The sequence below is a fragment of the Stegostoma tigrinum genome, chromosome 2 (genome assembly GCF_030684315.1).
Source record: "Stegostoma tigrinum isolate sSteTig4 chromosome 2, sSteTig4.hap1, whole genome shotgun sequence".
Classification (NCBI taxonomy): domain Eukaryota; kingdom Metazoa; phylum Chordata; class Chondrichthyes; order Orectolobiformes; family Stegostomatidae; genus Stegostoma; species Stegostoma tigrinum.
The window spans coordinates 57,624,771-57,767,438 of NC_081355.1; the positions used below are offsets into that span (position 1 = coordinate 57,624,771).

Sequence of the window (142,668 nt, forward strand, 5' to 3'; positions counted from 1 at the left end):
AGTAATTCTTCTCAAAAAAAGGAAAACAAAGCAGAAATATGAGTAGCTTTAGAAGGGAAACTCCACAACAAAGAGAGTAGGCGTCTTAAGCTTTAACCGCCAATGTTGTATTTCTGGGAAACAAGGGATGCACAAGCGGCCAAAATTAGTGGAGAGCAGACGTTACAGATTACTGTGAAGCTGGAGAATGTTACAAAGACAGGAATGGTGAAAAAAAATAAAAGAATTAAAAGCAAGGAGAGAATTTTAAAATTAAACAGTTGCCTAACCAGGATAAAGTGGTAGGTCATCAGGCAGAGCTGATAGGTGAATAGGAAATGGAGGAAGTTGGCCAGGTGCACATTGGAATAGTCAGTTTTTTGCATAACAAAGCCAGGGATGAGTGCATCAGCAGCTGGCAAGCTGTGCTAAGAACCAAATCGGGCAATATTACTGACATAGAAATAGATAGTCAAAGTGATGGAACGGATGTAACCCAAAGTTCATTTCAGGCAAGTATAGTACCAAGGAAGTGAAGAGTTTGGCTCAGCCTCAGCTGTTTTCCTGGGAAATTGATGGTGTTGGTGACTAGTGAATAATGTTTGAATCAGGTACCAAAAATAAGATTTCACTTTGCTCAATATTTAATTATAGGAGATTTTTGCTTGTTAGGCCCTGAATGGTAGCCAAAGCCTGAATATTTGGAGAGAGTGTTCTGGTGGTGAGGTAAAGTTGGGTGTCATATATATAATTATATATATGGAAACTGATGCTGTATTTTTGGATTGCATTACCAAAAACAGCAACTGTATTATTAATGTCTTTATTATATTAAAACATCCCAAAGTGCTTCTTATAAAACAAATTCCAACACCAATCAAGAAAAGGCAATGTTAGAATGAATGACGAAATTCTTTGATAAGAGATAGATTTTCAATTAAAACAAAGAACTGTGGATGTTGGAACACTGAAACATAAATAAAAATTGCTGAAGAAATTCAGCAGGCTTGAGAACATCTTTGGAGAGGAAACAGATTTAACATCTTGAGTCCAGTGACCCTTCTCCAGGTAGATTTTAAAGTCTTTCTTAAAGGAGGAAAGCACGGAAGAGAGGAGGAGAGACTTGGGAAGTGAATTCCAGCATGGAATCCAGCATCTAAACATCTTGATCACCACAATGAGACTGGGAGATAAAGAGTAGCAAGGGACCAAGGACAGAGCCTTGGAGAATACCAGACAGTGTGTGAGTGGGAAACTGCAGCACTGGAGGTTATTCTTTGACTGTAAATTATGTGTAGAAAATAATAGAATCAGACCTGTGCATTTTCAAACAGCTAGACAACCTGCAGAAGTGTCTGAGGAGAGTAGTATGGTCATCCATGTCAAAGAATGTGAATAGGTCGAGAAGAATGAGGTTTGATATTTTACCTTTGTCATACTCATTCAAGGTATCATTTACAGTTTTCATAACAGCTGTTCCACTTCTGTGATGGACAAGGAAAACTGATTGAGTGATTTCCTTATTTACACTCTGCCTAATACTTCAAATACTATTATGGGCACATAAGCTACTTCCATTATTGCTTTTTTCCCCATGTTGTTCATTAGCTGGACCTAACTGGATTATGAATCTTGACTTCCTGAGCCAGGATCCACACTCTCAACAGATATTAGCCAATATTTTATTATCAAAACTACCCCATCTCCGACCTTGTATCAGAGATAATGGGAACTGCAGATGCTGGAGAATCCAAGATAATAAAGTGTGAAGCTGGATGAACACAGCAGGCCAAGCAGCATCTCAGGAGCACAAACCTTATTCATTTTCCAAATTTGTTTGAAGAGTAGATATTCTGGAATGTTTAATTCTGACTGGCTACTAAGTAAACACATCTGCAAAATGTTTTTTAGATCAAATCTATATATTTTTACATGTACTATGAGCTCATCTATTTTGTAATGTGAACTCTATGAATTCGTGCATATTCAAATCTTCAATTTGTCAGTTTTTCCCTTATGTCCCCATCGTTGGTAAAGCTCACAAAAGTCATCAAACATCTGTTCAATTCTCCAGCCCTTCCTACCACGCCACTTGTTTTTTAAAATTAAATTGGCATTTTGTTTCTCTGTTCTATATCTTCAACAACTCTTTCATTGCTTATTAATTTTATGCTTTCCTCAGTGCTCCCATATCTTTCCTTTGTAATGAAAGCAGCCTATTGTGGTTTTATTTGAGGTTTCAATTGCACTGAGAAGCCAAGGTAGTTACTTTCTCATAGTTTCAGGCCATGTGAACCATTATAAAGAAGAGTCACTTGTCTCAGGTCACTCATGAAGATCTATACTATATATGAGCTTTAAAGTCCAGTTTAAATACTGGTTGGTTTCAAGGTCTAGGAAAGCTATTCAAGGAACCCTGTACTTGGGTTAAAAACTCACACACAGATGAAAGAGAAAAAATCTTTTAAGATGTATGCTATTTACATGCAAACTATACATCATATTCAAGGTCCTGTTTGCTATAAGACCTCATCTTATTTAAAGGGGCACAGGTTGGTTCCAGTGATAAAATTTAAGACACTACTGAGATCCATTTCATAAATCCTGTTTTATAAAACTTTTGAATGAATCTTACAAATTGCCTCATAATTTTAAAATCAGCTGAATAGGTGTTTTGCTGTGTGGTAAATATTAGCATATGGCAAATAAAGAATATTGCATTTGTTGTATCTAAATGGCATTCAAATTGTATCAAATTGAAGGTCAGATGGATTTTTTTTAATAAGACTTGTATTTTTTTAACAACAGAACAACAGGTCTGAAAATTAGAAAATTAAGCTGACAAATGCCAGTACAATTCAACATGCCAGAATTCTCCTTCTATGCAAGTACCATTGATCTGCACAACAGCTTATTACACCACCAATACCTGTTCTTATTTTCTCCCTTCTGGCCCTGTATGCACACAATTCTGCCACACACTGAAGAGGAAGAAAACATTTTTTTTCCGAGTGATAATTTTTCAAAAAGAAGGCAAAACAAGTGACTTTGCTGTTACAGCTAATAATCGAGTCAGATTCCAAGTGTGAGCTGCATAATTGCGGTACAGGCGCCAAACTGCAGCAAGACCGGCAGTTTACAATGTGAAAAGAAGTAAGATCTCTCTTCTGATACAACGATCTAGCAAAACCCAAAGCGAAACTTCCATTGCTTTTGTTTAACAATCAAGTCCCTGAACCGAGGACTGCACCCAAACAGGATACTGGAAGGACAATTATATAAGAATGATCAGACTACCTGGTCGCTTGGAGCAGATTCATAATTACCAGTAGCCTTATATTTTGAAACACATATTTTAAAAATTAAATCTGCAATTTTTGCACAGGATTTGGGAGTGTATATTTATAGTTATTTTTCAAACGTTGAGACATATAGAAAGCCGACATAAATAATATTTAAATGACATCTTTAATCAGGTTTGCACTTTTTATATATTTGTTGACAGGTCATTGATGGCTTGTGTAATTTTCAAGAACGAAGCCAGCTTGATCTTCGTAAATAATTGATATTGTATTTTTATAATATATTTTGAATTTTCTTGATTTGCTTCTTCAGTTATTCCACGTTTTGGCGGAAGAATGCCGCATACAAGACCGAATTAGGCAGAATTATCAGCAGATTGCATCTCTGAGAAATTGGTATGTGCTGGATATGGTGTATTTAGTGGACAAGGTCGAATGGCTTCCGTCTGCGGAGTAACCATTCCACGGTGCCCTCCGCTGAGAGTGTGTACTATTTAAGCCGAATCTCACTCAGAAGTTTCTCATATTGTCGCACGGTGATTCCAGCCTGAAATGTCGAAAAGTTTCAAGTCAAGTTCTTTGATTTGCCTCCAGTTAATAAAGCTCTATGGCGTAAAGGATGGGAATAATAAGTCCCTACGTTCGTCTATTGTTATAATAAACTGTTCAGCACATTGCTGTTACCTCTCACAAAAATTACAAAATTTAAAGAGAGTTGTACGATTGTAGAAAAGTTTTGATTATGAGACGTTCTTATCCTAAAGCTGCGACCATTGCACTGTCATTAAAAGTTCAGACTGTGGATAAACTGCTAAACAGCTCTAACGAAACGGTTCCCACGTGTAGAATTTTACTGCAAGAATAGTTGATTTCCCGAACCATTCCGCAATGGGAAAGATTTGGCTATTCCTGTTAACGACAATTGAACGAAAAATAATCGAAGTTCTTAAAATAATATGTTTTAGCTGGCAGCAATATCTCTTCGTTTTGAAGCGAACGTTTTTGAAAATGTGGTTTGATGCAAATAAGTAACAGCGCTCTTCTGAATTGTATACGTGTATGAAATAGCGCTGAATACAGTTCATCCGATTAGGCTTCTGATTGTTATCGATTCCCCCAGCCTCTCTATATGCCCTGGTATTAACTGCGAGAGTTATGCTTAAACTAACGATCAATATAATTGAATTTCGAAATTTTATATTAATACAACAGGACAAGAGAAAAACAGATCCTTGGTCCATTTGTAAATATACGTCAGCATGTCTGACAGTACTGATCAACGGGAAAGTTTAATAAACATTGTATATCAATTGCCAAATTTAAAGAAGTTCCGCGGCTCTTCAAAATTGTCATATTGATCAGAAAGAAGATTTCAACATGCATTGGATACAAATGATAGTGGAGTTTGTTTAAATATTTTTGTTTTTTTTCGGTTAGTCATGAGGAAAGGTATGTATTGGACATAAGAAACAGAATGAGTGAGTATTGATATGCAACGTGTTGACAGTTTGTTTTCTTAATAATTCCTATTTCACAATACTTGACTCCTTTCTTCTTTTAAACGTAATAATGGTGTTTGTAAATATAAAATGTGAGGTATCACTCGAGAGCTGCTGTTGCATTGCTTCTTGGCATGGCCTCTTAAAATGATGAATCGGTCCTTACAACCTGACGTACGTTTGTTTAACCTTATGGGCAAAACTATCAAAAGGTCAAAACTGGGATTGCCCGTCGTGTAGACTCAGTTAATTATTTCGAAACAAATTGCTATGCTATGATGTAGATTAATACTGTACTGGCTGTTCAGTTCACGCCTGTTGTATTTAAAGTGAATTTGTAAATGCAAGAAGCGCTCGTAGTTTTCTATTCTACGTTCATGACAGCAGAAACTACTGTCCAGCTAAATCAATATCAGTCTAAGTTGACAAAAATGAAGAATATTTCTGACGAGGCTCGCAGTAATTCACGAATTGCTTTGCCTTATTCTGCACAATGACAAAGACAGTTAGAGGTTGTTTCATCTGAAATATAAAAGAGCTCGTGTTAATATCCGGATCCCAAGAAGCGCTTGTGAAACTGCACTGTAGAGAACACGTGCACTTGAAATGGTTTCAGTAGGAAAGTGAACTAATTTGTGATCTTATAATTGTTGAAAAGAAATAAAAGATTTCTATCAATTTTGTAATGATTTAAATTGGACTGATAACTCAACCCTTGATAGTTAAGTGTCATCTGTGTCCTGTTAAATCTATGCTGCACCTTTTTTCTCGCATAGTTACATCTTCCACAGCGATTTATATTGTAGGTAATAGAAAATGCACTTGATTCACACTTCTTCTAACGCAACTAATGCCAACAATATTCCTTCAATATTTATTTCGTTGTCTTATGTGTGCACTTCTCTTTAAACTTTTCTTCAGTTGTTAAATTGTCTCTGCTCGTCTGTTTCCCTAATGGTCATAAGTGATTGAGAGTTGAAGAGCTGATTTGACAATTTTAGCTGGAGGTCGTTTGCTGGTCTTTACAGCTTAGTTATTTTGCGTTCATGAAAGATTGACTAATTCACTGTAGTTTACTTTTAAATTAGATCGATTTATTATGAGCTATATTTGCCTGATTGTCAGATCGCATAGCTAGCCGAGATTTGTTCTATTTGCAGTCTTTGCTGTTCACATAAATTTACAAGAGCCTTAACTTCCTGCAAAATGTTATCACATTGCAAAAATAAAAAGTTTTATAAATATTACAAAATTTTCACAGCTGCGAAAACTACACTGATGCTGAACATTACGGCGCAGCAATGTGGGGAAATTTCTTCCAACGTGAGATGTAAGCGCGGCTGATGATTTTTAGCAATCTGGTTAAGAATCCGTTATAAATTGTTGCTATAAATTCAATGAATAATAAATGATTCGGAGTTGCATTGCAACTTCCCATCTTTCAGCGAAGTAAATCGTTATATTAAAACAATATCAAGTGTCAAAAGTCTCGTTAGACCTGCAATAGTGGCTGACCATTTTTGTCTCCGTTCTGACATAAAACTAAACCCCAGTATCGATTAGGACGTCAATGTTTGTAAAGAAGATTACTCAGAACGTGACCTGTCATTAGAATGGGGCAATAAAGTATCATTAAATATTCATTTATTCAGTGATAGAATGAACTTTGACCTTAAACAAGGATAACAATTTGCTTAATACCCTGTATTTTAGTGTGTATTCGGAGGTTTTTTTTCGTAATTATACGTGGTTTGCTCACACTGTGTCGCTGGTGTGGGACTCACCCCGAGCGAAAACAGGAGGGCTAATTTGAAAATGACCCAACTCTGAATTAATTTCGGCCTGAACTTTCGGTGAACTGGAGATTAAAGAAGGCTGAGCAGGCCGAGTGGAACAGTTTCTTTAGCTATGGGGTTTTCAGTCAGCCTTTCACACTGAGTAAATATTGATCAGCTTTAATCTGATTGCCCTGGAGTAAAATGCAGGATCTCTACATGGGAAAAGGTAAATTCAAGAGGGTGAACATCTAAATGGATGAGGGTTGTGGTCTGGAGATCGTCCTCGTCTCCGATTTCTTTAAAAAATAGTTTCGAAGAAAGATCTTTATTTATTAGAGATCAATGCTGCATAAGAGGTGACTTAGTGTAGAAATAAAGGGAATCTCTTCGGGAGTCGTAGACTGTCTGCTACGGGGCAAATAATCACAGAATTGTTAGCGTGAAGAAGACCATTCGGCCCTTCATGTTTACACTGGCTGTCTGAACAAAATCGTTACAGCAAAACAGATCAAACCCATCACATGTTCAGTGTTGAAGGTTAAGACTGAATTCTCTCTGCGGTTCTTTCTGAAAACCAACTCAGTCAGTTTAAAATATTTGAAAGCGTATTAAAGTCTGCAATTCCTTTGCATTGCATGTGGTTAAAGTCAGCTCCTGATTACTGGGCTCCTTTAAGCTTCCGCGGTGGGTGTATTTTTTCTGTAAAATGTGCAAACGATCATTTGTGAATGTATTGCCTTGGTATTTCAATTTGATATACATTGACTGATGATTATAAAAAAACGATTAAAAAGTACTAAAGAAAAACAAGACTTGTTTCTTGTTACCGTGAACTGGTACCGAATGTCTATAATAGAGAAGTGAAATGTGCAATATGAGAAGACAAGTGGATTCCACGCGATCGGATTTTACGTCTAATCGCGAGCAACAGATGGCACTACCGCTTGCGTAAAAACGGAGAACCTGAAATTTTGGTGTATCTACCCCAAAAGGCTTTGTAACAGTTCGGAGACACTAACAATTAAAATTAACTTTGAGAAGTATATAAGATCCAAAATGTTCCACTTAGAATCTCAGAATCAGGCTACTAAAGATTGACTTCATTTCTTACTCTATGTCAGCGGCTTCTCCAGAAATACTTCATTGGTTATGATAAACCACGGGATTATTTTATCGCTTTAAAATGCGCTACATTAATGCGAGTCTTTTTCTACCTATTGTCTGAAACTGTTTTAACTCTCGCCTTCTCGAGGTATTCTTAATGTACAATTGAATGAATTGATAGCAAACTAAATATCCACTCCAATAGTTATAACAAATCGGAGGGATATTGTTTAATTCTTGACAAATTTTGATTTTGTTCAATCTGTTTCCTTTAGTAAACGGAAAGTGATGCTGGAACCGCTGAGTAGCACGTAAGACAAAAAGTTGGAGGTTTCTTTGAAGCTCTTTTGCGTCGAATGTAATCTTCCAGGGGAAGACAACTCTACAGCAGACATCACCCTTGATATGGCCGACATGCCCTACAACACCATCGACTTTTGCTTATTGACACCAAACTGCATCTAATCATGTTTCTCAAGCAAATGCTAGCGACATTCTAGTCACGCGGCTTCAGCAATCTGTTCAATCAAAACAACTCGAGAATAGTTTAATTTGGAACCTTGCGTCGATAAACTTGTGTTTTCCATTTCTTATACTTCGTTTGCTAGAGTGTGACTGTGAATGCGGTGAATTCTTTGTTGCATTTTGAAGCAAGTCAAGTTGATGACAACCACTGTCATTGGAGAATGGCCTGTTTACATATATGTAAATAAGCCATTCAAGGTGAAAAGGTCAGTGTTTAGATGCACTCTAAGAAGCTTTTAACATTGCAAAAGCCACTTTAAAGACCCGCAGGTATTTCCTGTGAATAAAATAACTTGTCCTATTTGACTTCATGAACTGTTACCTATCAATAACCGAAATTAAATAAAACGCCAATTAATAAATGAAATAACTAAACGTGATGTTTAGCAGTGTCCGGGATCTGAAGGACGATTTTGAACATTGTTGATGGGGGTGCAAGTTCATGCCGAGGGTCAAGAAACTGTAACATGCTTAAGATAACTTAAATGCAACTGTAACATGATAGAGAAACGCAGCATTTTAATATAATTTATTATTTGGACCCGTAAATTCTGTCCTGGATTTCAGTCACAGAAAATCTCAGAACTGATTCAAATCACGTGCTGATTGTATAATACATCTAGTCACACAGAAGAACTGATAAAACTCAGTGATGGGTTAAGCACACACTGACAGCGTTGTATCATGCAAAATTCCGTACACAAATCACAAGGAAAACAATCATTTGGCCGTAACTTACATTGACAGGTAGCTTACGAAATTAAGTCCAACAAATATCGGAGTAAACATGATCATTTTGAGGTATTTTAACAAGGTGCTACTGCTGGTCTTCAGACAGCCCATGTACTTTGGGAGGGGAACACATTTAACATTGCTCAAATTTTACACAGCCCAGTGCAATGGTAATTTCTGTACATAAAGTCGTCCACAGTTTAAGGAGAGGTCCCCTATCTACTCAGCTCTGCTTTCTGCAAATACAAGAAACATTTCACGTATATTTGATTCGTTGATAACATTTTGCTTATAAAAACTCTACAGCTATGTCGCATAAGACACTGGCTTTCTTTTTTTTAGAAAATACTTGTAAAAAGATAAAACTCTTGACAAAATATATACAACCAGCGCAGCTTACAATATATATGCAACACATTAAATTAAAATAGGACAATTATACTATACAGTAGTTGGTTCTCAGTGTAAACACTTCTATAATAGTGCATCTCTGGTGCATTTAGAGATTGGCTGATTATTTTCCCCAAAGAAAATAAGTTGATTTGGGGTTGTTTCCCAGACATTTATGTCTCATTACATATTTCCCTCCTAACTTGAAACAACTATCAAATGAAAAGGTTTCCAGTTGTGGGGGCTGCTATGGAATCTTTCAGCCTGAAGTATGAATCGTTTCTGAGGTAGATGATGATGGGGAGGGTGTCGACGAGGTAGAGATCGATTTGTCTGAGGTGTCTTCTGTGTTTGCTTCACTCCCTGGAGTGGCCGGAGAAGCTGAGGCGAAGCCCTCCTTCTCCCGCTTTTTCTGCTTCATCCGCCGATTCTGGAACCAGATTTTTACCTGGGTTTCGTTGAGATGAAGGGCAGCCGCAATTTCCACACGTCTGGCCCGGGTCAAGTACTTGTTGAAATGAAACTCTTTCTCCAGCTCGGTTAGTTGCTTAGTGCTGAAATTAGTTCTCACTGTGTTGGGCTGACCAGCAAAACCATACTCCCCAGCCTTCCCTAAATCAGTGAATAGAAAGGAGCACATAACAGGTGAGTCAGGCAAGGAATCGTACAGGTAGGCTGTGACAATTGCTTGGGACAGCTAGATTCGGCTGACTGCATAGATAATCAATCATTCCCTTTTCAGTAGTTTGGGAATGTCTTGTCATGAAAAGCCGAAAAGCATTACACTACAACTGTTGCATGTCATCAGCTAGGTGGTGTTGAAAATATGCCTCACACAATGCTGATAAGACTGGAAAGGAAAGAATAGATGGGGGAAAAAAAGACAATGTAGACGAAAGATGCAGCCATTCGATCATCTTAAACAACATGCAACAGATCAAGATTTCTTTCAACTCGAGTCTGACACGCTTTCCCCCCCACCGCATCTGCTAGTATCGGCTTTCACCTGACAATGATTTACCTGTGGAAAGATATTGCACCTCGAAAATAGAATTTACCTGTTTTCGGAGGGTTCCTCTTCACCTTCATCCAGTCAAAGGTTTGTGCTGGGGGAGGGGTCTCAGCTGACGGGGAGCAGCAAGGTTCTTGATGGCTGCCGTGGGCGGGGGACGACGGGTGACAGCCTGTAGCTAGGGCTAAACTCGGCTGCTGCTGCTGCTCTTGCCCGTAAGGGTGATGGCAATATTGACTTGGCCCCACCATCCCACCATAGCCGTGCTGATGAGGGCTGATGGCCGAGCCAATGTTCCCAGGGTAGACAGCAGGAGCACACTGAGAGTACCCTCCGTTACCATCCGCCTCTTCATTCAATGAGTAGTGATGATGACTGTAGCCTGTGCTAAAGCTCTGGGCTGGGTATCCTGCCCCACAGTTGGGATGGGCACTGTAAGAGATACCCAGGTTGTTGTGATGTGTATAGCTAGGCTGGTGATGGTGACGAGGAGGAGGTGGAGCACCTATTTGGACACTTCTGGCCACGATGTAGCGTTCATCAGCGGTGCAGTTATTATTACTAACGGCACAGGACTGGTAAGTTGCAATTCCTGGATCTGCATGGTAACTTCTGGAAGAGCAGGCCCCAGTGTCTCCGTTAATGATGGAATAGTCTAGGAAGGTGTTCATCCTTGCATTGTCCATCTGTCACTGGGGTATAACCAGCATATAAAGTCCACCAGCCTGGATGGACGGTGCCAACTTGCCCACTTCCTCAATGGGGCTGAAAGAAACTGATATCAATATACAGGCAAGTGTCGCCACGTGACCAAACCCGCCCAATCGCCGGGCTGCCTGAGAAGTTTGCATGCTCTTGCTGCTGATCGATCACCGTTTTACTGGCATTGAAATTCCAAACGCTCTCCCATCAAGGTTACGCGCATTATTAGCCCGCGAATGCATTATACTTCAAAGCATGCCCAGCAGAATGCAGCAGGAATTTGTTCAAGATGCACGTACTGTTCCTTTCCGGACCTGCAGCGCCATTTAAGAGTTACCGCGAGTCTACCATGGGGAGTAATAGCGCGTTCCGCTCAGCGCAGCAGCTTCTGTCTCAGGTAGGTCGCTGGATAAATACCTAACAGCCAGACCCTGTAAGGGTAAGGGGAATGGCATCAGAGTGTTCCACTGTAAGGATGAAATCCGTGTCCCTCTGTGGTGTCTCAACTGCAGCATTGTGTGTCTGCGAGAGCGGTGATTTGTTTTTCATGCTGAGATAGGTTATACGTAGGTCGGGGGGAAGCTATGCAAAGCAGATCTGTTGGGTGTCAGATCATTTCGCGCACTTTAATGAAAGAAAATCCAGGTAGTTGCTGCAGAGCTGTGTTTCGTTCAGGCCTGCGCATATTGTGAACTGATTATACCCCAATCACTGCAGCGCAACTGTGAAGATTACCCTGAAAATAAAAGGATAAGATGATTGATTGGACGACGAGCTTTATGGCCCAGAGATTTGTATTTAAGCTATATGTGATCTGGTGCGCTGTTGTAAAAGGAGGCGCCTTGCCTTTACTGTGCATTAATGTCACAAGGAAACATGCAACAGCCTATCAAGGCCTGGCCTTTGCCAGTCCTCAAGTTTCTCGCTATTGGCATGGAAATGAGCAGGCTCTTCAATCGAACACAGGCTGGCGGGAGCATCCCCTCACTATAGGGTTACGGGCAGCCAAAGTGTCTTCGAGATCATATTGGCTCCCTGCCTATTTATTCTGGTTGAAGCGGGAATCAGACGGGTTGCTTTCCACACCGATATGAATAATAACAATCCCTGGCTGAGGCATAATGTAACCAAACGTGGTCGCTTGCAAGGCGCTGCCACCCATCTGTCAGCTTCCTGTAGAGACCTATCCGAGCAGTCAGGGCCGGTGGTGATTTCAGATCAATCTAATGCACATTACAGAGTGACGTTGGTCAGGGTTAGATACAGTAATTTACTCGGATTATTTAGTTACGACAAATGGTGGTTCCTAACCCTGCTGTAAAACTGTAAACCAGCACTGGGGAATGGCGATCACACGAGGAACAGGGAGATTATTTAGGCTTTTGGAAAGTTGACGCGTAATTAATTAATGTAAATGCCTCAAAAAAAGGGGGATTTATTTTAAGTATTGATCCACGTGCACTGGAAAAGGAGCTGAAAATTGCGATGTGTGGTCTGAATGTAAATTCTTTACTATATTGACTTCATGAAATTAGCAAAAAATAAATTACCTAAAAGTAAGTCTCAAGAAATGTATTTGTAAAAAAAATACTTCTGGCCAATGGCAATTCTATCAGCTGTATAAAATATTGCTCCCTGATCTATTGAATAATGCTCTGAAAAATTTCAGTTTTCAATCCCAAAGCAAAACAAAAAGAATTACACAGAACTGACTTGCAGCCCTCGAAGAGAAAGAAACCTTTGTTGTTGAGTGCGATAAAACGTCTCTTGTTTGTGTTCACAACGGTAATTTTACCGAAATATATCCGGACTTGATTTTTGGCCATACACGAAACTCAACAATAAATCAGCACATTCCTCCCACTGTCCGTATGTTCTCTAAGTTAAAACAAATGAACAAATTTACATTCAGCTCCGCCATCTTTACTTACTAGGTCTGAACACTCACTGTAGCGGAAAGTGCCAGCTCAAAAAAAAATCTGGATTGAATCGATTTCAACAACAACAAAAATTGCCTTTTCTGTTTTTCAGTTTTCTACAATAAAAAAAACGCCCTTCCGCCTCACCACCATCATCCCCTTCTCTTCTCAGTAGAAGGTTTCTATTGAGGGAGCTTTTCTAATTCTTCCCTGAGATGTCCGCCCCATCCCCCCGCACCCCGGTAAAACCAAGGCCTGGCTTGGAGCATTTTCGGGTAATCGCCGTCACCATGCGCCGTCCAGCGTGCCTGAAAGCCCTTGGTACTGAGGGACCGGGCGCGTCTCTTCCATTGTGCTTTCGGTTTAAGGACACGTCTCTTGTAGCAAATTGCCCATTATGTCGTGTGAGGACTTGTTTTAATCGCGACAAGTTATCGACAATGTGTCACTATTTGCCCGAGCGGTTTGTTTTTAATAAGGAAGTGTCGCCTTCCCTTTTCACAAGATTACAGCAGCCCGATAATTATATATATATATATAAAAACCTGGGCACAAAGCCAGTAAATTCAGTATGAAATTTAGAAAAGAATCTTTCCTATTATTTCTCTGTTTAATGATTAAACAATTAGAACTTCAGTCTATCGTTATAAATTCTCACGCAGGGAGACTAAATTCGAAGGAAGTATCAATAACAGCAGTGGAAAACGCCGTGCTCCTTATATAAAACAGTGAAAATGAATCACGACTCAACGCCTACAAGTTAGAAACTGACAGGGGTTCCCTGGTCCAGGCAAATACGTAAGATGTTTTTTTTGTATGTACTGCTGCGATTGATCCATTTGATGACATTCTCATTCATAAAAGAGCTTTGATTTATGAGTTTGGGAAGAATTACCTCCAGAGCTGTTCCTGTCACTGCTTACGCAAAAGCCCAACGTGCTTTTACAAATGGCAACACGAACACATTGTCCACCGCCACTAATAGTGAAAGTTCCTGATCAGTTGGAAGAAGCTTGCAACGCGTTCCTCGGCAGAGGGGGTGTAGGAGGAGTAGGATGATAGAAGAGGCATAAAAGCAAAAAACAACTGCCGCCTAAAAAGCCTAGCGCACAATGCGAATGCATTCCTACAGCTGTTATTTCATTTACACAATACAGCTGCAATAAGGAAGCACAAAATGCTTTATGTTTTTAAAAGATATGGTCCCAAGATTTACGATTTTGTCTTCTGGAGACTTTTATTTTAGGACGGAGGACTGTGACCGATTAGGCATTTGGGCTGAAATAGATGTTTTTTTAAAGCGCCTCACCGGCTTCCTCTCAGACCTCAGTAGCTTCTCCGTTTTTTGGAAAACAGGGTTGACTTGTATAAACCGGGTTTCGTTATTAAACGCTTCATTTCTGAAATAGTAAACTACTTAGTAAGGCTGGCGATCTTTAGGATCAGTTTATTTTGTACGTGGACGAGTTTTAATCTGACTTGCTGCAGTAAAACATGTGGAATTCTCTGTTGTTGATACTGACTGGCAGTAAGACAGATAAGGAATTGAGGAATCAGCAATAAAGATTAGATTCTGACATCAATAAACAGAGGTTTCTTTAATAGCAAGCACACGTGAAAATGAACACTCCTAAACTTTTCCCCTTCTTTCCTAGATTTTCTGAGTGCTGACAGATGTATCCATGGGGTGTGAACTTAAGAAGATTTTTCTTCGAAATGTGATTAATTCCTTTTTGCCTTTGTTTCGTTTATTCTGTTGAAGTGTTAATATTAAAATCCGGCGCCACATTTTTTGTATAACTTAATAAAGGCAATATTAATTGACTTTTCTTGAGCCTTGGTCTATACCACGGGCAATGTTAGTGGAAGTTTTAAAACACAACTTTCTTGTTGTTTTTGTGGAGTCATAAAATAAAGATCCTGGATTTTTTTATTTTTCTTCATCTTCTTCTTCAATAAATACTGTTATGAAAACGTAAATAACGACACTGACCAGACTGCTCAATTTTATTAATGCATTTATGTGAAAAAATGAAAGTTATTTATTAAGTGAAAATAGTCCTGAGAAAGAAAATGCTTCAGGATGGCTACCTGTAGCGTGTAAATGATATGCTCTATCAAATTATTTATGACAATGTACCTTCAAATAATACAAAAGGAAAAGAGGGTAAAGTAGATATCGGTAGATTTCTATGCGATAATTTTCGTCAGAGACGGATGTAGTGCTGATGACGGGTTATAAAACACGGGACATTAGTCCAAAGACAGTATCTAAATTTTGCAGTTATAGATGGTTTCGAACACATTCAAGTTGATTAAAAGGGAAAAGAAATACTGACCATTTGAAAGCAACTGAAGGAAAGGAAACGAATTTAAAAGAAGGCATATTCTGCTCACACCGACTTTTCAGTTAGTAGTTCAAATGCTGCAAATCGATTGTGGTTAAAGTATCCGTAAAAAAGTCAAAACTGTCAGCAGAAAGATCCACAGGGCTGTCGAGGGAGCCTGGCAAACTGGGCGATACTCCATCTGAAAGCTGTAAGCAGGATTCTGTGGAAAATACGTTAAAATCCTGTAAAGAAGGGACATCAAGGGCCTCTGGACTGTTATTGTTCAAGCCAGCTGCACAGTTCTGGGCCATTGTTGACAGGCAGTTTTGAACAGTGGGTGACTGCTGATGAAAATGTTTCAGATTTTTCTCATTGCTGGGTAAAGGCGAAACTGGGAAACTTTGGGATTCTCCATTGTGTAAATTATGCGCCTGCTGTTGAGTCAGTGCATTGGTTTGAAAACCATAGCCTTCCCTGTCCAAGAGAGCGCCTGTAACATTGTTGTTGCCTTGCTCAAAGAGTGACTTCTCTTCGTCATCTTCAGTCTGCCCACTGTCCTCCAAGTTCTTAAATTTGCCATCGCCGCTTTGGTTTTCTTTGCACTGGGTCTGTCTTTTGTGTTTCATTCGTCTGTTTTGAAACCACACTTTCACTTGCCTTTCAGTCAAATCAAGCAAAGCAGCAATCTCCACCCGCCTGGGTCGACACAGATACTTGTTGAAGTGAAATTCTTTTTCCAGCTCCAAAAGCTGTGTGTTTGTATAAGCTGTCCTTAATCTCCGCGATCCCCCACCAGTATTATCCGGAATTTCATGAGTTTCTACGAACAAAAGTAAAGTGGAAAACAGTATTTAAAGGAGTTTGCAGTCACTTAACCCAAAATTAGATAAAATTATACACCATTCACTGCAACAAAATGGCCGCCTGAATGCAGTAAACCCCATTGTTTCAATGACTACGCCTGTGGCGTCTGTCTCTTGCTAAAATATTAAATATATTAGAAGATACACGTGCACTAAAGCCCAATCTTACAGTAAAGTTTACTGCAGCCATTCCACATTTGGTGATCTCTGCATCAGCTGCTTTACCACGAAAGTGCGCTCATCTATCACTCTTCATTACTGTCAAATATCAAAACTCTAGGATGGGGAGAGCACAGAAGGTCATTTTCTGACTAGCTTGGCAAATAAATCATACTGCATTAAACAAGTTGGCAAAAGTGCTTCGATCTTTTCATCATTAACTAGCAACAACAACAAAAACTGGTTCAACAATCATGCAAATAAGCAAGATTAAGTTAAGGCAATAATTAGAAATGAAACGTCTTTGAGCTGACCTCTCTGGGAAAGGCAGGATGCTGCGGGTCCCGAAGAAGCAGGCAGGTGATTCTTCTTGGAGTTTTTTTTCTCTTTCATCCAGGGGTATTCCGGAGGTAGAGTCGCGGCTGGTAAAGGGCTTGTGCCATTTGGGCTCTGTTTTGGCCGGTTTTGGCGAGGGTGACTGCTGGGATTCAGGCTGGGGATGGTTTGCTCAAAAGGAGGAGGAATCACTGTCGAGTGTGAAAGCGTCGAGTTCTTGATTGATGAACTTTGAAATGTATCACCGACAGGGGGAAAAGATGTCAGGCACTCAGCAAGCGACGGCTGACTATTGATAAAACCAATTTCTCGTTCAAATTCGTAATTCATTGCCGTCTCCACAGAACGTAGGGGGAGAAAGTTAGGTGTTAGTTATTTTTTGGATCGTTAAAAAAAAATAAATATCGCTGCTAGGTTTTTTTTCTAATTCACTGATTACAGCCGTATGGGGACCGTGCTACTATTAAACTATTGAATTCATGGAGACAAGGTTGAAATTGGACCGAATTCGCTGTCACATGATTGCGTCTGCCCAATGACAATTTGGGGTTTAATCAAAAGAAGGCACTGTCTATGTGATTGATCCAAAAAGTCGGAGAGAAACGCCTCATTCAAGGCCAGCAGTGTTTTGATTTCCACTTTTTTGATCCATCTTCCCATAATAAATGTGAAAAAAAGATTTTTTTTATTTTAAAGCAAGTGAAAATCAGTTCATTCAGCCTTGCCTCTTCCTTTCTCTCTTCCTCTCTTGTCTCCTCCACACTTGCTGGCTCCTCTTTCTCTCTGTGTTATCGACTGTCATGAAGACGACTAGCACCTCACAAATCATCTTGCACCTAAATCTGACGCCTAGAGTCATTAACAAAGTAATCCATTCATCTTCAAAGTTTTGACATTGGACCCCAGAACCCAGCCACATAAGAAGTTACACAGACGAAGCTACAGCCATTTGCTTCATGTTTTCGTTGGGAGTTTCGTCCCCCCTATTATCATATTTGTACAGTACCGGACTTTCTTTGATTATTGTGCTGTACGAAGGCAATAATTCATGCAGGAGTTCGAATATGGCGGTGATTCTGGATGCTACATTATATTATTTTTATTGTCGTTTGTTTATGACCAACGAAAAACGCAAAAGGCGTATGTCTGAAGGTATTGTATTCTCTTGTGTTTTGTGAAATTTGCAAAGTCTAACATTAACTGCGGGTGGTAATAGACAGCTATGTTTAAATGATATGCGCAAGCACATGAATAAATGCACAAACATGTATACATTATGTATAAACATAGCATAAAACGAAAGAGTTTGAATATAACGAGTATTTGCGTGGAATGGACGAAAAATTAAAGCGTGCGGTTGTTTTCCCAAACTTAAAATTCAAATTCCTTTTAAAAACAATCACACTTCTGTCTAAATTGTGAAATAGTGGGGGGAGGGCTCCCTTAAACAAACTTACCGTGCACTTATTTTCGTTATGGCCTTGCAGTATTTGCCAAATATATTCGCACTTAAAAAATCCTCAACATCAAGGGATTTTATTGAACTGGGTAAAATGAAAGTAGCAGTGGTTTTCTGGGCCTCCCTTTTACTTATACCGCAAACAAAGCTGTAAGGAAGTATGTGTCCTATCAATCTTGCTCGGCAAAAGGTCTGACAGCTTCTAGCCCCCAAGAACACATTTAAAGCTTCTCTATGCAATGTCGAATACCGTCAGCTAGAGACTGAGAACACTGCTTACTCTTCTGAATAGTTACAAAAAAATTGTTGCTTATCATCATAACATGACTTACGGTACTGAGCTAATAACGCAGGAGTAGGGTGAGTTCATAGGAAATATTAAATAATCTTTGAATCATTTTGACCATCTTTCCCTGTTTAAGTTTGAACTGTAGGTTTTGATGCTAAGCATCAAATAGAGGGGCTTTTAGCAATTAAATGGCGCTTTTGTATGTGAAACATGTGTAGGTGTTTGCCTTCTGCAGATTTTCACAGCTTTTCTGTTGCAGAGGGCATGTGGGCGAAAGCAAAGCGCGTTTTATTCGGTTTGCTAGCAACACAAAACGGAATGAAAGAGAAAATGATATATTTTAAGATGCAAAAACGTCGTTGTTATTAATACTTTTGCTGCTTGGAATATTTAGGAAAGATACACGCATCCGGCTGAGAATTCTTCAGTTCTGCAATCTATACGGCTTGAAGAAAACGTATACCATATTCTGGGTTGTTTACATACATAGGAAATTTTGGTTAGATTGTCACTGTTTTGTGAGTAAATTCCTGGATTCTGAGAGCAATTATGTACCTTTATGTTGTTTAATGAGGGCAAACATTTAAACTGATTCGAAATTGAAAACCTTACTCCGAAACAACAGCTAAGGAAATGAATAAATACTGAGTAAATATGTCAGTTGTAAGGGATGTTTCGTTACAAGTCAATCTTTGGGAACACGGTAAGCTTATCAAATAACTTCTTAATATTTCATTCTGCATTCTCTCGGAGAACGTCTCAGTCAGACTTTTTAAAGCCGCTTACTGAAGGAAATTTGTTTTGCCGATACTGCAGGGAAATAAACGTGACTGGTACAAGCTCACTAAATAACTTCGTTCAATCTGCATGTGTAAAACCAGAGCTTAATGATAGTTTACTCATGAATTGTAATCCATGTTATACTTAGGTGGCATTATTCAGTTTGTCAATATGCATTTTTATTGTGTCACTTTCATAACTGCTAGTTGAGTAGAGAAAGTCTCCCATGTATTTTGGATAGAAAGATAAATTAGACAGCATCTCCTTAGGGAAGTGTTGACGGGGAATATGCCGACAACATGGCGTCTCTTTGCTCGGCACTCAGGTTCTGCCACATGGAATTTTTTTTTATAAAACTCGAGAGCTAATGGTAAGCTTTCCCCTTCCGATTGTCTCACCATTTAGCAAGCCTGTAGATACCGTTTCCAATGATTCAGTGAGGTATCTAAAACTATCCACAGACATTTGATTTTTACTCGATGCTTTAATTTTCGCCAATGCTATCTAAGTCTCAAAATATTGTTTTTTAAATCAATAATCTGGACAAGGGAAAATTCTTAAGTAACGATGCTGTCATTGCAATGGGAAACCATCACTGCATGTTCACTTTGAGCTTTATTCGTTGGCCCGGGAAATGCGGGCTCGGAGTTCATGTTGAAAAAGGATTTGACCGTTGGAGTTATGCGAAATATGTATCAATGTTGAGTTACTTAATATTTTATAAATTGAATTTAATACTTTCAACAAAGCTGTTAATTAGAGAAAGCAAACGTGAAGTTGTTCACTTTATCTGAAATTACTGGGACATTTTGCAATATCTAAGGGATATAGTGGCAACATTGTTATGTACAAGCAAAGATTTTTTTCGTACTTTATTTGAAATAGTTAAAAATTAAACGATAGCTTTGATTTTAAAAGCAGTGATTTAAACAAGCGTTTCCAGCGCCTGGTATTTTATATAGAAAATTCAGCTGAAATTGCCTTTTTTTTGCTTAGAATCGAGGTATAAATGGAATCTGTCGGAATTTTAAAACTATTTTCCAATGGTATCGCTTAATCAGAAATCAACTTAAAACTAATAATCCGAAGTCCTTCTGAATCTTGACGTTTTCTCCTCTTCTTTCTCTTTCTCTGCATGTTCAGGATTCTTTGGAAAACGGACCGAGAAACGGCGGCAGTAGTAATATTTTCGGTTGGCAAAGTATTGTCTATCCAATGTAATATGTGTATCTTTTGTATGTACTATATATGCATCGTGATAAACAAATCATTATTAATAATTAAAACATGACGTTAGGAATGCCTTCTTGTAAATCTTTTCATTTTTTCCGGGTTTTTTTGGAAAGGGTGGCAGAATGCGGTGGTGGGGCATAGGGGGTTGGGGAGAGGGGATCTGAGTCCTTTTCTTTCTTGGCCTCAATAAATGCAGCATTGGAGACAGATGCAAGCCACATGATAATGGATGATGTTACAGTGTGGGGGTTGAAGCACTTGGTTATAGCCGCACAACACAAAGGGAACCTGCCTTCTCAGCTGAGTGCTATGCTGTGTATTACTGATTTTTTTGTAAATATTATAGAAGCAAAATGTAATACGCAATTCATTGAAATTAACACTACAAATACCACAGTATTGCTGACAAAAAAATTTATTCGTCAGAACTAGCTGTTCAACGGATATCTCATTTGCAGCATGGAATGCATACCTAAAACAAAATTGCAGCAATTTTGTGTTCCATTTTAAGAATACTACAGTTACAGACTAAGTCCCTTTTTCTTGGCGTTATTCCCACAATTGACCAAATTGCGTTTTTTCAAGAATACATTACTAACAGAAAACTACTTTTCTGTGTATCTTACATGAATTAAAAAAAACATATATTTACCATGACTTAAAACACAAGGCTGAACAGAACAAAGTAAATAGTCAATGTACAGTTCTATTTATAAATATGCGTCAATGGGGATAAATAATATTTTAAACACTTAGAATATTCTCCTTTGCAAGAGCAAATAAATAAATTTGAATGTTCACCAGCATACACACATACTGAAAGATGGACAAGAACTCTTATTTGCCCAGGGAGACCCTGTACAAGCGCTTTGATCTTGTTTAACCATTCAATGTAAAGAAGTGCAATATAAACCATTTTACCGTTCCTCGCAAGGAAAAATAAAGCACGAACAAATTCACGTTTAAGTATTTTTTTTAGAAAATTTGTTCATATACCCTGTTCCATAAAGTAGAAGATTATATATGCAAAGTTCTGTAAGCCTTAGTACTTCACTTCTACTACTGAATGTTAAGGCTGGAGTCCATGAAAAGAACAACCACTAACCAGAGACAGAGTAACGCAAGCAAAGATTGGTTGTCATTAGGTACATTACTTGTAAACTATAAGAGTTGGTACTGAAGCAAAAAGGAAAGGGTGGAAGAGGGATGTAATCATAGATAATATGATATAAAACCATGAGAAAGTTGATAGTCCACCAGGAGCTAACTGGTCCACTACAGATGGGTCAGCTTGGGTGCTTCCTGAATTCTTCCCTGAGACGGATGGTGTGAAGAAAGGTCTGTGTACGTGGGATGTGGGTCGCAAGGTCCATGGTGATGGTTGCTTGTCATTGGCCCTGCACTGTTATAGTCCATATTTCCAGAGGGAGGATGACCGAGGTGAGTTAGGCTGAAAAGGGAAGGCCCAGAGCTTGGCATGGATTCCACAAAATTTCCTCCAACATAGACTGGGCTACCCTGTAAATGAGGAGTTCCATAGCCAGAATTACCTTGAAGAGGATGCGTATCGTACTCAGGTGTCACAGTGGCTGTCCCAGCATACCTCTTCTGTGGAGGTGGGCAATTGTTGAGGGGCCCTGGATAAGACGTAGGAATAGCATAGGTGTTTTGATGAGGTTTATTGAAGGATGTAGGCGAGTGGGGATCATATGGAGCACTGGTTGTCAAGGAATGCATCGAGTTTACATATCCTCCGGCAGCAGATGGGGGAATGGGGCTTCTGCAGGGTGACTGTCCACCTGAAGAAGTTAGCATGCCTTTCGCTTTCTGATCCTTTTTGTACTTCATTCTCCGATTTTGGAACCAGATTTTAATCTGTCTTTCAGTGAGGTTTAAGAGGTTGGCCATTTCAACCCTCCTTGGCCTACAAAGGTAGCGGTTAAAGTGAAACTCCTTCTCCAGTTCAACCAGTTGGGCACTGGTGTATGCTGTGCGTGCCCTCTTGGAGGCTGGACCTGGAGGACTCTTTTCACCAGCTGAACTTTCAACTGGAGGCAAAGTAAATAAAGATTGCATCAGTCATTGGGAATTCTAAACGTTTCAAATATGTCATTTAATGTATATTATAAAACTCTTGTGATATTGTCTAAATTATTGGCAATAACATACACTAACATACCATTCCAAAATCTTAACCATGCATTCTCCACCTGCAAAAATGTATGTAATCTTTACTCATTTCCTAAACTATTACACTTAGTAGTAAAGATATAATCATGCATAAACATTAGCAATCCCAACCAGAATGTTATGATTTGAATCACTTATGACAAAATAACACACCAATTTGACTCATGTTACAATGACTAGAACAGTTTTTTTTTAAAAGCAGCAATACGTGCCAAGAGCATTGAATTGACATCTTGTATAGACAACTATTTACTACTTGGGGGCATTCACTCAAACCTAAACCTGACTTCTTTGTTATCTGAACTAACTTACATGCCAATATAAACCAACAACTATAACTCCCTCCTCCATTCCGTAAGAATTCATTTGCTTATGCCACAATTGTGTCAAACATGATAAGAAACATTATCTTAAAGACAGTTAAGCAACATTTGGCTACCAATATTTGATTATCTGTTAACTACAAGTAACGGTGAATCAAATCCACTCATCATAATTGCTAATGTTGAAAACACCCAGCAAGCATTTCTGTAGACAAATACAGAACTAAGATATCAGATCAACATCTTTTCACTAAAACTGGAAAAACATTAGTGATGTGATTTTTTTAAAATAAGTGTAAGGGGAAATGTTCGGGAAAGAATTAGCTTAATAACTACTCATCTCCAACTTATCCTAGTACTGATGAGACATTACCAATCTGAAATGTTAACACTGATTCTCTTTGCCTCCTGTTTTCCTCAGCATTTTCTGTCTCGTGTCATATTTTCAATATCTGAATATGTCATGTTTTGAGTCATGTTACTCCTTCTACTTGCAGTCCACAGAATTATTTAAATTCAAATAAAATTGATGGAAACTTGTTTTGTGCAACTGACTTAATATAAGTATTTCTGCGTATTTTAATTTGAATCCCACAGATGCACATCTGGTATTTAACCCTGCAAAACCATTTTGATTAATACAAGAAGTTCATTTGTCTACAAATCACTTATTTTATCAATTGGAATCGTCTGCATGCATATATTTCTATATGTGTAGATAAGCAATAGGCATTATAACTTCGACACTACATGTATCCTATTAAAACTAAGAATTCAATAAAAAAAATTCAGTCCAAAACCTTGGTCTTTTATGTTTAACTGTCAATGAGTAAAATGTAAGCAGATTACTTGATATTTAATCGTTTATGTTCTATATGTTTGTCACATCTCCTCAGATCTGTATCATTATATACATATACAAAACACCTATGATCCTCTAGGACTCTGGTGAATTTACCTTTTTAAATTAAAACATCATTGTTATATAACTGGAAAATTCAGGATTAATGTGGATTTCTTTTATTTGCCATGCGATGTGGGCACCACAGGCAAAGCCATCATTTGTCATTTATCAAGAGTAATCTATTTTGCTTTTTAGGGGATACCAGGTAAGGATAGCTGATTTCCTTTTTGTAAAGGACATAAGTGAACCAGATGGGTGTTTACAACAATCAATGGTCATTGTTCGGGGATCATTAGGCTAGATTTTAAATTTGAAATTATCAATCAATTTCACTATCTACCATAGATGGATTTGAATCCATGGCCTCAGGATATTAGTGTGTGTCTTTGGGTTACTAGCCCAATGACATTATCCCTACATCATTGACACCCTGTTTTGTACCAGAGGGAACGTCCAATCATATGGAAGACCAATGGGAGAGAAAAACAGTGAGAAAAAGAAAGGGATGGGTGCTGCAGAGGCAGACGGGTAGAATGGGAAGAAATGGGTTGGGGGGGTGCGAGAGAGGAATATATTATTGGAGATTTAAATGTTTATGCCATATAGGTATGTTACATCACCTTACAGCTATATCATTGTCCACGTATTAAAAAAAACCACATATAAAAAACACCTATTGTCCTATGAGATACATTTGCCCATCTGTTTCTTGGAATTGTAAACTTTAATTGTCTAATTTATATTGAATAGATATTAATATGCTTCTTTATTAATTAAATGCATTTTTGATTGTTTGATAATGACCCATACGTTATTTTAGGTCAATGCTGGTAGAATTGAAATGTTTGAGTTGTTCAGATATTATTGAGATGAAGGCAATGCCTATATAGTTCAAGTGGCTCAATTAGCAACTTCACCCACTGTAACAATGATACGTCAATTGGTAATCAAAATGTTAGACATGACACTTTATACCTGAACTGGAACTGCTGGTTTTTTGCTTGGCGTTTTGGCGCGACTCTTTCATCCAGGGGAATATTTGTTTACTGATGGTGGTTTGTGAGGTAAGTGTAGGATTTTTGTTTGTGCTGGCCTGGGTCGAGCTGTTGCTGGTATTCTGGGGTGGTGAGACAGATGGTGGTGGTGGTGGTGGAGGAGGTGGTGGCTGCTTCTGTTGCTGCTGCTCTGCAATGACTGGGTGGTGGCTCGGTTGGCTGGCATTGGTTCGCATGCAACTTTCATTGATATCGTTGGGTTTGTGATGGGGAACAGTGTTAGCCGGTGACTGCAGAGAACAGGCTGGCCGATGATAGTCATTTTCCACATGGGAAGAAGGAGGATATTGTTGTTGATTGGCATTGTAGTTAAAACCATTTGCTCCTTGGTATGTGTAACCTCCGAAAATTGCAGAGCTGTCGTAGTATGTCGCCTTTTGCATCTCGTTGTTTCCCAATATTTATTTCGCAAAATGACAGGGTCTTGACACCCTTATAGAATAACATTGGCACCCTGTGTCACGTGACTCTCTTCTTCCAATGGCCTCTTCGGGTAGACCTGGGGTTACAAGAGACAAAACCATAATGGCGAAATAGTACAAATCCATCTTACTCTCAATAGCAACTGACATGAAAAGCCATAAAAAGTGTGTGGTAATATTTGGTCACACGGCTTTAGCCCTGGGCAACCTACGTGTAACAATGGTTTAAAACTGACTCTCAGCAGTAACTGCTCAGTGTGGTTGTGCGGCAAACGATCGATAGCTGCAGAGTCCAGCCTTTGACTTTATTTTGTCTCATCGAGGAAATATAATCCTACATAAAGGTTCATATGAAACATGGATTTCGGTAGGTTCAACCAAGGACAGCCTTCTTCTTAGGTAGTTGAAAAGAAGAACCACTACTTGTGTATAAAGACTTTTTTTCAAGCCAACGTTTAGAGAACGTTAAAACCTTGCATTATGTATATATGTGCAAAACAAGACTCAATTATAAATATGTGATTTGTTACTACTCAAGCTGACATAATACGGTGAAATTTTAGGCCACTGTGATGAGTTAATGATTTGTTTAAAAGTGAAAACGAAACAAACCAACTTTAGCAGTTAAAACTCTGCATGGAAACACAATATATTTAAGCTCTATGTATGCGTTTACTTTGATTCAAATGATTAGCGTTGTGCGCTGTGTTTAAACTCTATTGTTTAAAAAGTATTAAAAGAAAGGTATTTACAGATGTTTCCGCTGTCTGAATGGTTGTGTTAACGTGCATTTGTACATTCCTCTCCTGTAATAGACACCGCTGGTGTTGTAATGAAACTGTGTCTACAGAGGAGCGCCTCGTTTTAACATACTGTTTTCGCTTTTCTCACCGGGGACGTGGAACAAACACTACATTAAGTGCACTATGGCTGACATCATGGCATTTAAATTTGTGTTCGCTTTTGCACCCCAGATTTACCCACAGTGGCAGGCAGAAATGTCTTGCTTTTTGTTGGTTCCACTTTTAGCAGGTCACCATTTGGTCTGGCGGAAATTTCCAAGCGTTCTTTTAATGTTTGAATTCTACCTGCTAAAAGCATGATGGATCGGGAAGGGAGCAGGAACCTGAAAAACTGGCGTCCTTCTGCATGACCACGGTGTGAACTTTTCTTCCAACCAAACGATAATAGGCTCTGTCTCTGAAACTACTCTTAATTTGATGTATTGGGGTCACTGGGCTGGGGGAAAAGTTGAGCGCCCAATCCACAGAAAGCGCCAGCATCATGACAAACCGGCAGCAAATTTAACACTATTCTATTTACACAGGTCATTTAATTTTCATCTTTAAAAAATACAAATCTGATATCTCTTTTAAAGAGTAGTTTAATGTGCGTCGCCCATGAATTAAATTAGTTAAATGGACAAAACAGAATTATTTTCGCATCGGAGGTACATAGCTCACCTTGGGCCTATAGATCTTTGTTTCATTTACAAAAAAAATTCAATATTTTGTCACGGATGTACGCTTTTAAGCCAGTTAAGATAACTAGAGATCGATTGCCATTAGGAGATTTTTCTTTATTTTAAATAAGATATATGGCCTAGGCGAGCACACCATTGTTTGCTAGGCCTTTCTTCGCTGCCGCCGCACTCATACAAAGGAGGAGGCACTAGTAAAGCGAGCCCATCCATTTTGTGGGGCTGATAGGAAAATAGTTCAAACTCCGGGTGAATAGGGCTTCACTGCACGTTTTAAACCTGGTCATTAAAAAAATAAGTTTCCGCGTGTTATGTTCAATTGTTGGCCAACATACATGCTTAAGTTTCTATAAAATGCATTTCACAACATTCGATTGAATATGACGTGAACTTGGAGCTGTCTTCAAAGCAATTGTAGTGGTTAGAGCTACAAGAGAAAGTCAACCTGACGTGGTCGGTATAGTAGGGCTGAATGGTATTAAGCGTAGCTTTAAAATTGCATTTTGGTGCTTCTGGGACTGAACGTTTGAAACAACGAAAGTGCTTTTGAAAAATCTTTGCACTGTTCCGTCCCTAAACTGAATAGTCTGCCATTGTTGTGAGTTGGAGCACTGAATGCTCCCGAAGCATTTTGTAAAGTTGAAAACGTTATTTTTAAAAAGCGTGGTTAGCAGCCAACTGACAAGTGCTGCGCCTGAAGCCATAGGCCTCTGGTTTGGTTTAAGGAGGTGATTCCTATTGTCGAGGACTGTATCACACAAGTTATTGATTATGGGTTTCACTTATAAAAGAGTTGTCACTAATTTATTTAAGTTTGAAATATTCTTGCTATATTATCAGTATTCGTTCTCAAGCACGCAAGTATAAACTGTGAGGGGAAAATGCGGTGGTTTGCTCCTCGTATGGTGAAAAGAGTTATTGGCAATCTTTCATAATCGGTGCCCACACATCAAAATTTTCCTGTACTTCCTCAGACTTAAGGGGTCTCCGCCATTTTTTTCTGAACAGCAAATACAAGCTTGCTCACCTGTACAAAAGCATCTCATCCTATGCAACTACGACTCAGTATTTCGTGAACCTATTTCTTCACTGCTCCCGTCGTTTTTGAAAGTATCGCTCGTGTACTGTTCCTATTCTCTCTATATGTTTCAACACGGAAAAGCTTTGTGACTGTAAACTGACACATTATATTTCAAAGACGCTATGTAACTCTCACATAAATGCTACCCTCGCTGCCAGTCAAACAACAAAGCAGAAAACAACCTCTTTCTCTATTGGAGTGAAATGGAGTAATGACAAACTTTTGATTTGTGTCTCTTTAATGTGAACCTTGTCCGACTATTTATCCAGCTAACCCTGGCAGAGATATGTATCTGCACATACAATTGCCTCTATAAACAGCTTTCAGCATTCTTCACCACACTACCAGGGTAAGCAGGGTAAAAGAAAAAAAAAGTTGAAAAGCAAGCACTGAAGCTCAGATTCTACCAGAGCAATAGCAAATGCTTCTAGGTGTATGTGTATAGATGCCTCAGGCGAGACAGTAGGCTGCAATATATTCACAAAACTTGGAAAAATGTAGACAACAATATCAGCGGTGCAGGAGAAACAGAAAGTAGAATTAAAAGATTTGAATTCTCAGCCTACGGGTATCAGCCAGGATATGAAAGGAAGCTATACCATGTGAACTCTTCTTGAACCGAGATTTAAGTCATATGGTCATAAATCACTGGGACATAAACTCCGCCATTCACCAGTGATAGCCTATTTGTGTCCAGCTTACCTTAGTCTCTGACGATAGACGCAGACCACGGCACAATATTTGCAGATTCACCAGGGAAATCGATAAGCAGGAGTTTCAAAACTTCCAAATTAAGTAGAATGAAGGCAAACAGTTTACTCTTACACGCTGAAAATCACTGATTGACGACAACGACAAATGGGGAAGGGAAAATGGTAGAGCGGCAAAGAACAGGCGAGCAGACTCTAGCTTTTGGATGGACAGCCCTGTGATTATGGTAGCGTGCCCTGGTCAGGGAGATAAGACTACTATCAGTTTTCCTGGCTTCTCTTATCTAATACCAAAGAAATGGGGTATGTTGCTTATGAATATTGTAGGGTCCAAGCGCGGATTTTAAGTTTGCTGCCTGGCGGTACTGAACAGACAGGCTGAGTAAACTCCCCCGAAACATAGCGTCACAAGTGAAAATTATGCAAATTAACCAACGCGGAGGACACAAGCACACTGGTTTGGCAATCATTGAATCTTTATAATCATAACTTGAATCAAAATCTCACCCTTTGAAACAAATAGCGTTTTAATAATATTGATATTGACACAAAATAAAAGAATACACTATTCGAGTATGCGTTTAATCTTCCGCGTTGATAGCGCTGTACTAACTTTTATTAACACCTTGTTGTAAAGAAAAGGCTTTGTTTGAAGTACAGCTTGAGAATAGTGCGGAGGAAATATGGCACCAGGATGAAAATACAACCTCGTTTCAAACAGGTTCAATTGGTTTTAAAGCAGGGCCCATTTTTTCTTCCCAATTCAATGAAGTAAAGGTGCTAACAATGCTGAAGTAAAAGTGTTTCAGACATAGGAGCGAAAAGTTACGCAAGGGAAGCAAAACCGAGGCAAAAGAGGCGAGAATTGAAGGAGCTATAGTCACCCCTAATGCATACCAATGCTTCTGTCGTTTATGGCTACGTAAGATTTATGACTTCATGCACTAAGGCTGTAAACAGAGCACTAAAGTGAAAACACTTGCTCCTATCGCTTATTGCGATGCAACTGCATGAAAGGGGAAGCCAAACAGCGTAGGAGGGAAGATAGGGACAAAAATTCACTCGTTTGCAACTTTTCAAGTAAGCCGCTCGATGTTCTATCTGTAGTGAAGTGCTTTATTGTCAATGAACAGCCCTTGCACTTTCTTAAAGTGCTGAGTTTAACTTTTTCCCTCTTTCTCTGGCGATCGTAGGAAGGTGGCATTAAGTAACGTCACGAAAGCTGGATTTTTTTTTAAAAATACTGATTATAACCTAGGCTAGTTCAGTGAGATTTAATTAAGAAGCAGCTGGATAGAAAGTGAAAGTGCCCGGTTTACGTGAGGGTGTCGTCCAACATCATCGGGAACTTGCTGGGTACAGCGAACTAAAATTCTGGATCAGAAACGGTTTACGCCATTCGAAACTGTCGGCTCTCCCTGCGTCCAGTCGCTAAGTTTTGCAGAGAAAAAGTAAACGATAAGAGCAGGGTTGATTTGAGCGATAAGATGCTATGCTGTTATGCAAGGTTTTGATAATTATTACAACTTCCATTTCTAAAACGATCTTGCTCGAGATTGGAAGACCATAACCAAAAGTTTATATTTCCGACAGCCATCTTTAATACTTTGAAGTTCTGCTTGCTATGAATTAGCATCCATTTTATGGCCTAGAATGCATGCTTTATGGCTGTATGTAATTCCCTCTGTAATTGATACATTTATGTTTATTTTTGACCTATCCTAAAATCTACATATAAAAGCATAGTGTGGTCTCTTTATTTCACTGGTTGTTTGTGGTTGGGTTAATAAATCCGAGTTCTTAAAACGTTAACGTGTGGGGTTGCAACGATCATAACGTATCTTTAAAATTCAGAATAGTACAGACAACTCACCGAAAGTTCGTCAGTCTCGCTGAAAAGTATCTGGCTGTAGAATTGTTGTTTAGAATATAGTCTGGAACAGAAATGAGAAACCATTAATTGCCACGAATAAAAAAGAGGCGTAGGTTGAGTGAGAAATTGAGCAACCCTTCCTTGACTAAATCAAGTAAATCTGCGTGGATTATGAACGAAAATAAACCAACCTGGCTCTTTGAATCAACTTTACACGTAACATAGCCCTCTGATCAAAGGAAAAATGCTCTCTGAACAACTTGGAGGCTTTTTGTGAAATATTATGCGAATATTAGAACCCGAGAAAGGATCTTGTGGATTTTCTGTGCCTTATCGGTGATAAGACACTTTATGTATGTATCGTTTTCAAGTACATCTGCGCTAATGCAACTCTCATTTGCTGTCACTGTAAAATACTTGTATTATTTGTGTGTGCTTAACCTTGTCAAATATGCACCAGGACTGGATAATAAATCAGCGGAAAAATACGTGTAACCGAACTAATTAAATTTTAAATGTATTTACCAAAATTCTTTGCCCAGTGTTTGCATTCAACTTTGGGCCGGCTGGATGGAGTGGGGCGACACTAAACACTGCCGATATAATGCAAAAAAATTAAATAGAGAGACCGAAAGAAGAGTTCAAAGTCAGCAAGGACGAAAATACCAACTCCAACAACGTTAATTTCACCGGTATTGTACATTTCGAAATATATCAGCTCATGAAATAGTGATATCGTCAATTACATATATTGCATTTAGATATGTGTGGCGACGGGCCGATTATGTAGGACAGGAAATTACTTTAATTATTTACAGTGTCTTTTTTTTAATCCACTCCCCACGCCACCCCTTCTGATCTGATTTTATTTTGCGCGATTGGTAGAGTTTCAGTCGGGTACTGATCCGGCTATCAATAATTGCCACTGTGATTTGTCATATATAAAAATAAGTAAAGCATTCGTTAAAGCAGATTGCATTCGCACGGCTGTCCCAGCACACCGAAAACATAAATCAAATCGCAACACCCTGACCTTTCCTGAGCAGGACTCGCTGGTGGGTGCAATTTTATATAACACTTGCACCCCCAGAATCACATAACGAGTCTGTTTCCATCATTTTATTCGTCCTGCAGGTACTTTTTTAAAGAAAAAAAGCAGAATTGGCTTATCTGAATCACGTTTTAATTTATTTCGTTAAATTCTTCAGGTAATCAGTATTCCAGGACAATGACGGCCTGCTAGTAAATAATCCCAGATTCAACCTGTTTTATACTTTACATTAATCAAACGCTAACATAGTGAAGATGAGCAAGTAGGGGCAATTTTTAGCCAACAATGATTTTTTTAAAATGTCAAACTTTGATGAACAGTCTTATTTTTTCACAAAATCACTACACGTCCCATTTAGAAGCATAAAATGTAATGTCCATCTATTAAGCGATGTGATTCATTGAGATTTCAACAATACACATAATAACGAAAAATCTAAATAACCTCATTCTAGACACACTACAATCCACAAATTAGCTGACTGGATTTCTAAAATGGACGAAGAACCGTTCATTGAAGCACATTACCTAATGAATAAAATGTCAGACTAAATAAATGTGTTTATCCTCATGTGATACAGTAGTAATTCCTATTAACAGCTATTAAAGCCAGATATATTGGTGTCTCATTCAATGTTATAAACACAAGATGTTTTGTTTGTACATATTCGAGCAGAGAGCGGCCATTGACAGGATTTCAATATTCGATTGTTCGTGTTTCAAGGAACAACACATGCATGTGATCCGAGCAATATCCCACGAATTAACTTCTTTTTTATTTCCCATCTGGAGGGAAAATATTTTTGGAAATGGATTATGTGCCGAAGCAAAGAGAAAAGGGGGAATCTAACGTGTTCTGGTACATTCTGACACCCGTAAGCCTTTTCACTGACCTTTGCCTTGAGCAGCAATAACTCACCATATTAATGAACAATCAACGGAAGCATTTGGAATACCTCAAAATAAAATCCATTCCGCTAAATGCAGCATCTTGTCCTGCTCGCATATATTCCTTCATGTGAAATCCAGTGCCCAGAGTGCAATCTCTTTAGAAGAAAATAGCTGGCTCTTAACAGAAAGTGGAAAAGCGTAATCACAGCCGAAGCCAGCATAGGTCTCCGATCCAAATGCCACAATAATGCGCTGTATTATGTGCTCACGTGGTCATACGTCAACTTAAATCCTTTTATTTGAATTTGGGAGATAATTAAAGGAGCACCTTTTTCAAGGAAAACCTAACTTTTTACCCAACAAAACCTAGGAAGTTTCTTAAGTAGAGTTTTGTTGATGTTGCAGAAGGTTGTTCCGCGATAATTCTGTGCAGGAAATCCACGATACGGTAAGTTGTGTCGTCTGTATCTCATAGTGTAAAAGACCCCAATCCGAGACTGTAGGCTCAACTACTTGGAACAGATGAATAGCTGTTTGTGACGCATTAAAACCCGCAACGGGTGTTTAAATCGACCTGTGAAGAAGGGACAACTTCACATTTTCGATCAAAACAGCCAAGTAAGCAGGGAAGCCCCACAATGGTTAAGCTTCCGTACGAATCTCCCTTTTCAGAGCGTGCTATTGTACTGGACTTGCTCAACACCCACACGTTACACCATGCTAGTTATTCAAACTAGAAAAGGTTTATAATTACCTGACAAAGACAAAGCAGTGTCCCAGAAAGCATAGTTGATTTTACTGAATGTAGCACAGGATGAGGAGAGTACTTGACAGCGACCTAACCATTCTGATTTCTTTACCAGTGGAATCGTAAATCGTGTCTGTAGGGACCTTCATGCAAAATCTTTGCTTACATGCTTTCTGCCAATTGAGTGATGCGTGGAACTTGTTGTGGAGGAAGAGAGCAAAATAGACTCCAATGTAATAGATATTGATTGTTATGAGGAACCATTAATGAAAAAAAATCATTGTGTATCTGTGGAATAGAATTTATCTCTTGGTTGTTTGTCCATGAGATGTGCTCTAGTTTAGTGCAACACATATTGAAAGTTTAGTGTCAAACAGAAAGTGCAGAGAGTTTGATATCAATTCATCCACAACTTCTGTATGTCTGAAGTTATTCAAACTATATTTCATCTGAGAGATTCATGATTAACAAGTCCCTAGTCTAAAGTCTTCAATTTGAATTTTAAAACATGTCTTCTTCATGGACAACCTGTCTTGAACAGGGACCCTTCTTTCTGTTGCTTATATTTTATTTTGCCCCTTCCACCTTTGCTTCCTTCTATTTATTGTAGTCTTTGAACATTTCTGAAGGTCGTTCAATAAACTTTCACTACAATCTGCTGCACCCAGCATAGGCCCGTTTCCTTTATGCACTTTCCTTAGTAGCAAGCATTGCTTGGTATCACAAATGATTGAGATTCTTTTAAACGTCCCTTTCTACAGTTGTGGGAAACTTATGTGCGTTCAAAGTTTGAGTTGGACAGCTTAGTATAGCTAATAATAAACTGAGTTAAACTATAATCATTACAGCAACTTCAAAGTGTCAGGGCACAAAAGTGAGGCGAATTTTTGGTTTCCCAACATCAGCAAATTTCAGAAAGGTTATAGACTCTTCATTTTCCCTCCGAACAAAAGGCCATAGTTAAACTCTCAACACAGCGTAAAACATTAATGAATAATTGATGAACGCTATGAAGTTCGTCATTTTGATACTGAAATAATTTAATGTAAACATATACACACGTAAATATATGGACATACGTATGAGCATATGCATGTCTATACATAGATAGACAAATAGATAGATAGATACATAGATAGATAGAGAGATAGATTGATTGATTGAAACTTAAACCGTGTTTCTTTGAAAAATCCAGGAAACGTCCTGAAATTGGAACAGAGACGAAATCGATTATTCAGAGACTAAAGTTGGAAGAAATCTTTAGGTCACTGTTATTGAGCAAGTGGAACATATCAAAGCAATAAATCGCTCTCACAGCTCAAAGAGGCTTGAGGCTAAAATATCCAAAGTTGATCAGTATTCTTGTTATAGTGACTGATATACCAATACAAATTTTAAATGTGCAAAGTTCAACCTTGAAATGTTCCAGCGCTCAACTACAATGGAAATGTGTATTAGAAGAAGAGGAGAATCCGAAAAGAAAGGGCTATCAGACTTGGCGCTAAGCAACAACTTCTCTTGAATCAAGCCATTAATTACGAACTGGGCCGGAATTTATCCTGTTTGCAAAATAGACAGAGATGCAAAGAAACATTCCAGCTTACCTGAGAATTCAGAAAAATCCAAACCATCGTCAAAGGATAGATAAAGTCGGCTGTAATGTGCTTTGCAAGAGGGAAGTTTCAACGCATATTGAAGAGTTTACATTTTCCAGGCTGTCCGTCTGTTTTGACTTTATTGCACTCTGTTTACTCTGGACGGCTTCTCTTTCTGCAAAACCTTTTCAAATTAGATCATCAGAAGGAAATTTCACTCCGTCGTACTGATTCGGCGCCCTGCAAGTACAAACTGTTTGGCTTATACGTTTCTGCAGACGTCTGGGGTGCCGGGTTTTGGTGAGATCTATGCATTAAAGCGAGAGAGAGGAAAGGAGCCCCGCAAACAAGCTGGGCCGAATCGAGGGGGAAGAAAACCCTTATGGAATCCGTTCACGTGACTTAAAATAATTGTTAGCAGAATCTGGATCAAATCTGGTTATTACGTACATACAATAAAGTTTCTGTGGTTCATTGTTAGGTTAGTATGCTTGCAAACTGGCAGTACATTATGCGGAGTTGATTTAGGAAACAGCTGCTCTAGTCTTGAGGAGAACTAAGTCCCATTACATTATGAAGGTAAGGTTGAAGCCGAGCAGCATGGCAGGGCAAATGGGATTTGCACGTTATGCACGAACCACTGCCACACGATTCATTTTACTCTTCATTTTCTTTAAGAATCATTTCGATAAGTGTACGTTATACACTTAAAACTATGGATAAACAAATAACATTTTCCCCACTGTTTAAACACGGCTAGATATTATTTATTTATTCCTTAATATAAATACACTGTCTAGCTGAAAACATTCGACCCTGAAACTGGGAAATAAAAAAAGAAGCAGGACCTGATGCGAGATTTAGGCCGACGCTGATCGTGCTGGAGCATGAGAAAACATTCCAACAGAAGATTGATCGCAGTAAAACAATTGTTTTATTTTAATCTATATTGTGTAAACTTCATTCAAAAACTATCTGAAAAGCAAACCAGTCTCGCATCAATGAAGTCCCGTTATTTCCATTTTAAGAGTGGCCTTGTAAGCAACTCATTTTTGTATGCGGGTGCAATTGACAAACCCATCACAACAAAGCATTAAGGTTGGGTAATTTATTGCACCCCGCAATAAAACATCTCTAGTTATCAAACACCCCTTTAAATTAAGCAGAAGGATTGAAAATTGTTACTAATCTGGGATTTGACAAAGACTGCCAACACTACTTAAAGCCGACAAAATGTTACCTTTAACCGAAATATTGTTCGATATTCTGTTATGGGGTATTGGAAAATTAAAATTATTTTGACGTTTTACTCGACATTCCCACCTTTGTCTATTCTTACTTGAGAACGTATTTACTTTATAAAAGGCTTAAGATGTGCTTTTCATTTCGGCGTGTTTTCTCGTACTTGTACAGAACGTGTATTTGAACTGGATTTCAGATGTGTAAATCATAACAAAAGAATTGTTTATTTCTGAACAATTGTTTTTCGTTTTTCGTTAAAATTGCAAATCACATCGGAAAGTCTTTGCGTTCAGATATGTACACCAAACACAAAGGTGGAACAAACGGAACAGGGAGAATTGTTCTTAGTTGCATTTTTCTTGCCAGTCTCCTAATAATAAAACAAAGAAATCTGACATATTTTACTTTCACCTCTAACCGAGAGGGTTCAAACCTTTTCAACATATTTTGTTGTTTACAGCTGTACATTCTGGCGTTAAGTTCATATGTGAACGTAAATGGGATAGAGTTGGATACTAGCATTATAAGTACAGACTTTAAGAAAGAGTGCATTGAGGTGTCATTGAAAATTGAATGGTTGCTTGTAGAAAACATACCAGCCTTCAAATGTGGTTACAAGCGCTTTTATTTAGGCAGTCTGTATGACAACAAACTAACATACCCTATACAATTACAGTAAATGTTTAATGATTCTCTCCCCAGTTGATTTTAGGTTTCATATCCCTGCAGAGTTCAAAATGAAAGATATATTATTTCATAATATCACAGGGAAAGTTGTCTTTCCTTTACATACGATAATATAACACTGTTTTAACTAAATCATCTTTATGTTTCTAGCTGAAGTGATTTCTTTGAGGTTGTGGTGAACCCCAAACAAAGGAATTCCCCTCGCCTTTTGTTTCTTTAAATAACCACCGACCTGCTACTCTTCAATGACTCCATGACTACCTTTTGCAGCTGGGTGAGACATTTCAACGTAGAAGGATTCAGCTCTGCCGAGTGCACAGAACCTCTCATCTTATAACAAAGTTGAAAAAAACAAATTACGTTTTCATATGGTAGACACCAATTCCAATGAACTGCAGCGCCAAACCACCTGTTACACTAAAATAAAACGCCTCCACCTGAAATCAAACATTCAATTTCAGCACAGCAATCAAAACAATATGTTTTACCTTTTAAATTGGGATTCTTAGATCACCTCAATGCCCAATTAGACTATCCAGGAACGCGTCTTGATTCTGGACAGAGACAAAAATAGACCTAAAAGGAGCACATTTATTGTCGTTTTAAAAAAAACCCATTGCGTATCTGTTGCCGAATAGTAACTTATAATGTATGTGTATTGCTCTTGTTTTAGGAGGTGGGTCCAATTACAGACGTGCTTTATTGGAATGCCAGCCCGGAAGCTGAAGACATTGTATCAGCCGCTGTGCTATTGCAATTATCTTGTTTTGATTGATCATAGCCAATAGTAAGAATAATAAAATGTACTTGACTGGAGTGATGAGACATTTAATTAAGCGCTATGTACTTTTACTAATGATCTTTTATTGTAAATATTAGGAGTGGTACTCAATTATGACTGCAAACAATGTACGCTCCTGCATCTAATTTGGTCAGGTATCAACGACAAATGCACCTATTAAATAGCGGCAAGATCTTTAGGAAGATCAAATGTATCCTTTCACGAGGGTAAACTCTATCCAACTGAGTATAGGCAATGCAATGGAAATGAAGGAATTCAAGATTTTGACAATAAGCGGAATCATTACCATGTCCTAAAACACACACACACAAAAAGACAGGTGTTTCTCTACACTATTTGGTCGGATATGTTTTGTTCGGCTCAGGATTGCATATTTTTCCATCTACCAGAAAAATTGTACATAGCTAGAATAAGTGTTTCACTTTGCTCGGAATTACATATGTTAGTGCATTTGCTGGAGCAACATAACTCTGCCACTTATTGTAAATCGCTCAAATTAATGAATCATAGAGGAATTTAACTTATGCCTCTTCATTTCCAAATGCTGGTGTCTACTACAGTTGCCTCTCAGCCCTGCGCATGTAAGAGATGGTGATTTATTAACGACAGGAAAATTGAACAAAGCAGCACAGCTACACCGTGGTATCCAGGCATACATACTGTGAACTAGAACATCATCATATGTGTTTGTATTTGTTGCAATTAATCATGAAAAAATCTAAAATATTACTGACACGCGAGAGACTGACTAAACACCATCACAGACATGCCGTGATTTAAATCTGAATACTAAAGGGCGCTATTCATCATATTTATGACAGTATTAAGAAATAAAAAAAACTCTAAAAACATATAGAGAATAAAACACATCTTAAAGACACTACTCACCGCAATTCGCGTCTGATTTGCGCCTTACCCTTTTCTAAGACAGGTCTTCCAAATATAGACTTATTTTTAAGGAAAGTTCATTTTCACATCAGACTGAAACAGATCTAGTGCGAATACTGACGACTACATATCTATTCCGGACCGGCTGCATTAATTATTTAATGAGTCACGTGACTGGGGAGATTAAAATTTCAATACATACACAGAGGAGACGCGTGACCCTTTATCTTGGAGAGTGGAGTTTTTTTTCTCTTTGCTTTACTTCTTAGTTGTATCCTTTTGCTTTGGCTTTCTTTTAGTCTTTGGAAGTTTGCTGGTAAGTGATAATACAAAAATGACTGGCCTGTGCTGATCCCATGTTTGACAGGTCTGCCATTGTGTAGCCTATAGCTCGAGCTGCTTCAGTCCAATATTCTTGGGCACTTCTTCAAACTGTCTTTATTGTCTGCCTGTCATTTTGATATTGAACTCGCTGTTACAGTACTCTGCATATATAAGTCACATGTAAGACCAACTCTTTCATGTGTCCCTTTACATCCCCTAGAGGCTTCTAAATATGACACTAAACCGACTCTTACTAGCCATAGTCGATACTTTATTATACCAATCAAATGTGTATTAGTTTTTGCATTGTGTCTGGTATTTGAGACCCTATGATTAACATACTGCATATGCAACGAACATCATGTTCTACAGTTGATTAAAAACAGACCATTGAATGCTACGTTTAGTGTCAATCTCGCTTATTATTTTAGATGTGCTTTAAACCCAAACTATCAAGTTTGACTTTGCTGAAATCATACATTTTATATGCGTGTGCCTAGGTCCAGTCAACAAAAAAGAAATGTTGCATTTTTGTTTATTAAAGCAATTACATATTAATTTCCAAAATGCCGGCCACAGAGAGCTACACACAAACACATATGGTTCCTCGAAAGCAATCTCATACTTGATACCAAACAAACTCGTTACTCCTCTGTTCAATAATCATAACAATAGACCCTTCTTAATGGATGCATTATCTCACTGTAACAAGGGAAGAATTTGAACCATTCTTTTAAATCATGCCAACAATGAACTACAAAACATTATTAACTAAACGACCAAAAACAAGCATTGTTTCTTAGTAAACATAAGAATTGTTTTTAAACAGAATTTTGCAGGTTACATATAAGTTATCAGCAAATACTCTTTTACACAGGCAATTGCCACAGAATAAAATGCACTATATAAATTAGTTATAGGTACACAGACACTGTATAAAAAAATTTCTCTCATTATCGCCATGAACTTAAATATGAGTTTCCAGGATATGTCATTTGGATATCTTTGTACTTTTTTAAAAAAAACAAGATACATTTTAACCACTATCTGCGGGCGTAGGAAATGGTGGAAAGAGCGCTGTCCATCTTTTTTTAAAGGTCAAGGGTTTGAGGGGTCAGTCTGCACCGCTAAAAGCGGCTAATCGGTCAGAAAATCTGTCCTCTCTGTGAACTCACTCTCGTTGCCCTGCCGTTGACAAACAATGCAACTTTTTATTACAAAAGACCGTTCGATTTACAATAAACTACAAACATCAAAGAGAAAGGAAGTAAAGATGCAAAAGAGTTTTCATTTGCTGAAAGCAGCTAAACTTTGGCCATATAAAGGATAAGTTTTAATAAACTTGCCCTTTCCAAAACAGGTTTGACGGAAATGGTTGTCCTTTACTTATGATAACGTACATATAATTTTAATAACATTTGTCTAGCAAGAGACTCGAGGACTGTTCCAACTGGGAAAAAAATGGTCCTCGTCGAGATGGCCACAATTTATTCAGGAGAATCCAACGTGTCCACACACTTTTCCAAAAGAACGCCCTTCAGACTTGCTGTTGAAGTATACAAAGAAGTATTTATTGAATGAGGTGATTAATGATTCTGAGCAAAATCTGGTATTTTCAATCTGTTTAAAATTCCTTTTACAGATAAGCAAGCACGACTGCCTAATGGGGGTGAAGTTTCTCATCGTGCAATTCTTTGTCTTTTCATATACTTTTGCAGTCCTCTTAAACCACGATGCAAAATATATTCAAACCGTCTACGCCTGATATTATGAGCAGTTTTTCTGTCATTGTAAAAGCGCAACAATTCTGGGCAGCAAAATGTATTTTTCCTTCGAAAGGAGATGTAGAAACTGAGTTCGTATAGTCCTTATTGATAGTTTTGACAAAATGTTTTTGCGAAAATATCTTGGGTTATTACAGCGCACTTCAGTTTTAGACAAGTCATAGGAGGAAATACAGGCAATATGTATATTTTCCCTGCCGCGAGAGTGGTGCGTTCTGTTCTATTATATTGTTTTCACTAACAAAGCAGCACATTTCTAAGAGGAAAAAGCTAGCAATTAACGAACTTTCTGCTGTGCACATTAAATGTTGCTGGGACATACAGATGAATCAAAATCAGTAAGATATTTCTGAAGAAATCCATTGTTTCTTCAAGATAAAACCGCCAATATGCTGTTCCTTTTCCCTAGTCAGTCTGATGCTTCTGTTGCCTTTTAGCAATCAATAACATAGGTCATAATAGAATTATCATCCTTCATGGTGTTTGTAGTCACGAGTTACAATTTTATGTTCTGTGCAGTAACTCTTGCTTAATTATTCAACGTCCTTCCCCTAAGATTAACAAAATGAAGTCGAAGTATATATTGGATATTTAATCCTGCAGTTTATAGTTTATGAGTCATTATTAAATGTAAGAAGACAAACAATGATTGCACCTTATATTTAAAATGCAGTTACCACATTCCATTATGTAATGCATGAGAAAGCACAACTAAATGCAAAGTGGAATTAAAAATAATCCCACGTAATTATACTTTATTTCGGGATCAGAAATGTACAATCTATGGCTATAACAAAGCTGGGTTTGCCACCTTATCGATGAGTTATTATTTGATAGCCTCACATTTTACTGCATTATTTACGACTGGGTGACGTAGAACTTGATGTGGAAAGGCTGTAGAAAGACGAATTGTAGATCCATGCAGTAATTTATCCTCTTTCGCCCACTTATTCTACAGAACCACATGAAATATTTTGCTGCTTGTGTATGTGAAGGGGGAGGGAGTGGGGGCAGCGGGAAAGGTTGTTGAGGGACCTTGGAGGAGGAGTTAGAAGGTTTTATTTTGAAAATAGGAATGTGAACAACAATGTACTGAAAGCAAATCAGTTAAACGCATAGCCCCGTTACGGATTCGAGAAAACAATTCGCTGAGCGTTCGCAAAATCCTGACTGGAAGTAATTTGTACACATAAAAACTGAGCTGGTCCACGAATTAACATTTTATTTAAAGCCTGTGGCTTCATTTTACACTGCAATTTTTGTCTTTCGTTTTAGCAACATTTGGCACTGCACATAGCACACTGAAATATCCACAAAAAATAATCAAATCTTACCAATGATTTGTATGATTTCGTCACAGTTTGGACTGTACCAAAATTGTTAAATATACAACCACTCATTTGAAATCTCTGTATAAGATCCTTGCACATTCGTTATACTGAAATCAGTAACACGACTATATAGAGAATACAGGTTTAAAATAAGACACCTTAAATAGCGCTGGCGACATAATTTATTTCCTATATATGTAGCATCTGGACAGTTTATTTGCTCTAAAACCATGTTCCACATACACATATATTGCTGCCTTTCTCATTTTCTAAAACAGACTTATTCTTAAATTCTCACAAATATTCCAACAGACTACACTAGTTGTGATTATGACGCTTACAGTTCCTTACAATATCTATTATTCACTGTCCTTTTTTCTCCTTTTGCTTTGAATTATCAGGGAAGAAGCCACTTTGATAGAACGTTATCTCGGTTCATGTGGAGGTAATGAAGGGTGCCGAATGTATCCTAGCAAACAGAAAACACTCTGAAAGTCTGCAGGGAGTGAGTTAATAGAACAGTAATGTTTGTCCCTTTTGGGGTTAACAGCACCTACCCTGGAAAAAAACTTCGCTGCAAGAAATCCCACCTCATTCAAGTCAGTAATGTGGCAAACACATTTTGGTCCAAACTATATTGTGGGAAAAGGGTTGGAGAGACGAAGCAGCTATAGACTTGATGAATTTGGTGTTGAACCATCTGGCTGTGGGCCCTGGGAGGATACTTGTGTTTGCTGGCTTGTAGAAGATGATGAGCTAGCAGAACGCATCTTAGTGTTAGGCAGTTTGTGATCTTTCTTCCATTTCATTCTTCTGTTCTGAAACCAGATCTTCACCTGGCGTTCAGACAGGCAAAGTGTGTGTGCAATCTCAATGCGTCGACGCCTGGTTAGGTAACGGTTAAAATGGAACTCCTTCTCCAGCTCTAATACTTGTTGTCTCGTGTAAGCAGTTCGAGACCGTTTGGGCTCTCCTCCAGTGTAACTTGGGTTCACTGAACAAAACAAAAAGTATCCAAACATAAATACAGACACAGTCACGAACTGAAAATGGGATTAGGTGCACATGAATGAAGGTCCTAAAAGACAAGACTTTTTCTAAAGTGTTCTGACAAAGGCGTACAATCTACTGCAATAAAATGGCTCTGGGCATTTAGGTTAGAAAAGCATCAAAGGCACATGGCCAGGAGCAAGATCCAGGGCAATGAAATTTATGGGCGCTGTAATTACCGACCTAACTGTTAGGTGATCGTAAATCTCATGAAAGGGCTAGTTACAGAAAGGGTTCCGCACATCCGACTTCAATTGAATTTTAATTGTTTCAGTTAGCTTTATTACTTACCGGTTGTAACGTGAATTTTCTTCATCCACGGGTAAACTATGGGCTCTTTGCTGAGAGTACCTTTCTGGGCACTGGGATTTTTCGCATTCTGGCTACACAAAGCTGGTGTGGCTACTGGGACCACTTCACAAAGCTGATTCTGTCTCGGTATGTGATTTTGGAGGCTAGCCTGCGACTGCACATGACCCCTTTGCGACATGTCTTGGTTGCCAGTGCCTTGGACATTGTTGAAGCTGTAGGTCGGCTCTGGGTAGTTTGATTGTGGGTATAGTGCCTCATGATGGAATCCAGGGTCCCGCGGCCGCTCGTAGTATTCAGGAGATTGGCTTGGTATGTAGTTATTTTGAGAATATTCCTCACAAGGTGGAAATTTTGGCTCAACGTAGTTGGAGTTTATCAAAAACGAACTCATGGTCATTAATTTCTGAAGTGCAAAATACTAATTTTTCTCGCGTTGTCGTTTTTCTGTTCCATAAAACCCTCCTACTTGCTGTCAAGTGTATAAAGTTAGCTGTTCATGTGATGCAAACAGCCAATAGGATGAGTGCTCGTGGGTCCCGGATAAGGAAATACACCAATGATGAATGCATGGAGTCCAGTCAAAAAATCCATATTATCATTCAAAATCTCGTTTTCCCCTGAAATGATTTTGTCGCATAAAAAGGGGGAAATTGGAAAAACCAGGAAAACGCTCAGTTTAAAATCATCCAAAATAGATTATGGTGTTACGATGTTTTATCGAATGCAAATTTTGCAAATACATGTTGACGCAGAAACCATTAGAAGACGGTGTTCAATAGAGATCCGCTACTGTCTGGAATAGTTTACTCTTTTCGAAGAAGGCTTCTGCACCAAACAACATGTTTCAGTACATTCTCGGGGATAAACGAAGACAGTTGAGACAATAATTACCAGAGTTCATTGCACAAGCTTGTTCTTTTTAGTGCAAGGATGATGTCAAAGGCATTCTAAGGTTCATCGCTTGCAAGAATTTTTGAAAATATTTGGTTTATTTCAATGAAACACGAATATTTTAAAGTGTTCGATAAAAGCGAATATCTTTCTGCAGAGGCTAGTATGAACTCAAAGTATATGCCGAAGTGATAAATTACTAAGGCGGCAGTAGAGGATTTTCTCCCTTTACTGCAGATGTATATATTGCATGAACGTTATGTAATCAGTTGAGATTCTTAGCCTAATAAATCTTAATTAAAATACACTATCATAATTGTTCGATTGTAAAACGGCTTATTTAATGAAATATTCTCCTGTTAGTTTTTCAGACGCTTTAAAATTGATTTGCATAAAATAACGAACATTGTGATAGCTAAGACACCAAATTAAGCAGAAATTAATCGCATCATCTTTGAAAAATACAGAAATCACAACTATTCGGTAATACGATTTATTTGAATGCAAACTCTATTCTAAGAATTCTAGCAACCTCTGCTTTCTATTGTGCATTTGAATTTGATAGCAAGACTGTACCTTTTAATCCCTCTGTATAAATAAATGTTAAATACATCAGTTAGATTTCAGGTGCTGCTGTTATACTCACACATTTAGTCTGTTTCTAGTACAGCATGTTATATGATTAACTGAAACCCGCTTTAAAAGCACTAAAACTCCCAACAAGAATTGATAAAGCCTTCAAACGCTCATTCAATTTACCAAGAAGCATAACTAACCTGTCGTTAAAAATGTAACTAATTAGCTTGCCAGATTTGTTAAAGTGAATAAAGTTTTATAACATTTTTAAGATAGAATTAAGATCCAACTCAACGGTACGCGGTATCAAATTGACCAAGTAGCAAAATGACGATTTAGGTGCACTGCACGTTACTTTTTTTCAAAAAGTAGCCATAAGCATTATGCCTTCATACCCGAAAAGTAATCGATTCACAACATGAGTTCTTGCCAATCAAGAATGCATCTTAACACCCTGTTACAATGTTTAGAAGATATTCTGCATCCGGACACAGAATCTAACAATTAGTTATAATGAACCATCCCCAGCCATTACAATACATCGTTGTAGGTACACATAATAACCTAACCAGTTTTGCTGCTGAGTATAATCGTCCACTCGAATACTTTCAACTGAGCATCCAGCACAAAATTAATTGACTTCCAGTGCAATTAACAGATGTTCATGTCCACTACTCGCTATACGAAAGGGCTTTGCAGGAAAATCTACATGGGATTAGTCTTAATGTTTTATCTTATTCTCCAAGACCATCTTGTGTCACTGTTTACACTTACATAATACAGTTTAAATTGTTACGTAAGTTTTATATGCAGACGAATCCGACTGATTATGCTAAAAACTTTATTTTTGCGAAAAAAACCTCATAAAATTTAAATTTCTAAAATTTGCTGTTTTCTTCTCTTTGACAGGCAATGGTTTTTTCTTCTGACCACGTTTTCTTCTAACCACGTAACTTGGCTGTAAATAACGCTGATGAATAATTATCTGGACCAATGTATGTATTGAAACGTGTTTCGAAAAGAAGGGAAAATTAAGGTTCTTTTATCATAAACATAAGGCTTTACTTGAGACCAGCGAATGTTGTTCATTCGTCTCTGTAGTCCTTTTTTTCATAATAAACAACGATGGAGCCAGGACCCCCAAGTGTTACTTCGCCCGTGTACATTTGACATTTTTACGACTAGAGTCGATTTACAGCCATTTTAAAGCGAAAAGCAATGCGAACGCATCGTACATTTCCAAAACGTGTATATTTAAGAGCTTATACAAAATTTATACTTCAGAAAGTGTCGAAATTCGGAAATCGGTTTTACATTTAAAAAAATAGCCAAGTTATGAAGCATGGAGTGAAGATTTGTTTGGCGGTTTAATAAATCAGAAATTAGACTTTACCAGTTTAAATTCTCCTCCGAACAGCAAGCCAGTAGCTTAGATGATAAGGAGTGTCATAATTTCTTCATTTACCGACTGAATCCATCAACACGGCTGAGATAGATTGTACCATGATGAAAATGTGATTGCTTTCCCACTCTATCTGAGGCATATGGTTAAAACAGCCGGTGTCCAACTCACAAACAAAATAAAACAAATAAAATGGCACATTTCGAAGATACATCTTCGAGCAGACTTGCACCACATCCCACAGAGCTGCACAACTGTGCGTTTATTGGACTTCAACACGGGAAACAAAACAAAAGATTTTATTCAATGAAATGAGATTTCGTAAGGGATACGCTAAGCTAAGTTTGGAAGTGACCGAAAAGTGACACCGTGTGCATTTTATTTCTTATTAATCTTATACATTGACAGTCTTTGTTAAGTAACAAGGCGTGCCATTCGTGAGGCGACATTTTCATATTTGTTAGACGCGGTGACCTGAATTTCACCTCGGCCTTGGACTTAGCCATTTCTAAAAGGCCTATAGTGCTCTTTCAAATACTAGGGTGTTTTGCCCAGGTCATTACCTTTGTGGAGGGGGCTGCTAGGCAAAATGAGAGTGCTTCAAAAGCCCACTCGATAATCGCCCTTAAATGTTTGTAAATAAATGCTCCCGATTTCTAGCAAAAATCAATAGATTTGTAATGTTTGGCTTGACGAGTCCCGAAAGCAATTGACGTGGGAACATATCGAGAAATAGTTAACGGCTTCTGTGATTAGACAAGTTTCTTCTGGAATTTGCAAATTAATTTAACTTGCAAAAGAGTAACACAAAAGACTGCCTTGTTTTACCACTACATCTGCAGTTCATTTCAAATTCTTCTCATTGGTGCCTCCATCCACGCGTTCTAGGTACCAAACTTAAATAGACTGCTACTTATTTTTAAAATCGAATCCTAAAAAAAAGATTTAAGGGGGAAGGGATTTTGAATATGTAACTTCTTGCTTTAAGACAGACAACTTTTTTTTAAAAGCAAATCATCAATCTAACCATCCTAAACTATTGTTTGCCGTTTAGGAATACATTTTAATTTCTTGCAAACTAACATAGTGACAAGTGTCAAATTAATAAAACGAAATTATTCGTTTGGAGTAGATTTCTTAGTTTTCTCGGGAGAAAAAGAAGTCAGATCGTACAAAGCTGATGCGTTTTTTCCTCTTACTTTTTAAGTCTGAGGCTTCAAATATAGTATATCACTTTCATTTAAATCAATGATCTTTCTATCTGTTGGTTCATTTTCCATCAGGCATTCTCTAATCCTTTCTGCGTATACAGGCATGGGTCTATTTTAAAGCAATATTGCAAATTTCAAGTGGAAAGCATGTTGTTTAGAAAAGCATTTCATGGAGTCCGAATAAAGATGGCTTCTTCCTGTACTGATTAATGTACTAGAGGCAGCCTCAAATGTTGAAGAATCTTCCTTTTGTTAACTTTTAGTATATGATATATAATTTAAAAGGTAGTAGTACATATCACTTCTGTTTTTCTCCGCAAATATTTTATTTAGTTTTCCATTACCTGTGTGCTAACATTTACATTTTCAAAGGCTCACATTCTCCAGTTCTGCAGCGCAAGAACAAGGCTGCTGTACTACGGAATAGCTTTATAAGAGATTTGTATCGTGTTACTCCCAATTTGTCTAGTATAGACAAAAGAAAGTAGTATAACATTCAAACTTTGTGAATCCACTTGATTTTACACGTTATTGTAGCATCGTTAAGTGTATTTTAATTTTATCTTCAACTAAATGGAAAGTATGCAAAGAAATGGTTAGGTTTGGTATCAACTGTTACATCCGGATTGCAATAATCTCTGAAGCATTTAGTGCCACGAACAAATCCTGGTCTTTCCTTTTCACTAAAATCTCGTAATCCATACTGAATGGGTTGTAACTGTTTATTTCAAACATCAGGAGACATGGTTAATTTTAAATAGTAACAAACTATTTAGATTAGGAATGAAGGTATCATCATGACTGCGTTGACGGAATTTTATATTGTTGTGGGGGTACATTTTAAGATTCAGAGAAAAAGAGACAAAGGCGCAATCGGATGCTTTCTCACAAAAAAACAAGAGGAGGACCTCAATTAGTGTTATTCCTGAATTTTTAGCAAGAAATTTTCGAATCTAATCTCTCTGTTCCCGTGAGTCTCGGAGTATTCTTGTGGTATTTAGACCGAACTGAGAGGAATACCATAACAGCTCTACATATTTCCAATTAGATTATTTAAACGGGATTTAAACAAATTTGCTTTTGAGATGTCCCCTAATTTTAAATTAATGCCAGTGGATTCACATTTTCAAAACTGATTCAGATTGAGGAGAAATATCTCCAACTTCAATCTAAATAATGCCGATCTTGTCTGCCAGTCAGACCGTGTACTCTGCTGTATGATGAACTCCGACATGCGGAAGACTGCTGTATTGTAATCTCTAACCAAAGAAAGCGAGGAAACGGCGAACCTAACTAAAATAATTCGATTTCTATTTTTGTGAGGATGAGTATCTTAATTTTTCGTACAGTCGTTGAAAGTTTACCTGCTGCATATACACAACAGATAGAAAAATTACCGTGGTCGATTTTTCAAGATGAAATACAACATGTCTCGATCATGAAAAGAGTATTTTTTTCTTTCCTTTCGTCAGTAATTGAGGTCGTTCAGTCGCTCGGGTTCACCTGGAGTCCATAGCATGATACACGAGTAACTCAAAGCTATTTTATCTTTTGTGCTGATAGTCAAGATCGCGCTATAACATTGACATCAAACTCTGTCTGAGCAGATGATTACAAGTCGTGCAAAACGTAAACTTTTGACCCTCAACTTTTTGACCTACAGTTGTACCGCCCTACCAACCACGGTACAGGGAGCCCTTTTCTCAAAGCACTGCTGAGGACTGAAATAATATCCCCTTTCGTTCACTGTTTTCATGATGTACTGCTAATTTCAGTTCGGGGAATCCTGAACACACTGTCCCCATCACCACCACCCCCATCGCCCCCCCCCCCCCCGCCCAACATGCTCCTTCACCCCCACCACAATTGCTTCCTCCCCATAAGTGAAACCTTTCTTTAATCTCAAAAATCGCATGAACCTCAACTGTCGGCAAGCTGTTTATTCAAGGGCTCTTTTATTTAGTTGGATGTGTCAAAATGGGTAAGTTTTTACCGTATCGGCCAGCTAATGTAATTATAGATAACACAAAAAACATTAAGTTTTTGGGTTTATTTTAGTATATCCATCCTTTTCTGTTGCACTAATAGAACAATGGAAGTGTGAGCTTCCAGTCGTTGCTCATATAAAATGACTGTGAACTTGGTCTAAAGCGAGCTCTGCTGGTGAGTCGCAGAGTGTGCAGATGTAATTTCTGGTAAATCTCTCCCCCTTTCTCTTTCCTGAACGCATACCCTCCTCGATTTTAGCAACGAAAACCCTTAATGGAACAATTCAAATATCCACGATTTAAGTTTTATATTGAATGCAAAAAGTGGCGAGGTTGCGTTCATAATTTGTTTTATTGCTGTATTAATGTCACATCCTTTAAAAAAAAACGCAATGTGACACAGCTGATATTGCAACTGCAATTATCAGAGGAAATAACAAATAAAACATCAAAAATTTAGTTTAAAAATCCTCTTGCGTATTGATTCAATGTGCACATTCCTCAAAAGATTAACTTAAATTTTCCCATCACTTTTTCAAGAGAACTACAATCCGAACCAATGTGAAGACATTTTTACAATTTATGTTGGCTTTATTACTATTACATAATAATACTTTCTTTAGAGAAGTGGATTGCTGGTGATTACTTTTCTTCGGAAACAAATTGTTTGAGATAATGAAATTTTTTAAAAAGTGGGTTCGTGTGTTTTTCTCTCCATGCCAAGTTTACTATGATGCAATGATAACACACAATCCTTCAGCTCTATGATTCAATATCTTGCATTCAGGTAAATGGATCAGTTATTAATGAAGCCATTTACGGAAGAGTTAAATAGACCTCAATTTCTACAAGGTAGTTCTCCACCTGAATCTCCGATGCTGAGAAGTTCACCGCAGACTATCTAGTGTCAATTTGCTTCCTCACATTGTTTGCCTGCTCAGGATCAGTTAACTTCGTAAATGATGAGTACCAAAACACATCATGCAAAACGAGAGCAAGAAATAAAGTGTAAATACAATACAATCCCCGAACCTATATAAGCATATTCAATTCTGTTTTTTTTAATCAAACGCCTTCATAGTATTGTTTAGAAGGCGGAGGATTCCATTTAAAAAAGTTCAATGATAACTAACCAGATCGTTAAAATCCGATATAGCAATTATCATTGAAACAGAAACCCCGTCTGTAAAAGCGATATTCACCCTGATCATTACGTAACATGGAAAGGAGATGCTAGATTATTACGTGCATGACGATATTGCTATGCACATATTGCTAATTATTTCCCTGATAATGAAATACCTTTTTCATACACAAATGAAGAAAAATTAGTGTTTTATCTTTCAATTTATTTTACTGCGCTAATGAAGGCCAAAACAATTATCTGTTACTTTGCTTCCAAATAGAAAATCACAATGCTGCGGATCCCCTCAATCCGCTGAAAGGAGGTACATAAAGATTCATCACAATCTCACACAATATGCAGCTGCACAGATTTACAACTGGGAAACTGCATTAAGCTAACAGTAGGTCCAGCTTTGGATTTCTTCGAGAAGCTCATTTGCAAAGCTTAGGCAAAATTCTATTGTGTCCAAAAGACAAACTAGCATACGTTGCTATTGAAAAATGTGCTGTCCTTTCGGTGCCCTTAGCAGAGACGAAACGTAAGCACGTCACATTCCAGATTTTATGGCGACCACCTCTCTGTTTTACTACCCGCAACTTGTTATTTGTTTTGCACTTGTATCTTTCCCGTGCTACGCTTCAGAGAATTGTTGGCAATCCGTGCAATAACTGTTTTTATTTTTTCTCAAGAAACGCAGATTAATGAGCTGCAGCGTTAAAGACACGATATCTGATAGCTCCGGATTAAGTGCCTCAACCAAAACTTTGCCAATAGCTTAATTTCAGAAAGAGCAAAGACCTTGGATTTAGATTTAGACTGGCCAATCAGATTTATTTATTGTATAGAAGACTTACGAGGGAAAACTGAATTGCTGATTACAGATTAAACACTCCATGGTGACAGAAAGTGAAGAATTTGTTGATAATCTATATTTGACCAATGGAACAAATGAGTTTTAAGCTGCAGATCACATTTCCCTTCAGTGAAAAGGTTGCATGGAGACAATTTGTAAAATACTCCCACAAGGCACCCGCTCTTTCCTAAAATTGTATCAGTTCACACACACGTACGGTGGCAGCCCTAAACATAGAAAGATGTCTCCTGAAAGACAATTTCACACATTTCTCTTCACAAAGTGTTATTCCCCCACGAGACACACAAACACAAAACTTACTTACTATTTGTTTACTAAATTTAGAAACAAGAAAACTCACTACTCTTGAGGAATACATCACTGCCTTCACGATTAAAGAAAGGTTGGGATTTCACGAAAGGAACTCCACAACGATACGTGAGGGTTACTTTCTTTCCGCCTAAGGATATTGTTACTAAGTTTAAATAAACAGTTACATGTTTAGTTTGTTTTATTACACCTTGCATTTCTCCCCCCACTCTAGCAGCCCGTCAGCTCTGCTCCAACACCAGCCCCCACCATAACCTATCTTCTCCCCTCCCAAGCCTGTTATGGAGTTTCGGTTTTTAAACTGAAAAGTTTTCGAGATTTCAGCGCGCTAACAAATGTACCAATAACACTGACCTTTGCGCAAACTGAAACGAAATAATGGATTATTACTAATGGTTGGGGAGACAACTACAAGTAATTCAATTGCAAATTTTATAACTGGAATATAAATTGGAACTGAAAGTGCCAGTGTAGCGCTAAGTGAAGCTAAAAAAATTTTTTGCCTAATTATGAAATGGATTTAAGTGTTCTCATAGATGATAAATTAAACTGTCATATTTAAATGTAAACTAATACGAAGGAAATTGCAACCTATTGACGCGATTGGCATGGCCGATCCGGAACTACTATAGCAATATTGGTGCTGATTTCCTTTATTTACTGTTGAATCTTTATTGCACATCGTAAAACAGACCTAATTGTAGTGGAATGTTTTGAGTAGAAATTCTGCAGGGTAATTGCTTTCTACCGTATTATCCCTTGTAAACGTATGGCCGCCTGCCATCTGCAATCTCTTGTGTTATAGTTTGGGGTTGTCTTCACAGAAAATATTGAATAACTAAAGAAACTAAGGAGCATCTTCCAAATTTATTAAATGTTGTACTTTTGATTCAAAGCACCACGTCTTGATGCAGAAAATTATACTCGTATGTCGCCAAAAACACATTAGACTAGCGGAAGCTTCAAAGAATGAAAAGCTGGTCATAAAGTTTATGGTTCGTCAGCCACAACTGTGGGAAACCTGCAATTGACCAAAAGCAATGTTGGTGTTACAACAGTCAGATTTAAAGTTGCAGTAACTCTTCCGCTGGCTGTATTTCAAAGGCTTTCCTTTTTATCTGTACCTCATTCTAGGCTATTCGGATGAGGATTTTTATGTTCTTCTGTATTAACATTTATTTACAACACGTGTACTTTCATCATTCAAGAGAGGGTTGTCTGTCCCCATTAGCGTTTAAACGGAAAATAAGGACAAGACTTTTGAATGCGTGAAATACTGCATGTAACGTATTGCATAATATCTAAGGCAGGCCTATTGCGACGACAGAAGTTCTGCTGTAACGTTGAAAGTAAGAACTAATTGCAATGTTTTCACAATATGCTTGAAGATATCAGTGGTGTACAATTTCCCAAAATGTGTGACAAATAATCTGAAAATACATAACTCTCAACAGTACCAACTGGAGGCAGGAGCATAACATTACCCTCAAGAAAATACAACTGAATAATGACAGCACAGGGATGCAGGAGAAAGTAAACCAAGTAGAAGAATAACAAAAACGTATTAAGATGTTGAACACTGCCAGGACATTTAATTAACATTACTTGAATATGCTGTAAAATCTTCTAACACATAAAATACTTTAAAATTCGAACATTTAGTATTCAAAAAGTTACTTCTTTTTAATCTTGCTCATTCATATATTTTTGCCAAAGAGGAGTTCTACACTAGCACAAGGAATACAATCAACACCTTGCCCATACATGTTTCTGCCTCAGTGCACCCTGGGTGCAGCTTAAGTCCATTCTACTGGGCCAACACTCCTCGTGAAATGTAATTATCGTTAATATTTCAACAAAAATTTACCTTCTCTTGCAAGAAAACACAACTTTCCTGTGCATTGGAGTTGTGGAGCTGTGGATAGTCCTCTGAACATGAAAATTAGCCATTTAAGTGGCCTGTCTGCACACACAATCTGCAAAGGAACCAAATGAAGTCCAGCGTCAGTGAGATTATATGTTATGTAGAATATACTGTTGGTTGTCAACTCCCCAAAACCATAAAACTTACTTTAATGACACCACGTGATTTTTTATAGCCAGTGAGGCTATCAGTCTGTGCTATGGATGATTTTACGATCTAATTCATAGACAAAACCCTATTCATTTGGCACCCAAATGTCATATAGCCGGAACTGAGGTGTATAAAAGTTTATTGATTATAACTTTAAAGGACAAACACTCAGTAACCAGAAAGCGTAAAAGTGCTGATCCCCCTTGCTGTCAGGAACTAAGAGGCGAATTTTCTGTCCTGCCTTCAAGCGGTAAGTAAAGTTAACTGTATAAAGTGAAAAATACCTGTTGGGAAAGGTTTACGCTACGCTTTGGTCGAGTGCTTGAGAGAACGTGACTAACGCCTACCTGCGGAACAAAGTGGGTGATTTGCTTCAAGACTCCCTTTTTCCTCAGACCAAAACTATAGAGTTTCCGAAAAGTCATGTCTATAAAGATGGTGCGTGTAAATGCACGATCAGCAACAATAACAACAACAAAGAAATTGGATGTTAGCGGGAAATGTGTGGTTCAGCAAATAGTGCTGATTTGCGCAGACAGTGCGCATGGAACAATGCTGCAAGAGAACCTGTTTAATTTGAATTGCGTAAAAATACTAAATTACCATATGGTACCACGTTTAGGTACTGTATTGGCTATTACTTGCAAAACTCTGAAATTTGCAGTAATCAAAGATGTAGAAAATCTGCTTGTTGATTGCCCGACTTTATAAGTTTACGCAACTTGATTGCTTGTTGTAAACCCCAGCTGTACGGGTTTTCCCTCTGGATGACTTGTGCAAAGTTGTACAGATTGGGAGAAGCTCACTTTTTAGTGAGAGTTTTGAACTGAAACTATAATCAACGGAATTATTCGAAACTGTTTACATCACTGGGCAACAGACACAGCAGAAAAAAAAACTTATCTGGGAGCCAAAGTCCAGGAAAGTTACTATAGAAACTTTATTTTAACTTCCAGTCAGTTTTAAAAACAAATACAAAAGCTCATCACGAATTTCTTAAACTGCCAGTCTTTTAGGCTATATATTTATCCTTTGTCACAAAAACATACACTGACGCTGCGCTAAGAGCCACTTATTGGAGTTCGTGCAAAGTCATACAAAGGCACAGCATAGACATACAGTTCAGAGTCGCAATATCCTTCACAAAATTCACTGGTCACTAATAACACAGAATAGGTAGCATCTCGGTGATTTAACACTACGATATCAATTACAGAGGACGATGTCCTGAAATTAAATACATATTGCAAGCTTGGAGCTATTTTGACATTTAGCAACACTAACACTTACATACACTTTTTTGCAGAGTGCAACACATTATTACATTTTAACTGGACGATTTTATACAGTTACTTCAAGTAACACCGCTTGTATTAATATAAATAAGTTAAACAACTATAATTCACAAAGCTACCCTACTCCTACAACATTGTTGTTACTCCTAGACAATATACTGTAAGCAGATTACTTGTACAAGCAACAGTACGACCAGAAAACAGACTAACGATTCAAAGATTGGGATAGGGCAACGTGGAAATGGTTTTCTTCATAGAAGTAACACGGGAGAGAAGTTTTGGAAGTCAGTACTGTATTGACATTATGCTAATTGGTCAGCTTATACTGCCCAGTACTTCTATTGATCATGGACGATATCCGCCTCCTGCAGCGGCCATGCTCATGCTTTTTAACTTGTTATCTTTTTTCCATTTCATCCTTCTGTTTTGAAACCAGATCTTAATCTGTCTCTCTGTGAGGCAAAGAGCATGTGCAATTTCTATCCGTCGTCTCCGGGTCAGGTATCTATTGAAATGAAATTCTTTCTCCAGCTCCAGGGTCTGATATCGGGTGTAAGCCGTCCTGGCTCTTTTACCTTCTGGTCCTCCCATACTGTCTGCAACCCACACAACACACACAAAAAAAAGAATCCTTTGTTTAGTGCTAACAATACATTGTCGAATATGAAATACAGTATAAAACACAGAAAAGAGGCAGAAGGCTGAAATCTAGCCCAGGCATTTCTATGCTAACCCTTGCGCTCTTGCTGTACCTTAATACCAAAATTACTTCAGAAACTTAACAGTAACTAGATGTGAAAGTGCCCACTTGGAGAAAGCTGTCCCATAATAAACCACACCTTTTCCTCTCCAACAATTCTTATTTATTCTTACATTACGGATAGAAAGCTAGACACCTTACTAATAAAAACGCCACCACCCACATAGTTCCAATATATTTGCAACTTTGATAAGATGACCCTTCCAGAGATATCTAGAAACATTAGCGTGCACGTTTAATATTTTGATTTTCAACATTCAGAGTAATTCAAGACTCCACCAATGGAAAGATAAGAGAGAAGGGATTTTACCGTGACTTATGTGCAGTTTTCGCATCCAGGGGTAAATTTGAGGCTGTTGTTGTGCTGTGCTTTGCCCGTTCTGTGAACTTGGAGGGTCGCTGCTTGCCGGGGTGTCATCCTCAGTACCAGGCGATGTGCCAACCCCATCTCTACTGATGTGACTGCTGCTGCTGTTGCTGGAATTTGAGGAGGTAGTTGGGCTTGCTATGGAGTTTTTGATTCCGTGGTGGTTTTCGCTAGCAGGCGGACTGACCACGGCGGAACAGGGCAGAGGGTCAGGTGAAGGAGACTGAGTGGATGTGGCAGGTTGGTTGTACCTGGTGTCTGCTCCTGCTTCTGGTCCTGCTGCTGCTGTTGTTGCTGCTGCAGAGTAGCTTCGAGATCGTTCACTGGCATTAAAGTGGTTAGATGCTGGACGGCTAATGCTGAGATCCATCCCATTGTAGCCGTAGCCGTACCTGCTGGAATGCATCGTTGCAGAATCCCTGTATTGCTCGCTCACCGAGCTATGATCTCCATAATTATGTAACTGGTAGTCCGGGCCATTTGGATAGCGACCGCAGAATGAGTTTACAAAGTAAGAGCTCATTTGATTTTTTTATTTATTTATTTTTACTTGATTTGTGGCTCTTGGTCGCTTGTGCGTCTAGCACCCTGCACAATTTATGATGAATTATGGAAATGACTGGGACATGTACTTCGTTCCCTCCTACGTAGGCGCCCAAATATGGGGTACGACTTGGAATCACGTGCTTTTGTTGTCCAGTCGTAAATTCTCACTGATGACCTCTAGAGTTAAATCCATGCACTGTGGCTCCAAACTGGAAGGTTGCGTGTAAGGAAGAGCGTGGGGCGCGCGCACAGGGGCGCGCCGCCGGCTCCCCGCAGTAGCTTTGGGTTGTCCTTGCGCGCCACCCTCTGGAGACTATGAATCCTGTGGTTCGGATAAACGGGGTAATCGGCCTCGGGTCGAATTAAGGCTACCCACAAATTTCAAACGTAACCGTTACATTTCGTAGAACAAATCACATGAAACAACGTGGAGAGGCATCTTTCAAAAAAGAAAAGATTCACGCCAGACAATGGTGCATTTGTTCAATCCCCACGCAGAGACATTTTAAAAATATGCTGCCGCTGACAGTGTTACAAAGAGGACTTGAGGGTGTCTTGTCACTGATTTGGTTTGATGTTTTTATAAAGAATAGATTTAATTGTAGTTATAATGTTTTTACCGTCTTTATACGTCTTTGATGTCATCGCAGATTTGCTCAGGGAAAAACGGCGTCTTACACATCAAAATGCCATTTTTTCATGTGCTACTCTTCTCAAATTTCTCTTTAGTCCGTGTAGTTCATAGTATTGAGCATTTATTCGCGTTTAGGCGGAAATTTGAAGCCATCACGAAGCTAAACTATTGGACCAACCTTTGTGTTCTTAAAAATCAGGTCACGTATATTGAAGATGAATTTAAATCGTTCCAGTTTACTTTCGTACACTGTACATGTTAAACCAGAATTCCATTTTAATTGTAAAATAAACATAATATTGAGCCTAAATTTACATGGAAACAATTTCTTTACACACAGTTTAGTGTTGGTTCGATACGATGAAATGCTATGCAAGATCCAACAAAAGAGGGTCCACTTAACAAATAACAATCCATCTAATCAAAACAAGAGCTCTGTGTCCGATGCTGTGTCTAGCTTCGCTGCAATAAACATGAAGAATATTTCATAATTTACCAGCGGATTCAGCTGCATCTTTAGTTCTGCGTTCAGTGAACATTGCCGTATTTAGTGGCCTTAGAAGCTAAATAGTCATTCCTACCACGTATACTGTCTATCTTTTTCTCTCTGAAACAAGGACATCTACCGATCAATTTCACAGTGCTAAGTTTCCTTTCACAGCTTATTTAATACAAAAAACTTTTCGGCAGCTTTAATTGAAGGCTAAACTTTTAGAAATCGGATAGTTTATTTATATATATATTACTGTATATATTTAATATAGATTTAAGAAAATTTCACTTGCGAAATTTCAATTTAGAGCAATAGCGTCGCCAGGCAGAATTTATTTATCCCATGGCTGTCAAGTCACAAGCAAATATATTTGCTTCTCTTGGTAGAGAAAACATGGCACAAGCTACCTAAACACTGTGTCCTCTTCATTTGACAAAAAAACAAAAGCAATATGAAATCTTGCAGTAAACTATTGACATATACAATATCATATTTATCATTTGCAAATGGCCATATCTACTACGTTCATTATTTGAAGGCTGTCAAATTATATTTAAACCTACCCATTGAAACAACTAGAATACTGTTTGAGGAGTAAATCATCACATAGTAACGACTAGAGAAGCAGAGACACACACTTCGCACTTATAAAACAATTAATCCTAAATGCCGTATAATTATAGTGTGCTGTGGAATGCAGAGTGTTTTCAACACTTCCTCTAGCACTGATACATTGACACAAGCTCAGACAGAGAGGGGCAACGAAAACGAACAGAAATACGAATTTTTTTCTGTACTGTTTAGCAGAATGAGCAAATAAGAACTCACTACCAAACAGAAAGGCCCAGACTAACTTCTTGGGGTTTCGCGCTCTTACTCCCCTGTTTTATCCTCTGCATCTTCGCTATTGGATTCTGTTGTGTTTAGAAGTTTGTTTTCCTTTTTCCACTTCATTCTCCTATTCTGAAACCAGATCTTGATCTGACGTTCTGTGAGGCAGAGTGCGTTGGCAATCTCTATCCGGCGGCGTCTGGTTAAATATCTGTTAAAGTGAAATTCTTTCTCCAGCTCAAGAGTTTGGTATCGGGTATAGGTTTGTCGCCCTCGGCGCCCATGTGGCCCAAAGACAGAACCTGCATGGTGGAAGCAAAAAAAACGCGAATGAAAATAAAACAAACAACTAACATTACCAAAGCCATGCTATTGCTCAATCTTCCGACTCTAGAAAGTGTGCGGCATTTAACGTAACAATTAACATATGCATGCACTCTTTACGTAAAGTTGGCTCGTACTGTCAAGTTTTAACATGTAATTTTCTACTGTAAGTACTCACTAGAACTTGAATTCATTCGTTGCATCCAAGGGTAAATTGGAGTACTGTACTTCCGGTCGTTTCCTTCTTCATTTAAAATTTTGTTTTGTGCACAATCTGTTTTGTACTGTTGGTCTGAGGAAAAGAAATCATCCTGGGCTCTGTGCTTTCCACTTCCGGATGGCGAAACACTGGTTAGATCCTTTTCAGGATAGAAACAAGAAGCTCCATATTCATACGATGCCCGATTGCAAGCTATTACTGAGTTAGATTGTTGGTAATAACAAGGTGACGAGTAACTCTTATCCTGGAGCGTCGCTGCCCCATAGGAAGCTGGAAAGTGCCTTAGAGCATCATACCCCGTTGTATAGAGTGGGATCTGTCCGAGGAAGGAGTCCTGGCCACTGGGCAGTGAAACAGGGAAAGTAGGGTTCACAAAATACGAACTCATTTGCTCCACAGTCTGTAGTAATATGATTTGTTATGTATTAGTACACAATGTGGTTTAGCTATTAGTAGTCATCGAGGTGGTTTGTTTCAGGATGGCCGAGCGCCAAAGCGACAGCAGCAAATATAACCAGCTGATCAGTCTCTGGCCAATAGAAAACGACTCTGGTTCAAAAAATTCCCTGGAGATCCGGCGACCGAGCTAGCAAAGTTACAAACAACCAAATCTGTTCTGAACTATAACAGAGGTGATTTTAATGGAATATTAGTGACCAAAAGAGAACACTATCAGGTTACAAGATATAGCTATGTAATCGTAATTTAGATATATTCATTCGTGGAATCATGACTGTAATATGCATTCACACAATTGATGGATCAACAATAATTAGGAGATAGATGTTCGAGAAGGAAGGGTAATAAGAAGTAAATCAACAAATCACTAGTTTTGTAGATGTGTCTTGTAGGTAGATGCACAGAGTAAGTTAGATGGGTAAATAATAGTTGAAATAATTTAGATTTTCTATTAGCATATTTTTCAATTTGGATATGTTTTATTACAGGCGCACAATTGCTTTTGCTAGTTTATTTACACTATTTGGGAAACATCAAACCACAGTCCCTCCACAATATTTTTCTTTGCCCATTTTAAACAAAGAACAATAGCGTCTATAAGTGCTGGGACCCACAACATCGAGTGTCCCTGAACTGTGCCTTCAGTAAATTCATACCAGCAATAAAATAAAATGGTAAGAGTACATATACAGGGATATGATTTATAGATTTAATTTTGATGTTCTTACGAAGAAAATCCCAACAGTAGACCGCAACGCAGATTCTCAGCTCTAAAAGATTTCACAGTAATTGTGTGTGGGAGTAATTGTTATTGCACCAGCGTTCTTCATTAAAGCATGCATGCATATACATGTGCATTTAATATACAAACACCACAACACTTCTAGGGAACACTTCCATTTAACCAACATTCGCCGGGTTTATTTGAACGGCCAAGCGAGCTCGAAACATAGAGAAGCTCGATTTTATTCTTGATAACCCTACGTATGGCTCACTTCCATTACAATGTTGTTTTAATTGCGTACGATTGAAATTCACTAATACTCCCCAAATCCCAACTTCGATTTTCCATAATTGCACACTGTTAAGGTTTTATCGACCATAAAAGAGTGGAATGTTTCCTTTCGAATAATTAGGCATTTTGAACATCTCAATGGGGACATTTGTGTTTTGGAATAACAGAGCATTTGCTGCGCCCAGACCGCGGCATCAGATCGCAATGAAAGGACGGAAGCCAAAGGCTCCTTGCTAAAGATCTCATTATCTCGTTAGGTTTCCTTTCCGTCAACAGTGGTCACATCTCTTACTGAAATATCTGAGGTACTGTAAATAATAGACATACATGAGGAGGACGTGGATATATTTTAGGCAAGTAAGATATTTTAGCCCTCAAGTAAATACTGTTACTGCACCCATACTGCACCGAACTCGAAACCTAGCAATTAGTGGGCAATCATTACAAATTAAGGAGAATTCGTGAATGCGGTCGTTTAGTAGTTGGATGATTTTACATTTTCGACAGATAACAGTTTTTTTTTGGTGTGGATGCCCCATTAGTTAATGCAAGTAGTTAAAATACCACAAGTAGATTAATTTTCAGCCCTGCAAGCTTATACCTGTTTCTCTTTCCTAATTATAGACTTGCTATTAAAAAAAAGCCAAAAGCTGGTCGAAATCAAAAGCTATATCTGTTCGAAGTGTGAGTATAAATACAGAGCAATTATGGAGGAAAATGTGCAAGATTAAGCCAGTTCGACCCCTCTTAATGAAAGGCCGACGCTTGCCGCTTTCCTCAGTTTCTGCCCTAAAGCCTCTAACCATGTATTATATTTATGCGTTTACTTCCAATTGTATACTGAATTTTAATAAATTCGAACAGTTCTCATCAACGTTGATCTTTTCTGTTAATGGATTTGCTTTGTGTTTATTTTTGATTTTCGATTATTTGTCACAAACCAGGTCTTAGAAGTAAAGGTTTGATTAGCAAGCTCCCACAATTGCTGCATTCTTTAACATGAAGCATCTTCACACAAGTTGCGTCGTGCAAATGAACTAAATGCTGAACAGTAAAAGGTGATATTGAAAGATGAACAAAAGAGCTATGCGTAAACCACGGCTATTATTTTCCAATTAGGTGGAACAGCTAATAGCCACTGCTGCTGCATCGCGTGTTAGGAAAACTAGAGAAAACAAGGCAATATAATGAGACCATCAACACACAGAGTGGTGAAAATTGCTACTAAAGAGCCCATAGAATATATTAAATAATAACTTGAACACTATGTATCTTCTGGAGTTGAAAGCAATACCGTACAATTTAACTTTTTTCATCACTAACCTAGAATTGAATTCTATATTTTGCAATTCATACTTTTAAAAATAACATTGCAGTTTCAGAAAATAAAGCGCCGATTAAATTTCCTCCGACGGTAGGTTACAACTAATTACGAAATGGACTGGGAAAAGCTAAAATACTATCACTGCGATTTATTCTTTCCGTTGACGTATTTCTATTTCCTTCTAGACAGCAAACCTTCTGAATGATAAGATAAAATAATAGATTCTGAATCGATGGAATCCGAAACTCAATGTATTCAATGTTAGGAGAGTTGAAGCTAGAGAACGTCAAATTAAAAAAAAATACAAGAAAGATGGAATATATTCAAATCCACCACTTGTGGACTAGTATTTTGAATGTCGTTTACAAAATAGAAATTTCTCCCCAAGTCTTATCCGGTCTTGCAGCGACCAGAACAGATACAGCCTAATTAGCAACTGCTGACGGAATGTCTCTTGGTTTACTAGGTGGAATTGGGGCCTAGTTTGGGCTTGGTGAGCATGACTAAGATTTTAAAAAAACATATGTGTATAAACATTTCTAAAAAATATTAAATACGCATTTAATCCGCTTACTCAATTCATCTGAAAGGAAATAACATACCATCTTTGAAATTGTGAATTGCACAGCCGTGCTTCAAGCTTTCCACCCACCTGGCGCTGATATTATTTCTTTTGCTACGCTCACATCTCGTTAACAGGTTGCCACAATTTGAACTATAATTATCGCAAGGAAGCAGTATAAATGTTCTAAAGACTTTGATGTAACTGTAACCCGTTCCAGAACCGTGGTTCTTCGAGAGTTTAAATGATCGAAAGTTTTTTGCTATCTTTTACATAAATAATGAAGTTGCATTCTGAAAGATTAAAAAAAACTCTGCATTGCTTTATCACAACTAAACAGGCCTATTCATTAAACTCACCATTCACTGACAACACTTTCTTGTTATGTCATCGGGTTCATTCAAATTCTTCGTTAAATTCGATTTCATATTCCTTACACAAGGAAAACAATTCCATAGAAAATCTCGAATATCACAAATATGAGTTGTAACCACGCTTTAACCATATAATTAAGGAGGCACCGTAGATTTAAATTGAGCAAGCTTACTACTTCCCAGTCTTTATCAATAACAAAGTGTATTTGTCCATTTCGATCCATGAATACGCATACCTTGACCGTTAACTTTAGTATAATTATGGCACACTTATTAATGATCATTACGGATCAAATAACTATTTGGCGCAATGCATTTCATAAGTACAAGTATTGCACTCAAAGCCTAATATAGTATAAGTGACACACCGCGTGATGTCTCGCATTTCCGAGAGCAAAGCCCACAGTTTCACTCATTTCTAAAGCGCAACAAATAATTTAATGCAAAAACGCTTTAAGTGCTATTTCAGTCGAGTTCAGTGCGTGCTATTATACAAACAAACTGCTGATTACTGGGCATGTCCACCAAGCGACACATTGAACGGTTAGTTTAAGAATGCAAGTCAACTACTTCATCAGTAACACATGACTAAGTGAGACGCTGCGCAGCAACACCACAAGTTTGACCACACTCCAAACACACGGTGGCAGCAACGAGTCCAAGAGGACAGCAAACATTAATAAATATCCACACGAACACACACATCCTCAGTCAGCCGGGTCCAAGTGCCTTAGTGTCAGAAAGACAACGTCCGCGTTAAGTAAGAAAAACAACAGACAGCAAATTTGCATGCTCAGACCCGAAATAGAATATCTATGATCATTTCTCATTCTTGAGCCGCCTTCACCACTGAAATTAACCACAAATAACTGGAGATGATGCTTCACAAATAAACACTAAGGCATACATTAGATTTCTACCAGAAAATGTTTGAACAAAATAGCAAAAGTAGACACTAAAATTTATTGCATCTTAAACGAAAACTATGCGTAGCAAGAACAGCAATTCAACAGAAATAAATCATTTAAATGAAGAACAGCCACCGTAACAGATTAATTATTTTCAAATGGAATAAATAGTTTATTTTTCAACTGCAATGAATCTACAATAGATTGTATTACAACGAACCTCACTCCCAGATTCCCCCTACATGACATTTAAAAACTGAACCAATGCTCGTGCGTTACTTTTGTCAAATTGACCCTAATGCAAAACACTTTGAAACGAACAGATCGGCTGTTGGCCAGAAACAACCAGAACGTAAGACGTCAAAAACATCATCCACACTCATTTCAAAACAAATAAACTCCAAAAAAAATTGCAAATGCATAACAAACTGCCCTTAAAACGGCCAGATTACGCTCAATGAATGCTCAATAAACGCTACGTTTCGAGTTATCACAATTCAAAGGTCGTCGGCAATTTTAGCATGATGATCTTTAACTTTGGCAAAATTAAAGAGCTTTAAAGGTTGTTTTTAACAATAACTTTGCTGAAAGGGCATTTTTGAAATGCTTTTGTTTTGCAGAGCTACAACGCTGAGAATGGGCCTTACCTTGCTGCTGATTCCACCCCTTGGCCTGGCAAGTCCGGTCTCTGCACAGACCGGCTGTCGTATTTATTGAGCCCCAGTGTCAGTGTTTACAGTCCCCGTGTCTAGTTTGACAGCTGTCCGTTCAGCTCCATCCCGGGCCCCTGGTTCCCGCATTCCGCCAGCGGCGTTTGGTGACGACCTGCAGGAAACTGCCCTGCGGATCAGAGCCGGCGCTTTTTAATCCAATGCTCCACCTTCCGTGGAGAAATTCGTAGCTGCCAGACACGGGATCTGTGCTGTAAGCTTGGATGCATTGAAACTCCATAGGCGAATAATCACTGCACTCGGAGGGGGTAAAAAGAAGAAAATATGCGTTGCTGAAAGCCCGCAAGCTCTCACATCCGAACCAACACGCGCTAAGCAAAAGAATGCAGTTCTATAGTCGCAAGGGAAATTATAAAAAGTTCATGTTCACGGTTACACTCCACATGACTTTCAGTGGCCAATGGAAAAACCGAACAACTCGTAAAGTTCTATTGCAAAGTTGTAAATTTTCATAAAACAACAACGGATTTATGACATTTCCCCATGACTATTAGGAGGCAGGTCTTAGACGCCATTTTTAACAAAGAGTCAAGTTAAAATTGTGAAATTATTAAAGATTTTTTCCGCGGTTTAAAAAGAATTTTCTAATTTCTGAAGCTACGGTATTATGATCATAACACTCGTTTGTAATTCGTGGTTTTTTTCACAGAAATCATTAGTTTCTGCGTTCAGACGATTATTGTAACGAATCAATTCAGGTTTACGTATCATCGCATTTCTTCTCGTTTGCTCGTTTCTTGAATATGTTACATTTTAAAAATGGCAATGAGTTCGCTCTATTTCGTGGGGGAATGAGCTACGAGTTACAATGCCGCACTGCTTGCATTACAAATAAAGTCTGCGCCTGTCCGAATATTCCTTCCAAGCTCGGCGATGAAGTAGCGACTCGGTTCCTTCTTTATTTGAATGACAATTTTTGTTCGTTATGAAACCAGAGACACTAGGATCACTATGTTCTCATCTTTTCCATTTTTCTTAGACTCTTCTGAAAGGGAAATGAGCTCAATCAGGCATCGGGTCCAGCTTGCTTTCTGAGAACTTTAGCCCATCATCGACCTAACCTTCGCCTTAAATCAGATGCATTACTTGCAAACACGGTCTTATTTAAAAATATTCTTGTCAACGATAACTAAGTGAGCGTAATGTGCACAAAGGACCTTGTCATCTTCAGTTTTAATCTGTCTAAAACGTACCCACTTCGTGGACAAAAATTATGTATTCATTTGTTTCGGTGAAAAACAGATTGGATGTCAATGAATAGGACTATAATATAAAAATATGCGTTTGTTACTCTGAAATAATTTATATTTAATTGCTGCTGTTAATGACACTACTTCTATCTTTTAACGAATCATGGAGCCACTCATTTGGTGGTAAACTGCTCAGGCCAAGAAACGACACACTGTTTATTCAAGCAACGTTTAATATTTCTCGTTTTTGTTTGTCTACAGAGACTCCATTTAAAGTATACACGGCTGGAACGAATATATGCATTTTAAATAGATTGCACCTTAAACCTTTAACATCGGTTATTATTTAACAACACATACACATATTACAAAGCAAACTTTCCATTGACAGATACCATACCGAATATGGAACCACAATATATCTAGTTGACGATGCTTTTCAGAATTTCTATTATTACATTTGGTTACTGTTTTTCTTTAATTTTATAATTTAGACAGTACACATGTATAAGACAACTGACACAACAGACTTAAAGAAAGACAATTACATCATTCAATAATACATGGCTGCTTGAAATCTTTAGCAGGTATACATTTTAATGCCATCAATCAGAGAGAAATATTGCAATTTTCCCCCTTTATATATAACTTGTTTTGCTTTTTTTACATTATAGTATTTAAGCACGGTACGAAACAACTCCATTCGCGTCAAATGTAAACTGGTATCTAGGTAGTTATCACTATGATGTGTTATAAAGTGGCTATATAAGCACCTCCTTAAAAAAAAGTACATCAGAATATTATTCACATTTTTGTTCTCATATAATGGGTACTGTTTAGAGAAGTGCGCAAAGTCTAGACTCCAAGAACACTCTCTATCAAGAAACGAATATTCAATTCGAACATTTAGGTAGTTTCAAAAGACGTGCAAGATGTCCACTATTGTGGTTTAGGTAGTTACATTTCATTGCTATGTGATTTGAAAAATCTTCTTCATTTTGTTAACAGAACGGTACATCTCGGTGTAAAGCGACACACTCAGAGAGCAGTGGAGAAGTAATGTAATAAAAACAATAAAAACGAAGAATTTAATACAAATAAATTATTTTATTCGACTGGTTAGTTTTCTGTCAATTCTTGCTATGTCTGTTAAAGTGACTCAAGTACTTGGTCTTTGATTGGACTGGAATCAACCGTCTATTATCACGGTATTTTTGTTTTCTGAACAGTGAGCAGGAATACTTCAATACATGTGAAGAAGAAATATCAGAAGTAAAAAATAAGTTTGAGAAGTAGTTCAGTGCATGAGATATATTTTAAAACACGTAGTGGTATTTGAATTTTGCATTATCTAGGTTAAAACTAAAACATTGCGTTTTATCGGCTAACGTTATCCCGTTGATTGCACTGCGGGAGGTTCAGAATCCAAATCTAATTCATTTTATTTTAATAACAGCGAAGAAGGATTTCGAATTTCTTTCGCGTTCCTTGCAATACTGAGGACAGAGATTCTCAATTAAACTTGAGAAAACAAACATTTCAAATTTGACTGCTTCCCTGTAGCATTTGCGGACAAATGTTCTAAACCCTCCACTTTCCCTTTGTTGATGAAAACACGGATTCTGAAGTCAATTCCTAGCTCTCTACCAATGCCAATAAAGACTTGATCTTTTAAAAAGAAATAACTGAAACCAAAATCAGTGAACCTCGAATTTTAAAGATATGATTTTGAAAGAAGTTATTAAAACACATAGGTAGTATCATGAGTGCTAGCACACATTTCTGAAATAGTCCACGATTGTGGTTAGCTAGTCAAATGTCATGGTTTAGCGGCTGCTGAGCAACTTTCTTCGCATAGTTCAGGATTTAGCTGAGAATTTCATTCCTGCTTTTCCTCGGTCGTGGTGCTAGAGCTCCCAGCTTTCGTTTCTTTTTTCCATTTCATCCTCCTGTTCTGGAACCAGATTTTGATCTGCCTCTCAGTCAGACACAGAGCGTGGGCGATTTCAATCCGTCGCCTGCGAGTCAGATAGCGGTTAAAGTGAAATTCTTTCTCCAGTTCCAGAGTCTGGTAACGGGTATAGGTCTGCCGCCCTCTTTTTCTGTCAGGGCCTGCGAAAGACATGAAAGAACAGAACAGCCAAACCATGAACCCAGCTTTTAAAACCAACTTTCATAAATACACAATGCAAGCAGTGCGGACATTCCCCTGTATGTTGTTTTCAACATCCACTCGTCATCTCTGCTCTTACAGAACCCCTTTGAAATATTTGTGGCTGAACTAAGTATTTAGAGGATTTGCCAAGGGTCTGGTTTAAAATGCAAAATGTCTTTTTGGCTCCGAGTGGAACCTTCTTACAGCAAAATGGTTTTTGAAAAGAAAAACAGATTTTCAGTGCAAATCACGTCGTGCTCTTGATAGTTTATTTACATCCCAGCGGTTGCCGGAGTAACATTGCACCTTGTTTAGAGGTTGGAGTATTAATATTTCAGACACAGGAATGACAGGTAGCGACAATCGTCAGCTTTTATGTGTGTGTTTTTATTTTTCAAAACGATTCGATTCTAACGCTAGCAATTGAAATGACAATTTCACTCTTGTAGTTCGAGCTCCTATCTTATGGCACCGAAGTAATTCGTTTCAAATACGGACTTATATCTACTAAGGGGGTGGGGTGGGGGGGGGATCGCATTACAAGCACCCAAAGATCTTTCACGGAGTGGAAAACAGAGGGAAAAAAAGCTTCAGTTCTACGACCTTGCCCAATCTGTAAACATACTTTAGACCTGCAATGTATCAGTCCCCATCCATTCAAGAAAAGACGGTGTTTTTTACCCCGCGTATCAGTAAAGAACATTGCTCTCATTTGATGTTGATAAAAGTGAGTAAACAAGCAATATGTGAGTTGCTGTTAACTTTAAAGGAACGGAAGTCGAGTGCTTTTACGAGGATTGTACTGATTAATTGTGCAATAAAAGTTTTATGATTGCTATCTACATACAATACTACGTACATTTGAGGAACTGGTCCTCAGCTACCATTAAAACTTTTAACTACCTTCAGGATGTAGTGGCGCTCATTTTAACTGGTCATTTGCACGTTTTCTCGTCGCTATGTTACACTATGTCCCATACCTGCATTCCTCATCCAGGGGTAAATCCGGAAATTGCTCTCTGCTTGAGGGTGCACGTTTGTTTGATCCAATTTTTCGCAACCCTGTTTGCTCAGATCGCTGCAAAGAACTGGAATGTTCTGGTCTAAGGCAGAGCAGCGCAGGTTGTAGGAATCGGAATTTAGGTTATAACCTGTGTTGTACATGGAAGGGCCGTGATAGATTGCACTGTTAACATTGTACAGGCCGGCCATCGGGGCTGGGAAGGCGCTGGCGCTCGCTCCATAGCTGGATCTTTGTGAGTTGGTAGCAAAAGCGCAAGAAGTTGCTTCTGTAAAGCCACTCGCGTTCTGGAAAACGGATGTCCCCGCCGTATATTTGGGAAAAAGAGCATTCACATAATACGACGAACTCATAATTTTGTCTGGTGATTTGTTGGCCAGGACTTCAGTGTCGGTTTTACGAGATAGCGTGATAAATGGTAGCATTACACCCCCGATTTACACCAAGCACCCATTTTCCTTCGGCCCGACTCATTTCTATTCACGTGACCTGGTCATGTGATCCCTTCACCCAATAGCATTCGGCATCACAGGTGGTAAATAGCATGGTATTCGACTATTTTCAAAAAGATTTTGTGCTAAAATCACGCACAATCTTTTAATGTTGAAAGTATCGATAAGACTGCGTCACCTTAAAAGGTCAACGTTCTTCTGTTAATTTTTTTTCCAAGCCACTGTGCCATTTATATGTGAAAGGTTTGGGAACGCAGGTATGATTCCAACATTGTTGAGAATAAGATATGCAATGAAACTCATACAATTTGGCCGCATATTAAAAGAAGCAGCAATCATGAATAGTAATATACTCGCCCTGGTATAACATTTAGGTGCATCCTACGCTGTTTGGTTTAAAAGAAAAGGCTGGGTGGAAGAATTGAAAATAAATGAGCAGTTGTATTTCTCTCTTTACTGCCCCCCCCCCCAAATGCTGCACCCGCCCCCCTCCAACCCCGTGCAGTGGTTTGCTGTATTACGATGCCATTAAGGCATTATACACGGTAAGAAACATTGGGGATTTACTGAATTAAGATTGAATGTACATCTAAACTCAAGATTAGAGAATAATCCATGTGGGTAAATTGTAAGGGTTACAGATACAAGAGAAATATTGCAACATCAAAACGCAAAATGGCTGTGATGCTAGCCTCTGTTACGAACTCTCGGATTTTTGTTTTAACATTTAAGCCTGTTTTTATATTGATTTACTAAAATGGACGAGTTCACTTTGGAGATGACCACATTTCCTCTGACGGGTTTCAGTGCAACAACTATTCTGTAGAAACCTTTTAGAGTTGCTAGGTAATCTGGTTGGAACCCCGCAGGGGATTTACCCCGGGTATCGTTTCCGCCTTCTGTTTTACAACTTTTTTTTTCTCTCTCTCGTTTTCTCCCAATCTTCTCGTTAGATCACAGAACTTGACTACGTAGCTGCTGTCCTCAATGTCCGGGCACATTGTCCAGTTCCTGTGTTTAAGGTTTTCGTTCCTCTCGAGCGGAACAGTTGCTTTTATGTTCCACATTAATGGGCATATTTTGACAGGGTTAAGCGTAGAAAATCATCGCCAGCATTTACAGCAGCAAGACAGTCTAGCAAGCATGCACCTGGTGCGTTAACAGTAAAGGGTTGTTAAAATAAAAACATGTTTTTTGCATTTCCGTCTGCGATCCTTTAGGAACTGTTTGCTCTGATATTCTGAAATGTTGTTTTCTTTTGATCTCTGGAGTCTCCGCTGGCATGTCCCAATCCCTGTGCTAAACAGACTGGCTTTACGCCAGCAGAGACGCTCATCAGGAGATTTTTCTCGCTACCATCGCTCCCCGCTTGTTAAAAGAGTATATTTGCTGGAAAACGACTGAACGGTCCGCATGTTTCCATATCTCCTGTGCATACCCGCAACGAAACGACGGTAGATGTCCCAGGAAGCGCTCCAGATTATGGTCTGAATTCGAAATATTTCCTCTATTAAAATATATTTTATATTTTATGTTTTTTAATCTGGCACAAATATGGTGAGAGTTTATATATAGGATGTCTATCACTGCAGGCAACGGCGATAGCTACTTATTATCTTCTAAGTCCAGAAGGGAAAAACAGACAGATATCAGAAATCTGGGTTAAGTTCTTAAAAATGAAATATTCCTCTGTAAAAATGAAATACCGCTACGGATTGCAGTTCGACTGCAAGGAAATAAATCACCAACAATAATCGAGGATGAACAAATCAGAAGAAGGGAACAGTGAAAGAATGTATGTTTTCACCAAACCGCTTGCCAGTAAAGTCAACATTTTCATTTGTGTGTTTCTAATCCAAACATAAGAAATGAACGCTGTTAACATTAGGATAAAGTTTGTTGCTCGACTATGCATCAAAAATATTATTATTTAATAATATGAAATAAATGTTGGAAAAAATAGTTTCTCCTTTTTTTAAAGTTGCTGTTTATTTCGACCTTTCTCATGGCCCAAAGATTTCCACGCACTGTCAGCCATCGACCATTGCAAATGCACGGCCCCTGAAATGCGTATCCCAACATCGTAATGAATACCACAATTTTTTGTGTATTCTATTATTCCAGTAAATAAGTTTCACCACCACTGCTCGAACGTAGAAGGTTTATTGAGCAATAATCTGATTTTTTTTAACTTTGATTATCTGGGATCTGGAGACGGATTCACCATGGCATTCTATTACCAGCTCGAGCCGGAAGAAGTATGGAGACAAAAAAAAAACTCCACGGATTTTTCACATGAATCAGTACATTATTATAGCCATAACTTCAAAGGTTACGATGTATTTTTGAAACAAAATGCAATTGACCCATATGGTTGATCAATAGCCCATGAATCGGAGAATTCCCAACTAGTTCTGCTCATTTAGTCTGGAGGCCGAAAGAAAATAAATCATCTGGTGTATTTTGCCAATCCCACATCACTTCTTAATTTCACACAGAGACAATTACACAATGTTTCTCCATGCCTTATGTTTTGCTCAAAATTTAAGTGGAAATGGTAGATTTCCGAATTTCTGAAAGTCCATTGTCTTCCATATTTCTAGATACAGCTCCTTGTCTAGTCAAGTTTTTTTTCCTTTCCGCATTTGGAACAGCTTGTTATAATTTTATTTTGGTCTGCTTACGGACACGTGAAACATTAAATAGTATGTTGCATAGTAATGGATTTGTAGCTGGGAAGCCTGTGTAACAATCGACAAAAACGGCACAGTGATCACCAAGCATTCATTAGAATTTGTAATCGAATAATAACATAGATATTCTTGACAACATGTTTTGGAATAAATAGATCTCGGATTTCGTTACACATCATTTGCTGTTGTTTTCTACCTATTATATGGCTATAAAATTTCCGCCATTCTTTCTATGCAGAGTATTAACGGAAGTACAAGCTTGTTTGCTGTTCTGTCTGAATTCCATCGCGGTTTTGCACTGTGACGATAAGTATCCGGACTTTATAAATGCATATCGATGTTGAAAATAAAATTGAATGCATTGCACCGAAGTTTCCTTGAGAAGATTAATTAATCCGACCGTATTGCACCGAAGTTTCCTTGAGAAGATTAATTAATCCGAGCGTCAGTAGTTTTTATGACTTTCCGCGTTATTTATTGTTATTATTCACGTGATCGTAGGGGCGTCAATGGTCGAAGAGTTTTTGACTCGAATATACTCATTTTATGGAAGTGAGGAAGCCACCTGTTTCAGTTTCCAAAGAGGCAAGCCATTTGAAAAAACGCTGGGCAATGGTAACACTTTAACGTATGTGGAAACTTCAGTGACGTTATTTAAATAAACCAGCCGCACTGACACAATACTAACAAATCCGATCAGCTTTTTCATTCAATCATGCTCAATATGAGCACAATTATACAAAATATTCCCACTGAAAAACGGGCACAATTCAGCGGATATACCGCAGTTTCACCTAACGTGAAAAATATGACGTGGGAATCTGGATAGAAAAAGAAGATCCAGTATCCACCAAATTGACTTAATTTCTTGACCGAAGTATTAAAAATTTTCTGAAAATTATGTTACCAGCCAGTACCTCACATCCAACGAACATTTTACAACATGCTATTAGTAACGCAAAGCAGCCAGATAATAGGTATAGTTTCATAAATGATTACTAAGCGAAGCCAAGTCATAAATATACTAAAAGGTAATTATATAAAGTTGTATTTATACCTCAGGTTGCAACGTTTAACAATTGGCTCTGAGTGGGAGAATTTCAGCATTAACAAGTGTGGGTGCATTTGTGCTTAGGTACAGTGTATATGTGCAAGTTTGCTTGAGTTTGTGCGTATTTACATGTGTGTTAATGGATGTGCATAAGTGCCCGTGTAACTAGTGTTTTATATATATAAACATCAGCTCTTTTAGGTATGATTAATGCATAATAATTAACGCCATATCAGTTTGAGCTATTCTTAACTTCCAATCTCTATCCCCTGTTGCACACAGCAGAGCAGATTGAGGAGCAAATTGGAAGATAATCAATTTAAATCGTGGTACTGTACATTAAAAATAAAACACTGAGGTACAAATGGATTTTTAAACCCTGTGTCAAATGGAATTAATACGTCGACAAATAAGTTGATGGATTCAAAATGAATATACTCCATCGACCTCAGTCCATTTTTACAAGTGTCATTTGGGGTAGATGTTTTCATCCTATTTACAACCCACTGCACAAATAAATTCAGGTTTATCGCAGTTAGTACATATTTTGGCAGCTTCGCGGCACCGTTTTTTAAATTCTTCTGTGGACCACCACTGCCATCTCCTGGTGAATATGTAAAATGGCAACTAGGAAAATATAGGCTGAGAATGCACGCAAACCCTTTTTAAACTGCGAAGAAGCCAATACCTGTATCGTTTTTCACAATGATCGTTCTTATATCTATAACGTTTAATTGTAAATAGAGTTAAACCATGCTTCAAAATAGCTAAAAGACCTGTTATTTTTCCACTAGACGCAATAAATTAGTGAAGAGATATTTGAGGGGCCCGTGTTAAAGACGAGACTAATAAAGGTCGTTATTTCCGCAGACCCTTTTGTCTAGGCACCCAGACAAAACAAATGGATCGCCTTCTCTGGAAAAATACTGATTGTAGCTGGACAGTTGTAAACTCATTAAAAAGCGAATTCCAGACGGCTTGCCAGACCCTTCATTTTATTGCAAGTCTCCTTGTGTAGTCTTTGAAGTTCCAGATGCAACAACAGAGGGCGTCACAACATTATAACCGCTCAGGCTGAGCCCACTTCTTTAAAAAAATATTTTTGAAATCAATTTCGCCATTGTTTAATGAAATAATAAAACAAAACAATGATTGAAATGATACTCGAGCGTTAGCCGGCAGATACTGAAGAATACTCCAAATAAAGACCGTCAGTGTCGTGGTTTATGCACTTCGCCCCCTTAACCTCCAGCGTTTTACACCCAATAAACGCTTACAGCAGTCATTTGCTTTTATTGCGATACACCACTCTGGATTTTACTAACAACAGCCACTGCCAAGACTTCTAACTACTCGGGCCTCTCTGCCCAGTTTCCAAATCATCTGAATCCCACTAAATCTATCCAAACTGTCGTCGGGGTCTTTAAAAAAAGTTACTAGGGATCTTACAGTTGGAAGGAAAGTTACAAAAAAAAAGCCAAACACTACCCAACATTCTCTTTAGACTAATGTACTTTTCTTCCGAAGAACTCGACAGTGCTGGGTTGACTAGTTAAAGAAATGGCGGCAGGGATTTGAGCCAGTGCGACTTTCTAGAATTATTTGCCTCGTTATAATGCGATAAAATCTCAACAATTTTGGACCTCTTCACACGGACAAGCAACTCAAGATTATTCATTCCAATTCGTAGCAGAAGTGCTGCATTTCTCGGATAAGTAGCGCACAACAAATCATATATATAACCAGAGGCCTTGGCCCATGGCCAGGCGACCGATAGAAGTTATTAATGCACAGTTTTGCACGTTCTCAGGTTAATTGGTGATAACCGGGCGTTAAGCTCAATCGCATTCTGAATCTTTGTCATGAGATCCGTTTCCAAGCCAATGTTGCTAGATCACACCTTCTATTTTCTTCCCTTTTTCATAAACTCCAATGCTATTCTAATTTTAGTTACCTCTCTAAGTCACGTTATGTCAACAGTGGCGATAACATTTCGTTGCAGTATTTACTAAGGGCAAGCCGAACTTCGAATCACGTTTGCAATGCCAGATTTTGTAGCAAAATCCAAAGATTGAATGTGAAGTAGATCACTAATATTTGCAAACATTGTAGTTGGGTTATATTACGGGCACAGTTTTTAATCTTAGTAAGAGAACTGGGTGGTTTTCATTGCCATGACAATTTGATTCATTAGCTTCATTAACTCGTTCGCCTGACTATTTACGTTTTGATTCGCCTATTTAAAATACGGTAAAAGGAAATGTGCACATTTTAACATTTTTCTCCTCGGAATGGAGAACTATGGGCATCCTGCAGTGCTGGTGAAGTAAAAATGTAATTGAGGAGTTCCATGTCATTCAGAAAGAGAGAGACCATATTTTATATGTAGTCAAACATATATTTTATTAGACAACAAATAAAATGACATTTCATTACAAACAGTATTGTTTGGTCAATATGACACGAGGTAATCATTTCAAACGTGTACACAAGTGTAAATGTGTTGCTCTACAGTTTTAAAGACGGCCCCCCTCCCCAGTTAAAACACATTGGCGGTATATGTTATTTCTATTGCACCCAGGCATTTTACTTGTACACATTACATTTATTGACAATGTTGTTTGTTTACTTATTCCATCGCATAAATGTGTCAAAACAATTTTAAGGGTGACATTTACACACAAAACATAGGTAGTTACTAGTTATACATATAGGTAGTTTTAAACCAAATCTTACACTTTTCTTTGCACCACAACACCGATAAATACAAAGTGTCTGAGAACTTTATTCGTGCTTTTCTCACAACAGACAAGAGTATCGTGTAGCATTATGCTCAGCGCTGCTCTTTGAAATACAACTTATATTAGCATTCTATGCAAATCAGTTTCATATAATTTCTGAAGAACAACACAATCGTCATGCACCCCGGGCAAGGCCGTTACTCAGTCTCACAAAGACAGCGAAAGCCTGGAGTTTCTACAGGTTCATTCACAGTGAAAATAATACAATATATGTTCCAAGTTCACCACGAAAATAACATTTCATATGCACTAAACAGCCTGTTCTCTTTATATTAAACATCCTGAGTTAAATTGAGATATTCCTTTTTTTGTTTACACGATCTTGACTCGGACACCGCCCAAGCACAAAGGCCCAGTCACAGGGATAATCACGACAACAGACACAAGGATTCAAGTATATAAGCAGCCTCGTTTGCTGCATGTAAAACAAGTAAATATTAAACGAGTACAGTATTACTGAATTACTGTCCACACTGAATAGTCGTGGATTAAGAAAAGGTAGTTTTCATGTAAAGTAAGGTAGATTCCGTAGCCACATACTTAACCTTGCCGTAAATGTCTCCCCTCTTTGGTTCCCAACTAACAAGTGTATCAGTCTTTTTACCCACCAAATGCAGTCCAGAACGGGCAAAAGAATAAATTGTGCTAATGGGATGACAAAATGTACACATAGTCTTTCTGAAGCAGGGCCTAACTCGATTGTAATTGTGAATTAGTCTTTTTTTTTCTCCTTCACACACACACAGTAATATTCTAATTCGTGTCACCGGTCGTCTTTAGGTCGTTCCTTGTTGATTTTTTTCATCTTCATCCTCCTGTTCTGAAACCAGATTTTAACTTGCCGTTCGGTGAGATTAAGGACTCTGGCAACCTCATATCTGCGGTCTCGTGTGAGGTACATATTAAACAAGAATTCCTTCTCCAGCTCCAAGGTCTGATGCTTGGTGTAGGGGCAACGTTTCTTTCTGGTAGATCTTGCATGCAGCCAATTGGCAGAAGGGTTATCTAGAAGTGTGAAGGAAACACACTTAATATATTTTCCTTTTACACGCGAGTCAAAATGTTGCAAAGTTCTCATAATCAAAACACTAGTGCAGATAAACAAATCTTAAAAAAAAGCTGAGGTCGTGCTGGATGAATAAGGGTGTTGCTACACTTCTAAGTGTTTTCACTGACATTTCAACTCAATACGATTCGTCTTGCTCAATGAACAAACTCTATGAAAGGAGCCCAAAATAAATTAGAAAAAAAAATATTTTGACGGTCTGTAAATTAGACGTAAATAATCCAATACTGTGCCCAGTTGTTCTGAAATTCGAAATAATAATAGTTTGCCCTGCAGCTTTCGCCCATCATTTTTGTTTGCAACAAATGCACCTGAATTAGAGTTAATTAGATCAAATATCTTTCCCCCTCTCTTCTACAACGAATGGAAATTAGTTCAGTTCAGATCGGAGTTGTGCTCATGACACTGCCGAAATGTACAGCGTTAAGCTTAACCAATTGTTTGAAAACTGTTTTGAGTTATGTAATTAAATAAAATAACGTAACACTGGAAACAGATTTTGTCATCTCGCCGTGCAATGTAGGAATATGTAACCGTTTGAATTTAAAATCTTTGTCTGGAAAAGTAATACAAAAATGTGGTTTCCACACTTACTTGGATCCATGTGTAGCTTATCTGCGTTTGACTCAATCTCTCCATTATTTTCAGTGAAGGAAACCTCGCTCACACGTTTGTCGACAGGAGAAGGTCCACAAGTATAATCTGAGAGGGCTAACGTGTGTGTTTCAAACGTGGTGCAGTCACTCCTGCGCGCAGCTACAGGCTCGGGCTTGATGCCGTAGTGTCTACTGGAAGGTAACCCGGTGAAAGACAGGGTTCCCGGCATGGGCTCTAGCCAGGAGCGCATGTACCTACCATCGGGCGCGGCGGCAATTGGCGCCTGGTGCATGTATGGGTGATAAACAGTGGGCATATTGGCAGAGCTCTGCGCATGAACGGGGCTCCAAGAGGTGCTGAACACGTTGGCTTTGGACTGGAAGTTACATGGGGAGAAGTCGGGGTGCTCAGCAAGAGCTGTCTGTCTGGAAGACTGAGCCAGTGGACCCGAGACATATCTGGACGACAGCAGCTCCTCGTTCTCATGCATGATAAGAGAGTCGACATAATAATTGCTGATAGTCCCTGATGTCGACATTCTCGGCAATGACACCGCAAGCGCCTCTGAAAATATGAAAGAGCAGATTTCAATGTAACAACTTACCGCGGCGACAAGTACAGTCTGCTAATATGGTGCAGACGCACTTCCTCACCATTGGATAGGCTCCTCACGTGATTCAAAATACAACAATAAAGTATAAATCAATCCGCAGCTTGTAACAGGGTCAATCTTTTATAGGGAACATTTTATATAGCAAGCCCGTACGTTTTTTTATGCAAAGGGATATAATCACCTCTATATATGGAAGCTGATTTCTTTGTTGCCAGCTGAAATGTGAAGCAAGTATTCGGTTGCAGTTCTTTTTTTAGGGGACTACTTTATATCATAATCAATCTTCCCATCAGATGCTCGTTTTTTTTTTAACGAACACCTTATAATCGTTAACCTTCACATAAAAGATTATGGAAAGAGTGAAACTATAAACTGCAGAAAATAACAACGAAGAAGCAGATTGGACAGGTATTTATTATTCATGCTTAATAAAATTAAAAACGCATTCTTGACATATAAAAATCGTTGACGAAGTTTTAAAGCGTACCTCTGAAAAGTAGCGTGTGTACCTGCAGCTGCTAAAGATCTCTCACTTAAAAAGAAAACGAAGCGCCCATAAAGCACATGTGACAACCCTCGTTTTATAACAGTTTGAGCAATAAAACTACATGTTAGCAAACTATAGCCATTCTAAAAAGGCTTCTTTTTTCCACCTCCAACAAACCATAGCAAACTACAACTTCCGCATCCAACGCGCTCTTTTAGTTGACAGATGCAAATATACAGACAAAATACATTTTTTGGGACGCCGGACAATTCTACCGTCCACTACTTCAGGCTCGTGTAGTTTGGCATTTGCTTTAGTCACTCACTGGTACATTCTGTTGACAGTAAATCGGGAAATTCTCCCGCACAGAAAGTATTCGGAAAGCCGAACTGTGATATGACTAAGATACGTTCCTCTTAATAGCAAATACAAGCAAACGGTTAGATGCAGAAGCAGAATTAAACTTGAGTGATATTGCAGTAAAATTAGAAAATATTCTTACTACGCTATAATCGGCCTATTAAACATTGTATGTGCAACTAATTACTATGCCTTAAAAACTAAGTAGGCCTCTCAGACATGCGTTCAGGGTATAAATATATCTACAGCGATGGACAATTTCACTTATATACAGTTAATAAAATTAACAACTGGGATGGAAACCAGCAGGCCAATACTGTGGCTAAATGTGACATGATTTTAACGTATATTATTTTTAACTTTTTTTGGAAAATGGATTAAAAATCCAGAAAAGAATCAATCTATAACACAGGTAATAATATGTGTTGTAGGTGCTTCTTTTTCGGTTAGCCTGGTTAATCAATGCGGTTATAGAATGCATTGTTTCATTTCACGTGAAAGAGATAGGCGTCATTGCATTTGTTCATCCAATTCCAGTCCAGAGGATTTAGCAAGCACTGTGACAATATGATACTGGGGTGTGTTCCATTCTGTTAATCCTTTTGAAACATTTTAAATGTATACAATAACTCAAAATCCAAGGAAACATTGTCAAAGTTATTCCAATCCAATGAAAAATTCTTCAATTTTTGAAAGACTTAGATCTTTGAAGACAACCAGTAGCATGGCTTGGTATCTGCACTATCTAGTTTTCAAATGAGGCTAGTGGTCTTAATGAGGCTAGTGGTCTTAATGCGTATTTTATATTTTACAATTTATATGCGAACATTTTGAGAATTTCTGCTACAAGTATAATTTAAAAATACCTACGGTGCATCTCGACGGAAGAAACTGTGTTAAATAAAAGCCCCAATCTTCAAAAACTATCGTGAAGTTGTTGAGCTGCTTCGTGGATCACACAGCAAAGGAATATCCATAAAACAAAGACAATTTTTTTTAACCTACATTAGACCAAAGTGCTGGCGACGGTCGTGAACCGCTTACTGCAGCTTCCCAACACCACCACCCACCCCCACCCCACACCTCCTCTTCCAACATCCGCTGGGTCTATGGACCCTTAATTCAAAATCTTTACGGTTAACTGAAATATAATTTCCTTTCCTCGATGTTTGGGTCCTCTATATCCCAAACTTTCTTTAGATTCCCGTGCATTCCTTATGGAGAGGGGGAGAATCATTCTGTCGCCTTTGAGCCAGCATTGACTATCTGGTCAGCGGAGTGTTACAGCGTCTCTGGCGGAGTGCTAAGGTCTAGAGCAAAATCGAGAACCATTCAAGTCCAGTGTTGAGCCTCAGAAAGAAACCGTTTTGTGTTTCCTGTGCAGATGGCCTGAAATTAGGACTCAAATATAGATTCTATATTTACAAACTGAAGTTAGGGCGCTCCGAAACTGCGCAACGTTTAAAAGGGCAGTTCCTCTCTTGTAAATGTAGTTGTATTTAAGCCTAGAGAGAAAAAAAATATAAAATCAAGCCACCATTAAAATGCCTGAAAAAATTTGCCAACAACCTTGGAATGTGTCGCTTCTTTCTGTGCTGCATAACGATTTATAGATGTGCATGAAATGTTTGATTTTAAATGATATTGTTGAATTCGTTACATTTAGCACAGTGAGTTCTCAGACACAAATGAAGCACTATATTCCCGCAAAAACCCCGATAATTTATAAAATTTGCCCGGTTGAAACTTACGCCTCAGGCTTTTTGTTAACGTTCAATACAGGAAACTCGCATGTTCCTTACAAATTACAGCTCTGGAGCGAAGCATTGTTTAAAAAGAGACTACGCAGAGACAAAAAGCTTCTAAAGTACGTGGATACAATTCACTGAAGGTCTCAGGAGGAAATTAGTATAATCACTCGAAACCTCTACAGACTGTTCAGCAATAGTCAAAAATGGTGCAATCGCCCATTCTCAGCTTAAAACCCACACCAGACTACCGGAATTCAGCCTATTGTCATTTTATAGCAAGACGAGTGCAGTGATAATGAATCTAGACTGCTGTAGATGCATGTGTTGTTTGGAGTCAGTCAATTTACCTTCAGATTTGTGCTAGGAACATGTGAATTGTAAAATATTTTATTAATTCATGCAACCTTTACAGCACCCAAGGCTTCCTTCGAAATGCACGACTCGCATTCGCTTAGAAACTGTGCTCAATACTTTATAATGCTACCCATCGAAGACTTATTTACTGAATGCACCTTGTAGACAGAGAGAGAAAAGAAAATCACAAATTAGGTATTTTCTTTTAAAACAATTTCAAACCTGGGCTCAGAGCGAACGGTTGAAGTCAGAGACCACATTCGATAGGTGAAAGTTTTTGGCATTCTCACTGTATCGTTTAGAATAAAATTTAACTGCTGACGCCTTTACTTCCGTTCAGATAACATCTGTGTGAAGTTGCAAAGCCAATTTGTGGGCTTGGAGAATGCTATGACGACGCGTGTTCAAAGTGATTTCATCATTTTCGAGTCTAATTGGCGTATAGCGTATAATTTGGCAAAGATTTACAAGGTATGTGCAAAACATAAAATAAGACTGCCCAAATCCTGCAGGCATCTGCACGAGACGGTTCAAATCTGGCCGAGCTGGTCCCGTAGCCACATTCAAGGGTTTAATTTCAGTAAAATCGTGACTGACGAATATCTCAAATGCCAAGTGTTATGTTGGATGTTGGTTGCTTACGAAAGGTTGAAACGCTTTCTGGTTCACCCGCATTGATTCGAAATGAAATACTCCATTTACAACTGTGCAAATGGACCGCATACATCGGCTTTTCAAAGCCAAACCTCTAATTTGAGATTAAAAAGGGAAGTACAAAACTACTGTGGCTCCTTTCTTTTTTACAAAGCCAATAAATCGTATAAGCCTCGAGACAATTTTGCGGGCAACCGATAAACTATAAAATTCTTAGTGAATGCTGAATGATACTTAAAGTGTAATATTTTTAATGTTACCATTATAGTTGTGAAAACATAACAAGAAAGAAACGCACGAACTCACATTGTTGTGTGTTTAAATTGAGAAAGGCTGTTCTTCATTAATAATATCTAAATAAAACCACAATCCACAATTTTCCCAAAAATGTAACAACTAAAGGAATATTTCCGATTTCTTGCCAAAGTGCATCGAAATAAAATACTCCGCAAATGAAAGGAAAGGCTTTTGGCTAAAGGTCTGTGCTGAACTGCCTTTTAAAAAAGGCCTGGCCACTGTCAGCAGTGATGTTTTGAACAGCACAAACTTGACTGTGCTTTTTCTTTGTGAATCTTTAAACCATGCCGAAGACAGCTTTCAGCTTCTGCAATCATATTAGGATAACATCACGCCTCGAATGCACAATAGCCAACATTTTCCAGAAGATATCCTTTTGTATTATGCTGAAGAAAAAAAAAATCGAGACAAATGTTTTTAACTCACGTAAAGTATCCTTCTACAGTACGGCATGCAGTGATATACCTAACAAAGAGGATGATATGATTTAATATTGCAAATGTGCTAGTTATTTTGTTCGAATTGAATGTGAAGTATTTACAATTGTAATTTCAGTTACACGGGTATATAGGAAGTTGCAAGTAAAAACAATTCCCACTAAAAGATTCTCACAGCGAATCTGCTGTACTTAGTACAACGTAGCAAGACGACAATCCATATTTATATAAATTATATATATATATGTTTTGTGAAATTAATTTAGTGTTGCATTCATAAATGAGCACAGAATTTTTCCTGTGACAAGGTTTACGTTGTGCAATCGTCTCGATTCATAGATTGAAAATTAAGTAATTCCAATCGGATGGTCAACTCAAATCACTAGACCAACAGAATAGAGAGCCATAGTGTTTGTTTACTTGCTTTGCTTAGATTAAAGCTTCTGTTTGTCTCGTCTAAACAGCCAACATAATGGGACAAGTCTGCTTTCTGTGTTTAGTCTAGTTTCCTGCAGAGGCAGGAGCCGCCGACCGAGCAGCGCTTCCACTACACTCCGCCGAGGTCGCTGTTTCGAAGAACAACACAAATTTACGCGCCTAGGCGCCATGTAATGATCATAACCGAGGCCTTGTGCTTTCAAGTAATTTCTTTGTCTTGCACATAGAGGAATGTATAAGTCTCAATGCGTATCCCAAAACGCTTGGCGCTTTCCTTTTCTATTTTAGATTTCCATGGGGAAGTACAGGATCAGTTGTGTATTAAAGCTGCTCCATTTAGAGGATATGAAATTATCATGAAATATTCATCACTGACAAAAGACGAAATCTACAATGCATCGATTACGCCGATGTGTAGATGAAATTGCAGTTATTTGCAGTAGTATTGTGCCGACCTGCATCAGTGTTTTAAAATAATCATTCAGCAGCGTATATACACTGCCAGGAAATCTGAAATTGATCATATTTAATTTAAACGTGAACTTGATCGTTCTTCGAGAAAAAGAAGCAAATCTAATGTATTACGTTACATTCATTAAATTCCAATTAACACAAGGTTAAGGAAGAATGATTCAATGTTTGCACGGCAGAGTATTAGAAGGCTGCTCTTCGCAAAATAATATACAAAGTTGTACCAGTTTGAAAACGGTCTCTCGGAAAAAAAACATTTGCTATTCATTTTTTTTTAAAAAACATCGTTATTGTTGACAGAAAACATGCCATTTCACTGTTCGCCTTAGGAAATCAAAACATTTCACAACTACGTGATTATTAAATAACTGCGGTTTCTTTCCAAACCAGCGACAGAACTCACTGGCGAAGAGGATAACTGCAGTAATTCAGGCAGTTTCGTGTTGTAGAGATAGACTTGAGCCCCAACAACATGAAACTACCTAAATCACACATCAGCTCTATCTCGGCTCTTTAGATTCCTATCATTGTACACACAGAGGACAGTCTAAATGTAAATTCAACAAGCTTACCAAACCAAAAAAAACAGTATGTCGTTTCTCGTCACAACCTCGCATGCAGTTTACCAGTTACGAAATACGTTGCTTTAACCTGCAATGTTGTGGGTCCCTGAAATAATTTCCCAAGTAATTCAGTTCTTGCGTTCCAGGCAGGAATCGTATTCAAATGAATGGATTTAATTGTAAATTCAGCACGAGAATAATTGTTGGTTCCCCACTAAAAATGGCGGGTTCTTTATTATCGCTGTGCAGGATTTCACGCGATCTGAATGCATGTCATTCACTCTAGTGATGATAAGCCATAGCAACTTGTCTGCACTGCAATTATCACGAGTTCAAGGTTTGTCCGAATAAAAGAGCTAGTCAGATGACATAGCCTTTCGAGATAAATTTTCTTTCCCCCCACCAACCTTGTTCCCAACCCCTCTGCCAAAAAAAGACGACATGGTAACTTCAACTCTTATCTATGAAAAACACTATTTTAATTTTAAAAGATAATAGATACAAAATAATGAGAAATAACCTCTTACCTATCAGCTTAAAATATAGGATAATAGGCCTATGCATTCGTTCATTTTACAGATCTTACCTTCATCGTAAATGTGTCCAAAGGTCTTATCTGCTGCTTTTTTTCGATCCCTCACTCTGTTCTGATTTTAGCCGATTAAAAGATCTGAAACTGTATTGTGCTCAGAGAAAGTCAATTTCCTACATCCGAGCCGTGCTCTGCTTCCTCTGTCTTCGTGGCTGTTCGCTCAACTGAAACCACTCGTCCAAGACAGCAACAACCCAGATATACTAGCAAGTCATAAAACTCAACAAAAGCCGACAAACGTTACAGCACCATTGCTATATAGCCCAGACAAATTACGACCGTCTAGGTAATATTTAAATAGATTGTAACGGTAATTGCCAGTCTTTACACCCACCATTCCTGCTGTAAGCTTCCTCAACAGACAAGGTAAGAAAGAAATCGAACACGAAATGAGATAAAACAATATGCATGTACCTATCTCAAAGCACTCCGACCAAATACGTTTATTCATCTTTCATGAAAACACAAGTTTTGAAAACGTACACAGTGCAGCAGCAATAGGATTGAGCAGTATTTGAGTCTTCAAGTGAAAGCATTTCATCTTTGCAAACCCAAATGAATCAATTCTTTTTTTTCTAAATGTGAAATAACGGCAGTGAATAAAAGGTCCGACGTTCAACTCTTCTGTCCTTGCAACAATGTTTCACATTTAAATGTGATCTGATGTCTCAGTTTATGGTATGTGATATCTTTACTTAACAACACACTTTACAGCATATTCACATTTAACTTCTATTAACATGTCAGTATACGGTAGGTACTTATTTTGGAATTATTTTAACAGCATGGGTCATCTGTATTCAGATATTACAAAGTTTGATTTACTTAGCTGATAATTGGTAATTAGCACAATTAAAAAGATTGTTGTCAGGTCCCGTCCCCCCCCCCCCCCCCCACGGTTGTTTGGAAAAATCATCATACAGGGCGATAACTTCTGTTCATGCCTTACTTATCAGTGGCAACACATTATATTATAGTTACAGAAACAGACTACCGCCACAAATAAAACAAAACACGTAAATCGTAAATATCTACAACCAGCACAAGGCTGAGGAGTCAGAGGTAAGTGGAAAAGTTTTTAGTCTTTTAGTGACACTAGCACAGCTTCCCGATGTCCCTTTAAAATCTGTAAACCAGTGTTTGTGTTTATCATGAAAAGCTGAAGTTAGCTGTAAGCTCCCGAATCCTGTTCTCACGGTTCATTTTCTTGAGTTTCATCCTGCGGTTTTGAAACCAGATTTTGACCTGTCTGTCAGTCAGGTGGACGCTGCGGCTAATCTCTAGGCGACGCTCTCGAGTCAGGTACATGTTGAAGAGAAACTCTTTCTCCAGCTCCAGGGTTTGATGTTTGGTGTAAGGGCAACGTTTTTTTCTGCCACTCTTTGCAGTCAGCCAGTTGGCCCCATTTTCAGCTTTCACCTCCCCTATTAAGTAAAGGGGTGAGAAAGAGAGATAGAAAAAGGTAGAAAGTAGAGAGATAAGCAGAGAGAGGCGAGATAGATGGAAAGAGAGGAAGAGAAGAAAGTTTATCATGTTTCGTAATGTAATCTTCAATACTTGTGGTAGGTTGGTGATTTTAGTTGCAACCTTTATTCTACGGTGTCACTCGATCTACAAATGTTTAAGTTGCGTTATGAAATAGATAAAATGCTACGTCTTTGAATTAGCAATGTTAGTGGATTCCATGGCACTACTTTTTTTTTAGTTAGAATTGTACAATTTATCTTGTCAGCACCCACTGAGTACATACACATAGGGAGTAAACAAATAAGATTTTCACTGAATTTGTGACTGAAACGGATCTGTGGAATACATTGTGCAAGAGCGAGCTGTAGGCCCATTTAAATCGAAAATAAAATTTGTTTGAAATTCTGTTTGGATGCTGGTATATACGCGTGATTTTAAATTAATCCCTAACCTTGTTATGTACTTGGGATGACACTGTCTATTTTATTTGATTTTGCAAGAATCTCGTTCATTATCCTATTTAATACTTGTGGATTCTGAATTAATCATTAGTTATCCACTTAAAGAACTATTTTCATGCAATTTTCAGTCAAAGTTCAATATTTTGCTTAACACTGGTAGGCGTGTCTTTCCCTCTTTCCTTCATTTCCAATTTATTTCAGCCGCGTGTCTCGCCATATTTAAAATCTGTGCTTCACTACTGCTTTAGCCTGAGGAAATCATGCAAACTGTTTCGTGCACGTAAGCAACCCAAACTGAACAGACTGAAGTATTTTGCTGTTCGCTGGAATGTTTTCAGCTATTTCAACGCCTCTTCGGTTTACTTCATTTGAAATAACTTTCCCTTTTTTTCCGAAAGTTCTATAAAGACAAAACTAACCATCTTCACAGTTTGATGGCGTTTCAGTTGCATTAGTATCGTTTATTTGATCACCTGGATTTCTGACACAGCAAAAACTAACGATTAAAAACATTTAGAGCTTCAAATGTGTTCCTAATTATATACAATGTGCAGTAATAATGCACTGGTAACTAGCATCAAATATCTCGCAAAAGACTTCTATATCAGCCTTTCGTACTTTGGAAACTTTTTTCTAAATTTTTCAGGTTTTTTTCCTTGAAAAGATCTCTAGAACATAAAACATCCCTGGGTTCCTTCGAGTATTATTTATTGGCTGTGTTCTGTTTACTTTGGACCCTGTGTGCAAATATGTCCTTCTATGCGGTACGTTTAAATGACTGCAGAAAGGATTCGTGGTTTGTAACTTATCTGACAAGTTTAGACTGCGGCTACAATTGACTCCGGAGCGTGGGCTCGTGCTATAAACTATAGTAGGCATTAATTTTTACAGCATAGCTCACGCCCAAAAATAAAAAGTTCACAAGGTCAGAATAAAACCCTCTTTGTTATCCCTGTTGGCTGTACCTGCCACGTCTCCCCGCTTCTGAGTGCGAGCTGTATAAATTCCCCTCGGCCTTTTTATTTACCTACCTTTTGTTTCTTTCTCAGGAGAGTGTTTACTGCTTTCTGAGGGGACAGGAGATGACTCCTCGTTCGCTGAAGAAGCCGGAGCTTCTGACTCTTCTCTTTCCGAACCGCAGGTTAAATGACCAGGGGATGTCCCTTCACTTCCTTTTCTCCCCAACTCAGTCGGGGTCGAAGCTGAAGAAGGGGGTGTTCCATATCGGATCTGGGATTGGGCTACAAATGGAGAGGTCCCAACCTGCCCCGTGTTGTTATAAAGTGTCTGTTTGGATGTCGGGTAGGCTTGGGACAGACGGAAATAGCCGGGGACAGGAACCCCGCCGCTAGTAGTAGTGTCACTATTGGAGCACGATTCAGATGTTAGCCTTGGGAACGTGGAAAGATCTGTTGCTGCTGAGCTTTTAGGACATTTCTCTGAATCATACAAACAATATGCATTCTCCTCTTTGATATTCTGGGGGAAGGAACATGCTGCCACTTGCTGGGTTGCAGGTTGCTCCATACGACAGGACCTTGGGGGATCTGACCAGACCTCCATCCCGCTCATGTAAGGATGAGAAGTCAGGACCATACTCTGAGAGTTGTTCTCGCTGCGTTTGCTGAGGGATGGGAAAAGTCCACAGTTCTGCGTGCCGTAAGAGAGCTCAGAGGCAGACGGCAGGTATACACTGCTGTTGGGGTAATAGGCTCCTTCCCCGCCACGGCCCACGCTGATCAGAGAATCTACTAAAAAGGAGTTTGCAGACGGACTGTCTGAGCATGACATTGTTGTGGGGTAATTTGGCGAAAGCAGAAGCTATCCAGTTCAGGCTGACATTTCTTGTGCAAACACGCTGAATATGATTAGAGATACCTCCGCAGCACGACAGGCGGGATGGGCCAATCGACTGGCAGAGTTGGACAGAAGCCCCTCCTCCACGGAGGGCTGCGTCACTGGAACTGCAATAAGGTCACCATATGTAATCGGTAAACTGCAAAAGCGTCTAAATGCATCTTTATTTACTCGGTTCTACTTTATTAGAAATACTTCCTTCGAATAAAATAGGAAAAAAAACGGGAGCTCTAACATGTCGCACAAGATCAACGCAAGTTTCAGCAAATCCATAAAGCGGCCTTACTGAAACATAGCAACAATCATTTTCATATATTAAATTACTTGCGTATGAAGTTGACAGAGATGAAACTTTTAGCTATGCTATTATGCACTTTTCATCGTGATCTAAACTTGCCTGGCATTTACAGGCGAGAAACCAGTAGTAATCTTGACTTTCACGGTCTGCCTGTGATTAGCTATAATGGTTGCTGCTCCATTTTCACAGTAAGCACTATCATGCGGATCAATATTGGGGCTTTATTTAATTTTTAAGTTTCAGTGCATTTCTTTCACGCGTCTGTTTCAGAATCACAACGAGACAGAAAGCCCTTAAGATTGCATTTGTGTTTTGCTGTTTGCAGTCTGAAGTTTAACAGCTTAATGCGATGCGCTGCAGCTCTGTGGTTTAAGTGTAGAAGGTCAGTGACAACAAACTAATAAAGCAACATAACCTATTTCTTTACTCCCCTCGTCTATTTCACCAGCGTGGCATCTCGAGCATTGACCACTTCTGATATTTCATACTTACCATTTCAAGAAATCGAAAACATTTCTTTCACAATGCATTAAGCATTGCGGTCTTCGACTGTCCGAGCTACAGTAGAGAGCATTTACCACATCTATAAAATCGATCCCATCATTTCGACTTAAAAAGGGAAAACAAGACTGTTAAACAGAACTTTACGAGGCCCTTAACTACAAACCGGTCAAGTTTAAAACAAGGCGCGGAAACAAAACCTTCGTTCACAGTTTTTCTCTCCACCCTATCAAAGGTAACTATTGGAGCTGAAGAGATCAGCAACAACAACAAAACTGCAACTGCACTGTGCCCTTTGCAGAAAGGGAGCCGGAGCTTCGGGTTGTGAACTTTTCTTTCCAAGTGAGGTGGCGTTCAAGGACAAATATAGACAAAGTGACGCTAAAATTCTTAATATCGGTGCCGGTAGAAGTTAAGTGAGATAAAAATTAAGAACTGTTCCCTCTCCACCAACCAACCCCCACACCCGGCCAAAGATTATCACGGCCAAAAGAAACGTACGTGTTTATTAGAATGTGCGCTCCATTTCTCTCCGAATTGGTGAGTTTGTGGAATATCTGTACAATGTGACATATATCAACGCGACTCCGAAAAGGAGACATGTTTTTTTCTGTTTTGTTCGGCCACCTCTGCAATCAAGTGCAGCCAGCAATGACGCTCGCAAATGTAGTCTTTGGGCTGGTACCGGGAGTAAACAGTGTGATTTCACAGTGACAAAAGACTTAATCTCAGTCTCTGGCATTGCTGCTTTTTACTAAGAGTCAATTTGAAACCGCCCTCGAATTCTGGCCTCACCGCGAGCAAAACCCGCTTCGGCACCATTATTTCCACTGTTGTTACTTTAACTCTAGCGCTGAATTAAAGTGCAAACAAAAGATGCTGTTAATCTAAAGCAGGTTATTCAAAATATCGTCTGTGGTAAAGTCAGTGGGATATGAAGGCAGGCTTTACACGCACGGTGTTTGCTAAGGGGCCGTCTCAGAGGATTCCTTAGTCTTGCTTTTTTTTAGCACAAACAACTGCTTAGAATTATCACGGTCGTCCAGAAGACCTATAAAAACTTAAATGTGCTGTATCAAAAAATGAAAATATTCCATTTTGCAGTCCCACTGTGCCTATGACACGTATGATCATGGGAGCATACAAAGATTTAATGGGAGGGAAATAACAATTGTCATCTATACCAGTCTCATATATAAAGACTCAAGCTACTGTACACCAGTGCTAACTAGCAGCACTGTAATATATTGAAGTCGGAATATTTATCTGGTTCTTGGGGTAAATATATCATTGCTTAATATATTGATTCCATATTTGGATAATTTTATTGGTCTACTTTTGGATCGGCAATGGGCTTGAAGGTTTATAACCCAGTTTCCCAGTAAAACTGTAATGTAGATAGTAGATTGGTCGCTGCAATTTCTAGGGGCACTGCAGTCCTTTCTGAAGTTTATTGGTAGGAATGGGGTGAGGACAGTGTGGCTGCTGTATACATTAAAAACACACGCACTGGAAAGTAATTGAAGCAGCGAGGATTTGCGGGGAAAAGTTTCTTTCTCAGTTTCTAAGATGTCGTAACTACACACTGCGATGTTGTTAACAGTCAAGAAATATGATTAACTCTGCCGAGAAGGAGACAGACAAGATGAAATGACTTGATCGTAACATGACAAGAAAAAGATTTAAGAAATAGCTGTAGAAAACGTCAAAACCTGTATGTTGTGCAATATTTCTGCGGTCGTAACACGTTCCCTTTGACATAAGAAAGAATAACGAAGACCATTTTCTTTTCGTCAAGCTGTATTGCTCCGATTATTACAAGAGTTCTCCATTTCTCCTCCAACGAGCCAGCAATAAACAAACGTCTCGAATGAGGTAAACAATACGTTCTCCAGCTACTGGCCAAAAAGCGAACGTGGAAGGCGGTAGAGCGAGTGGTCATTCTGTAGCAAAAAATGTGATTTCAAAGCCTGAACAGATCAGGATGACCGCACTCAGAGCTTGGTCTCGTTCTTAGCCTAGATCGTGAACTTAAGACTGAAAGCCAGACAGAATAAGCCTTTCACTTTGTTTTGCTAAATAAAGATTCGAGAAGTCTCGTATACTCACGCTCGAGCTTACTTCCAATTACTTATGTCTAATTTCATCAACAAAATCTATGTAACACTTTGTGAAGTTTTAAACGTAAAAAGAGCCTCACCCTTCAAGTGTACTGTAATTCGTCATTGTATGCGCGCGCTGTAAATTCCTTTCAGTCTACCAACTAGAACAAGGAGCTGCCATCGACAGACTCTCTTTCAACGCGTACCCTCTTGATTAGAAAAAAACAAATCCAGTTCTCTAAGATGGTTTTACGCTGCTGGAAGGTCGAAGAGAGATGAATGTTTTGAAACTAAGTCCAGAAACAATGGCGCCCTTTAACTTGCTTTGCATTAATCGGTTTTACAGTTAGACATCTGAGACCACTGTCCACTTTGTCCCTGAGAATATTTTTGCAAATAGATTTTTCAAAGTGTACTTTAGGAACATGTGCAAACTAAGTAAATGAGTAAACGCTGAAGACTGGAAAGGCTGCGGTATTTGTGTTTCCGTTCTCTATATACAATGTTAACAACACGAAATGTATTAAAACAAAACGCTACACTTTTTCAAAGTTAACTAAGAGAAATATATCCAGATTTTACTCATGAAACACAAATTAATGAATACAGGCGGCAGTCAGGACGGTTAAAAGGAAAAAAAAAGAACTTGCTGTATTCACTTACCTCACCAAATCTGCAATCCTAATTATTTTAGTAAATTACTACCAAAGCATTCTAATTCAGAAAACCGCTAAATGAGGCTAACCGCTAACTTAACACTCGGTCTAAAAAGAAGAATAGCGTTAAAGCAGGGAGAAGCAAATAACGTCGTTTAAATAATCTTTTTACAAGTGCATTCCAATATAAAGCAAACAGAACAGAATCAGTAAACCCTAAAACCTGCTATGATAGACAGGAAGTTTGTATAAAATATACAGCAACAACAAAAATCAGTACAAAACTGCTTAACGCGTAGGTATGGCAAAATATTCATCCAGAATTTAACAAAACATAATTGCTTCGATAAATTAATGAAGGTGCGTTAAGTAAAATCCAAATATATTTTTTCTGTTTTATTTTAATATATGTCAGTTCAGTTATTTTACTTCTCTCACAATTATATATGAGGAGACACTTTAGAAATAAAGAAAAAAAACAAAGAAATAGGAATGGAACTAAATGAATTGAAATGAATAAACTGCGTTTAAAAGTGAACAGTAGACAACATTTCGCAAGGTAAGCTTCCTAAATGTGAAGTTAAGTACCTATGGTCATAATGAAAATTATTGTCGTTTATACATCATTTTATACTTACACCAACAGTTTCTGGCGATCAAGGTTGTTCAATTAAAAACTCTTCTAACAATTGAAAGAAAACGTTGTGATGGAATTAGATTGGAGGAACCTTGTTGTCAGTGTTTCAAATCTATTACCCAAACTGAATAGTGTGAATTATTTCCTGTGCTATATTCTGAATGGCATGTTGTTACCGGTTCCTTTAAAAAAAACGAGAAGTTTTGGGATAATTGAGATCTGAATTCCCCTTCAAGAATACAGGTGAAACGGTTCAGATTGCAGAAACTATGCATAGCTAACAGGAGCAGAAACATTGAAAAGCGTTTACACGCTCAGATATATTCTTGCTTGACACTTTATAATAAAAGAGCTTTCGACTGAATTTTGTTGAAACACGCAGACAGCTTTCGCTTATTTGAAAACATAAGCTGATGTTAATTTGTATAACTTACAATCGGAACCTGAAATTCTGATTTTACTTGATATATTCTGATGTAATTGAGTGCACAGATTTTTCTCCCCGCTGACGGAATTGCTCACTGGCTTTCTTTCCCTCTCTAAAGCCTCAGCCTCCCATCCAACCACAACGACACCAACCCCCCCCCCCCCCCCACCTCCCCAAAAAAGCAGTACAATTTAGTCGTTTAGGCCACGGTGAAGGTGACGCAGCGGGGGTCAGGTCACAAGCCAAAAGAATGCCTATGCTGTGTATCACGTCGAAAATAAAGTCTCGGTGTAAAATATACAATTACAACAAATTTCTCACATTAGTCTCCTGTGTGGAACTGCACTGATTGCAACGCTATCATTCAATAGTTTGATACCCCCCAACAAAGAGGTACTTGTGGTTTTGATACTCAATTTAAAGTCGTTCAAAACCATAACGGAACCACAAGACTTTTAGGGGAAAATGCAGGATGACTTCAACAAATATGAACTGCGCACATGATAGTTCTGTTTAATGTATAGCTTCAATGGTCCAGAATTAAGTAAACGTTAACTTCCATTAACATCTTCGATTCCATCTCCCTCTTTCAAACAAAGAACATACTGTAACCAGTGCCCCCAAATGTTTCAGTTTATTGCCTTCGAAACAAAGTTATCCTTTACCGAAATGTTTTAAAGGTACATTATTGTCTTGCTTGCGTAATCCAAATTAAGTAGTTACATAGAGGAATTCTGTAGGGAAAGAACTGCTTGTGGGAGCTAATAACAAAATGCCTTCGAATCTGAATTATACTAAAACTTAGTAGCTCCAAAGATGAATAACTGTGACAATGAGCATTCACTGAAATAGCAAAAGAAGGAATTAACTAGCCTTTAAAAATTGACGAAAGTGCAATTAAACTTTGGGGTGTCTAGACAGTTCTATTTTCCGAAGAGTTAAGTGAAAGTTCATAGCGGCAGGTCGGGTTAATGTTTGTTCTATGGTTCCTCTTACGGTTTTTATTCATTCTTCACCGTTGCAAAATACTGCCGGTCTCATTTGCAAAATCTTTATTTATTCCATGGCTTATTAGCAGAATCATTTATTCATATATTAATGAGACCCTGAACTATATAACGAAGGTTTATTCCTTGTAAATGACTAAAATTGTTATTTCAGCAACTGCGAAAGATGCAACTCTTTTTCGAATATTTTCCTAACAAACCTAAAGAGGAGTTGCTGAAAATGTCTTTTTCTAAAACAAATGGCCTTTCAATAACTAGGTTACCACTGACATTGAATGTCTATTGTAGGCAAAACATTGCCTTTAGCAATCGAGTCTTATTATATGTTGTCTTGATTAACTTTTGATCTACAAAACCATTTGCTCTGAAATACAAACGTGTACATTTTCAAAGAGCGGAAATCCAGAATCACTGGTATGGTGTGCAAGTGTTGATTCAAGACCCAGAGGGCGCTGTAACTTAAAGTGGGTTTAGCTTCCAACCCGCATGCAGAAAATATTGAGGCTCTGCAGTTTCTTGTTGGGAATCTACTTCATGCCATGTATCAAACGCCAGATAGCATTCTAATAAAATAATTAACATGTAAAATTAGGAACTGCCATTTTTGTTCTATTGCCTAAAACAAAGGAAATATCGGAAAGGCAGAAAATCATATTACAAATAAACACTGAACAGTATCAAGGTTTAAAAACTGAGTAACTTGGAATTTAACCAAACCAATGGATTAGATTAAAACCAGGCGACAATTCATGCTTAGTTTTTCTTTTTGCCATGTTTCTTACTAGATAAGCGCTGTGACGCAAACACACACATACGAAAGCATACTGTGAACAAAAATACATTTTTATATGAATTTCCTTTCAGCACATTGTTTTAAACAGTTCAGCCTAATAATACCTATTGGAAATAGTGTGTCTTAAGTAATTCTTATCACGGCCACTTATTCGAAATTATTTATGTCGAAAGCAATGTTGGATTGAACAAATCTGACCGGTTTCTCGGCAGATGCAATTTAAGATCAACAAGTAGAATGCTCACATGAAATCTGTTTCCAAAAGCCACGCAAATCGTGTTACTTTAGTTAATAAGTTCAGAATTATATTAGCGAGTGTTTTCAGTTCAATTTTTAAAAGGAAGCTGTTTCTTTAAGGCCTTTAGAGATTAGCTTTTTGTATATTTATTTCTTTAAATGAATTTCAAAAATATGCAGACAGATACATGCTGAATATATAACATTAATTTCTGCATTATGTGACGCCTGAAGCGAAAAAAAACTGATGTTCTTTGAATTTAAAAAAGTGTGCAGCGAAGGAGAGTATTTCTTTATATCTAGAAGTCAACGTTTAACCGAAGAGAAACGGGACTTTGTCCGACTAAAGCATATAAATAACAAAATTCAAATTAGTCCAGGCAAGCTTCCCGACGCACTCTAAGCTTTAACATTCAATCAATATTTAAGAAACGAAAAAAACCCGCGGGAACGGGTCATATTTTTAAATAAGCGGATGCCTTTTGTGCAAACCAGAGGCTCACAATGAGAGACGACTGCCTGCAATTTGCAGGAACGTGTTGTAAATTGAACTCAATCGTCAAGATTAACAGACAAATATTTTGTTTTTTTTTCCTGATATTTTAAATAAAACATCTGATTATTCGGGGATCCAAATCTCGGTTCTTTAGAAACAAGCGTAATTTAGATTTGCAAATCAAACTGAGAGAAAAACAGATCTATCGCTGTTTTGTGGCAGCATTGTGCTGAAATATAATACAATGGGGATCGGTCAATATAACGCAAAAACAGAAGTAAAATTAAAGGAAAGATAATGCAAAAGCTAAGTTCTTGAATTAAACATTACATCAATGACGAACGAATATGGCAATTCATTTTACATGTTGTTGTTATAAAATGATTTCCTAGAAGTGTTTTATTTCTACAGTATTGTGAAAACGAAGATTTCAAAGCTCAAGTCGAATAAAAACTGTGCGGCTCCCCTTTCCCGAAGGTTTTTGGGCGAAATAAACCGCATTTCGAAAGGAACTTTAATCCCTCCAATCTTTAATTGTTACACTAACGTAAAATCAGTGATGTTTCGTTGAGAGTTTAATTACATTTATCAAGCCGATTGAAAAGCCTGTAAAGTGTTAGATGAATTTTGGTCCAACAAAACGTCCATGTTGTATCTACATGGACTCTAATCACCTACCTTTGTTAGCAAAACGATTATTTTGAAGCTATTTTAGGACATTTCCAATGTATTTGGATTTAATTTATCATTCGAAGTCCTTCAGCATTCAATTCGGATTTAAAAACGAACATACTTCTTTTGGAACTCGAGCTTTGGAAAAAAGATAGACCAAATATTTCTCCTTACAGATTTTTGCTGTCCTACAGCGGCTTTGACATTGATCTGACTGGCGCCACCATGTGGTCTGAACGTCCTGTTGAAATAATTCATTGTCACAGTTCTACGGTGTGGCAACACAAAAATCTACAACGAGCCCGGAAAGACATCTCGACCGGCAGGGCCCCTAAAATCGAATAGTTTGATTCCGTTAGCCGCATTTTGAATTTTGAACGTATCGCGGTACTTTGAACTGTGTAAAGAGCGAGTTTAAAAATTGGGTTTATGGCTTGTCCTACTAGTAACCACAGCAACAGAGACCATCCCTTGTCATTTGCCTTGAATGCCACAGCCCCTTAATCCGGTACAACGTTAGCCTCAACTCCCTCCACCGTGTAGTTAAAATATACCCTCAAAGTTTTAATCGCAGATAGAACTATTCAAAATTAAAACAACCTCACACACAACAATAAACTTCTGTGATAGCAGATCATAATTCGCTAGGATCTCTGTTAGTCCTCTTGGTCAATCGCTTATAGTTTGTATCGGATTCCGGCCACATCCGGCGGGAGTCTAAGCAGTGGATGGAAGCTTCAGAGATGATTGTCCCTTCACCCCCAAAGGTTAGAGGTGACGTCCATGGCGTATCAGAAGTTCAAAGCCAGGAAACAAGCACGAAAAGGGAATACAAACTGGCATTAAAATATCGTAGTACAAATGAAAGGTATTACTGTACAATCATTGTTAAAGTAGGTCCGTACAAGTCCAATCAAACGCGATGGAGTGCTCACCCATTAGAAAGATTAGATTGGCGGTATTCTCTACAGAACCAATTTTTCTACCTGCAAATTAAACTACATTTAGATTAATGCAAATCTGGCAATGTCAACCGATTTCGTCAAGCTATGTGCCACGACATGCAGTCAATTTAGTCATGTAGAAGCGAACTGAAGTTACGTGATCATATATTTGATTTGAATTTCTACGTCTTCCAAAAAATAAGCCAAAGACAAGCATACAAATGGATTTAGGATGAAGTGGAATGTTACCAGCTTTAATGATTGTTGACTACGTACATGAAACACACAATAATACAGTTCTTTGCAGGTATTTTACTTTACGTCATGAATACCCGGCAAAGTTGAAGAAGCCTACATGGATCGTTCTCAAGAAGAAAAACATGTTTGTTTCTCAACCTCGAAACTCACTGTGCGATCTCTGGACGCGTACATGCAGGTCTTACACCCTTTTATTCAAACCGATAAATATAAATTATATACAAGTGTTAAGGAAATTTTGGCACCACATTTAATTAATCATAATTAAAAATATCCTTCTAAAGGGAGTTGTAGTTCGTTTTTTTTAATCTAAGCGTTTAATGCAAAACAATAACACCCCAGTGCATGGTGCATAGTCCAGCCATTTTAATATGTTTCAATGTCTTGCAAATGAAACCAACTTTGCCGGAAAAAAGGGATAAAGGCAAATACTCGACCGCTGTCATCTATCATTTCATGTGAGAGTACAAGGAAACCGCCTACTTTTAATGAGGGTTCTGACGGAGACCACACAAACATTTAGATTCGATTGATTTAATAAAAAGAGCTATTTTAAAAGGCTGGCATATGTTATCAGGTAACGAATACGCAATCTTTGTAAAATGAGGCCTATAGGCATATCGGCCTATAAAAGATTACACGATGATGTACAGGAAATGTTACCTTTGTGCAATAAAACACGTATGTGTTCAATGAAAATAATTTTCTGTCTTTGGTTCACACGGACAAAGATGGCTTCAATATTGTAAGTACTGCAGACTTGTCATCTTTTGAAGGAATCCGTGAAAATAATCGATGTATGAGCAGCAGTTTTTAAACTCTATTCCTATTTAAAACAGTCAATACACATTCATATTGTACCAAAAGAGCAAGATATTTACAATAATTTGTGCTCAAGTATGCCATTATGGGTAGTATCCTTTCTCTTTGAAAAGTTAAACGTAAAAACTGCATTTGCAAATAACGACGCACAATATGTCAAGTACAAATAACCACTCACGGATTGCTTCAGCAAGCATAAAATAGCCCGTTTTCTATAACTCCAAGCTATGTTTTAAACGGTAAAGTGTTTATATAGAGAGTACCACGCCAAAAAAGGTACAAACTTTACATTCTAAACAGAATTTAATTACACTTGCTTATTTTAGAGGCGAACATGAATTTGACACAAAAAACGCCTGTGATTCCCAGCAGCAGCCATCTTTTGAGAATGAATTCCAAGTTGCATATTTACATGCATACTCTCCGTTTGGGGTAAAGAGGGGTGGAAGGGGAACTACTCCTCATTATTTATAGAAAAAAATACACGGTTTTATTGTAGAGATCTAGGTTTTAATCTGTCTTTTATACAGATAAGTTTCAGTGTCCTAAGCAGTGATGAGCAGGCATTGTTTAGAGAACAGTCGCGCTAACACACCCCCCACCCAACCCCCACGCACCGCCCCCCCCCCCCCCACCCTTACGGAAAGGTCAGTTACAAAAAGAATGAAGTTGGTTGCTACTCCTTGTAACTGAAGATAAAAAATATATATCCAATAGTTGTGATTGATAGTGAGCGCCACTGAAAGCTTCCTAATCTAAAGCATGCGCACATTTTATTACTTTGTTTTTATATTGCAGCTGGTCCACAACAGTCAACTGGTTCTCCTAGGGCTCCAATACACAGGTCTGTATTCAAAACGATGCTGCATTCTCCTTCGAATTAAGACAAATCTGTTTCGCTGAACTAAATCCAAGCATTCACATTGGCATCTCAACAATTATGTCTCGAGACACCCTTTGTACAAAGCATGTAGATCACACAAGTTAGAATATAATAATGTGTGCTATGTGAAACAAACGATGATCATTAATTCCAGTTACTTTTTAAAGTTGAAAGTTAGACGTCCCAGTTAGTTTTGCAAAGTTGTCGGGCCTGTCAAGACTGTACTAAAGTATCTGCTCTCAACTCGAACTTGAGTTTATGTTTTACCTCTGCATTCGGCCCTGGCCGCTTTCTTCGTAGAAGGAGAACATAGGGCGGAGAAATTCACCTTTGTAATCGCAGTCTAATCTCAGAGCAATGGATTCGTGGTGTAATACTGAAGGCGGTCCCTGTTTAACTTCTTTTCCTTCATCCTCCTGTTCTGAAACCAAATTTTAACTTGCCGGTCGGTTAAGTTGAGCATCCGGGAAAGTTGCAGCCGCTTCTCTTTGTTGATGTAGACACTGAAAAAAAATTCTCTTTCCAGCTCCCGGATCTGGTACTTGGTATAGGGGCACCGCTTTTTGCGCGTACGCTGGCCACCTGTAACAGGTAAACAGTGAGTTAAACTTTGGTCGTTGTCAGTGAGACGAATACTCAGCTTCCCGGTCGTCAATATATGCTTTACTCTGAACACTTCCAAAAGGAAAGGGGAGGCAACTCTGCAAGATTTCCAATTTTCATACAGCAGTTTTATTTTCTCTCTCAGCTTTACCCGAAGTAAAGAATTGTCCACATAACGTAACAGCATGCTTTTTTTCATATTTTGCCCGGCCCTAGTGATAAAAGATGGCTGCCTCGATTTACATAGATTCAAATGGATGTGGACTTTTCAAGTTTTAAGTGGGTTATAGTCTCATTCCAACCTTATCCTTGTAAGTTAAAAATGAGTCTCCCGGTGTTAAACGTTAACTACAATTTTAAAAAGGGACTTTTATATTAAAGAGGGGGACAGTTCCACGATGCGTGCATTTAAGACAGAAAATGGGACATTGAAAAGTGCAAAAAGTTTTAATTTATCCGGAAGCGCGTCAACTAAAAAGGGCTAGAGAATGGGATACTTGAGGTGCCTTTTTAGAGGGACTGAGAAGCAGGAATTAATTTTCTGAGGGGAGGGAACTTAATTCCAGTCGTTCCGCATCGTAAGACTCAACATGAAGCAGTCTTCAGAGGTAACATTGTAGCCTTAAGACTCTGCCGATGAAATGCCCAACTATGAAATGTGATTATTAAATAAAATACTGTCACCCAGCCCTGAAATAAGTTTTTATGATGGAAGCTCCATGCTAAGGGTATTGCAGTATTTATATAGCTGTTAAAAATGTCATTTTGCCACATTACGTTTTAGAGCGGTTACTTATGGAACCGAATACAACCTATAAATAGAGTTTTTGTGTCAACACATGTGTTTTATGGAATCACTGAGTTGCATTAATACTTACAAAGATCACCGGTAGCCAAAAGCAATTTTTCATAAATTTACACTTAGTAATTTAATTGATCAGATTTTTTAACTCCAAACCCGCTTTTTGAGATGCTGGTGGAAGGATTTTAATGCAGCGATTGGCTGGAGTTATTTCACGGCCAATTTCAAAGCTGGACACGTGATCCTGTCATTTATATAAAAAAAAGTTTTGTTGGGAAATCTACAGGCCATCCATAAACCCCCTTATATGCTTATAAAACAGCACATAAAATTTTTAACAGCAGCGCGCGAGATCGCAAAACTTTCTCTCACAAGTGGGCACTGACTCTACCTACTGGAGTTGCTGCCTTTCTCCTCATTGTTGCCGGAAGAAGACTCCGGGCTGCTACTCCCGGGGCTCGTCTCCTTCTCCACAGACACTCTCGAGGTCTCCGAACTTGAAGTTGCCGCAGACGGCGCTTTATCTGGGCTCTTCTCCCCGCAATATTCCGACTGCTGATTCTCACTAGAACCGTAGGCAGTCTCGAAAAACTGGTCAAATCCTTGCGGCAAAACCCCGTTCCTCCCCACCGGGTTGTAGAAGCTGGAGGACGCGTTGGAGCTGGGGTGGTAAACGTTGGCGCTATTTTTCATTAACATCTCGCCCATGGTACTGGCAGGCAGACATTCTCTGTGCATCAGCTCCTCTGCGGAGTAGCAGTGCGGGAGGTTCCCCCTGTGATGCCACTTATTGGAAGGATCGATGGCATAGTCTCTGAAGGTAACTTCTCGCACAGGTTGAACCTGGGGTATATTGGACGAGTAGGAGTATGTCATGGGGCGAGAAGCCGGCGTTTGGGGTAGAAAAGAAGGCAGACTGGAGAAATCCGGACCCGAGACATAATAGGTGCAGCTAGGCAAATAAAGATTAGAGCCACAAGAAACCCGCTCATCAAAATCCATCATCGCTTGCTTGGGGTCCCCTAGCGCAAGAATAGCTTGCATTCGCAGAGCTAAACATGGTCCTTAGATGCTGCTGCCTCTTTGAAGCTGATCCGCGGAGTAAAAATTTGGAAACGTAAGCTGACGTGGAAATGTATCTCCATACATCGCAGGGACAGGGCAGTCATGTGACCAGATGCCTGGAGAAATTGACATGCATCACTTTGGATTCCCCCCTCGCACCAGGAGTGCAAAGCTCTTTACATCCCAGCTCTGCACATTTCGAAAGAGGGAAAGGGAAGCTCGAATAATGCTGTGAAGGTGTTCAACCTTCACACCAGAGACGCATTTGGCACACTCACTTCACGGCGCTCCGACCAGCTGCGTTGCAGCCAGGGTAGACGCGAAATCACACTTAACAATTTCCACAGTGGAAATGTATCAGAACCTCTATTTTCTCCAACAAAATGCTTTCGACCGATCTCTTCCATGTTGATTCTGCGGAATATTCGGCAATTATATTGACAAATAACCTCCCTTGTTTTATCGTTTATTTTAGCCTTTTAAAAATGAAAGGCTGTTATGTTTTGTGCTTATGTCGCCTGCACAGAATTTGTCAAATCACGAACAAATAAACACCAACGTTTTTATAAGAAATCTTACCGCCGTATATTACGGCGAGACTGAAATCTTTAAATAGGCAGATCCCGTTTTCAGTAAAATAGCCTCCAATCTTTTCTGAAAATCTCCTATAGACCACACAGATGCGCGGAGAAGCAAAGTTAGACCGTATGAGACTTCGACGCGGATCTAGTTTGTATTTCTTTTTAGCTTATCTATCATCGTTAGATTATTCCTGCTGCAAACAAAAAAACCCAATCTGGACAAATCTGCCGAGTATGCGAGACGGACAGACTTTTATTTTCTTAACATAGTTGCTCTGCTACTGGTTTGTTATAAGCGGGCATGGTCACGTTCAACTCCATCACACACAAAACCCTGGCCCTGTCAGCAAATTATATAAAACCAGTCATCCACTTCGGTGGAAGATGCGAAATATTGGCGTAAAAATTCCCACGAGCAGATTAATTTTACATTCGGGCTTTTTTTTTTGCTTGTGTTGTATAAAAACGGATTCTGTCATTAAAACTAAATTAAGGATGCAACAGCGAGAAGTGGACAAAAGCGGATAAAATGGGTACTGTTTTATTTGACATTGGCCGTGGGTATATTTTTCCATATTTCTATAAAATGGCACTAAGGACAACTGAGTAAGCATCAGACTCAGATTTAGTGCTGCCTGAGGTGTTTTTAATAGTTTTAGTTTTGTGCGGGTTACATTCATTGAAGAACGCCCAATAAAAAGTATTTTATTTCGGTGTACTATCTCCATGTAACAATATTTATGATTTAAATACACCCAAAGAGTTAGAATGCCATGCGGTGAATCCTGATGTCTTGGAAAGAATAGGACTCTACAAAAGAGTTGAAGTTAAACTTTGCCTTAGAATTTGTCACAAATTAGCTTTTTGCTGTTCCAAAAACAACTGCGCAATGCCAAAACAAACAGGTTTCCTGGGAAGACGGACCTTTGCCATAAACATTTGCCAGAAAGACCTTCTATTTAAATTAAATTCCATGCAGTAAAAAGAAGTCTGTACTTGGAGCAGTGTTAATATCAAGTGGACAATTGAATCTTGCTTTTCTAACAGTTTCGTTATGATAATTAAGGACCAATGCAAAATCTTTGAAATGTCTGTTTCAACATTCTAGCCGACTGTAACTGAGCAAATCCATCTCTATTAAAAAATAATGTCCGCGTAGGTAACAGAAATCTCGGTAATTGAAAATGCTGAAGATGTGAATCGAACAGTGTACAATGTCCACGTTTTATCATAAAGCTCTGTAATATCCAATGTAACACTATATATTCAGCACTGCCATTGTATATTGCATATAGCTCAAGAATTTACTTTACAACACCTCTAAATTGTTACTTACGGTCCTGACAGAAATTAAATTCATTTGTGTTACACAGACCAGCAATGGAGACCCATAACACGCGAGAGGCTGCAAATCTGGCTTTTTTAAATAAAAAAAAATAGAAATGAAAGTGTCTTTAAAACCTAACTGGATTGATTTGTACTCAGACCTTTTTTTAACCAGCCTCGGTATTCGGGACTATTTGACTGCGATATAGAACTTGTTTGAGAGTTTAGGATCTTGTTTTGTCTGTGTAGTGAGGAAAGCCGAAAAACGTTAACACAACCTGTCCCTGTACGGATGGTCAAATTTCGACACATGTAAGGTTGTCTTAATAATATAATTAAATACAGAACGCCTATGACAACCGAAAGCGGACGATTTAGATGGGCCTGCGGTTTTAACAGCAGTTTTGACAACCAGCTCCTCTAGATCCCCGGAGTAGACATTTTAGCTGATCAGGGGTGAGCTGAGACGCCACCTACATGGGATCTATGACGTTCCCAGCTAAAATGAGCAATCAGGCGTTTCCCCCAAAAAAACCAAGAAGCCTGCTTTGTCTGATCAAAAGTCGGGATGAGTGTTAGAGCTTAAAAAAATAAAACTGTACATTGGGCGTCATTCCTACATGTTGATCAAAATCTAGTTTCGTACCCCCTTTATTTATCTTGAAGAGGGGAAATTTTCTCTATAAATATATTGCTGTGTCTTCGAACGCAGTTTGCCGATGCCGTTTCAAAGAGAAGAGGGGCGTCGTAGCTATTTCATAACCTCCCGAACGAAAAGGGAAGCTGGCGATTGCATTTCCGATTAAGTAAAAGGCGATAAATGAATGGAGAGCTATTCACTACCTTCTTCTCTTCGCCATTTTCTCTCCATCAGCTTTTCCCAATTCTCATCTATTGGGACATCGCTCTTTTACAGTTACTTTCAGTTACACATTCACTGATTCGAGCCGTCAGTTTAAGCCTTTTGCCTATACTCATGTCCAAGACTGTGGTCGTATAAAGCTAAAGGAACTGTTCCAAAAATTAAACAGACCTACCTTTCCGGAATAAGATCAGGTAAACGCTGCAGAGATTCCATTGCAATTAGATGGTGGATCAAATGTAATGTAAATGCTGAAGTTTAAGGGGATCAGTGAATTATTGCGGCGCAGTCTATTTTCCTGCTGGAGTCCAAGTCAACGGGAGGGCTGAGACCCGGATGAAGTTGAATTTCTTTACACTGACATGTACTTCGAAGCTCTGTCGCAGCTCTTATCAGCAACGAAATCGGATTTAAAACCCTATTGTTAATGTCTGAAAATAAAGTTAAAAACCTAGCGACAAAAATAAGACTGTGGTAAGACGAAGTCTTCACTCGAGTTATTTGACAGCTTTGCACTTTAAAGATGCAGCGTCTGCTTAACATTGAACTTCAACTTTGAAAAAAATGCTGCGCCAATGTAAGAAATGTACCTTTTCTATAAAAAAAGATGAAAATTCTATCGGGCGAAATGAAAGTTAAATGACAGTGACAATACCTTAAAGCAAGCTTACGGGAGAGAGAGGGATAGAAATAGATAAATATTTGGACGAGCCCGGTCAACATTTGTGAAGTCGGTCGTGTCTGTAATTGCAATGAAACCGCGAGTTAGATATAATTTGTCGCGCATGGATTCATTCATGTTTAAATATCACGAATCACCGCGTAAAAGTTTGATAACTATATTTGTGACCAGTGCATTTTTATGGTTGCCCTAAAGCTAATCAATACAGCATGGAAACGGCCGGCCATTGTTGTCCTTTTACAATTTTTTTCAGGAACTTCTCTTTGCGTTAGTTTTCGGTCTTTCCCACGAGTTACAATGTCTGTTATTTCGCAAACGAAGTCACATATGGCTTAATTGCTTAAGCCGCAAAAACAATTTATTATACCGCAAAGCAAGTCAATTTTCTAACTTGAAATGCTTTCATTCATTTCTGCACTATCATTTTCGTCCCCTAGATGGGATAAACGTTGCAAATGGGAAGAAAACCTTCATGAAAAGCTGAAAGTGGATATATCCTCATCCAGCCTCAACAAGTACAATGCAAAATCCAACTGAAGCTAGTGTTAAGACAGCATCTGCTGCTTTTTGACGGAATTCTCCCACATTATTGTAAGACACGCTTATTCATTCATTAATAAAAAGTAGCTGGCTTTGAAATTGGCACGGTGAACTGGGAGCATCGACACGTTCAGGCATTTCGGAGAAAGCATGATTTTACATTTTAAATCAAAAATTGTACAAATAAAGCGCTGGTGGACGTTGAGTTGGGATATTGTTGCGGAGGTTCTCCAACTAGTTTGTATTTATCTAATTGGCAAAACAAAACTTATGAATCTCAAAGTCTAAACTGAAAGTTATTGGCTTCGGCAGAATTAATCTCATAACGAAAGTCCGTGTTTTTGTTTTGTTGTTTGTGATTGTTTTACCGCCTCTTCAGTGGCAATGACAACAGATAGTGTCGGCCATTTTTATGTCTAATGCCTCGGAAATTCCTCACAAAGTTCATTGAAGAGAAAGTACTTCGAGAAACGAGCATTTTATTGAGAGAAAATACTTACTATGTGCTAATAAACAACACCTCTTCGAGATTCAAAGGCATTCGAAGTTTTGATAGGCACAGCCTCCAAACGGATGATGCTTAAAGATGAAAACTAAGTCACAATTGTGTGGGATTGTTCCATTGTTAATTTTGTTGGCCCCAGTAGATTTCTTGAAATGGTCCCGAAATAAAAGATTGTATATAAAACATTGAGACCAAGAACACAGCAAAATTAATACGCTAAACGTATTCCCTAATATTATTTTTTGCGCCCAATCAAAAACAGGCAACATGACAATAACCTCGTTGAAGCAGGAGCATTTAGTAAGGATTGGCAATGAAATCTGCAAGTTATACACTTTGTACATAATAAATTAGCATTTTACACATTTTAAAAAGCTGCAAGGACAATCATTTTAGTCTAAGATGATATACTGCTCTACGAGTATTTGAATGTATCGGTAGTGCAGGGTGGGAATCAAAATTGTTGCCGTAAACATTCAGGGCTTAAATCCGCGTTTATTTTTAGCTCCTGTATAATTTCCTAATAAAACTATTGAAACACTTTCGCATGTTTTGTTAGAGGTTTTTGCATAATTATTTCAACAAATTTCTCTTTCGGGAACGTCCCGGTATTAAATTGGCCAAAACGTCACATAGAAAACGCTGAGTCGGCCCGTTTTATTTTGGAAACACGCTACCCGGCAAAATAAAGAAGAGATTATTAAATCCCGAAATTTCCCCTTTGAAATAATTGGAGCAATAGAACATTATATATTCAATACACTTGCGTTTTGCTGGCAAGTTCATAAAGATGAAGCTTCACTTAGCATTCTGAGTCCATTGCGATTTTGTTTTGATCCATTATCAGTTTTAGGCGAATTTGAACAGACATGGTGCGTTGATGTGATGCTTCTGAATTTGCATGCACGTTGTGAAATTTTCAAAAATGTAGTTATAACCGATGGTCCAACACGAACATTCCAGCAATGAGTTTTGGTAACAGGATTTTAAAAAAGTTCAAATGCGAAGGTTGAACAAATCCAACAAAAGATTAATAATAATTTTCCACGTTGTTTCTTTTCATAAAAGAAATCAAGATTAAACCTTAGCAGACGCCACTGCTCTAAAACAATAGAGTAGCCAGGTCAAATAGCCACCAACATTGAAATTGCAGAAGGGAAGAGCAGTTTTACTTGAATTAGCTGGTTTTGAACTTGAAGGATCGTTACTTTGAACTTGGCTAGAGAAGCACAGCTCGGAACTTCCGAATTACCGACTTTAAAGGATCCGTACTCACCTCAAACGAGGGCAAAACTGGAACATGAGTAGGTGAACTACTCCCCCGTATATTTCCGATAGATTCCTCCCACTTTGAAATCCACAATCTTTCAAAAAAAAATAGCCGGTACTGCACAGGTGCGGTGGGATTGCAAACCTGTTTCTCTATCGAGAGCCTAGTTGGCGTACCCTTACAAACTCAAAGCGAAATTCTTCTAATTGCATCTAATCTTTGTCAAATTCGCATATTCCAAGCCTGTCGTGTGATTCTGTTGTCTCCCAGACGAACATTCAAGACCCGCACACGTAGCCTGTGTGACCACTAAACCCACAATGTGACAAAATGACTGAATCCCTTTCAAATGAAAGAACATATGGGGTAACAATGAAATGCTGAACTTATACTCAATGTCAACAACAAAACTGTCCGCGCCTGTGTGTACCAGAGAAAAAGGAGTGAACTGCATTTTAATGAAAGCTGCAATTAATGAATTACATGCAGCCTCTTTGTTATATTTTATTAATGAGTTATGTAAATTACTTCAAATAACTGTGGTTCAGAATGCGATTTGTACTTTCCTGCGAGTAGGACTTAGTAAATATTTTGAGCTCAATGGACAACAGTCACATCATAATATACTGTTTCAATTTGAAAACGTGTTTCCACACAGTTTTGCACGGATTTACCATTGACACTTTTGTTTGTTTATACATTTCCATGTAGAAACAGCAAGCTAAAGTTTTACCGTTGATCATTAAGTATTTGAAATATTCACATTGTCAACGAGAATACCATGCTGTGACACCGCATTCGCATCTAAATATAATCAGAAGAACTCATATTCTAAATAAAATTAGTAATGCACATCTTCGAAGTTGATGAGATAAAATCTTCTGGCCTGTATTATTTAGCAAACAAGTAAACAAGTCACTACCGGGAATCCTTAACTATAAGATCACGTGAAAAACACAGATCCAAACCACTGAAAAAATCACAATCAACATCAGAAATTAAATCTATTAAATCTAAGTATGAAACAAAAACCTTTAAAAATCTAATTTAGTTTGCTTTTCTTGACATGTAATCTCGTATCCGGAGATATAAAAACGACTGAATTGGAGGCAATGATTTATTTTATATTCAATTCAGAATAAGCGGTGAGTGGAACAGTTGGACTTGTGATTTTAAGGAACTCTAGAGTTATATATCACATAAAATGTATCACCACAATTTAAAGGATATTTTGACATGTGATATTAGAGTGTTAAGTGGAACTGTACTCGTGATCACACATCTGTGCATTCACCAAAGATATACTTAGCTTTTGTAAATACTCGAGTTTTGTATTATTTATCAATGGCAACATGTTATTTAAAAATTCCAAAAAATGAAATACATTTCACCGCTAAATATAGACAAATCTATTAGGTGATAGGTTAATTATGCCTTGTGTCAGTTTGAAAACCCAACACTCGTTACATAGATAGAAGTGAAACATGACGTACTCAGAATGATCTGCAACATATCTGCCCCAAACATGATCGCAACTATTATTAGCTTGATATTGTATGCGTGTGTATGAGCACACACTCATACATGTATAAGTAGAAATATATATAGGTAGGAGTAATAAATAAATCACTTAATGCCATATTTGTAATATATACCATATACTATTCGTTTCGTATGTGAAATCTACACACATGGATTTCCCAGAATATTATACACTTGCCTTTAAATACTTACATTAATGTGCGGTCGCAACATTAATATGTGCATCTATACTTTAGCAGGTCGTATGTAAATATAATGACTGAGGCTGTACAATGTTGTGGCATGTATATTATTTGTTTATTTTTAAAGAGAACCTTCACTTTTAAAAGTGCAGTTCCGTTTTTGTCTTATATAACAACTGAAGTAGCTCACTGATTATATATTTCCTTGCTAAAGAATTCATTCTTTCCGTTCCGTATTGCGACCAATGTCTTAGGGCGTATGCACTAATATTGCACTGCGGTCATATTCTACACTAAATGAGGGGGAAGCAACGGGACAATTACTCGTGTCCTTCACAAGTGTCTCTGATTTAGCTGGAAGCAGATAAACTAAAAAACAACACCAAAAATATCGAGTCTTCTTTTAAAGTCGCTGTGATTCTGGAGTCTTGTGTTTCAGGTGTTAAACTGAACAACTGCGCGGTCAGTCTGGCGAAATTTCACTTAAAATTTATAGACAGCCTTCAAAAAAAAGGCACCCTTACTACTTCGTCGGAGTTGAGGCTGTGGACAGTATTGCGCATTCACTTTAATAAACCCTTCATTATTGGGTACAGGTCAGGCATTTTAGAATGAAGATTATTTTGGAATGATCTACACTATCGTGAAGTAGGCATTTCCTCAGTCTAATTATCAAATTTTAAGCTTTAGATAAATTTATTGTGCGATACTAAGTTAGCAAGAGAGATAAAAACATAAACCGTTGTTTGTAGTATGTCCTACAATACAGGATGCATGGTCTCAAAATGAAAAGAGTAAAATAAATCCAATGAACAGTTTTTATCCATAAAAGTACACATAATGAAGGCAAAAAGAACAATTACTCCAGCGCAATTTAATATGGACAAAGATACAGAGATGTGATTATTTCGATTATTTTATTTCAAAAATGAAAATAAGACTGGCGAATTTAAATTCAAAACTATATTAGGTATATCTTAACGGGCCTTGGATTCACGACAACGGCTTCAAATCTTAATGTTCTCTAATACATTATAAAATGATGTGATCTTGTAATTATGAATAATTCAAGGCAGAAGGCCCTTAAAATTCGCTTGTCTATTGTTTCGTATATTTCTATAGAAGTGTTCAGTCTCTTATGGCATTCTAAAGTGGCATATTCGCTCGTCTCCGACTGCACGACACAGGAGATCATTACTGAAGCTATTTCACAGTTCAAATTCAATGATGCAAATTCATTATTGTTTTTACAGTAAACTAGTTTGATCGCTCGTGATCGCCACTGTACTCATAAAAGGCACTTTTATTTACTGTAAATAGAGATTCACGGTTCAAGATGAATCATTGACACTGAAGAATTTGAAGAATCGAAAGCTAAATGATTATTCTCTAGAATATTAGTTCCCATTGATTGCATCTCCTGCATGCTGTGCTTATATCAAGAGGGTAACATTGGCAATATCATTAATTTTAGCTAAGCCTTTATCTTGCAATATATTAATAACGAGCAATGCCTCGGGTAATCAGAAGCTTGCCATCGACTTCTCACTGCCTAAGTACAATGTTTACCTTTAGTTCATTTTACTTGAATCTCAAGAACAACTAAAGAAGAAACAAAAATGCCGAAAAAGGTTTTTGCACATGATTAGTATTTTTGGAAGCTTAAAAAAAGGTCAATTTTAACGATAAAATGAGCTGATTTAGTTGTACCAATCACAAATCGTTACTCTTAACTAATAAAACATTGATCAATTATTTCTTCATCTTCCAAGTAAATAGAAATCTTATGATATACTCCAAATCTGTGCATCCAGAAAACAATGGTCTCGGATAATTTGTCCGGTCTTGATCGGCAAGAATGTGGGTGGTTCTCTTCAAGTAGTTTCCAACAAACATTTCAAGGGATTTTACAAGCGGGTGGTGTGATTGGTTTGAATGCGTCATGTGATGAATGTACAAGTTTTTTATTCCCACAACATTTTGACAAACCATGATTCATTGCTGCAATGGACAAGTCCTGAATTGTGGCATAAACTGCATTAAGAAAGGAGGCAAGCGAAAATTAAATGAATTGTTTTGTCTGGTCATTGCACATTTCAACTTAAACGTAACAACCTCTCTTACTTACAAAGGCCAACCTGGTTAGCATAACCACAATTAGTAAAAACTTATTTCTATGTTATACATGCATGAATCAACGAGCTTCCGGTCTGTGCAATTTCTGAATTTTCCCAAAACATATCGGTACAATATTTGGTTGCTGTAGAGGCAGATGAAAATGTCTAATGTCATACAAAAAAAACCCTCGGCTTCCATTATCCACATGGTATACTTGTACTGAACTCTGCCTGTAGGTTTATAAACAAGTACAATTCTTAAAATCTCGGGTTAATTGCAGCCATATTCCACAATACCACTGACGCAAAAATGCTTTAGCTTTCGTGATACTGTTTCTTTTTAAATGAAGTTTTTGATCAGTCGTGAATTATATGAGAATAAAAGTGAATTGACAAACACTTTAGCAGATGCAGACAGATGGGACACAGAGATGACAGACAGCCGACAGGCAGATCAACTGCTCCTTCTAACTAAGAATTTTCCAAACGTGATCATGGTTAACGTTACTTGATTAGTTAATGTTTCCTTCGTTATTTTATTGAGGCTAAAATTAAAACCGAAAGGCCTAGGCCCGAAACGTCAGCTTTTGTGCTCCTGAGATGCTGCTTGGCCTGCTGTGTTCATCCAGCCCCACACTTTGTTATCTTGCAATGATCAATTTGCGAAATACATTTCCATATTTCTTTCTATTGATTTCATACCTTTGCACTTGTGAATCCAGTACGACGCCTAAAATTGTTGATTAGTTTTAAAGGTTTTATTGTTGATACTAGTAAATGACTCCCTACTGGTCGTTCAAATTCGAGCATTTCAAGTAATTTTCTCTGAATATTTACACAAGTTGGATAATGCGTTATTAATTGTTAGAGTTACTGACCTACATCTGACAGTTCCATTTCACCCTTTGCTCTTTGATTGTTCAAATAGTTATGTTTGCTTGTTCTGTCGCTCGGCCAATGTGTGAGTAAATGAATATCTACGGATTTAGCAGTAGATGGCGCACTTGTTCTACCAATACACTTCATGACTATTCATGAGTGGTTAATAGTCAAGGTCAAAGACTATCTGTTTTCGTCAAGGTCAAGGTTTAAGCCCCCCTCCTAATGCCCTGCCTCCATATTAAAACCCAGGAGGGGGGAGCTTATATTTCCAATCAGAATATGGAAACCAATTTATTGCCTTTAAACTTTCAGCAAACGTTAATGCAAACTTGAGAATCCACTCCGAAAAGCGTTTTTACCGTCACAATCGTGATACTTTTCCTGGTAGTAATGTTTTCGATTAAAAAGAACAGGGAACATTCTCGGATACCTTTTGTTCTCAGTCTTGATTAATTCTACGTACGAAAGCATGGTTCCGAGATACTTTAGATCATTACAGCAATGACGGAGTTGACATGAAGAATAAATCTGGGTTGGACCATATTTATTTACATTTTAGTTTAAAGACTGTTAACTGGAGTCATGTTTCTCAACAAAAAAAAATCGACGCTTGCGTTTATGAAGATCTTTTATTCGTGAAATAATTTCTTGTAATGCAAGTAATTCACTAGATGAAAAAGACAACAGGGTATACAAATTAAACAGCTGCAGCATAATGCAAGACATCTTAATTTCGAGATAATCATTTGTAATTTTTTTTACTATTATTGGTATATATTAACTAAGCAGGAGGGTGCATGCAGATATAACATTGCAGTATTTAAAAAAAATACAATTGCACGCAGATGTCATCATTTTTAGGAAGGAAGCTGAGCGCCTTAGGTCTGCGTGAAGCCTAATGCTATGTGAAGTGGGTAACATAACAAGCTGGCTGAAAAGATTTAATATTTAGTTAATTTACACGGGAGGGGGTGGCTCTATGTGTGCAGACAGATATTTCTTCTGCTGTGTAGAAAATGGCAATCTGGACTGCTATTTAATTTCCGAAAGTGTGGATGCTCATAATATATACATAGGTCGAAATGTAGAGTGCTTGAATAGTACGTATTTACTTCCGCATATACATTGCTATTTAGAATATATTCTTCCTTCTACCTGTACATTAATATCTTTAAAGATAGCGCATCCCATCCAAAGAAAATGTAATGCGTAAACATACATTTCATTTTATATTTCACGATATATCCCATAGGTTACCTGAGGAAAAACTCTCATGCACTCTGTGTTTTGTTAACCAGAACCTTTTCCAGCAAAACACATTTTCTTTAGGTGCTTTGATGAGGTTTGTGCGAAGGTACTGTATAAATCCAATTGGTGCAATTATTGTTTTGAAATGATCTGGTTCATATGCGGTCAATAACTAAGCCCGCAGGTTTGCTACATTTCAAAATAGTAACCCTTTTAGACTCTTGATTGGATGGGCTTGATTGCCTTTTGGCGAACATTAGCTTGTTTTCACAACATCATTATACAATGTCTCTCCGAGATATTTACTTGTGTGTTTTTGCTTTTTTTTTGTTAAGAAAAAGCAACGAGCAGGCAGAAAGAAAGAAAACAAATGTAGCATCAAGAAAATGAGCGGTGGTGAGGGTTTTTTTTCTTCAGGCTGAGTTCAGAAATTTGTAATATGTTCAAATGAAGTCCGATTGGCTCTGGAATTGTCGCACTAGCTGTTAGTTTTCAGTTTAGTGAGAACTTTCTTTTCTTTGACTCGTCTGTTTTGAAACCAAATAGTGACTTGTCTCTCAGAGAGGTTTGTAGATGCTGATATCCTCCTTCGTTTGTCCTTGGTGATGAACTTATTCGTGGCATATTCCCGCTCAAGTTCTTTCAACTGCACTTTGGTGTATGGTACTCTTTTCTTCCTACCACGCCGAAAAGAGTTCGCATCCGAGGGATGCGAAACTACGTCTGTGAAGAGGAAAACACACCTCACCATCCATAGCATTTAGCAGTCGTCACCAAAAACAAACATAAAAACGGTAACTGACACCGGAGTCAAGTTCAAGTGCCGTGGGGGATATTATCTCGACTATACCCCGTGCAATAAAAATTTAGCAGCAAATATAGTTTTGAAAATGCATGGGGATTGAGAAGTGATAATGAAAAATCATGCACAATGATATTAATTGCATGATACTACAGCGGCGCTAGTACTGGGGCATCACGCATATGCCTTCTTAATCATAACCCATTGAAGACTTAAGGTCAGTTAGGCGTATGTATTTACACCTGACAATGCTTCGTTCCCTCTTCTTTAACAGTTTGGAGTGACATTGCAAGACTCGTGTTTATCAATACTTACCTGGCAAGCTTGATTTCCAGAGGTGGGTGGCTTGAGGTTGCTCTTTCGAGCAGCAGACTTGCCCGTTCCACCCATTTGTAATTGCCCAGGGCTGGTAGCTCTCCATGGATAGTAGTGTTTCATGCCTCGGTTCCCCCGGAGTGCTGATAGTGGGAACCACAGGTACGTCCAAATAGCTGGGCATCGGTTGGTATGGCCCCGCGTAGCCTTGGTAGAAAGCGAACTCCTTAGCTCTGGAGGTGAATTCCTCGCCGGCGGACGTGTCCATATACTTGTCGGCAGGATAGCCAGACAAGGTAGAGGGCTGAGCACAGGACTTGATGCTGCTATGGTGGCTCATGCGGCAGGGATAGTAACTGCTCCCAAAGTATCCATAAGGAAGGGCGGCACTGGACGAAGTTTGAGCAGGACAAGGACTACACTGTTTGACAGGTTCAGAGATGCCAGAGGCTGGCACTTCACTCGACGAGTAGGCAGAGCTGGGAGCCAGGGATGCTGGATGGGTCATCAAATTCCTGCATTGATTTGCTGTGAAGTTCCCTCCCGAAAATCCATCCATATTTTTATTCATTTCATCCAAACTGTTGTCGTAGACGAACATTACCGTGTCGATCCAGCGGGGATGAAGTATCACGGACGCTGTCATATCACGTCCAACATTGAGACTAGTGGCCGTTTTAAAAGCCCCTAAGACTGAAAAGAGATACTGAATCTCTGAGACTTTGCAGCATTGACGAGCCAGTGTCGCTGAAGCCTGCTTCCTCATTGGCTGCGAGGTGACCACGTGATATGCAAAGTAGACGGTAAATATATGAAGAATTAAAAAGGTACATTCTCCATTAGTTCAACAAAGCAACATTGGGCTATTTACATAAATGAGCAATTGGAATAAATCACGCTTACTAATATATCTGGCTACTAACGGTGCACGAAATAAGCTAGTGATGTATGAACATCACATAAATGAATAGACAGAAAATAGGGCAATATTGCATGTACAGAAAACAAGACAATCCAAAACTGCTAGCATTTTTATTTGCATGTAACGGGATGAATAATGAACATAATTATAGACTAGATCACGTTAAATATTTTACAGTTTGGGGAAGGTATTTTTGTGTGGTTGATTATTGTACCTGAGACTGTGGTTACTTTTATATAAATGTTCATACAATCCACTCTTTTGCAACCTATATTTCTGACCAACGAAAAGCGCTTTCTTCTAAAATACTTTGTCGCTTAAGCAAAATCTGACATTAGGATGGCCTAAAACCGCACTTTCCCAGCGCTTTTTTTTGCATTTCACTTCATAAATAATATCTTCAGGTACTTGAAACCAATAAGAAATTAACTTTTAAAGAACTAAGTAGCAGCAGAATTTTATAGTGTAAAGGAAACATCTGTATGACCTTTGTCTTGCTTCATGACATAACTCGTTAAACCAAATGGCAATAATGCCATAGAACAGCCCGAAATTATTCCAGAGCTATGTTTCTTAAGCCGTGATAATTATTTGAGGGAATACATCTCTTCATTCTGGATATACTGTTTGCCATTAAACTAAGTACCAGAGCAAAGTTTATTAAAATGAATCACTATGCAGGTTGGGATTAAACTTCTGCAGCAATCAGTTAGTTTGAATTTCTACTTTTGCAGACCAAATAATGCTTTTACTTGCAATGATGACAGCAACATTTTTGGCCAGTCACAAGTATAGATACATTCGGATCAAAAGACATTTATAAGACAGATAAGGATATCCACTAATTCTTTGTTTGCCGTTTGCCATCCTTGATACAAAAGTACTTAAATAAATGTCAGCGTTCTTACTTCCCCCGCTAATGCAGCCGATTCGTGTCAATTTACTTGCTGCAAAATATGCATTCATCGACCAAGAACATAATTCACATAACTGGGCTTTATTTTGAAATATCAGTGCAAGGATTTTATGAGTACCTGGCGCAATTAAATACATGGAATAGGGATAAATGGTGAATTATTTAACAATTAGCTGGCACGTTGTTAAATGAGCTAAAATGCATAAATATGATTTGTTTTATAATATGTAGCACATTGTTAAAAACGCTATTTAATCGATAAATATTAAGTTTTTTCAAAATGGATTTGAAATCAATTTGCAGTTATTAGCCGAAAAGTATAAGGATAAATATTCTTCTCACAGTCATATACTGCATGCTGTGAGGCAGTTGCTGCTGAAAATGCATACAAAAAGCAAAAACATAGCCAGTATTGCCCGGTTGGTGTGGACATTGATTTTTGGTACAATTTCAGTCACTTATCTACTAAATGCAGTGGTGTATACAATGATAATCAGGTTGTAACAAACGAACGTTTCAAGCTTGTTTCATTCAACTGTTTGGTCTAAGATTTTTTTTCTGTAACAGGATTCAGTGGCAGTGGTAATGCAGCTGTTTAGAACAATCACTTTACAATTAAAATGCTCTTATTATATTCTTTACAATTATTCCCTCCCTCGCTCTCACTAAGTTTTTAACTGTCCCTTTCCTGTTTGTCTCTCCCTTCTCTTCCTTTCTTGTACCTATTCGAAGTGTCTTGTCCCTATTTTAGTACAGAAATCATCCAATGGCATGAGAAACAGCCGCACGCTGTTTCTCCAAACTTCTTTTAGAAATTGGAAGTGATACGAACCTCGATGATTTAGGAGCCCTGATTCCGAGCTGCTACTGACCATTGTTATTGGAGCGGAGACGTCGAATTCCAATGATGTGGAAGATAAACATTCTCCGACGCCTAACGTGCCACAGTATGGCGAAGTTAAGGCGTCTCTACAGCGAATCAGGAATTTTTTGTACAGTATCTCCCTTTCGAAACATCGGCTGCGAATTATCATCTTTTTTTCTCGATCATAGTTGTGTAAACATATTGAAGTATTTCACAATAGCACACGTAGGAGAGAAATTATGACAAATCAAATCGGAAATTGTGTGTGTGTGTGTGTGTGTGTGTGTGTGTGTGTATGCGTGTGTGTGTGTGTGTGTGTGTGTGTGTGTGTCCTTAATGTGTCTCAAATTCCATGACCGATTTATTCAATGAGTGTTCATGCATTCTGTAATTGACTGATGATTGTGTGATAACATCACTCGTGTTGGAGTAGATCTGTCACCAATTAACAATACTTCGCTTCCCTGTGATAATTAGTAGCTGAAACCCCCTAATCTGAATCTAATATAGTGGCTACAGTTTGATTTTCGCCGCATCTGTAACGTTAATCTCAGAATAAATACCGAACATAAATCAGATTTTAAAATACATATGTTTTTCCAGTGACCGGTTAAAATACGGTAAAACTGAGCCCGTTTGCGCCGTCCTGGATTACGCTTTAAATTAAAATGCATTGGGACAATCAGATTTGCATGTCGTCGCATTTAATCCTCCATTCTTGAATTAAAAGAACATTGCCCCTCCCCCAAAAGGGCATATTACATTGAAACAAGCATTCAACTGCATATTTAACTGATAGATGAAACTTCCAATGCAATCCATTTTTTTAAACGGGCACATTGCGGATTATACTACAAAATGGCAGCAACCAAATGGGCAGCTCTTTTACATACGGGTTAGACACGGCTAAAGGCCAAGGTCAAGTTGAAAGTTACAGTCTAGCCAATGTGAGTGCTGTCATTCACGCGTTGACGACCCTGTCTGAATTCTTACAAAGGCAAGCCGTGAGAATTGACTTTTTCATTGCCGTTTTGTTTGTTTTCTTTTGTTTTTTTCACTCACAGCTCTCCAAATGAAAAAAAAAGATTCTACTGACCACACCGTCTTCATTTCCAGGCTGTTTCTGCATGGCTGGTAAAAGGATGTGAAATGGTTGCAGTCATTTTCAGATACACTGCAAATTATGTAGCATTGCATCCGGTTTAAATGTACTGTTTACAAAACCTCTTGTCTCGAGCTGCCAATTTGCATTGGAAGGCCGTCAATATTATTGGAAAAGGCAGGGGTATTCTGTAGAAGATCGTACTACGCCAAAGTACTGATGATGGTACTATCGTATGAAGTGTTATCTCCAAGAATTGGTTTCAAACTATCTACAGATCAGGACATCACCAGTAAGGAGTATCTGTCCAAAGAGGTATTGTACGCTGTTATTTCAGACATTGAAATGAACTGTAATGATTCAATTTTAGCATGATAATTCAAATACATCTTTTTAATAATGATTGACTACGTTTCGTTTAATAAAATCAACCTAAGCACTTAAAGCATATCACAGAATCTTTGTGTTTCATCTCTCGATGTACATCAGCTCTGGTGTTTTCAGCCTAGTCGTGATTTGTTCTGTGTGGCTACTGGTGTAGATTAACATCATATAGGTGTGCTTTATAAGTGAGTGCAGTCAAAACGGTCACTGTGGTAAGACTGTGGGGGATAGCTACCTAGTTGTACAGATTATTTCGTAATTTAGTGTCACCTAAAACGCGTTCAAGAATTATTCTTGAATCAGAAAGGGTTCACATAGTAATCATTTTATTGCATCAACATAGGGTTAACACGTACCAGTTTTTGAGATTTCTGTGATCTTGATGTACCATTTCCACTGCATGAAAGTATTTTCACGATTCAGGAAGCCTGTATATGTTAATTCCTCAAATTCTTCATTATGAATGGGAATCTGCTTGTTTGATCTTCATGCCTGCGAATATTTAAACAATCGTGATTAATTTGAAAAGTATTGGCTTTAAAAAATTAACCGTTTAGCAATTGGAACGGGAACTTGTGTGCTTAAGCTTTCGTCTAAGGTAAAAATGGAACGATAAGATGATGTGTTTCCTTTTATGGGAAAATTATGCAATAAGTTTAGACGATCATCTGGAAATGTTTATCATATGAAACAGCAAAACGTTAATTGCATTCATTGTTCTTAGCTCAGAACGCTTCTAGAACCCTTTTGTGGAGATTTGTTTCTGCTTCTTCATTGTATTTGTTCCCAGATGGTTGTGCATGATTTCCAAACAAATATACTTGAAATGAAAATAACATCCATGAGCTCTAGACTATGCGATTAATTAGATAACACAATCTTGCATTGTATATTTTCATTGTTTATTCCATTTATTTGTTAGTAATCATTCACCAGTAATTTATTAAAAAAAACTGATTAATTCAAATAAATAACTGAATGAGTGTAGTTTTGATTGCTGATTTTCTACAACGTAGGACATATGCCACATCAGTTAGACTCCAGTATTATTTGTTCTTTACTCATGGTTACTACAAGTATCTCAAATTTTGGATAACACGGATTACTATTGTGAAACAATCATAAATAAAAACAACAAAGAAGGTTTTACTTTTATTCTTGTGTCGTTCTATTAGAGATGTATCCCTTATGTTAAAATGATTTCTAGGCTTTGACTAAACTAATCACAATAAGGTATTACACTACTGCATTGATCATTACACCGAAACAATTGACCAAACAGTGTGTTAACCATATATCCTATCATCCATATTCGGAACTTATATGTAATATCTGCAAGTCTATATCTGAAATTCAAACTACACTCATTCAGTTATTTATTTGAATTAATCAGAGTTTTTTAAATAAATTATTGGTGAATGATTACTAACAAATAAATGGAATAAACAATGAAAATATACACCCTATTTATCCTGCAAACATCCACCGTACTTACCTGAAATACTTTTAAATTATACTCTGGATCCCGAATAAGAGCCATCAAAATGCTTAATCAAAATCTTGCTGTCCATTGACTACCTAATTTACAATAAAATTGCTTGCGTCAAAATAAATATATTTCATTATGCACGGGTTGTTCTCCTCCTCCTTTTATCCTCTAATGCTAACACATCCGAATACACTCAATATTCATTGTGAGTGCTATCTCCTGACTCGTATCAACAACCAGCTACCTATGATAGACTGTGTAGATGTATCATATTATTTTGGGGAATAGCTTGCAACTTATAAGAATTGCGTTTGGCATAATGGCCATAACCATATTTCATTGAGCTTGTTTCATTTTTATTATCGAGTCGTTTCGGATGCAGCGATTGTATGAATATTTTGCATATGTGCTTGCGTCGGTCTCAATGGTCAATGGAATACACCCAGAGGCACTATGTTAAAAAGCTCATAACTTTGTTGTTCACATTTACTGATGCCAGTCCACCATTCGAAACAAAATAATGTATTTTTGTCAAATATAATTAAAGGGCAACGTACTGTTCTTCAGTTATTGTCACTGATATATTTGACTTATTGGTACGCATTTGCCAAGGTGATTCTTATTGGTGTCACTGGCTAACGTTTTCGACTGTACCACCTTCAATAAGCACGGTAGGTGTGCACATTTATGTTATTACAAAATAAAATTGTATGAACATTTCAGTAAGTCAGGTGCATTGCAACAACTGTTCATGAAACTGCAGCAACAGACTTATCGTCAGCTTAAAATGAACGTAGTAGTGAGAATGTTTTTGTGAAACAACAGAAAACGCAATCATTTTTAGTAGAACTATTCTAATATATTCTGACAATGATCAACTAAAACTATTCAAACTACATGAAATCTTGATATAGACAATGACGGATTTAGAGCATGGCTTATCAGCCGTTCCATTCAAAATGTGCCTCTCATTTAAAATGATTCAAACAACGTTAATTTCCTTCAAAAGAAGACTTACCTCTTTCCTGCTTTAAATCTAAGCGCATTATCACCTCCTCATTTTGACCTAATTAATTATCAAAAAAAATCACACAACGAGATATTTTAATTGTAAGGGTCCAGCTTTAGTACTGCAGCCCACAACTAAATTATTTATCCTAATTTGCTGGCTGCAAATGAGCCGTATAGGTTGGTGATGCTGATATCGAAACCAGATTTGTACCTATCAAGAGTAAATGCTGCCGAGTGAACGCTCAAGAAAACAAGCCTTTCATTTGATTTTAAGCCCGCCTGGAATACTTTTCATTTTGAATCTCCTAATATTTATCTGTTGCTCTGCTTCCTCCAGTTTTCTTAAAGTAATTTTTTTCGCTGATGTTACATTGCAATCCGTTTGATAGCAGATTTCCTGGAAAGCGCTATTGAGTTGTTCAGTCTGGACTTTGCGGTGATGGATTCTTTTCTTCTCCTGGGTATATTGGGCTCGTGGGTGGGCAGAAAAGGGTGAATGAACACTCTGGACTCCAAACGAATAATATCACCTTATTCGATTTAATTACTTCCATTATTATGTTTGTTATTTGTTATCTCCGATTTTAAAGTGTAGGTAAGAACCGTTCATCTTTTTAACTAAATAGATGTAACATTCCATACTGACTTTTTCCTGGATGACAAAAGCCCAATGCATACAGATAAAGATTTCCAGTCCACATATGTATGCGCAGATGTCAGCTCTGAAGTAACTAGAGTTTACGATCTCAAACCACCAACATTCCATAAACAACTGCTACCTCAAACTCTATATATGGTTTTAAATTCATGTAAGACGTGCATCTTTTCAAGTTGCAGTAATAAACGCACACAAGAAGATGCAATCATTATGCGAACCCATATAGGCATTCTGTTTTAAAATGACGAATGCCAACTTTCACAGTTTGAGTGTATAAAAACTTCATTGATTTGATGACATACAAATCAAGGCCAACTAGAAAACAAGAAAAACGATATTATTTCACTGTGATCTAAATGGTGTCCGCACTGCGTGAGCACAGCCTTTTCTTACATTTAGCAGGTAAAATGTCAAAACTAAAACATCGGTTAGTTCATGTTAACGCATTGTAAATGCTTGCATTTTTAAGATGTTACTTCAATTTTACAATCCTTAACAAGATATATTTTATACATTTTTATTTGTTTTGTTTTAACGGCATATCGTTTGCGTTGGCACTACCTTCAATCACAGTCTGATCTCTATTACATAGCTCGCTTTGCGCCAAATACTAAGTCATATATTTCAAATTAAAATATGACCGCACACTTTATTGTTTTCTGACGCTGTTGTATACATATATTTTGAGAATGTGGATGTTAGAACTCCAAACCAAAGTGTCTTGGCAGTAATCACTACGAACTATTTTGATTTTTCATTCCTTATGTTTGCTTGTTTGTTATTACCATACAGATAAGTAAAATACAATTTGCTCTAAGGTATTGCAATAAATACTGGTGCCATGTTCCCTCGATACCTTTCGATTTTGCATCACTAAATAAATGTTAAATAAAATGTATCTTGTACCTTGTTAAATAATTAATCTTTGGAGAACAACGTCTTGTTTAGGTTTAATGAATGGTTCCATTGTATTATTTAAGATGTACTTCAACACGCAACTGCGAAATGTATTTCTGTACGAATATCATTCGGTTGAAGTCAATGCACTGGGTACTTAGGAACAATTTGCACCATGACACTGGATATTTAAACAAACTAATTCTCTATGTCAGGCTTCGGCTCTCTGTATAAACATAACGAAATAAACATCTGCACATTTTCGTTGACAACCGCCTCTGAAAATCTTCAATGACTTTTATAAGTTTCAGGGATGTGAGTAGCATAAAAGGATAACCGGTTTAATTTCTCGTTTTCTAGGTTGCAAGTGAAATGTTTCCCGAACAGAAACAAACGTCTCGTCACCCACTCCAATGAACTGTTTAAAATTATGTCATATATTAAATCATAAAATGAAAATCTGTTAATATCGTTTTGGGCACTTAGTGGAGGATAGCATCAACATAAAGTTTTACTGTCGCTGTTAGGCTGAGACGTTTCTTTTTGTCAATTTATAATACCCAAAATGAAAAACACTGACAATATTACACCACACACGATCTTAGACATGAACCGGGTACCTCGTTGTTTCGGTGAATCAAGCAGAGACTGCAATATTCAGCAGATGATTAAAATGAAGTATTACACACCGAAAATGGACTTAATATCAGGCAGGACAGAACAAAAAGTAATTTAATATGTATTTAATGTGACAAAAGATAAATGAGAACTGAAGCAATGAGAAGGCACAGACAAGTATAGTTTGTCCTAGCCTTTTTATTGATGGAGAGTTATTTAAGTACACAACCTGCTCTGTGAATATTTCTGCAAAATAGCATAGCAATCATCTTATTTTGTCGTTTCAGTCAGATATCTATTCATCAAACATTTCTAAATCGAACTTAAAATGATAATACTCCGATTGCTGAATGTTATTGAACTGATTAGAAATTGATGCCAGTCACGATAATTTGTTCTGTTTTTAGCCACTTAATGAGGGAGGGTTATGAATTACTCAGTCGCTGGGAGTAAAGAATGAGTGATGGTAACGGGTTATCCTCGGGCCTGGTTCATTAGTATTCGTCTTAGCTTGACCAGTGAGATTAGAGGGTCGTGGGAACCTAGAGCTTCTTGATAAACACGGGTGACCTTGCATATCAGCCCAGGCTTAGATCGGATAAGGAGCTTTCGGGAATAACTGGAAATCACAACCACTCAAATGGTGCGAGTAGCAGGAACTCCACAATCACAAGACTATAGACAACGCAAGTATAACAGAAGTGGACCAGATCTAAATCTGAAACGCGCATTGGAAATGATAATGCCCGACACTCCGAATAGCAGGAGTGAAGTTCAAGTACGTGTATTCCAGATTACCAAACAAGATCATTTCTGTTTTCCCTGTAGTAGCACAGCTTTCCCACTAGATGTCTGCAGAGATGCTTGAAGATTTTCAAGAATATCATTTTTCTCAGTCGTCTCCAAAAATTGCAGAGGATTTGGCTCTGATTTGGATTTATCTAGGTTAACAGCTTCTACGTACAGAACGCAATCATGCAGCAAAAAAGACACAAACGTTCCTGTCACAAGACATATACTTACGCACTTAACGCAAATGGATCATTCTGTTACAATGAGTGTGTTTAAATAACAAGGTAAAGCATTAAAGACGCCTCCGGTTAATCTTCAAGCTGTTCGAGCCAAGGACACAGAGGCGGTAACCGCATTAATTTGCAAGATACAAAGGGTGATCCAAGATCAGAAGTGCTAACTTGCATTGAATTCCAGATGCACATTTGCCTTTGAACAGAATTGTGCAGTTCACCTAACGTGGGTATAACCGTCTATGTTGGAGCAGTGTAAATGAAATATGGTTGGACAAATAGATCTGATCCAGCTAATTCAGCACTGAGACATGGGAGGTTTGAGATTTATTGGTCGTTACAATGGGCAGTGCACCTCGGCTTTCAACAGATACTTACATTAGACTTTTGAACAAATATTTAGTCTCTAAGTCATAAAGTGCTTCGTGCCGACTGAATGTGGTGTCCTTGGCTTCCAAAACTAGTTCACACTTGCTTAGTTATTCCCTCTCCTTGCTGTGCTTTTCATTAACATTGTCTGTTCGGCTGCCCCAGTGAGTCCGTCTCTTCAAACCAATCCCCAATCTTTCAGTAGCGCGTTTATGTGAGATTGTGGACCTGGCGCTAATTTCCATTCCGGCCTTCAGCTCTGTTTCCGTTGAACTGCGGTGAAAAAGCACAACCATCGCCCACTGTGTGTGACTACAGCGTGATTTAATTCAGCCTTCAGGCTTCGTTTTAATTAATCTTAGTAAAGCAAATCATTGCCGAAGTTTTCAAGGAGAGGCATTGGGCTAATTAACAATTCCTGTCAGCAACAACTAGGGCTTGAATACATGCTTACAGAATTTATTCACGATTAGTGCTGCTGCTTTGCAAGTTTTGGAAATTCGGAGACAATTTGAAAGATTATTTTGCCGTAATTTAGATAAGCGCCTTGAACTATTTATTTTTTTTTCTTGACGACATATTTTTGTTTGATCAAAACAGTGATGTCCTGTGTATATTATGTATTATTAAATGCATTGTACATTTGAAATTATGTGTAGCAGTGAGAAGGGGAAACAATCCACGCTGAATTGAAATAGGGATCAGTACCGGCGGGACAGATTGCAGTTTTTGCTACCGTTGGTTTCCGATTGCATCTGATCACGCTTTGCAAATTCAGATGCCGTCAACTTTTTGTGAGACGATGGGGAATGGCTCTGTCGAATAGAAATTCGAAACATATCGGCGAAAACATGGATGCACGGCCAAACATCCTTGCAAATGATTGGCTGCAAAGCAATCGACCATGTCCGGAAGGTGTTTTACTGCCGCTCAGTGTGTCATGAACAATTAAGAGCAAGGTATCCAATGCTGCGATTATTGATCCGTTCATCATCGCTGATACCTCTTTACAGTCAGTAGTGAGGCACAACACTCCTACATTCTCGCCACATTTGACGTGTTGCTCCTTACCAATTCTAATTCGTCAGTGTTTTCTCTGCTCACAAGTAAGTTGCAACAAGATGTGGGCTGGTCACTGAATGATCATTTCATGCATTTATTTGAATAGCTTATATGCGTTGCATTCACATTTCCGAGAACTTATTAATGCCATCATTTCAGGTTACGCTCGTAAAATCTTAAAACGAATGGAATTTTCAGTTCAAACGTGTGGTTACTTCCACATTGCCATGCACCCCAGGAAGTCAAAAATTTCTTGAGTGACTGTGTTACCATTACAGGCTATAAAAACAAAGCACTAAAAGCTATGAATCATTGTGCAGATTAATGTCAGTATTAGAGTAAATGAAACAGGAGCATTTGAATTTTGTATTCAATCATTGTGGAAATATTAAAGTTATATATTAATTAGTGATACTTGTTAAATAGTCACACACCGCGGTGTCCTATTGACTTCGCTATATTCACTGTAAAAGAAATCCACTTATACCAAGTGGAAGCACATATTTCCATTTGTTAGAAATCTCATTTATATCCTGAACTTTATGTCTTTATAAAAATGCCACTATGTGAAACACCGATCCTTAATAACAGTTTTCAGTTGACTGAATAATGGTTATCATTAAAATTACCTTTTTGACAATTCAGCAGTCTACCTGGTAGATTTTGCGAGCCATGCAAATTTGAATACGCATACTTTAATTGATTTAGACAGAGATGAAAGTCTGTTTTTAAAATAAAAATCATTTCCTTTAACAATGAAGAATTTTAGGCACTTAAATCATTTCCATGCGCATCTTGTCGGAGAATTATAACAAATTATTTTATTTGGAACTTGCATTAATGCCTGGACACCTCTTAAATTGAACTGCAGCCCAAAAATGTCGTCGATCAATTCAGAACCGACCTTGGGACTGTTCGCAGTCCCCTGAAATTCTAATTTAGGATTTTAGAGGTGAAATTAAATAGCCTCAATTGAAGTTGGTTCCTTTAAGAGAACAGACAGCGCATTACACACTTTGATCTTCATTTGCTGAATATGTTACCTGGATTATTGAAGGGATTCCACTTCAGAAAATAATAACAATTAGGAATGTGTCAATATGATGCTCATTTCCAATAACCTTACAGTGATAACTCGCAATTCCGCCAATATAAAAAGCCTTAAGTTTAACGTGTTCGTTTGTATTATAGCCTGTGCAATAACTCCAAAATATACATATGCAACTGACTGTGATGACGATAAAGGCAACTTCTCTGATGAAAACGGTTTAGGTGGCATAAGGAAACAGTGTAAAAACGGGGCAACTGGGGTTGGTTTTCCTGATTATTCAGTAACTCAGATTAACAGTAGAGGGAGCACAAAGACAGGGAGTGACACCGGAGCTCCGCGGGCGACCAACCGGTGCATCAAGAACCGAAATGGAGAGAGAGCTACGTTATACTTCTAAAAAGATACAGTCAAGCGGTGGAGAATGTGTGCCTGTCTGTTTCTTAGTTCTGTGGTAGTATGCTCTTATTTTAGCCTCCGAACTGTTTGAACTACTTTGTAAACGTTACTTTTTAAGCCTCTCTTTCAGAACTATTTCCATGTTGTACAGAGCACTATAATTCAGTACGCAGGACATGATAATGGAAGCGTATGTTATAGTTTCATCATTACATGCTAAGCCTCTCTCCTGTAAAATGATTTATAGAAAGCATACTAACAGCAGTGGCAAAATCGGATTGAGAAAAGATGGCCATTTTCGATTGGTGGGGAATGATCTTTATGGTGTATATGTTTCTTTCAGTCACGAAGATCATTACATTAGGATGAACTCTGAAGACACCAAGGCGTTTTAATCGCACTCATTTCACTGTTTATCTGTCAGCTGCTGATACGACAGGGAACTAATTAAGGGTGGACAATTAGAATCCCCCAGAGGTAAGCAGCTCAAATCCATTCTGTGTCACATCAGAGTGTTAGGGAACCGGGAAATTGGTTCTCAGCCAATCTCAGAAACAGCTCTGGCAAGAGGGCCAGCTAAGGGGTACTCATTCAGCCAATCTTATACTCGGATATCCTTAACAGTTTGTTTTTCTATTCGACTTTTAACACAGGAAAACATCCCAAGTACTCCATTGTGAGCCATCAAATAGCAGAGCCGGGCGAAAAGTCGGAATCAAAGCCTCGGTGGAATGGGTCATTTTAAAGTAGCATCTCAAAAGAGGAGAGACGTGGAAGAGCGGAGAGGAGGCAAGGTTGAGCAATGACATTTCAGAGCTTCGGGTCCAGACTAGTGAAGGCACAGCCATTTGGGAGGGATAGCAATGTGAGGTAGCATGCAAAGTCAGAGTTGAAAAGACACAGGGTTCTCAAAGAGCGAAGGGCGAGAGGAGGTAGCAGAGAAGACAGATGAGGCCAGAGAGGAGTTTGAACATAAGGGCTGAAGATTTTAATTTGGAGACATGACATGAATAATCTGGACCAGTGAGCACAGGAATGACGAATGGACAAGACTTAGGGTGAGCAACATAGGGGCACAAAAGAATTTTAAATGAGCTCAAGATTTTGTCTTTTGGTGGGGGGCAGAGGAAGGTGGTATCAGTTGGAAGGCACTCCACCAGAAGTTGAAAGACATGTGAGGACCACATGACAGATGCAATGACAATTTGCTAAGCTTGTATTTCAAAGACTACAGCCCCAATGTAGTGATATCTTCAAACTGATATGTTTGGCAATGTGATGATATCTGGCTAACACTGCCAATTGCTCTGAAGTTTGCATGCAATATATATACGATTTTATACAGGAGAGACTTTTGGTTCCTTCATCCACAAATAGCTTGGGTATCTTTAATACATCATGCTGAAAGTATATTTTGAAACTAAAGCAAAACATAGAATAGAACCCCTATAGTGTGGGCATGGGCCCTTCAGCCCAACAAGTCCACACTGACCGTCAGAGCATCTCACCCAGATCCATCCCTCTATAATCCACACTTCCCTGAACACTACAGGCGATTAACACAGCCAATCCACCTAGCCCACAGATCTTTGGACTGTGGGAGGAAGCTCATGCAGACCTGGAGAGAATGTGCAAACTCCACAGAGGTATTCACCACAGGTTGGAGTTGAACCTGGGTCTCTGGCACTGTGAGGCAGCAGCTCTAACCACTGAGCCATCATGCCACCATTTCTGCGACAATCTCAGCAGGTCTGGTAGCATCTGTGGAGAGAGAAACAAAGTTAACATTTCAGGTCTCGGGACCTGAAGAAGAGTCTTTTGAAGAAGTGTCTCTACACTTGAAAAATAAACTTTGTCTTCTTTCTCCTCAGATGATGCAAGACCTGCTGAGTTTTCCAGCAATTTTTGATTTTGTTTCAGATTTTCAACACCCACAGTTTTGTTTTGTTTTTCTTGAAAGCATATTTTGCCTGGAACAAACATTCCAAGGGAGCCCAGTGCAGTCAAGTGCGAGACCAGAACCTGGTTACTGAACCCTGCTGGTATTTCTGCCTTCCTGTGCATACTAAAATTTTATCATATTCTTGTAACATAACTGTATAAATTCCACCTTTGGTATATGCAGACCACTTAACTGATGCTCAGCTAATCATATTCACGCGATCCAGGAACAGTACAATTGGACCAGATGCAGGTATACACAAACAATCTAATGGACAAAGTTTTGGAAGACCATTTGGGAGCCTTCCAACTCGATGCCCAAGTAATGTCCCGTAAAATAATACCAGGACTCTAGTTAATGGATCACTGGTGTGATTTCTTTCATGCAGCAGAAGAATATAGAAGCTCCAATTCTAATCCCTGGTTAATCTCATTTGTAAGATCCTGAAAGCAAATCTTGACAAATTGCATTCCATTATTTCAGACCTTTGATATTTTCAGATTGCATGGAACTAGAGAACTAATTGCCACCCAATGTGTCAAGCACATAATGTTAAAGTATTGAAGGATGATGTAACTAGTACTCATTTAATGGCATCAATGCTGGTTTCAAACAGTCAGATACTTAAGACTTAATTAATCTTGTACAATACTAATTGGTTAAAAATTGGATGATCACATAGGTATTATCTAACAAATCAAATGCATTCTTTTAAAGGGGAAAGCAGCAGGTTCCAATTCCAACAAATTTCATCCACAGCATACAGAGAATGTTTTAGAAATCTAAGATCCATCCAATCTGACAAAATTAATACTAGGAAACTATTGTAGGTTCAGTGATCAGCCAGATGAGGGGACACAAGAGGTTTGGTTTTAAATAAATTTAGTGAATTGACTGAAGGAGGGCTTGGGGTAGGGTGGGACTGGTGATCATTACTTAGGAATCCAGGGCAAATCAAATAATGTCCCAGATCTTTGTGGTTCACCTCAAAAGATTTCAGTTTAATGACATATTCAAAAGATGATTACTTGCTCAAATTAATAGATTTTTTTAAAGGCACAGCCTTCTGACTCAAGGCTATCCAGCAGCACCTGCTCAGCAATAACCTGCTCAGTGATGCCCAGTTTGGGTTCCACCAGGGCCACTCAGCTCCTGACCTCATTACAGCTTTGGTTCAAACATGGACAAAAGAGCTGAATTCCAGAAGTGAGGTGAGCGTGACAACCCTTGGCATCAAGGCTGCGTTCGACCAGGTGCGGCATCAAGGAGCCCGATGAGTGTCTAGGGGCAAACTCTCCAGTGGTTGGGTTCATACCTGACACTTAGGAAGATGGGTGTGGTTGTTGGAAGTCAATCATCTCAGCTCCAGGACATCTCTGCAAAAGCTCATAGGGTAGTGTCCTCTGCCCAAACATCTTCAGCTGCTTTATGATCTTCCCTCCATCATAAAGACAGAAGTGGCGATGTTTGCCAATGGTTGCATAATGTTCAGCACCATTTATGACTCCTCAGATAATGAAGCAGTCCATATTTAATTGCAACAAGATCTGGACAATATCTAGACTTGGGCTGACAACTGGCAAATGACATTCGTGCCACACAAATGCCAGGCTATGACTATCATCAATAAGAGACAATCTAACCACCACCCCTTGACATTCAATGGTGCTACCTTCATTGAATCACACACTATCAACATCCTGGGTGTTATCATTGACCTGAAACTCAACTGGACTCATCACATAAACACAGTGGCTACAAGAGCAGGTCAGAAGCTAGGAATACTGCAGCGAGTAACTCAAGTCTGCACTCCTCAAAGCTTGCCTACCATCTACACAACACAAGACTGGAGTTTGATGGAATACTCCCCAATTGCCTGCATGAGTGCAGCCCCAACAACACTCAAGAAGCTTGACACCATCAAGGACAAATCAGCCTGCTTGATTGGCGGAACATCTACAAGCATCAATTCTTTCCACCATCAATGTTCAGTAGAAGCAGTGTGTATTATCTACAAGCTGCACTGCAGAAATTCACCAAAAATCTCAGCTAACACCTTCCAAACCCACAATCACTTTCATCTAGAAGCACAAGGGCATCAAATATATGGGAACACCACCACCTCCAATTTCTCCTCCAAGTCACTCACCATTCTGTCTTGGGAATACATCATTGTTCCTTCACTGTCACTGGGTTAAAATCCTGGAATTCCCTCCCTAATGGCATTATGGGTCCACCTATAGCAGATGGACTGTGGTGGTTCAAGAAAGCAACTCACCAACGCCTTCTCAAGGGCAACTAGGGATGCGCAAGAATGCTGGCCAGCCAGTAATGGCCACATCCCACAAATGAATAGAAAAGAAAAGGGACAAAATGCTAAAGAAAATAACTAATTCAACACTTGGCAGGTGAACAAAGGGATTTCAGAGTTGATTCCATGCTTGTGCACAATAACATCCACAGGGGTGTAATGCGGGAAATTTTGTGCACTGAGCCTGTGGTTTTTCATTCATTCATTTTAATAGATGGAAAATCACAGTCTGTGCACCTACAATTTCCTGCACTATGCTTTTTGTGACTGTTGTTTCCTACTGGGACTGCAAAGTCGGCCCTTTAGGGTCCAGAAGCCATTAAATATTAACTCTCAGATGGAAAAAGAGACATTTACATGTTCAAAGAATTTTGGACCTCACATAAAAAGTATGATACTTAAATGTAAGAGACAAGGAAAGTGCTACAGGGATTTGATTTGAAATATTGTGCTCAGTTTTGTGTGCTTTTGACAAATTTGGAACACTTTACACACACATTGTTTTCGCCATTGTTGTTCCTTTTGTGGTACCTGTTAATATTTCAACTGCTACCACTGTCATGTTCTGCTTTTTGAGGCAGAAATTTAATTGATTTTAATAAAGAAAAGTTTGGTCTGCTCAGCTTCAGAATTTGAGACCTTCTCTGCTTGAGGTGAGGGAAACTCTGATTGTAAGTTCCCTTTCTATTTTGTCATATCATTAATATTTTATACCTTCACTAATATGCAACTTATCAAGCTGGATTCACTCAAACTAAAACTGAGCAATGCTATCTTTTTCAGTTTTAAAAGATCTTAAGAGTTTTGCTTCCCAAGAATGGTTTATACTGTCAAGGAAGAGGATGAAATATTTGCAACAAAATAATACATTTGAACAATAGGGGGATTAAATCAATTTATGGTTCACACATGTTTTTGTTTATATTGCGGCACTTAGTAGCAGGTTGTGTCATACTAACCAGCCCAGATTCATAAATTACATTTCTGAGGGGAAAAGGCTAATGCATAAAAATCTGTAGTCGATATAAGTGAAGACTAAGTGCAATATGTAATATTAATCGGACCAGCATATGAATGTGACTGATGTGCACAGTTATAATGGGGATCAGGTGTGAATGAAAATTAAACATTATAGTGCATCACAAAGTCAGCTTGAGTTATTGTGCTTTTATTGGTGAGCCTAGTCATGGGCAGTCTAAGGATAATTGTGGTCAGTAAGATATTTTAAATTTTGGAATGGGAGGGGTGTACATTGTGGAACAGGTTGCTTGCAAATGCTTTGTGGTATTGATTAGATTACACAGTGTGCAAACAGACTATTCTCCTATGGTCCAAACTAGTATTTATACTCCATATGAGTTTTCTCCCAATCCTCTTCATGTAACCCCATTCGTAAGCACTTTTATTCTATGCTCCTTCCTGCGTCTATTTAGACTTTCCATTAATTGCATCTGTACTATTCATGTCAGTTATTTCTTGTGGTTGCGTGTTCTGCAATCTTTCTACTCTTTGGTAAAAAAAACTTCTCCTGAAATCCCACCTGGAAACACATGGGCCAACAAATTTGTGTTGGTGTATCTTGGTATTTTCCTTCATTGTGTAATTTCCTCCAACATCTGTTCCCACATGCTGTAGACTTACAACGGAATAATTTGAACTTGGTTACCACTGTCTGCCAGATGATGTTTCATTTTTCTCACTTTGAGAAATAATAATAAAATGGAAATGTCAGAAGCAATCCTCCTCGCACCCTCCTAATTCAACCATAATTATTAAACAAAGTACTCAAGAATCATGCCACTCCATCACTAAGCCAAAGACTACCTTTCCTGCATGTACTGTTGATTTTTTGGGATATTGTCAGACCAGCTTATTCCTCACATAATACTTGGACGCAAGTATGTATTGAGAATTCTTGTTGCTTTTTTATAAGTTTATACAAGTTTTGCTTCCATACTGGCCTCCTACCTTTATGGGGATTTATTCCTTCAATGTCCTTTTTTTTAGCAGCCCTCTATTGTCAGCTGAGATACATAACCACCTTTCAGTGAAAAAGGCCACCATTAGGTCCAATGTCTGTCAGGAGGCCCATTAAACAGTGAACATTCAATTGGCCTCCAAGTTTTAATGGGGTCTTGCCACATGTTCAGGTAGTTGTGGAAATTATGACATATATTCCTGCTGGGTTCACACTCAGATTTGAAAATCTACATGAGTTCATATGTGGATGAGGAATGTATATCAGTGCAAAATTAACATAACACATTGCACCCTACATTTTGCAAATGTCAATGCCTTGAGCAGCAGGAATGTCAAGAAAAAATCAGGAAGATAATTTAGTGTGAGATTGTCCATGTGCCACTTTTCAAGCAGGTTAATTATAGGGAGCTGGGAGTTTTGACACCTTTGAAATGCATAGCTCCTGATTAAATGGCTAAAATATATAATTAGGATGTTATGTCAAGTTATGAGTTTAGGCCAGGCTTCACCCACAGTCATGTCTCCTAAAGTGAATATTCTGAGTATTAAACAGGCAAAGCATGTTTAGTACTTCAAAGTGCAAATACTTTTTATTAACTGGAAATGTTTTCCTTTTCTGTATTAACTATTTAGTAAAGTTATACTGGTATCTTTGCTACCACTTTATTGCAATCTTTCAATTTTCTGTACTGTGCTTGTAGTTACTATTCGAATTTCCTATAGTGATATATAACATTCAAATAGTAAGGGAAGATGGGAATTATTGTATCAAGTTTTATACTTTTCATGATTGAAGTAAGGAAAGATAAGGGAGAACACTTGCATTTATATGCCTGCCATAACTGTGGAACCCATGATCATTGGTCATATTATTTATACTGGACACATTTTGAGAAGCCTCACTAATTTTGTTTCATTTCAGACTCAGAAACTTGTTGTGGCATTGGAGGTCTTGCCTGTGCACGGCATTTTCCAGAGAAGGCCCACACGCAGTCAGGCAGTGGTATGGCCATCGGCAACACTTCTCCTTGTAATCAAGGCCTTGCAGAAATGGTGTCCAACAAGAGTTCCCAGTCAATCACAGGCTATCCTTGCACCCACTATTACCATAGAGGAAGCCATCACTGCTGGAGATAAACCCAGCCTCCCAGTCCACAAAGTTCCAGAACATATATAAGTGATTCAGGGGGAAAGTGCAGGTCAAAGGTCATCACAGACCTGCCTGCAGCTGGGTTACTCCTCGTGGCAGGAAGGGCTGAAGGGGTAAGTGGGAGCTGAGGCCCTTGAGTGGCTTTTCATCGGTCACCACAGGACTTCAATTGGAGACAGGGCTGACACGTTAAATATGAACTTTCCCACCAGGATTTAATACTTGGGGAAGCAGGAGAGCAATGGGGTTTAGGTCCACCATCTACCTACTGAATTAAATGCTCTACTTACCTCCAAACTCACCATCTCCAAGAACAAATGTTTCCAATATCTGCCTGAACAATTCTATCTTCTACAGTTTGACTTATAAATGGCTCTATGTGTTAGGATTGCTCTTACAATTGCTGTCAGGAGCATCATGGAATTAGGTTCACGGCTCCAAAATGAGGCATCTTCCCTGTTAAGTCACTCCCCACAAGGGGATGCAGTAAATACTGGTTATGTTACTGAAGTAGCAACCCAGAGGCTTAGAAAATGATTCAGAGTTATAAGTTAAAATCCTTCAACAAATAGAGACTTTAAGTTCAGTTAAGTAAATAAATCTGAGATAAAATGCTGGCGTCAGTAATAGTGACTAATTCATTATTGGTTAATTGTAAAATCTCGTCTGGTTAACTAATATTCTTTAGGGAAGTAAATCTATTTTCCCAACTTGATCTGTCCTCTCAGTGAGTCCAGATCTACAGAATCTGAATGTTTTTTTTATTGCCCCCTTTAACAGATCAGTAAACCAATCAGATGTCTGAATGACAAATAAGGATCAGCAATAATTAATGCCTGGCCAATGATAATTTCAACCTGTGGAAGTTTTTTTTAAAATTGCAAATGATCTCTTTCGCAATCTAAACATCAATAAATAGAAAAGACGAAATGCTTTGAAAAGAAAAAGACTTGATTTGCATGGTACCTCTCAGGTAGGATGCGCCAAAGCACTTTCCAGCAAATTAAGTGCTTCTGAGTGGAGTCATTAACATAATGTGGGAAACAATATTATTTGATTTGTATTCAGTATGGTTCACTACAGCCATGAAATAATAACCAGGAAAACTGCTTCAGCAATAGCCAAGGGATAAATGTTGGCCAGACTAAAGGAGAAAACTCTCCCACTCTTCAAAGAAACAGGCCAAGGGACCATTATTACCCACCTGACAAGATCTAGAATTTCTCCTCCGAACAAGCTTGAAAATGTTCAAGACGTTAAAATTAGCTATCACAACCCCTCATAATAACTCTATGTACAACAGGAGCACATTGTATCATTTACTGGCATTTATATAAAAAGCACATTCTGCACATCAGAGACTATTGTCCAGGAAACAAAATGACACTTCTCATATGTGACAGAGCATTGTTCCAGTAGTTTTGAAAGAAGGAGGTGCACATGGTGGATGACTGTGAGGAAATCAGGGCGAGCCTGAATATCAGTAGTACTGCTTCATTGACAAGCTGTCTAAGAGAACAGGAATGGAAGTCTAAACATCTATATCTCTCCCACAGCTGACAATTTTACCAACAAGATAAGTGTTTTGTCCTACGTACAAAATGATTTGCACTTACAATGCAGGAAATGATGCTTTCATGAAAATTTGGGTAATCTTAACTATGGTTAATGTCACACTAGATGGATCAAATAAAAGAATGCGTCCTCCAGTGAAGTGTATACTTATTCACTCTTTTATCAACAGATCTATTGTTAATTTTCAGCCAGGTAGGAAGGACCTGGATTGCTGCCTTCACTCAGTCTGTGATTTCTCAACATGTAGCTTTCACTTTTGCTTTTACTGGAGCATGGCTTCAGTTCTAAGTCTGAGCCCTTTGATGCATTTTCAGCCAAACAAGCTGCAACCCTGCCACATCAAAGGGAACAATCCTGTCCAGATGTCTCCACTATGCCATTGTGAGCAATTAGCTCACTTTTCTGCCATTTCTACAAGCTAGCTTTTAATGGTAATTTGGAACTCTTTAAAAGCTGTTACCTGGGTAGATTTTACACTTTTAAGCCACATCTATCAGCAGACAGATTCTCTTTACACGTGTCTTTGCCTATTCAAATTAGGAGAAGGGAATCCCAGCGTAAAATTCTGGCGACCATGGATCTGCACAACTCTTTTGCTTCAGAAAATCATCTTTTTTAAATTAAAAATATTTTTAAAGTTAATTTGTAACTTTTGACACCAAAAATTTAAAGTAGGCACATGCAGGAACCTTAAGCATTCTCTAAACTACAAACAGTTAATTATTCTGTGCACATTCACCTCCACAAATGTAATTTGTTCAGTTTTTCTCACTACATGTATCATTATATCTCTACAGTCAATCACATAATGGATAATTTTAACATTTCATTATTAAAGTATGCCTTCAGTCACCTGCTACCTATTCTTTCAATCAACAAAGGAAAAGAGCACATTTCCTTTTTGTTGCAAAGGTTGAGACCATTTGTTCAAATGCCCATGCTACTTTCTATATTTCTTCAACTATCAAGCCAAACTTCACCTAAATTCTCCCTTCATCAGCCGTGAACCTGCAAATTCTCTGAGTTATCCCCTATCTTCTCTCTTGCCATCCCTGAGCATACACAAACTGTCTTCAGTCTTTGACTTGTTTGACAACCTTCAATATCCAACTTCAAATCTTCTAATGGACTGTCATTGCCTTGATTACCTTTCTAGCTCTTGAGTCGATTCAAGAGAATTACCTGCAACGGGTTTCGTCCCTATTCCTGCATTGGTACCGGGAGTCCACATTTAACCGTTTTCTATTTCTGATATTGGGAGGTGATGCTCTAGTGGTATTATTGTGACATTGCTAATCCAGAGATCCAGGTAATGTTCTGGGGAAGGAGCCTCAAATCCTGCCATGTCAGATAGTGAAATTTGAATTCAATAAAAATCTGGAATTAGAAGACTAATAATGACCAATTATTGATTGTCAGGAACAATTCATGTGGGTCACTAATGCCCTCGAGGGAAGAAGACTGCTATCCTTACCTAGTCTGGCTTACATATGACTCCAGAACTACAGCTATGTGGTTCACTCTGTCCTTGGGGCAATAAATGCTGATCTAACCAGTAATACCCATATTCCATGAATGAATATAAAGAAAAGTCCACCCACTGCCCTCCGGTGATGTCATCTGAAAACACAATGTTTTATGACACTCAACTGTACTTCTCCATCAGTGCTTTCAATTGCTCTACGGTCTTTGACTTTTTGCACTAGTTGATTGATATCCAGTATTGGGTGAGCAGAAATTCCCTCTAATTTAGTTTGTAGAAGATCAAAACTATTGACTTTGGTCCCTCTCACAAATTCTGTGGCATCATTGATGACTCCATCCATCTACTTAGAAAGTGGCTAATCGGTACCAGACTCCTCATAATCATGGTGTCCTTTTTTACATCAAGTTGAGATTCTTATCTGATATCTTCCCCATTACCATCTGTAACCATGCCTATTGCTGACATGATTCAGTTAATTCTCTCCATTTCTTTCTTATAACCTCCAGATTAGTCCATTAAAATGTTATCCTGTGTAGCTCTTAACTTACACTTTCATTTAAATTGATCCCATTCACAACTGCTGTCCATATCTTTGCATGCCCACAAACCAACAACCAACCTGTGACAGCTACTGACAATTGTAAAGGATCCCATACTCACTACCAATAAAACTAACATAACATACAAAATACCATGCAAAGATTGTGAGAAACATTATATAGGCCAAATGGAAGAAAACTGACAACAAATGCCAACTAGCCACCAAGAGACACAACAAGATCTCACTGGTCTCAGTTCACATGGACAAAGAAGGACACAAATTGAACTGGGGCAACACGTCCATAATAGCCCAAAACAAAACAGACAGGCCAGGGAATTCCTGGAGGCTGTCATTCCAATTGGAACTCTATCAACGAGCACATTGAATTGGACCCGAAATACAAACCACTGAAAAACAGAACCAGAAGTGATGCCAACCATCCCAGCAAACCGAGGCAAACTAATAACAAACGGGAGAGATCACTAATGCTTCACTGGAGGTGCACTGATGATATTACTTATCAGGGTGATGAAATGTCTGCAACCAAACACACTGGCTCAGCGAGCAAGTCTACAACCTCATTCACAACCAGAGCTACAAATATTCTCAAAATATTTAATTAAAAGTCTGTCTATCTCAGCCTTGAATGTACTTAATGCCCAAACCTCAGCAGCCCTCTATGGTAAAGAAATCCATGGATTAACTACCCACTGAGAGAAGAAATTCCTCCTCATCTCTGTCTTAAACATGGGACTCCTAATTCTGAAATTATGCCCTCTGGTCCTAGAATCTCCCAAGAGAGAAAAGGCCTTTCCACAGCTACCCTTTCATGTCTACTAAGAATACTGCATTGTTTCATGCCAATTTCCAGTCCCTCATTATTATTTCTCCAGTCTAATTCTCAAAAGGACCATGTGCACTTGGCTATTGTCTTCCGTTTTATATCTATTGCTGACTATCTTGATGTTACTTGCAAATTTGCTTGCAAAGTTTATTTTCTCTTCTGGAGGTTTATGAAATCACAAGGGGCATGGATAGGGTGAATAGCCAAAATCTTTTTCCCAGGGTGGGGGAGTCCAAAACTGGAAGGCATAGATTTAAGGTGAGAGGGGACAGATTTAAAAGGGATCTGAGTGACAACATTTCCATGCAGAGAGTGTTGCGTATGACTACGACTAAATAAGGTTGCCTGTTATTCTTCCATATTCCGATAAATTCTGGCTTTATTAATGCTACTACTCCTCATAAGACAGTCCCTCTAATGCTGGTATCAGAGTAGTGATACTCCTCTAGACTGCTTGCAATGCTAATATATTTTTACTTAAACAAGGGGCCCTAAGCTGTTTACAGTGTTCCAGCTGTAGCCTGACTAGTGTCTTGCATAGATTTAGCAAAACCTCCCCACTTTCACACTCCATCAACTTTAAAAAATGGTCAAAATTCCATTTGTCTTCCCTATTATCTGCTGAATTCGGATGTTAACTTTTTATGATTCTTGGCAAAAACTTCCATAACCCTCAGTTCTGTAGCTCTCTGCAGTCGTTCTCCATTTAAATAATGCTCAGCTCCTCTATTTGTCCTACTAAAGTGCATAACCTCATATTTTCCCACGTTATATTCCCTCTACTAAGTTATTGCCCACTTACTTAACCTGTCTAGATCCATTTTTAAACTCTTTGTGTCTTCCTTGTCACTTGCCACCTTGCTTATTTTGTGTCACCTGCAAACCTGGCTATAGGACATTCACTTCCCTCATCCAAGACATTAATGTGTGATGTGAATAGTTTTGTTGGTCAGCACATACCTGGATAATTTTTCACCTTAGATGGAGGGCATAACTGGAATGCTATGCTGGAGATGAGAAGTATGGGAGGAATAAAGCTAAAGATTTATATTTATATATATATTAATATATTGCAGCCATATCAAGGTGTGGGTTATGGCCACAATTGAGGTTGCAGAAGCTGCAATTGAAATCATGACAGTACCATCTTCTGAGACTGTGTCTCACACTGAGGCCCAGCCAGCAGCTGGCCCTACTCTTGTTCTGTTTATCTCTTGGTCTCAGGATTTTCTCCTTCTCAAGATCAGTTAAAAATGTCACCAGCAGGGCTGCAGAAACACATTGGCTGTGGTTTTCTGAACTCCTACATCTCATTACCAGCTGGCTGAATATTTTCGGTTGGCAGTGGAGGGTGCAGGAGGAGACATGATCTGATTACAATGGGCCATGACCAAAGATCATCAACCTAAATCACACAAAGATATATCAAAATTTTAATTACAGCATGCATTCTTTCCAAAAGAATGCTGCCATTACTACAATGATGGTAGATAAAAATTTAGTAGCTGAAGAAGAATTCTGGGATTTCACACCTGTACAGAGTCAAGGAAACTTCAAACAGAAAAGAAGAGACAATGAGAGGCTGGCTATTCAACCCTGTCTCAGCAGAAGGCCATCTCTTGTAGATATATTTCTGTTTTATCTTTCAGTGACACACACAAAATTTGGGGAAAGAAGTGGGGTTCATATCTGGTCTATGTGTGCTAATAGCCTGACACCCTAGTGTGTGGACCAGTGTGCTGGGAAAGTCACAACTTAAAGAACTCTGTACTGCAGATAAAGAAAGAGCAAAGATTCTCTCTTATTTTATATGCCTCTTTTCAGTTACCGTCAAAAGTAACCAGGTCAACCAGGAATTTCAATCGACTTGCAAAGTCAAGAATATTGAAATTGAAAACTTAGCTATTAAAGTCAAAACGACTGCTGCTATTCACTGCAACAGCTGCAATATTTGCACATCCACTCTTTGTGAAAAACTTTGAGACCTTTCTGTATTTTATTTAACTTTGAGGTCTCTTTGGGCTCATTTCTTATTTGCAATCTGTGTGAATGCATGTTGTGTTAGTATTTTGTCTCATATTTAGTAACCAATAAACTTACTCTTTTATTAACTTAAAAAGACCTGATTAAATTAGCTCATTTTAAACCATAAATTAATTTGATCTTGAAAAAGACATCCACGTGAGGAAGGGACTCTTTTCAAATGTTGTGGCCAACTCAGGGGACAGATGGATACAGAAAGGGGGCCAATTCTTCTCACCTCACCCAGGTACTTTATGATTAAGGGTATCCTATCAGAAATCATAATAAATTAGGGCCATCGTCCTAGGACAGACTGTAACAAATTGAGGATTTGTGTTCGGCCAGAGACAAAGTGAAGTGAATAAATTCTCACTTTGAATCCAATTTTGTTTTTAAAAAACCCACAAAAAGACTTTATTGATTTATTATGGGAGTGAGGTAAATGCTGGGAGGTTGGTTCCAAAATGAAACATTAGGCGAGAAACTTCTGTATTTTAACTGATGGAAGATAGGGCATGTCCAATTTAACTGCTGCAGGTACAGCCAAAAAGCAATGGATTTAATGGGACACATACCCCCAATGAAGAGAATGGGAGCCATTCAAAAAGCGGAGAAGGCTAGAGTATGAATCCCTGTAAAGGCACGTGCAAGTTTGGGAATGACTTTAAACAAACTACTGAGAATTAAAAACTGAAAGAAATGTGGATGCTGTAAATCAGGAACAAAAACAGAAGTCGCCAGAAAACTCAGCAGGTCTGGCAGCATCTGAGAAGACGAAAATCAGAGTTAATGTTTCGGATATGGTGACCCTTCTTCAGAACAGTCACTGGAACCGAAACGTTAACTCTGACTTTTTCTTCACAGATGCTGCCAGATCTGCTGAGCTTTTCCAGCAACTTTTGTTTACATTGCTGAGAATTAACTTGGATTTTTTAGCCAAAGGAAGGGTTTTAATGTTTCGCCAGTGTGAGGCAAGAAACTCTGAGGTGTTATTGAGGGATACCAGGGTCATAGAAACTCTGGAACTGGGAAAAGGAATGACCTGGCCAGCAGAGAGTGCAGAGTGCATGCCAGGGTGTGTTCAATGGGATTGTAGGAAGGTTCATGCCCATTTCCCAGTGTGGGCTGCAACTGGAGAGTGACCTTTTGTTGGGACGAGTGACCATCAGAATTGCCCCTAGTTTGCTTGTGGACTGGGTTGACCAGTTCTTCAGCAGTCACCCGACAGGATAAAGTCTGATCCAAGCCCAGTCAGATCAGGGAAACTGAACAGCTGTAGGAGAAAGAGCCAGGCATTCTTGCTGACTACGTGGCTGCGTGATCGATAGCCAGACAAACACAGCCATTGAAGGATGTAGTGAGCATTGCAAACAAAAGACTCTCTGATACGGTTATTGAAAACCTTTTTCAAAAGTCTAGAACACACCGTGGATCTAATGAATAGAACCAACCCCTAAGTAGTAGCCAAACAAGATAATTCACGGTTAAAAACACGAGCTCAGACTGATTAGACTGAAGCTGAAGCAGTCCCTGAATGTTATTATGGTAAAAATGAAGGGCTGATGATGAATGGAGATCCCTCACCGACCTACAAATGAGAAGTGAAGAATGATCCTCTAGGTAGTGGCGTTGTCGTGGTACTTTAGGAAATTAGTGTGTCAATGGCTATGTACACATCAATCACAGCTCCCTAAGGATGTGGTAAGGTTTTGTTGAATCTGCCCTGAAATTGGGGGAAAA

The 142,668-nt window shown here is 38.3% G+C and overlaps 11 protein-coding genes and 2 long non-coding RNA genes across 38 annotated transcripts; 2 read left to right on the plus strand and 11 right to left on the minus strand.

Annotated features, from left to right (window-relative positions):
• Window positions 1-8,699: 8,699 nt before the first annotated feature.
• On the minus strand, window positions 8,700-11,059 carry hoxa1a (homeobox A1a). The gene is made up of 2 exons (XM_048523133.1): window positions 10,368-11,059; window positions 8,700-9,921 (listed from the first exon to the last, which is right to left on the minus strand). The coding sequence occupies exons 1-2, from the start codon at window positions 11,005-11,007 to the stop codon at window positions 9,569-9,571; spliced, it is 993 nt and encodes a 330-aa protein (XP_048379090.1). The 5' UTR covers window positions 11,008-11,059; the 3' UTR covers window positions 8,700-9,568.
• Window positions 11,060-11,138: 79 nt separating this feature from the next.
• LOC125448137 (uncharacterized) lies at window positions 11,139-14,925 on the plus strand. The gene is made up of 3 exons (XR_007246647.2): window positions 11,139-11,420; window positions 13,605-13,740; window positions 14,598-14,925. It is a non-coding gene; the product is annotated as an uncharacterized LOC125448137 (long non-coding RNA).
• An 18-nt stretch (window positions 14,926-14,943) lies between these two features.
• Window positions 14,944-17,221, minus strand: hoxa2b (homeobox A2b). The gene is made up of 2 exons (XM_048523120.1): window positions 16,609-17,221; window positions 14,944-16,092 (listed from the first exon to the last, which is right to left on the minus strand). The coding sequence occupies exons 1-2, from the start codon at window positions 16,958-16,960 to the stop codon at window positions 15,353-15,355; spliced, it is 1,092 nt and encodes a 363-aa protein (XP_048379077.1). The 5' UTR covers window positions 16,961-17,221; the 3' UTR covers window positions 14,944-15,352.
• Window positions 17,222-20,790: 3,569 nt separating this feature from the next.
• LOC125448037 (homeobox protein Hox-A3) lies at window positions 20,791-64,751 on the minus strand. Of its 13 annotated transcripts, none has more exons than XM_059654122.1 (6): window positions 53,378-53,474; window positions 38,535-40,202; window positions 30,955-37,218; window positions 30,430-30,490; window positions 24,784-29,987; window positions 20,791-22,439 (listed from the first exon to the last, which is right to left on the minus strand). In XM_059654122.1, exons 5-6 carry the CDS (start codon window positions 25,244-25,246, stop codon window positions 21,667-21,669), a joined length of 1,236 nt encoding a protein of 411 aa, XP_059510105.1. In that variant the 5' UTR covers window positions 25,247-29,987; window positions 30,430-30,490; window positions 30,955-37,218; window positions 38,535-40,202; window positions 53,378-53,474; the 3' UTR covers window positions 20,791-21,666. The 13 variants fall into 13 exon arrangements, with proteins under 13 accessions (XP_059510105.1, XP_059510113.1, XP_059510107.1 ...); XM_059654130.1 differs by lacking the exons at window positions 38,535-40,202; window positions 53,378-53,474 and adding an exon at window positions 38,333-38,491 and having other exon boundaries at window positions 30,955-34,897; window positions 37,131-37,218; XM_059654124.1 differs by lacking the exons at window positions 38,535-40,202; window positions 53,378-53,474 and adding an exon at window positions 38,333-38,491 and having other exon boundaries at window positions 30,955-34,953; window positions 37,131-37,218.
• LOC125448143 (uncharacterized) lies at window positions 29,427-37,869 on the plus strand. Its single transcript, XR_007246648.2, has 4 exons — window positions 29,427-29,636; window positions 30,972-31,121; window positions 34,314-35,292; window positions 37,316-37,869. It is a non-coding gene; the product is annotated as an uncharacterized LOC125448143 (long non-coding RNA).
• On the minus strand, window positions 41,214-46,312 carry LOC125448113 (homeobox protein Hox-A4). Of its 2 annotated transcripts, XM_048523168.2 has the most exons (3): window positions 45,994-46,312; window positions 43,113-43,958; window positions 41,214-42,765 (listed from the first exon to the last, which is right to left on the minus strand). In XM_048523168.2, the coding sequence occupies exons 2-3, from the start codon at window positions 43,528-43,530 to the stop codon at window positions 42,440-42,442; spliced, it is 744 nt and encodes a 247-aa protein (XP_048379125.1). In that variant the 5' UTR covers window positions 43,531-43,958; window positions 45,994-46,312; the 3' UTR covers window positions 41,214-42,439. The 2 variants fall into 2 exon arrangements, with proteins under 2 accessions (XP_048379125.1, XP_048379115.1); XM_048523158.2 differs by lacking the exon at window positions 45,994-46,312 and having other exon boundaries at window positions 43,113-45,860.
• LOC125448104 (homeobox protein Hox-A5) lies at window positions 54,541-56,530 on the minus strand. The gene is made up of 2 exons (XM_048523147.2): window positions 55,950-56,530; window positions 54,541-55,475 (listed from the first exon to the last, which is right to left on the minus strand). The coding sequence occupies exons 1-2, from the start codon at window positions 56,527-56,529 to the stop codon at window positions 55,225-55,227; spliced, it is 831 nt and encodes a 276-aa protein (XP_048379104.1). The 5' UTR covers window position 56,530; the 3' UTR covers window positions 54,541-55,224.
• Window positions 58,547-64,335, minus strand: LOC125448130 (homeobox protein Hox-A6). 2 transcript variants are annotated; one of them, XM_059654194.1, is made up of 3 exons: window positions 63,301-64,335; window positions 59,013-62,846; window positions 58,547-58,812 (listed from the first exon to the last, which is right to left on the minus strand). In XM_059654194.1, the coding sequence occupies exons 2-3, from the start codon at window positions 59,440-59,442 to the stop codon at window positions 58,553-58,555; spliced, it is 690 nt and encodes a 229-aa protein (XP_059510177.1). In that variant the 5' UTR covers window positions 59,443-62,846; window positions 63,301-64,335; the 3' UTR covers window positions 58,547-58,552. The 2 variants fall into 2 exon arrangements, with proteins under 2 accessions (XP_059510177.1, XP_048379145.1); XM_048523188.2 differs by having other exon boundaries at window positions 59,013-64,335.
• A 1,096-nt stretch (window positions 64,752-65,847) lies between the features above and the next one.
• On the minus strand, window positions 65,848-69,252 carry LOC125448123 (homeobox protein Hox-A7). Its single transcript, XM_048523179.2, has 2 exons — window positions 68,753-69,252; window positions 65,848-67,729 (listed from the first exon to the last, which is right to left on the minus strand). The coding sequence occupies exons 1-2, from the start codon at window positions 69,216-69,218 to the stop codon at window positions 67,497-67,499; spliced, it is 699 nt and encodes a 232-aa protein (XP_048379136.1). The 5' UTR covers window positions 69,219-69,252; the 3' UTR covers window positions 65,848-67,496.
• A 6,114-nt stretch (window positions 69,253-75,366) lies between these two features.
• On the minus strand, window positions 75,367-83,785 carry LOC125464265 (homeobox protein Hox-A9). Of its 3 annotated transcripts, none has more exons than XM_048556570.2 (3): window positions 81,241-83,785; window positions 77,451-78,017; window positions 75,367-76,795 (listed from the first exon to the last, which is right to left on the minus strand). In XM_048556570.2, exons 2-3 carry the CDS (start codon window positions 77,989-77,991, stop codon window positions 76,554-76,556), a joined length of 783 nt encoding a protein of 260 aa, XP_048412527.1. In that variant the 5' UTR covers window positions 77,992-78,017; window positions 81,241-83,785; the 3' UTR covers window positions 75,367-76,553. The 3 variants fall into 3 exon arrangements, with proteins under 3 accessions (XP_048412527.1, XP_048412507.1, XP_048412517.1); XM_048556550.1 differs by lacking the exon at window positions 81,241-83,785 and adding an exon at window positions 79,784-79,956; XM_048556560.2 differs by lacking the exon at window positions 81,241-83,785 and adding an exon at window positions 78,248-79,956.
• Window positions 83,786-85,368: 1,583 nt separating this feature from the next.
• hoxa10b (homeobox A10b) lies at window positions 85,369-92,953 on the minus strand. 6 transcript variants are annotated; one of them, XM_059654220.1, is made up of 3 exons: window positions 92,884-92,953; window positions 87,430-90,997; window positions 85,369-85,894 (listed from the first exon to the last, which is right to left on the minus strand). In XM_059654220.1, exons 2-3 carry the CDS (start codon window positions 88,187-88,189, stop codon window positions 85,620-85,622), a joined length of 1,035 nt encoding a protein of 344 aa, XP_059510203.1. In that variant the 5' UTR covers window positions 88,190-90,997; window positions 92,884-92,953; the 3' UTR covers window positions 85,369-85,619. The 6 variants fall into 6 exon arrangements, with proteins under 6 accessions (XP_059510203.1, XP_048412460.1, XP_048412469.1 ...); XM_048556503.2 differs by lacking the exon at window positions 92,884-92,953 and adding an exon at window positions 92,451-92,704; XM_048556512.2 differs by lacking the exon at window positions 92,884-92,953 and having other exon boundaries at window positions 87,430-89,162; window positions 90,767-91,227.
• Window positions 92,954-98,746: 5,793 nt separating this feature from the next.
• On the minus strand, window positions 98,747-101,524 carry hoxa11b (homeobox A11b). The gene is made up of 2 exons (XM_048549281.2): window positions 100,789-101,524; window positions 98,747-99,570 (listed from the first exon to the last, which is right to left on the minus strand). The coding sequence occupies exons 1-2, from the start codon at window positions 101,435-101,437 to the stop codon at window positions 99,338-99,340; spliced, it is 882 nt and encodes a 293-aa protein (XP_048405238.1). The 5' UTR covers window positions 101,438-101,524; the 3' UTR covers window positions 98,747-99,337.
• Window positions 101,525-112,635: 11,111 nt separating this feature from the next.
• On the minus strand, window positions 112,636-124,309 carry hoxa13b (homeobox A13b). Of its 5 annotated transcripts, none has more exons than XM_048560214.2 (5): window positions 124,198-124,309; window positions 118,858-118,993; window positions 118,112-118,146; window positions 114,313-115,081; window positions 112,636-113,918 (listed from the first exon to the last, which is right to left on the minus strand). In XM_048560214.2, the coding sequence occupies exons 2-5, from the start codon at window positions 118,901-118,903 to the stop codon at window positions 113,674-113,676; spliced, it is 1,095 nt and encodes a 364-aa protein (XP_048416171.1). In that variant the 5' UTR covers window positions 118,904-118,993; window positions 124,198-124,309; the 3' UTR covers window positions 112,636-113,673. The 5 variants fall into 5 exon arrangements, with proteins under 5 accessions (XP_048416171.1, XP_048416163.1, XP_048416182.1 ...); XM_048560206.1 differs by lacking the exon at window positions 124,198-124,309 and adding an exon at window positions 121,648-121,753; XM_048560225.2 differs by lacking the exon at window positions 124,198-124,309 and adding an exon at window positions 121,009-121,119.
• Between the last annotated feature and the right edge of the window lie 18,359 nt (window positions 124,310-142,668).

Bases quoted from the DNA above. Each gene is read 5' to 3' on its own strand.
- hoxa1a (XM_048523133.1), bottom strand. From the start codon at position 11,007: ATGGACAATGCAAGGATGAACACCTTCCTAGACTATTCCATCATTAAC. The intron at 9,922-10,367 runs GTAAATTCTATT...TCACTGATTTAG, and splicing joins GAGGAACCCTCCGAAAACAG to GGAAGGCTGGGGAGTATGGT.
- hoxa2b (XM_048523120.1), bottom strand. From the start codon at position 16,960: ATGAATTACGAATTTGAACGAGAAATTGGTTTTATCAATAGTCAGCCG. The intron at 16,093-16,608 runs GTCAGCTCAAAG...TTTTGTTCGTAG, and splicing joins ATCCTGCCTTTCCCAGAGAG to AAACTCATGAAATTCCGGAT.
- LOC125448037 (XM_059654150.1), bottom strand. From the start codon at position 25,246: ATGCAAAAGGCGACATACTACGACAGCTCTGCAATTTTCGGAGGTTAC. The intron at 22,440-24,783 runs GTATAAAGTGTC...CTTTGCCTCCAG, and splicing joins AACCAGCAGTTCCAGTTCAG to TTGAAAGTTCAGCTGGTGAA.
- LOC125448113 (XM_048523168.2), bottom strand. From the start codon at position 43,530: ATGACCATGAGTTCGTTTTTGATAAACTCCAACTACGTTGAGCCAAAA. The intron at 42,766-43,112 runs GTAAGTAATAAA...TGTTTTGTTCAG, and splicing joins GAAAATTCACGTTACAACCG to TGAACCCAAGTTACACTGGA.
- LOC125448104 (XM_048523147.2), bottom strand. From the start codon at position 56,529: ATGAGCTCTTACTTTGTAAACTCATTCTGCGGTCGCTATCCAAATGGC. The intron at 55,476-55,949 runs GTAAAATCCCTT...TGTGGGTTGCAG, and splicing joins AAAACTGCACATAAGTCACG to ACAGTATGGGAGGACCAGAA.
- LOC125448130 (XM_059654194.1), bottom strand. From the start codon at position 59,442: ATGAGTTCGTATTTTGTGAACCCTACTTTCCCTGTTTCACTGCCCAGT. The intron at 58,813-59,012 runs GTGAGTACTTAC...TCCACCATGCAG, and splicing joins ACGAATGAATTCAAGTTCTA to GTTCTGTCTTTGGGCCACAT.
- LOC125448123 (XM_048523179.2), bottom strand. From the start codon at position 69,218: ATGCTACCATTTATCACGCTATCTCGTAAAACCGACACTGAAGTCCTG. The intron at 67,730-68,752 runs GTATGGGACATA...TGTCTTTCGCAG, and splicing joins CCCCTGGATGAGGAATGCAG to GCCCTGACAGAAAAAGAGGG.
- LOC125464265 (XM_048556550.1), bottom strand. The intron at 76,796-77,450 runs GTAAGTGTGGAA...TCACACTTCTAG, and splicing joins TAAGCTACACATGGATCCAA to ATAACCCTTCTGCCAATTGG.
- hoxa10b (XM_059654220.1), bottom strand. From the start codon at position 88,189: ATGTCATGCTCAGACAGTCCGTCTGCAAACTCCTTTTTAGTAGATTCT. The intron at 85,895-87,429 runs GTAGGTAAATAA...TTTACTTAATAG, and splicing joins TCCTGAGAAAGAAACAAAAG to GGGAGGTGAAAGCTGAAAAT.
- hoxa11b (XM_048549281.2), bottom strand. From the start codon at position 101,437: ATGCAAGCTATTCTTGCGCTAGGGGACCCCAAGCAAGCGATGATGGAT. The intron at 99,571-100,788 runs GTAGGTAGAGTC...TACCTGTTACAG, and splicing joins GGAGAAAGGCAGCAACTCCA to GTGGCCAGCGTACGCGCAAA.
- hoxa13b (XM_048560214.2), bottom strand. From the start codon at position 118,903: ATGCAGTGGAAATGGTACATCAAGATCACAGAAATCTCAAAAACTG. The intron at 118,147-118,857 runs GTACGTGTTAAC...TCCTTTTACCAG, and splicing joins CACAGAAATCTCAAAAACTG to CCATGCAGAAACAGCCTGGA. The intron at 113,919-114,312 runs GTAAGTATTGAT...TCCTCTTCACAG, and splicing joins CTGGAAATCAAGCTTGCCAG to ACGTAGTTTCGCATCCCTCG.